Source organism: Tursiops truncatus, chromosome 3 (assembly GCF_011762595.2).
Source record: "Tursiops truncatus isolate mTurTru1 chromosome 3, mTurTru1.mat.Y, whole genome shotgun sequence".
Classification (NCBI taxonomy): Eukaryota; Metazoa; Chordata; class Mammalia; order Artiodactyla; family Delphinidae; genus Tursiops; species Tursiops truncatus.
The window spans coordinates 161447578-161591756 of NC_047036.1; the positions used below are offsets into that span (position 1 = coordinate 161447578).

Sequence of the window (144179 nt, forward strand, 5' to 3'; positions counted from 1 at the left end):
TGCTCCATTGGGAAACTCAGTCAGAAATTCCCTGCGCTCATGTGTTCATATAGAGCTGGGCGAAAAAGTTCTGTTTCAACGCAAAGGAATCAGCCTGGGTCAGGTTTCCGCCCCACCCGCTGCCCTCAGCACGGGTCGGGGCAGGGGCGGGGCGGAAGCTAGTTTCCAAGAGTCACACGTCCTCCCGCCCAGCTGTCACTCAAGCACTGGGGGATGCGGCCTTGCAAACTGTCCAATCAGGGGCGCCGCTTGGGCAGGTGGGTGGGGCGACGCACTGCTCTAGCTCGGGCGTTTTCACTCCCTCAGGCCAGGCTAGCGATCCGGTTTCCTATCCTTCAATGACGGAGGTGGCAGTGCCTCAGAGTCTGTCGCGCTGTGACCTGCGGTGGTCGTGGGAGTCGTAGGAAGGATTCAGAGAGACCCAGGAAACCTAGAAATGGTGAGTGTGGGTTACCAGGGTGCGGAGTTGGAGCGGGAGGGAAGGAGGCGTTGGTTGGAATTGATCCGAACCAGCTGTGATGGTACCGGGCCTCCCCGCTGTCAACTCCGGAGTCTTGAGGACACGAGTGGCGCCGCTCGGACCTCGGTCCCCCCCGTCCTGCCGCGTGGGGGCGGGGCCGGCAGCCGGGACCCCGGTGTCCTGTCCCGTCACTGCAAGCCGCGGCTTCGGCCCCGGCCCCGCAGCCCCACGTCCGCCCCAGATTGTGTGGTAACCACCGGGAGGGTCATCAGGGGACCATCGTGACTCGGTCTCCGTGGTTCGTGCGTGAGAGGAGCTGTGGTCTGGAGGGTCCCCAGTCCTTACTTTCTCCCAGGGGGCACCCGTTTTCTCTTTGAGTTTTCCAATTACTTGGGTAGCAGAGTCTCAAGTCCACGACCCTGTCCCCTCAGCCTAGCTCTTTCTAGGGCTGGTAATAAACCCCTAAATTTTCACAATCCACCCCACATTCCCAAAGCCATCTTTCCTTCTCTGATTCACAGCATCATTATCAACTATTTGTCCTCCGTGGTACCTTTCAAACAGACCCAGTATTTTAACTTTATCATTTTCCCCCAGAGCCCTGGATGGCCCTTTTTTTTCAGTTTACTTTTGTCTGTGGGTGTTTTCCATGAGAAGAAAGCAAAGAATAACCTCCTGGAATTAGGTTGTTCAAAATCCTTGTGCCTCTCCTCCCAGCCTCATTCCTGGGCATAGACATCCTATGGGTGGAGGTTCCTCTTTAAAACTTTCCTGGGTGATATGTGCTGTCAGCGTTGGACCTCCCTGGGATTGTCACCTTTAAAAGATTTATTCATGTATTTAAGCATCATTTTTCAATCAGATAAAATGTATTTAATCAATACAGCTTCAAAGACAGTAGTATAAAATATTTCCAAAGAAGCAGAAGTGGTGAATCTCAGAAAAAATAAAATATTCCAGGATTACATTCCATTTACAAATTCTTGTTTTGCTTTTTTTCTTTCCCCAAGCGTGTGTAGTAAGTTTCTGAGGACTATTCTTTACTTTTGGGTGATTTCAAATGAAATTCTCAGATTGTGTGGTGTCTGCTGAGACTTGCAGACCAAGTGTTCAAGTGCGATTAATTATTTTCAAACCAGTTTCTTGCTTTGGAAATAATCATTAACTGACATCTTTTCTTCTGAAACGTGTAGGTATTTTGTGTTTTCTGGTTGAACTAGTAACAGTGGCTTACAATTTTCTTATCTCCTTTCCACATAAACGATGGGTTTAAATTATTTTGCTGGATTGTTCAAACACCAGGTTTGTGTCAGTTAAAACATCAACCATGTTCCAAAGCAACTCCAGTGCAGAGCAGAGGCCTATAGACAGTGATCCACGCTTCCCTGAGCCTGTAAAGAGAAGGACTTGCAGGCCCAGTTGTTCTTCCTGGGGAGCCTCCCCTGCAGGTGTCCTACCTGCTTACACCCATCACAGTAGGAGACTTATGCTGAGAGAAGCTACAGAGCCCTGGAAAGCTGGGGGTGCACCTGCAAGGAGGTGGGATTGATTCCCTTTCTGAGGTTGTAGTTGTGGTTCCATAGGCCTAGACATTTCTAGACGTCATGTTTGAGTTGTACATCCACAGTGTAGGTGCACTCAGTGTAATTTGTGCACATTGAGAGAGTCTGTTACGATCACATCCTCTGTCTTGTGGACAAAGGGTTTATAAATTTGGGTCAGAACCTTAAACTGAATGAGGCTGAGAGTTTCCTCACTTGTGAGACTAGAACCTAGTGTAGGTAGCACTTCCATGCTTACAGGACGAGGGAGGGCGTGTGAGCTCCCAGAATTCATTCATGTGGCTCCTCAGCTGTCCCTACCGTCCTTCTCCAGCGACTAACCCACTCTAGGGGTTATATCTTAGACCCCAAGTCTGGGAATTTGGTCATCTTTCTGAAAGTGGGTTTTTCTTCTGAACTGTAGCTAGAAGGCTGCTTATCTGTGTTGATTCCAGTATTTGTGTTTCTTTTGTTGTTGTTGTTGTTGGAATCATTTATTACTTCCGTGACAATTTTTAATCCAAAAATGGTATTTGAGTACCAAATTGAAACACTGTGATTTTTAATGGTGGTTTATAGCAGAGCAAACGATTTTATTTTATACAATTTTAAAAACTATACAATTTCTCCTTTTAAGGTGAGTTCCCTCATACAAGTTCTCCAGGTTTATTGCAGTCGTGTGTGTGTGTGTGTGTGTGTGTGTGTGTGTGTGTGTGTGTGTGTGTGTGTGTAAGAGGTGGCTCTGTTTTGTTCTGGGGTTGGTCCAAAACCAGGTAGAGTTCCAATGCGTACAAAGCTTTAAAATTCTACCTTAAGGAGGTTTAATAAGCCAATATCAATTTCCAAGTACTTTGCAAAAATTGTTAAATTTTTCACATAAATACTGGAATCCTCAAAATCACACAGTCATTTCAAATATGTGTTTCTTTCTTTGGATTTCTTTCTCAACTGAAGATTGCAGTTCTTTGACTCTAGTTTCCATTAGCTTTGGGGCTTTTAGTGTGTAAGTTGATTGAGAGGTACGATGTGAGTAAAGCAAGAAAATTGTGGAACCAATTAGAATTTTGTTCCATTTAGACAAAAGAACTTCAGGGGCTTCCCTGGTGGCGCAGTGGTTGAGAGTCCGCCTGCCGATGCAGGGGACACAGGTTCGTGCCCTGGTCCGGGAAGATCCCACATGCCGCGGAGCGGCTAGGCGCGTGAGCCATGGCTGCTGAGCCTGTGCTTCCGGAGCCTGTGCTCCACAACGGGAAAGGCCACAACAGTGAGAGGCCCGCGTACCGCAAAAATAAATAAACAAACAAATAAATAAATAAATAAAAGAAGCATCCATTTGGAAAAAAAAAAAAAAAAAAAGAACTTCAACATGAGATGGGTGTATTTAAGTGCTCAGGTGCTTTTTCCATTAAAAAAATTTATTTATTTATTATACAATTTTTAAAGGTTATACTCCATTTACAGTTATTAAGTATTTATCTTTCTCTGACTTATTTCATTTAGCATAATGCTCTCCTGTCCCTAGGGAACTTTGACATTTAAAAAGGTCATGCTATTCCTAAAGCAAATAAAGTCTTATTTTAATGGATGTGAGGAAAAAATTATAATTTCTGTTGATATGAAGATATAATATATGATATTATATTTCTGTTGATATGAAGAAAACACCTTAAAGCTTATATACATCTTTTAAATTCCTAGTCTATTTCAGGGTTTAATTGCAAACCCCTAATATTTTTCATTATGCCACTCATTCTTGAAAATATCCCCAGCGTGAAATGTAGTGGAGGGACAAACTATAATGTTCTTGTCCTTTCAGTTAGAAGGGGATTTGTAAATCTTTGACGGTGTACAGTTTTATATCTGTTAGCATTTAAAGGATTAAATCTTGGAGTGATTTCCTATGTAGAAAAGTTAAAATTAATTTTAAAAAACAAAAATTAATTTAAAATAATGATTAAGCATGGGAAAATATGACGCATATCAATTTCTCTCCTGATTTTAAATAAATGATGCACAAGAGGGTTAAAAAATATTCCTAAAATAAGAAACTTAAGAAGACTCCCTACCTACATATCCGCCTCCACTCCTGTACTCTTACTCCACCCACTCTCAAAATACCAGTTTTTGATTACTTCTTGATCATCCTGTTAATGTTTCTTTATATAAAAAGAAGCTAGTGCGAATGCGTGTTTCTCTTACCTGGGTTTGTTCTTTTCGGGCCTCCCACTGTTGTGGCCTCTCCCGTTGCGGGGGCAACAGGTTCCGGACGCGCAGGTTCAGCGGCCATGGCTCACGGGCCTAGCCGCTCCGCGGCATGTGGGATCTTCCCGGAGTGGGGCACGAACCCGTGTCCCCTGCATCGGCAGGTGGACTCTCAACCGCTGCGCCACCAAGGAAGCCCTGGGTTTGTTCTTATAATGAGTAGTCAGGATCCACATATTTGATGTTTGACTACTGAAAGGTAAGCCTCACCTCTCCCTTTTCCCCTAGTGCTTCTTATCAGGAGAGGCTGATAAGAAAGCCTGGAGGCTCCTGCCCTGTGAGCTGCTGTTTGCTGGGGTCTCCTCCTGTGCGCTGTGCTGCCCTGTGTGGCGTTGCTGATCCACCAAGCCTGGGCTCTATATACAGAGGCAGTTTTGGTAATTCCTTGTCTTTTGGGAGCAGGAGCCCTGGGGCCCTCCTTATAGTGGTCCTGAGTCCATGGCGTGGATGGAACCTATTTGTGTTTCGAGTGAAGGTGTGACTGAGGCTGGGTTCACCCAGACCTTGGGGCAGGGGGTGATCTTTGGGGAGTACTCGGATGATTATACCCTGTGAATGAGGTGAGCCCCTTGGATGGTCACTCCAAAAAGAACAATTATTCCAGAGAGAAAGAGAAAAGAGGGTAAAGGTAGCCAGTAGGTGCCAGGCTGAGTCCGCTCCTAATACCAGAGGGCTCACCAGGCCCCTTAAGTACCTCTGCTGCTGCTGCCCCTGCCTCTACTGCAACAAAGATCCTGACCCTCTGAGTTATGGTGGACAAAACAATTTAAGCCTAGGGTGCTTAATTTCTTTTTTTTTTATTTGCGGTACGTGGGCCGCGGAGCACAGGCTCTGGAAGCGCAAGCTCAGTGGCCACAGCTCACGGGCCCAGCCGCTCCGCAACACGTGGGATCCTCCCAGACCGGGGCACGAATCCGCATCCCCTGCATCGGCAGGTGGACTCCCAACCACTGCGCCACCAGGGAAGCCCAGGGTGCTTAATTTCTATAAAGTAACCAGTTATCATGAAGGAGGCCTCTGACCCTGATGGCACTGTGGTGAGGCTCTCTGGAGGAAAAAAATTATCAATACAAGAGAAGAGAGGACACCCTCTCCCCCAGAGTATATCTAGTGACCTAAGATGCAAAACAAGGAAGAACTGGAGGGAGGGAACAAGAGAAGAAAGGTACTGAAATAAAGAACACAATTTCACTCAACTGTGAAAAAAATTTGCATTTTTGCATAATTTGCAATTATGCTAAAAAATTTGCATAGCAAAAGATGGAAGGGGCCTGCTTAGCTTTTGGTCCTCTATAATATGGGTTTGATTTAATATTAACATCTCCTGTACTGCACTAATTCACAAAACTTCATGTAATTAATCAAACTAGGTTTCAAATTACAGGTATACCTGGGGATCCCACTAAGTTTAAACAATTTACCTCATCATCTTAGGAAGAATTACTGAATATAATATAAAGGACAAATAGGTATAATTTGCCTTCAGCAGCAGAACTCTCATGTTGCCTAAATTTCTCATAGTCATATCGCCCATTGTCCCAAAATATCCCATAGTGAGCAGGAAAGCTCTGGACCCATGGTTCATTAAGTAAAATTAAATTGTCTTCTACTTCCAAATTGGCTAGACAAAATGAGACCCCAGAGAGAGACCTTAACTATCAGTTAAATTAGTTAATATGGCCTGATTTAAATTAAACAAGGCCTTGAATTATTGAAAACCATTATAAGAAATGTATTCAGGGAGAAGTGTTTACCGCCAATTTTCTTCTTTAATAGCCTTATTTGGTCTGCCCTTAAACCTGGAAAGGATGAATGACACCTCATAGTGGATTACAGCAACCCGAGTTGTGGTTGCATCAAATTAGCCCTTATTCCTAGTCTCCAACATTATGGAAATTACTTACTCCATTCAATCAGCGGCTGGTAAATACCCTGCTCTCACAGATTTGATAAGTCTGTTCCGTTCAGTGCCTATTTCAACACCCTCTCAGCTGCAGTTGCCTTCACCTCTGAAGGGACATGATACACATTTACCTGGTTACCCTCAGGGAACCTCAGCAGCTTGGCCATCCCACAGTCTCTGCAGGAAGATCTGAACTGCATGCACTTTGTTCCAGGAGCACAGGTATGACATCACGCTAACGACATCCTCCTCTGAGGACATTCATTTCTCATTCATTCAGAACATAAAATTACTGAAAAAAGGAGCTTGCGAAAAGTGTATGGGCCATTGACCCCACACATATGTGAGGCCCTTGGTTAAGTTTCTGAATGTTTTTTGGTAATTAGACAGCTTTTCCCTCCCTGACAATGTGAAGAAATATCTGTAATCCCTCTCAGCACCTACAAGATCTAGTAGGTTCTTTTGGTGTTGGGGAGACAGCATATTCCTTATTTATGAATTTTACTTGAGCCCATTTTTACTATTACTTGGAAATTGGCCCCTACCTTGAGGGCAACTCTACTACAGAAGACTCTGGACTATGTTTAAATGGCCATACAACAGGCATTCCTGTTAGTTCCTTTGGAGTCTCCCTCAGTATAGAGGCTAATGCCTCCTGGAATTACCCATGATGGCCTTAAGTTATCTATAGGCTTCTGGTGCAAGGAACTGCCTTAGAACTTCAATTATCACCATGTACCAGGCTCTGTTGAAAATAGAGGCTCTCACAAGTGCTGAGCATGCGATCCTCTGCTGAGCTGCCCATTATGCCTTTAACCTTGGAAATAGCACCCCATCGGGTCGGCATGCCTACCAACACCTCCATGTGACATGATGGAGTCAAACTTGTCCTGGCCTATGCCTCCTGCAGGAGGGTGGCCTCTTCCCTATTCAGTCCCTTGAAAGTTGCTTTGGTGTTGGAAAAGGTCACCACTTCCCCAGATGGAGGCTTCCCTGGGATTGACGGAATGCACAGCTTTTGGGAGTGCACAGACTTTAAGGATGACAATATGCATTCCTACATGATGAGCTCTGTGGAGAGTTGCTGCTCTTCATCCCTTAATTGTGATATCCCTGATGAATGACCAAACCCCAGGGTCACACAAACCAAACATCAGGCAGTCGTCTTACTACTGACCAAAACTGGCCTCATCTACTTGTATTCACAGACTTTTGGACGATTGTCTAAGAGTTGCCCCTTTGTGGTAGAAGAATTTTAGGAACCTTTGAACTCAAGAGATACCAAAAATATAAATCAAGGTAAATCTCGTCTAACATGCCCTAGGTCCAGAACACACGGTCTTGCCAGAACAATCCTCATCCATGTTGGAGTTCTAGACACTATTGATAGTAACCATGGCACTTCTCAGAATATGCAGTGCAGTTCTCTTCAACATGGCATTCAGTGGAAGTTTTACCTCTCTTACTGGTCTCAGGCTCATGGAGCACCATACTGCCTTATTGAATAAGTTCAAGTCAGTTGAATGAAAGGTGTCCTGTTTCAGTCATCAGTCAGTCAAATCAGGGGTGAATTGTAATTCGTTTGTCTTCATCTGTTTTTTTTCTAATACACTTCAGTTGTTTTAGGGTAGTTTTAGGTTTACAGAAAGTATAGAGAATTTCCACATAACCCCTCTGCGTCCACAGTTTGCACTATTTTTTACTTCTTGTTTAACTGGTACATTTGTTAAAATTGCTCAGCAAACACTGATACAGTAAATTGCATGGTTTACATTAGCATTGACTCTGCATTATAAGATCTGTGGGTTTGGCAAATGTTTAATGACCTGTGTCCTTCATTTCTGTATCACATACAGTAGTTTCACTTCCCTAAACATCTTTTATGCCCCACCTATTCATTCATCCCTCCCTCCAACCCTCAAATCCTTCACAGCCTGAGGTCTTTTTACTGGCCCATAGTTTTGTCTTTTCCAGGGTGTTATTCACTTGGAATCATACAGTGTGTGGCCTTGTGAGATTGGCTTCTTTCACTTAGCAGTATACTTTTAAGGTTCCTCCATGTGTTTTCATGGCTTGATACCTCATTTCCTTTTATCACTGAACAGTGTTTCATTGTAAGGATATACCACTGATTTATCCATTTGACTCTTGAAAGATATCTTGCTTAACTCTTAACCCTTGCCAAGTATGAATAAAGTTCCTACAAACATTCATATGTAGGGTTTTGTGAAAATGTGAGATCGTGAGTTCAACTCATTTAGGTCAATACCAACAAGTGTGATTGTTGGATCTTAGTATGAGAAGTAAGAGTGTATTTAGTTTTGACAGAAAATTCTGTCTTCCAATACAGGCATATCAAATTTCATTCCCACCAACAATGAATAAGGATTATCTATAGCTTCACGTCTTCACCAATGGCTGGTGTTCTGAGTGTTTCAAAATTTTTGGCGTTTAATAAGTATGTAGTGATAGCTCATTGTTTTATTTGTAATCCCCCAGTGATGTATGTTGAGCATGTTTTCAAATTCCTTATTTTCCATCTGTCTTTCTTTGGTGACTTGTCTGTTCACATCTTTTGCCCATTTTTATTTGGAGTATCTGTAATCTTATTGTTGTGCTTTAAGAGTTCTTTAGTTGTTTTGGGTATCAGTCATTTATCAGATAAGTGTTTTACAAAGGATTTTCTCCTGGTGTGTGACTTGCCTTTTCATTCTCTAAACACTTTTTCCAGAACGGGAGTTTTTCATTTTAATGAAGTGAAACTTAGCATTTTTTCTCTTGGGGATTTTTGTGTGTGTGTCTTATTGAAAAATTTATTACCGAAACCAAGGTCACCTGTAGTTTCTCATATGTTATCTTCTAGAATGTTTTTGCTTTTTCATTTTACATTTAGATATATGATTTGTTTTAAGTTAATTTTTGTGAAAGGTGTAAGGTGTGTGTCGACTTTCATTTTGTTTATGCTCATGTGTGTTTCTATGTGAATATCCATTATTTATAGCACTGTTGAAAAGACTTTACTTTTTCTGTTGAATTGCCTTTACTCCTTTGTCAAAGATCAATTGACTGTATTTGCTTGGGTCTATAGGAAACCAATTGACTTGTGTATCCTTCAACCTTGCTATACACTGTTACTAATTCCAGGGGTTATCTCTGTTGTTGTGGATGCTATCAGATGTTTTGCATAAACAATTGTATCATAAGGAACAAAGTTTTATTTGTTGTTTCCCACTATGTATACCTTTTATTTCTTTTTCTTACCTTACTGCATTGGCTAGGCCTTCCAGTACATTGTTTAATAGGAGCAGTGAAAGGAAACTTCCTTGCCCTATTCCCCTCTTAACAGTAAAGCATCCAGCGTCTCACGACTCAGTATGATCTTACCTACAGGTGTTGTGTAGTTGTTCTTTTTTAAGAGAGCCTTCCACTCAATTTCTAGTTTGTTATCATAAATGGATGTTGGATGTTGTCAAATCTTTTTTCATGGTTATTTCCTCCTCCTTTTATTTCTGATTTAGTAATTTCCGTTTTTCTTCTTTTCTCAGTTGTCTTGATTAGATGTTTATCAATTTTATTAAATTAATATTTTCAAAGGACTAGCTTTGGGATTTGAAAACTAAGAGTTTTGGGTCTTTTTTTTAAAGAACCATACTTTATTCTTTCTTTTTTAAAATTTATTTATTTTATTTATTTATTGTTCACTATGTTGGGTCTTCGTTGCTGCGTGTGGGCTTCTCTAGTTGCAGCAAGTAGGGGCTACCCCTCGTTGTGGTGCACAGGTTTCTCATTGCAGTGGCCTCTCTTGTTGTGGAGCATGGGCTCTAGATGTGCGGGCTTCATTAGTTGTGGCACACGGGCCCAGTAATTGTGGCTCGCGGGCTCTAGAGCGCAGGCTCAGTAGTTGTGGTGCATGGGCTTAGTCGCTCCATGGCATATGGGATCCTCCCGGACCAGGGCTCAAACCCATGTCCCCTGCATTGGCAGGCAGATTCTTAACCACTGCACCACCAGGGAAGTCCCAAGAGAGTGTTTTTTTTTCCCCCAAAACTTTAAATACAGGGATACCTCAGAGATTGGGGCTTCTGTTCAGGACCACCACAATAAAGTGAGTCACACTTATTTTTGGTTTCCCAGTGTATATAAAAGTTATGTTTATACTATATTGTAGCCTATTAAATATGCAATAGCATTATATCTAAAAAACAATCTACATAGCTCAATTTTAAAACTTTATTGCTAAAAAGTGTTAACTATCATCTGGCAATGTAGGGTTGCCACAAACTTTTAATATGTAAAATACACAAAATCTGCAAAGTACAATACAGTGAAGCACAATGAAATGAAGTACGCCTGCCTATACAGTATTTCACTCCACTCTCTTCTTCCTTGTGTTGTTTCTGAAAACAAGTCTGATTTAATTCAAGTCTTTTTTTCTCTATGCAAATCAAAACTACAATTAGGTACCACCTGACACTGGTCAGAATGGCCATCATTAAAGAGTCTACAAATAACAAATGCTGGAAAGGGTGTGGAGAAAAGGGAACCCTCCTACACTGTTGGTGGGAATGTAAATTGATACAGCCACTATGGAAAACAGTATGGAGGTTCCTTAAAAAACTAAAAATAAAGTTGCCATATGAGCCAGCAATCCCAGTCCTGGACATATAGACAAAACTATAATTAGAAAAGATACATGCACCCCTATGTTCATAGCAGCACTATTCACAATAGCCAAGCCACTATTCACAATCTAAATGTCCATCAATAGATGAATGAAGAAGATTGGTATATATATATATATATATATACACACATACATACATATATATATATACACACACACATACCAAAAAAACAAACAGAAATACTACTCAGTCATAAAAAAGAATAAAATAATGCCATGTGCAGCAACATGGATGGACCTAAAGATTATCATACTAAGTGAAGTAAGTCAGAACGAGAAAGACAAATACCATATGATATCACTTATATGTGGAACCTAAAATATGACACAAATGAACTTATCTACGAAACAGAAACAGACTCACAGATATAGAGAACAGACTAGTGCTACCAAGAGGGAGTGGGGTACGGATGGATTGGGAGTTTGGGATTAGCAGATGCAAACTATTATATATAGAATGGATAAACAACAAGGTCCTACTGTATAGCACAGAACTATGGTCAATATCCTGTAATAAACCATAATGGAAAGGAATATGAAAAAGAATATATATGTATAACTGATTCACTTTGCTGTACAGCAGAAATTAACACAACATTGTAGGGACTTCCCTGGTGGTCCAGTGGGTAAGACTGTGAGCTCCCAATGCAGGTGTCTCGGGTTTGATCCCTTGTCAGGGAACTAGATCATGCATGCCACAGCTAAAACCCGGTGCAGCCTAAATAAGTAAATAAATAAAATAAATAATAAATATATATATATATATTTTAAACCACAACATTGGGCTTCCCTGGTGGCACAGTGGTTGAGAATCTGCCTGCTAATGCAGGGGACACGGGTTCGAGCCCTGGTCTGGGAAGGATCCCACATGCCGCGGAGCAACTAGGCCCGTGAGCCACAACTACTGAGTCTTCTTGTCTGGAGCCTGTGCTCCACAACAAGAGAGGCTATGATAGTGAGAGGCCCACGCACCGCGATGAAGAGTGGCCCCCGCTTGCCACAACTAGAGAAAGCCCTTGCACAGAAATGAAGACCCAACACAGAAAAAATAAATAAATAAATTTATAAAACAAAGGACTAGTCTTTAAAAAAAAACACAACATTGTAAATCAACTATACTTCAATAAAATAAAAAAATTTTTTAATCTTTTTTTCTCAGCTCACTAAGGTGTTTCTTCTGCTAGCTCTTTTCAATATATTCTTTTTCTTCAGTTTGCATATGATATACTTGGGTGTGCTTTTTTTTTAATTAATTTTATTTATTTTTTTGCTGCATTGGGTCTTTGTTGCTCTGTGTGGGCTTTCTCTAGCTGTGGCGAGTGGGGGCTACTCTTCGTTGCGGTGCGTGGGCTTCTCATTGCAGTGGCTTCTCTAGTTGCAGAGCACGGGCTCTAGGCGCTCAGGCTTCAGTAGTTGTGGTGCACGGGCTTAGTTGCTCCGCAGCATATGGGATCTTCCTGGACCAGGGCTTGAACCCGTGTCCCCTGCACTGGCAGGCAGATTCTTAACCACTGCATCGTGGGTGTACATTTTTCAGCATTTTCATTTTGTGTTCTCTGAGCTTCCTGGATCTGTGGTTTGCCATCAATGATTAATTTTTGAAAAAAATCTGTTATTATTATTTCACTTATTTCTTCTGTTCCTTTCTGTCTTTCTTTTCCTTCAGGTATTTCCATTGTGTGTATTTTAAACATTCTGTCATTGTCCTACAGTTCATGGATATTGTGTTCTGCATTGTTTGCTCTTTTTTGTCTTTGAACTAGCTTCTGGTGAAATAGATTGTTTTCAGTATAGGCTTTGTATCTTTATTTTCTGTTTCCCAATTTTGAAACCAGTGGTTTCCTGTGACTTCAGAGCTCTGATGGAACTAAGAAGAGTTGTTGATTTCAAGTGTTTTCACTTTTTTCTATGTGGTTGGGAATGATGGCATCCAAAACGAGAAACCAGAGTTCTCTGACTCCGGTTTTTGATGACTGGCTGCTGATAACCTTAAAGTCTCATCCCCCCTCATTTCTCTTTGACCCACATCTATACAAAGTGATAAGAGTGCCTTGGTGCTCCTTCCTTTGGCAGTAGCAAAACAGTCAGTCCTCATAAGATCCTGTTCTTGTGTGTGAACCCTCACCTAAACCCACCCCCTAACCTCAATTAAAAAAAAAAGTCCAGGCACCTTTTGTTTCTCTCTCAAGCCATTTCATGGCAGCTGGAGAAGTATGCCTTACTTTCCCCAGAGACCTCAATTATGGAAGTAAACCCTTTCATTCACTATTGGTAGTATGTGGTGTCATCAACTAAGGAATTCGTATGCTCAGTGGTCAAGCCATCATACTTCTGTAGACCAGAAAGGAGCTTGGGAATTAGAGAAATTGGGAGAAGAACCTCTAGAATGGCTGGTCGGGAAACACTTCTTCCTGCTGTTTGAAAATGGAGATTTTAGAGTTGTTTGGAGAAAAGCACTGCTGAATCCTTCATATATTTTATGGGCAAATTAGCCATGAATCCATTGTGATTTTCAGTGAACACACTTGTAGTCTGCAGCTGTTCCTCAAGGTCAACAAGGCACAGGGCCCAGTGTTCTGGTTCTGCCATAAAGAGCTCTTCTGGCATACTACTGCACTTTGTGTGCCTCTAAGCAGCCCCAAGGTGCACAAGTATAGGGACTTTGTGGTCTAAGTTGTGACATCTTCTTCCTAGTATCTGAACTCTAAGTTCCAAATAACTTTCTAGCCCATCAAACCAGAGAGAGAAAGGGAAAACTGAGCCTGTGGTAAGTATTACACAAGTTAAAAGCAATACTTCCTGACAAGGATATTTTCATTCCACCAGCTACATCATACCACACTACTTCTAAAGGCCTGGAGTACTTAGGGACGAAATAGCCAGCTGGACCTTATTAAAAGCTGGATTTCTACAGGTGTTCTGGATTCTCATGTTTGGTGATAGGAATAGAAGTAAAAGCTTTTAGTTTTCACTATGTTTTTATTTAGTAAAATCTTATGCAGATTTGACCCTTTGGTTCATGGTGTGCTGTAAATGGTGGGTAATAAGAAGGGCAAGGAAAGAGTTTTCCTCACGAGGAATCCATGATCTTAAAATGATATTTGTTTCATGTGTGTAGCATTTCTGTCATTTCCCAACATGCTGTGGACCCTGCAATTAGAGAGAAATAAGATGTGACGAAATCACAATAAAACTGTGTAAATAATTTGCATGTTTTCACGATGCTGTTAAACTTATTAGGAAGTGTGGACAGAGAGTAAGTTTCTGATGACCAAGTCATAGAATAAATGTTTGGAGATGACAGAATTACATAACCTTCGTATAAATGGTGTACAGATGTCCAGTTCTGTTAGTCTCACACATCCTACTATACACATATCTGGGATGTTTTAGGACTCAGTGACCTTTGAGGATGTGGCTGTGAGCTTCACCCTGGAGGAGTGGGCTTTACTGGATCCTTCACAGAAGAAACTCTACAGAGATGTGATGCGGGAAACCTTGAGGAACCTGGCCTCAGTAGGTGAGGATGACAACTTACCTTTACTTTGTCAATTAGAGAACACATGTCTCTTGCTCATTAACATTGTTCCAAGATGTTGAATGTGGAAATGCAGGATGTTGCTAAATAAACTAGGCATGGTCACAGCCAACAATGGACTTAGATAGTTTTTCTATAACTTCTAATATCTTGGAATCATTTTTCTTGGTCTGCAATTTAGGAGAAAAATGGGAAGATCATGACATTGAAGATCAGTACAAAAACCAGGGGAGAAAACTAAGGTAAGTCACACTCACAATATAAAATAGTGCCTCATGTGAATATCCTGTTATGTTATGCAGTTTTAAAAGAAGGAAATAAAAGAAATAATGCATGCTCCAAATTTAGTTATTCTTAGAAAATTTTCACCAAAATTACTTTCTTATATGACATAGATGTTCAGTGTTTGCAAAATAGTTCAACACTATAGATAAACTCTATATGAATGTCACTGTTTTGATGATTGCAAGAGCATTTCTTATATTTAACTTGAAACAATTCAGACAAGGCATAAAACCTACACTATTGCTATAAGTGATAAAAATGTACTTCAAATATCCTACTATTGAGTATAAAATTGTTAATAAAGACCTCATTGATAATATACTCCTTGTTTTTTACAGAAGTCATGTGGTAGAGAGACTCTGTGAAAGTAAAGAGGGTAGTCAATGTGGAGAAAACTTCAGCCTTATTCCAAATCTCAATCTGAAAAAGAAAACTACTGGAGTGAAACCACGTGAATGCAGTATATGTGGAAAAATCTTTACGCGTCATTCATCCCTTAAGAGACACATGAGCTGTCACACTGAACGTAAACCATATGAGTATCAGAAACATGGAGAGAAGCCATATAAATGTAAGGAATGTGGTAAAGCCTTTAGCTATCTCCAGTTTTTGGAGACGCATGAAAAAAATCACAATCGAGAGAAAAAATATAAATGTAAGGAATGTGGAAAAGCGTTCCATTCCCGCGCATCCTTTCAAACACATGAAAGGATTCACACAGGAGAAAAACCCTATGAATGTAAGGAATGTGGGGAAGCTTTCATGTGGAGCACAGCGTTTCGAAGACACATGGTAACACACACTGGAGATGCTCCATATACATGTAAGGAATGCGGGAAAGCTTTTAATTGTTCCTCTTCATTGCGAACACATGAAACAACTCACAGTGAAGAGAAACCCTATCAGTGTAAACAATGTGGGAAATTCCTTAGATATTATCATACTTTTCGAACACATGAAAGGACTCATACAGGAGAGAAACCCTATGAATGTAAGCAGTGTGGTAAAGCCTTCAGTTGTCCCAGTTCTTTTCGAAAACATGAAAGAATTCATACTGGGGAAAAGCCTTATGAATGTAAGGAATGTGGGAGAGCCTTCAGAGGTCTCTCAAGCCTTCGAGCACACATGATCACTCACACTGGAGATGGACCTTATAAATGTAAGGAATGTGAGAGAGCCTTCATTTCTCCTAGTTCTTTTCGAATACATCAAAGGATTCACACTGGAGAGAAACCCTATGAATGTAAACAATGTGGTAAAGCCTTCAGTTACTATAATTCCTTACAATCACACAGAAGAACTCATACTGGAGAGAAACCCTATGAATGCAAGGAATGTGGGAAGGCCCTCTCCCATCACCAAACCTTAAAAATACACATGAGACTGCACACTGGAGAGAAACCCTATGAATGTAAACAATGTGGTAAAGCCTTCAGATATTACCCTTCCTTTCACAAACACAAACAAATTCATACTGGAGGGAAACCCTTCGAATGTGAACAATGTGGTAAAGCCTTCAGTTATTACAATTCCTTACAGTCACATGGAAGAACTCATACTGGAGAGAAACCCTATGAATGCAAGGAATGTGGGAAAGCCCTCTCCCATCACCAGACCTTAAGAGTACACATGAGACTGCACACTGGAGAGAAACCCTATGAATGTGAACAATGTGGTAGAGCTTTCAGATATTACACTTCCTTCCAAAAGCACAAAAGAGTTCATACTGAGAAGAAATTCTGTGAATAGGAATATGGAAAAGCCTTTAGTTGATCAACTTCACTTTGAAAACATGAAAGAAGCCACACTGGAGAGAAAGCCTGTCAGTGTAAACAAGACGGGAAAGCCTTCAGATATTTTCAAAGCTTGAAAACACATGAAAGGACTCCCATAGAAGAGAAACCTTGTAAGCAGTGTGGTAAATCCTGCAGAGATTACACTTCATTAGAAACGCGCAAAAGAGCTCATAGTGAAGAGAAACCCTGTGACTGTAAGGAATGTGGAAAAGCCTTCAGATGTTATCAGAGTTTTTTTTTTTTTTGAAGATGTGCAAAAGATCAGAGTGGAGGGAATGTGGTAAACCCTTCATTTGTCACAAACCATTTGAAGACGTGTGAGAACACACACTGGAGAGACACCATATAAATGTAAAGAATGTTGGAAAGCCTTGTCATCCCAGTTCTGAAAGGATGAAAGGACTCACTGGACAAAAACTCTTGAGTTAAACAGCCTGGGAAAGATTTCAGTGAGCCCACATCTTTACATGTGAAAAAGAATATAAATGTAAGTAACATGAGAAAGCTTGACGGAAACTAATCTATGTATAACATTCCAGAAAATAGGAAAGAGTTGTTATTAAAGTTGTAAATATGTTGTCTTTATCAAGCCTCTTTTCTTAGAGTGCACCATTGGATGGTGGATTTCTAGTAATTACTCTCAGAAATGAATACAAGGTGAGATGATTTTATAAGTCATATGTTTCCACAGCAGTACATAAGATTAATAGGTAGTGCTTTTTCTTTAAATCAGTTAATAATATTTTTTCTTTCCTGTTTGAAACCTGTTGGATCATAGGTGAATTGAAGCATATTTCTAATAATGCAATTAGGTTAACATTGTTTTATAATGTTTTATTTGTTCTGTGTTAAGGGGCCACTGAAAAATGACAGTTTGGTATTTGGATTTTCCTAATGGCCTTGTGGCAGTTCTTGGATATCCTAGTCCAGAATATATATTTATCTTTCTTACCGACAAAGCTCCTTTTTGGGGGTGAAGAGTATAAGAGCCTTTTTCCGTCTTCCATACTAATAAACAGTTGAATAAATATTTATGTATGCCTCACTTATAAAAGAATATAGTTTCCATGTGAATTATTATTTTCATATTTGGGTCTTTGCTTTATGTCCTTCCTTCTGACTATAATTTGGTGAATAGACTTTGAATTAAGAAGAGAGGCCTGATAGGACAACAAAATCTAGAGCTGGAGTTATTCCCCCTGTAGGTAATGTTAGGAACTAGATTTTCCAGAACTCATCCCTTTTGTGGTTCCTTGTTAGAATCCATCTGACTTGCATGAGATTTGGAAGGCAGAAGTGAGGAAGGCAGCAGTCAGATTTTACATACAGAGAGACAGATGCACAGGAGCTTCAGGTATACCATCTTCCAGCCCATTTTCTATATTTTTTGCCCTTCCAGTCAAGAGTATCCTCAAAACCACAAATAACTGTATGATATCAATTTTTCTGAGAGCTCTGGTTTCAACTGATGTCTTCCCAAGATCCACATCAAAAATCCAGCTTCTCCAGGGTCTCTTGTCCACCAGGAAACTAATCAGATTGTCGTGATTGGGAGTACTCTTTGATTCCCCTCTTCTCTAGATTATATCCATATAAGGTCTGATTTGTGTAGGAAACACCTTGTACTGTTAACAGTCCTAGTGAGTATGTTTTCCTGATTCACCATGACATCTGCAATGGTGTAATCAAAAAGAATGACATGGGAGTTTTTTCTCTACTGCAGTGTTCACTGGCTGCCTTCACTTGGTCTTTCCATGTGAGAATAAGAACCTTTCTCCTGTCAGGAGACTGAGTTTTTCTTGTTTCTTGGAGCTCAATGTAATACCTCAGTGTTTTCAATTTTGTTTGATTGTATGTGATTAAACTATGTATATTTTTTTGTTACAGGAATGCTTCTATAGTTCTTTCATGGAAATATATTATTAACTGTTTTCTAAGCTGTCCAATGCTAACAAATATTATTGTGCATTTCATTTCCTGACAGGATATATTAAAATATACTCTTATAATTATGTATTTTCAGATAAACTTTGCAATTTTCTTTCACTTAATCATTTATATTTTAAGTCAATTTTATGTACATACAGTTCAGGTATGTTTTCCTCAGGCAAATTTTACTTTTTATTCTTTTGTAGTTACGATATTTATTATGAAATTAATTTCTCATTTATTCTTAGTACCAGATACTTAAATCATGTTTTTTTTTTAAGCGCCCTCTTGTCAGTGACCTACAGGATTGCACTTGTAGTCAAAGAGAGGAATGTAATGAATTCTAATAAGAATGAGCACAAACCATTAAGTGATGTGAGGTATAATAGTACAGGATGCTCAGAAGGACTTCTTCTTATAGGAGTTTGGCTTTAGAGGATTTGACTTCTACCCAAGAAAGCAAGATGTTTTTCTGTATTGGATGCCGTGAGGAGGGTAACTTTATTCTTTCGTTGGTTATCATAATCCTTGTTTTCTAGAAGGCAAAAACAGTGTAGTGGAGCTAAACTTAATTCGTAAGAAGCCCCAGTTACATTAGAAAGAAGAGGGCTATACTGGTCATTTTTATTATTTGGAGCTTTATCTTTTATCAATTTTAGAGATATGGTTACAAAATACCCTAATTTTTGTCTTGGTCCATCATAGTCAACGAATACCTTTGATGGAGGTGGTGTGTGACATTTTTCTCTTCACCAGGAAAAGACTTGGCCTTGCAAAGAATGCAGGCCAGTTCCCTGTCCTCTGGAACAGCTTTTCCTTTCCTACTTGTTATCCAAACACTGGTGTACTTCCTACAGTGTATTAGACACCCTTTACTATAAAGTTCAAGTCTCTTTTAATATCTCATTTATGACTCAACTTTGTAAGTTTAGGTAATTTGTGAGAGAACACATACCTAGCAAGAGAGAAAGACAGGACCACTGTTGCAATCAAGCCTTTTTTTCTCAGAGACTATACTCTTTTTTTTTTAACATCTTTATTGGAGTATAATTGCTTTACAATGGTGTGTTAGTTTCTGCTTTATAACAAAGTGAATCAGTTATACCTATACATATATCCCCATATCTCTTCCCTCTTGCATCTCCCTCCCTCCCACCCTCCCTATCCCACCCCTCTAGGTGGTCACAAACCACCGAGCTGATCTCCCTGTGCTATGTGGCTGCTTCCCACTAGCTATTTATTTTACATTTGGTAGCATATATATGTCCATGCCACTCTCTCACTTAGTCCCAGCTTACCCTTCCCTCTCCCCATATCCTCAAGTCCATTCTCTAGTAGGTCTGCGTCTTTATTCCCATCTTTCCCCTAGGTTCCTCATGACCTTTTTTTTTTTTTCTTAGATTCCATATATATGTGTTAGCATACGGTATTTGTTTTTCTCTTTCTGACTTACTTCACTCTGTATGACAGACTCTAGGTCCATCCACCTCACTACAAATAACTCAATTTCGTTTCTTTTTATGGCTGAGTAATATTCCATTGTATATGTGTGCCACATCTTCTTTATCCATTCATCTGTTGATGGACACTTAGGTTGCTTCCATATCCTGGCTATTGTAAATAGAGCTGCAATGAACATTGTGGTACATGAGTCTTTTTGAATTATGGTTTTCTCAGGGTATATGTGCAGTAGTGGGATTGCTGGGTCGACTATACTCTTAATGCTAATGTTTCAACATCCCTCATTGCCATGCACTTTAGAGTCAGTATACCCCATTTAGCACAAATAATCAAGGCACTGTAGGATTTGGATACAGCAGCATGAGACAAACAGGTTCTTGCATTCCTGGTGCTTATATTTTTGTGGGAAAAGAGATATGGTAAAGCTTTGGTTTATAGATGGAAATAAGGGCTTTGATGGAATGTAAGGCAATAATGTGAGAAAATAGGGAACCTGCGGTGTGTATATATCTTTTCTCTGAGGGTAGGTGCCTCAGTGAATGATGATGTCATTATTGATCACTGAATTTCTACCATATAATACATCTTAAACACTCTTTCAGGAACTGCTTGGCTGTGTAATTAAATAGATTGCACCAGTATAGAAATCCTGTATTCCTGTGATTCACAGTAAAGATTCCCCATAAAGATAAAGATACAGACATGGTTCATCTTTGTTTTTGCAACTGTTAAACATTTTGTTTATAGAATATGTGCTCATGAGTTTGGACATTGTCACCTGGATCTTGGGACTTCCTATTGATTTGGGCCACGTCATTTGAGGGAATTTTCATTTACCTTTACATTTTCTAAAATGTTACAGTATTTGGCATTTTCATTTTGTTCCTTTACACACTAAGCAACACAATGTTTACCCCATTAAATCATGGAGTTCCTCCCATTTAGGGAAACACATTCATCTGCACTGTTCTAGCCCATCCTGACTTTATCCTATGAGTAGAGTGATAACTGTGCAAGTCTGCTGTGGTTTCAGAGTGGAAACATGAAAAAAAGCTGTGGATGTTTAGAGGCAGTCATCCAAGGAATAATTGAGGTGAGCTGTAGAGAGGGGGTATTATTTTGGGTAATATCCTAATTTAGTATAAAAGGAGAAATGAGAAATTTTCCAATGTCTTTTTATTGCAGGAGTGGTTGGAAGTCTTGTGTATCAGTGATCCATTGGCCCATTTTGCTATTCAGAGGTTTCATTTCCATATGCTTAGACTTCCAGCATGTGTTGTGTAAGAGTAGGAGACAAAAGTAATAGCTGTGAGGATGGACCGGGAGTTTGGGGTTCGCAGATGGCAAACTATTACATTTAGAATGGATAAACAACAAGGTCCTAACTATACTCAATATCCTGTGATAAACCATGATGGAAAAGAATGTCTATATGTGTATAACTGGGTCACTTTGCTGTACAGCAGAGATTGGCACGGCGTTGCAAATCAACTATACCTCAATTTTAAAAAAGTAATAGCTGTGATATGTAAAATAGATAGATTGATAGATGGGAGGGAGGGAGGAAATGAATAACACAAATGCCTTCATATGCTAGGAGATGGTTAAACTCTCCTGAACTTTGATTATGTGTTCAGCCTTTTTCCCCACCATTCTGGGATCCTTCCAGGAAGAATTGAAGGGCTGGGGAAGAAGGACATGGGCCACAACAGGCCTTTCTTACAACCCTGTCTTAACACCCACTAGGGCTGCACCCGTCCTCCTCTCATCACCTCATCACATAACTAAGAGTGAAGAGAGAGGGCTCCCACATCTATCTTTGAGTAAGTCAGATTCCTCAGACAGATCTTTGGAAATACTGTGGTTCTGAAACATAAAGGTGTGTCCCAAGTGGGATCTGCCTGGGGACATCCTCATTCGTGTAAACCAGCATGATTTCCTTCCTTGGCCATCCATAGACCGTTTCCAGATCATTGTTTCCCAACTCAAGCCTACTTGTGCCTGCTTACTTGGAAACATCTTTAGAAATCCATGCGTATTCCACTCTGGAAAATTTATCTGAGACAATACCTGGGGCTGTGAGTTGCGAGGGTGACAGAAGCAATTGGCAGAACCCATGTCATGGGCACATTCCATCAGCCACAGAGACCACAGGCATCGCATGTTTATCAGATATGCTTGCTTACTTGTTCACAAACACTTACAGTTGGGAAATAAATGGCTCTAGTATTTTTCAAACTTAACAGTTCATTCCTGTCTCACTCCCCACACTCCTTTACCATAGAGGCTTTTGCAGCCTCCTGTTATGCATCTAAGAGTCTTTAAATCACCCATGGTGGATTTAAATTGCCAAAGGCATTCTTGTACCAGAAACTATTCTCAGCCAGTGCTGCACACAAGTACAGAAGCCACTACTAGCAACTGACAGAGTCTTTTTGTAAACGGAGTTGATCCTCCAAAGTCAGCTTTTCACTTGTCCTTGGGTCATAAATGCAGGACCCCTCATGCTTTCTAACCAGAAGCCTCTTCACTGAACATAAACTGATACTTACAAAACAGAGCCAAAATTGGCACCTCCAACATAATCCCACCTGAAGAGGATGTGTGTTCCCCTGTCCTCTGATTGATGTAATCCATTCTGGAAGATGTCACCTTTCTAGATATATTGGTGTCTTTGAGAATCAGTCAGAAGCACATGAGTTACCATGGAGTTCATATTTTTATGGACATTGTGCTGCCACCAAATCTGATGGAGTCTACTACAGAGATGCTGTGTTCTGTCTTTAGATCAAAGAGACACCTGTGATCAAAAACTGGACCCAAGCATCAGATGGATTAGTCAAGCTCCAGGCCATTGCACTAGCACTAGAGAATTCCCTGGCCAAGAATCAAACTCATCTGCATATTATTACAGATTCTTTGGCCATTGACAATGATCTAGCTGTCTCATCCATCCAATAGCAACAACTTATCCAAGGTCACCCTTTTGAGCAAAAGAACTCTGGGACTATATCACCTCAAATACCTAAGTACAAATCAAGGTCACTGCTTACGCTACACATACTGCCTCAGTCTGCAGAAGCTCATTTCATTGTTCAGGATGACAAATTGACTCATATTTCTGAGACACATACCTACACCTGAGATCTTACGGTATTAATCTTGGCCCTGTGAGCTCCTGTAATCAGTAACCATTTAGAGGTCTCTAGCATAAAGTTTAAGCAAGATTCAAGGGACGGGACTTCCCTAGTGGCGCAGCAGTTAGGAGTCCGCCCGCCAGTACAGGGGACGTGGGTTCGATCCCTGGTCGGGGAAGATTCCACATGCCGCGGAGCAACTAAGCCTGTGCACCACAGCTACTGAGCCTGTGCGCCTAGAGCCCGCGAGTGAAAACTACGGAAGCCCGCGTACCTAGAGCCCATGCTCCGCAATAAGAGAAGCCACCACAAGGAGAAGCCCACGCACCAGAACTAGAGAAAGCCTTTGTGCAGCAGTGAAGACCCAACGCAGCCAAAAATAAATAAATTAAATAAATAAATAAATAAAAATTCAAGGGACTTCCCTCCTTTGCCATGGCTAACTTAGTGACTGACTAATGCACCTGATGTAGGAAAAGTCACCACTGCTGACACTTTGCTGTACAGCAGATTGGCACAGCCTTGTAAATCAACTCTACTTCAATAAAAAAAAAGAAAAGGCACCACTGCTAATATAATTTTGATGCATCTACTGTCCAGGCTGAGGAAGTGTTCCCTACAGCTGACAGCAAATAGACTCTGTAGGGCCCCTTACCCCCTCTGCTGGACTACTTGCTATGATGGGACCATTTAAGAAACTGTATATAGACAAATTATTCATTCTATTATAAATAACCTGCTGAAGCCAAAACCTAAGGACTCACCAAGACACTCTAGAAAATACTGATAGTATCAACTCATTTTTTCAAAATACAAAGCACTGGGCTCTTGAAAAAAGTATTCAGTGGACCTTGTACCTCTCTTAAGATCCCCAGCTACAACCCTCAGAAGATGGCCTAATAGTTTACCTAGACAAATCTTACTTCTAAATAGGTCTTTCTGCTGCGCTAGGCTTTAGTTACATTCAATCCCAAGTCTTTGGAGCCAACTACTTCATTCTGATCATTAAATCTACTGGCACCTTATAAGTAGAGAAGTAGAGGCCCTTCTATACTAGACATTTCTGTCTTTGTTTTATTGTAATAGTGCACCCTGGCCACCACATTTATATCCCACTCCCAGCATCACCTGTATCATGTACCCTGCAGGTCAGTATTTCATTCTGGGCACACTCCTTTAAAACTACTCTGGCCCATCCAACACAAATGTGCTGTTTTCCTACCATTTGTACTCACATGCTCAATGTCATGGGAGTCACTGGTACTGACCTATGCACACATGATATCAAATACATTGTTAATGCCAATCGTGAAATGACCAAAACTTATTCAAAATACATGTAGCATACAGGTAATGTTTGAGATGTTTTCCATGAAGGACAGCTCTCTGGCAGCCATGGTAGCTGATGAACACTTGACTTTGGACTGTTTATTAGCCAGAGAATTCTGTTGCCCTAAAAGGGCTGCTTGCAGTGTGTATGTTGGCTACACTGGCAAGGTGCCACTAATAACACAACAAATGAGACAAATTAAATAACCTTATGAAAATAGTTGAATGTAGTTCTGGAATCATACTTGAACACTTTACTGGATCTCTCCAGTACACTGGGACAACTGGATTCAAATGTTCTTTTGAAGTTTTGTCATCTTAATTGTAATATGTACTTGTGCTTTATACAAGTACATATTAATGTACTTTTAATTAATATTCAGATTCAAAATCATTTAAATGAGATGTGGCATCATTCAGTCAACAAAGCTAAGAGTGAACTTTAATAAAGACCCTGACCTCATTTTTGTTGTTTGACTCTTAATTGGCTCCAGATACCTGCTCACCCTGCTTGGCCCACAAGGGGTAAACAAATTAGCAAAGGTGACCCATGCCCCTTTTATTTTTGTGTAAGTGGGTACGAGGGTCAAACTGTGAAGACCTGTAGCCTCTACCCCTATACACCTTAAAGGGCCAAGCCATTAACCTTTGCACAAGTCACCTCAACCCACTTACCCTTGCCCTACTCTCCTTAGTAAGTACCTCTGAGTAATAAACATATTTCTATTACCTTGATGCATGTGGTGACATTTTCAGTAGGGTATTAATCCTGACCCCCAAAAGGGCAATGGTAAAATGGAAGGTAACCCATGGAAAATGTCTTTATTGATGCAGAGGTGACAGGAGAGGGAATTTTGAGAAGATGAGGATAAGACATCCAAATGCAGAGATCCCAGTGTGATAATGTTTTTGAATGCATTGCTCACAAAGGAAACCACCTACGTGGTCACTTGCAGTACAGTCTCTCTGAAAATGATATCATCTCACAAGAGAAAAATACAGAGCAACACAAGTGAATGGATGGTTTCTGTTCTGATAAGTAAAGACCTTGGAGTCAACATTCTCATCTTTAGAACAAGAAAAAATGCTGAAGAAACTGAAAATCAACACCTCTTCATATATCCATGAGATATTTGAGGTTATATGGCAAACCAGTGCTCCAAAAACAAGTGATTGGTGGATACAGAGAATTATGTTACTGAGAAGAGAAGCCACTGGAGCCAGCATCCTCTGGGAACATATAAACTGTAATAGATAAATTGCTGGACACAATATGAACTAGCTTGAGCTCTAGGAGGAGGAAGTTAAGGGACAACTCCCCCCCACACAAAGTTTGTGAATTTTTCTTGCAGGAGTCCAAATAGGTTCTCCTGAAAAGATTGGCAAAAATTGTCTCATGCAGGAATTGGAGGGAAACATTTTGATATACTCACAAAGCGTTCCATTCTCTGTAACTTATGTGGTTCCTCAAAGGAAACTGATTTGCCAGTGCCTAATCTGATTGGAGAAAGAGCAGTCAGACAACTCCCTGACCCTTCAGGTTTCTTCTCTGACAAAAAGGAGGAATACATGCTAAGAGCTTGTTCTGAAGTTCATAGTCCAGGGATTCTGTCCCACCAAAACATTACAGATTTAATCCTAACATAAAAGAACCTTTTCCCACCCGCATACCTTCCCACCATATCAACAAGGCTCCAGTAGAAAAACAGTGGATTAAAAAAACAGATGCAAGACCCAGACTCTACTTACTAATGAGTTTCTAGAGATACCCAGACACAGCAGGGGAGAAAAACACAAGGACACTGGAGGATATTAAAGCCCCCAACCTACAGCTAGGGCAAACATTAAAATTCCTATTTAAGAAATGTCACACTGGGGGCTTCCCTGGTGGTGCAGTGGTTAAGAATCCGCCAGCCGATGCAGGGGACACGGGTTCGGGCCCTGGGCCGGGAAGGTCCCACATGCCATGGAGCAATCAAGCCTGTGCTCCACAACAAGAGAAGCCACCGCAATGAGAAGCCTGCGCACTGCAACAAAGAGTAGCCCCCGCTCGCTGCAACTAGAGAGGGCCTGCACACAGCAATGACGACCCAACGCAGCCAAAAATAAATAAATAAATAAATTTATTTAAAAAAAAAAAGAATGTCACACTGAAGGCCTATTTACCTCAAATCTTGTGAAAATTGAGAAACGTGGAAATTAAATAACATGTGCTCCCTGGTTTCACTTTTTTGTTAAAATTGTTTTGGTTTCATTTTTACATAAACCATAAACATTTTGGTTTCACTTTGTTAAAATTGTTTTGGTTTCATTTTTCCATAAACCATATTCATCTTATTTTCCATAAACAGTATTCAAATTTCAAGTTCCCTGATCAGACATTATCCGAACCTTGGAATTTCAACCAGAAGACAGGTAAGTGTTGGATCTGAGCATTAAAGATAGACATTTTATATGTACATCTGCATTTGAAGAGAAAATGTATATCTGCTTCAAATGTTATAAGCAGATAAGGTGCAAAAATAAAAGCCTGAGGGACTTCCCTGGTGGTCCAGTGGTTAGGACCCTGCACTTCCACTGCAGGGGGCATAGGTTCAACCCCTGGTTGGGGAACTAAGATCCCACATGCCACACAGTGTGGCCAAAAAAAAAAAAAAAAAAAAGTAAAAGTAAATAAATAAGTAAAAATGCAAGATAAAACTTTTAAAAAGCCTGGGACAAAATTCAAAATCATAAGAATAATTCAACTTACATCTCATACTGTAAAAAACACCAATAACAACATGCAACTTTTTGGTCAAAACCGTATGTGGATGTTTCTTATAAATATTCTATTAGCTGTGTTTACAAATTACTGTATACTAACAAATGTTATCTTTATTTTTCACTTACTGGGAGCATATGTTGAAATATCCCCCTTCAATTATGGATTTTAAGATCCACTCTAATTTTCTTCATTTAATCATTACACATTCTGAGTCAATACTAGCATGTAATACAAGTTCGGGAAATTTATTCTCAGGAAAATTTATTTTTGTTCTTATATAGTTTAAATTTTTGTGATTAACCTAACTTCTCATTCACTCATAATATCACAGACACGTTTCTGTCAGTACCCTCTTGCCAAAGAAAACCAGGACACACCTGTAGTCACAGAGAGTTATGTGTTGACTTGTAGTAATAGGCATGACCACAACCAATAAATGACTGGGCTTACAGGTAAGAGGGTGCCTTGAGCACCCTTATAGCATTTGGACTAGTGTTAGTGATTTGATGTTTGATGAAGCAAGACGTTGCTCTCTATTGGATGCTGTGAGAAGGTAAATGTAATTCTGTGATTGGTGATCATAATCGTTGAGAATTTGGTCATCTTTGTTGTAGATACTATGTTCTCTTTTACCATTTTAGACAAATGATTATAAAGTTTCCTTGATCTTGTTTCATCAAGCATGGTCACACAACAGCATTGTCTGATGGTGGAGGTTTGTGACTTTTTTCCCTTCAACAGAGTAAGACTTGGTTTACTGTTGAGTGGGCCAGTCCAGTGCTGTTTTTCCTTCCTTACATGTTATCTAAACATTTAGACGTTTCTTACTGTGTAGTTGACGCTTTTTAACTGTTTCCAAACAGTAGCTTAGGCATAATATACAAATTCACTCCTTAGCAGACTCCATAGTGCTTTCATTATGTTTTGTGGAAGTAAATTTCTAGGCCCAATTTGGAGCTGCCACCTCAAAACATAAACCAAGACTGAGATAACTTTCCTGTCCCTGTAAATGCACTACCTGACTGGAAATGCAGTACAGCCAGCCAGCCAATCTCTAACTGCCAAGAATCTATAACGATTACTTTGTTCCATATAAGTTCAGATATGCAACCTCCGCCAATGAACTGAACACACATACTCTTTCCTTATTCCCTGAATGCCTTTCTCTACAAAAGCTTGCAGCCCTGTTCCTTGGTTTGCAGTTCTCTGGACTCTTGAAAGTAGAGACCACCTGCTTCATGATGTACGAAATAAATTTGCTTAGATCAACTAAACTGTTCTCTTTGATTATTTTAACACATTTAGTCAACTGAGGTGTATGCGTTTAGATTAAATGTCAGACATATGTGCTAGCAAGGGACAAAGACTGACCACTGTTCAAATCAGGCCTTTCTTGCTGAGGGACCAGTGTTTTTTTTTAAGGTATAGTTGATTTACAATATTACATTAGTGTCAGGTGTACAGCATCGTGATTTAGTATTTTTATAGTTTATATTCCATTAAAAGTTATTATAAGATAATGTCTATAATTCCCTCTGCTATGTAATACATACTTTTTGCTTATCTATTTTATACATAGTAGTTTGTATCTCTCAATTCCATACCCCTAAGTTGCCCCTCCCCCCTCTCCTCCCCCTCTGGTAACCACTAGTTTTTTTTCCACATTTGTGAGTCTGTTTCTGTTTTGCTATATACGTTCATTTGTATTATTTTTTAGATTCCACACATAAGTGATATCATACAGTATATGTCTTTATCTGACTTATTTCACTAAGCATAATATTCTCTAGGTCCATCCATATTTCTGCAAATGGCAGAATTTCATTCTTTTTATGGCTGAGTAATATTCCATTTATATATATATATCTATATATCTATCTATATATAGATATATAGATATATATCTCACATCTTTTTTATCCATACGTCTGTTGATGGACACTTGGGTTGCTTCCATACTTTAAACAGTGCTACTGTAACATTGGGGTGCATGTATCTTTTCAAAATAGTGTTTTTGTCTTTTCTGGATATATACCCAGGAGTGGAATTGTTGGATCATATAGCAACTCTGTTTTTAATTTTTTGAGGAACCTCCATACTGTGTTCCATGATGGCTGCACCAATTTACATTCCCACCAACGGTGTACAAGGGTTCCCTTTTCTTTACATCCTATTTGTTATTTGTAGACTTTTTGACAATAGCCATTCTGACAGGTATGATGTGATATCTCATTTTGGTTTTGATTTGCATTTATCTAATAAATAGGGATACTGAGCATCTTTTCATGTGCCTGTTAGCCATCTGTATGTCTTTGGGAAAATGTGTGTTCAGGTCTTCTGCCCATTTTTTGATTGTGCTGTTTTTGTTGTTTTCTAAGAGTTCAGCTTTTTATTGAGCATGTTACGAAAGAGGTTTAGTCAAAAAGACCAAAGCCCATGTCATCATCAGACTCCTCACATTATTCTTTCTTTGCTTCCACTTTCTTCTCCTCAGCTGGGGCGGCAGTGGTGGAGGGGGCAGGTCCACTAGCCCCTACATTGCAGATGAGGCTCACCATGTTGACATGGGTCAGAACCTGTGCAAACAAGCCTGGCCAGAAAGGTTCAACATTTACATCGGCTGCTTTAATGAGGGCATTGATCTTATCCTCCGTGATCTTCACCTCATTGTCATGCAGGATGAGGGCTGAGTAGGTGCAGGAGTAGGTGCAGGTGGGCTACAAGGCAGTGGAGGCCACAGTGCAAGTGAGTGCTAGGTGTGGTACTGCCTGGTGTGATGCTAGTTGCTGGTCCCCAATGTGGACCTTAGCTTCCTCTGAAGGGCTGAGCCACCTTAGCGGTAGCTGAGGAAAGCAGGCTGTTTCTTTGGGGGTTTTGTTTTTTTGTTTTTTGGGGGGTTTTTTAATTGAAGTATAGTTGATTTACAATGTTGTGTTAATTTCTGCTGAAATCACCAAAAGTCAAAAGTGAATCAGTTTTTTATATATATATATATATATATATATATATATATATATATATTCTTTTTGATATTCTTTTCCATTATGGTTTATCATAGCATATTGAATATAGTTCCCCGTGCTATACAGTAGAACCTTGTTGTTTATCCATTCTATATATAATAGTTTGCATCTGCGAATCCCAAACTCCCAATCCATCCCTCCTCCACACCCCCATCCCCCTTGGCAACCACAAGTCTTTTCTCTATGTCTGTGAATCTGTTTCTATTTCATAGGTAAGTTCATTTGTGTCATATTTTAGATTCCACATATGAGTGATATCATATGGTATTTGTTTTTCTCTTTCTGACTTTCTTCACATAGTATGATAATCTCTAGGTCCACCCATGTTGCTGCAAATGGCATTATTTCATTTTTTATGGCTGAGTAGTATTCCATTGTATATATGTACCACATCTTCTTTATCCATTCATCTGTTGATGGATATGTAGGTTATTTCCATGTCGTGGCTATTGTAAATAGTGCTTCTATGAACATTGGGGTATGTGTGTCATTTCAAATTAGAGTTTTCTCTGGATATATGCCCAGGAGTGGGATTGCTGAATCATATGGTAGCTCTCTTTTTAGTTTTTTAAGGAACCTCCATACTATTTTCCATAGTGGCTGCACCAACTTACATTCCCACCAACAGTGTAGGAGGGTTCCCTTTTCTCCACACCCTCTCCATCATTTGTTATTGTAGACTTTTTAATGATGGCCATTCTGACTGGTGTGAGGTGGTACCTCATTGTAGTTTTGATTTGCATTCTCTAATAATTACTGGTGTTGAGCATATTTTCATGTGCCTTTGGCCATCTGTATGTCTTCTTTGGAGAAATGTCTATTTAGTTCCTCTGTCCATTTTTTGATTGGGTTGTTTGGGTTTTTTTGATACTGAGTTGTATGAGCTGTTTATATATTTGGAATATTAACCTCTTGTTGGTCATATCATTTGCAAATATTTTCTTCCATTCAGTAGGTTGTCTTTTCATTTTGTTGGTGGTTTCCTTTCCTGTGCAAAAGCTTTTAAGTTTAATTAGGTTCCATTTGTTTATTTTTGTTTTTATTTCTTTTGCCTTGAGAGACAAATCCAAAAATATATATATCTACAATTTATGTCAGAGAGTGTTCTGCCTATGTTCTCTTCTAGGAGTTTCATGGTTTCAGATCTTAAATGTAGGTCTTTAATCCATTTTGTGTTTATTTTTGTATATGGTATGAGGAAATGTTCTAATCTCATTGTTTTACATGTAGCTGTCCAGTGCTGAGGGACCTAGTCTTTAGTGTTAACTTTTGACCATCCCTCTTCTACCCAGCACTCTAGCGTCAAAACTTATGTAATTAAGCACAAAATTAATCAAGGCACTCTATGGTCTGGATATAGTAGCATGAAACAAGTTCTTACAATTCTGGTGCTTTTAGGTTTGTGGGGAAAGAAATACTGTTAACAAACAATAAAATTTGGTTTATAAATCTGAAGTAAGATATTAAAAGATTCAGTATCCCCACATACAATATTCATTTTTAATATTTTGCCTCATCTCTTTTCCTATTTGAAAGTAAAATACTCTGACTCCCATATAACGTTTGACATTTGGCAACATCTTGTGAGGGTCTGTGCATATTTAAGGGTGAGGAAGAACCTGGTTTGCTCAGAAGCTTCTGTGGATGCTGGGATTTTGTCATTGCATTGTCTGTCTGCATGATACAGTTGGGGTTATCAGTAATTACAACTTGTTTAGATATTTTTGGTTAGGAGTAGAAAGTAAAAGGAGATAATACCTTTTGCTACTTAAAAGAGGGAATTAGGGCTTCCCTGGTGGCACAGTGGTTGAGGGTCTGCCTGCCGATGCAGGGGACACGGGTCCATGCCCCAGTCCGGGAAGATCCCACATGCTGTGGAGCGGCTAGGCCCATGGGCCATGGCCGCTGGGCCTGCGCGTCCGAAGCCTGTGCTCCGCAACGGGAGAGGCCACAACAGTGAGAGGCCCGCGTACCGCCAAAAAAGAAAAAAAAGAGGGAATTAGAGCTTGCATTTGTGGGACTTCCCTGGTGGCACAGTGGTTAAGACTCCATGCTCCCAACGCAGGGGGCTGGGGTTTGATCCCTGGTAAGAGAACTAGATCCCACATGCATGCCTCAACTAAGAGTTTGCATACCACAACTAAAGAGCTGGCAAGCCGCAACAAGGGAGCCCGCCTGCTGTAACTAAGGCCTGATGCAACCTAATTAATTAATTTTTTAAAAAAGAAGTTACATTTGGAAGAGATTTATTGTTAAAACCAGTGATATTTTCTTTCTCCCATTTCAAGCCCTGGGCAAAAACCTTATGAAAACATGTAGATGGACTGTTATGGCCCCATTGAACATCTGACTCTGTTGCAATGTCATTAAAATGAATTTTTGGAGCCAGTTCAATTTGTCTTTAGCTTTATAGACATGGCCTTATTTGTATCTATTGCTCTCCCTTTCATGGAAGCATAATAAAGGAAAGAAAAAAACAGCATCCAATCAATCAGTCCGTCAATCAGAAATAAGAGCTTTGAAGGAAAGTTCACAATGAATGTAAGATAACAGGGGAACCAGAGGTGTGTTGTGTATTTCCTCTATGGAGGGTAGAGGTCTCCATGATTAAGGATGTCATCAGGAATTATTTATGTTGCCACCATCTAATACAAATTAAATTAACACTGTTTCAGGAATTGCTCAGGTATGAATATAAATAGTAGGTGTGATACAGACAGCATCCAGCATTTGTGAGGGCAACAGTAATGATTCCTATTAAAATAAAGGTATATTCACACACATTAAGATAAGTAATATAAGAAAACACTAAAACAGAAAATAAGAAGTGTTGGAAAGAATGTGGAGAAATTAGAACACTTGTGCACTGTTGGTAGGAATATAAAAATGGTACAATCAGTATGGAAAAAGATAAGTAGTTCCTCAAAAAATTAAAAACAGAATCACCATATAATCTAGCAATTTCACTTTCAACCCAAAACAGTTGAAAGCAGAATCTCTAAGATATACTTGTAAACCTATCTTTTTAGCATCATTTATTCACACTAGGCAAATGGTGGAAGCAACTCAAATGTACATAGACTTATGAATGGCTAATCAAAGGTAGTATATACATACAATGGGATATTATTCAACATTAAAAAATAAGGAAATTCCAACATATGCTACAACATGGATAAAGCTTGAGGACATTATTTTAAGTGAAGTAAGCCATTCATATGAAGACAAATACTGTATGATACCACTTATATGAGGTACCTAAAGGAGTCAAATGCATAGAGATTGAGAGTAGAATGGTGGTTTGCAGGGGAGCGAGCAGAATGGAGGGGGTAGTTGTTTACTGGACATAGAATTTCAATCTTGGAAGATGAAAAGAGTTCTGGAGATCGGTAGTGATAGTCGTACAGCAGTATAAATGTAAATGCCAATAAACTATATACTTGAAAATGGTTAAGATGGTAAATTTTATGTTATGTGTGTTTTACCACAATAATAAAACATGGGGGAAAATCCACAGGACTGCACAGACCCCATTGGACCCTAAAATGCCACAAAGCCCTAAGCTTCTTTCCTCCTTGTTTACAGCACTAAATCTGTCCATTTTCCTGTGTTCATAAAGGACCTTTTCCAAAGCAGTGCCTTTGACTCTAAGGCTGTCTCTAGACTTGGTCCCCAGGCTTGGCTTACCTACCTCCTCACCTCTCCTCTCCAGACCTTGCAACCCCACTCACTGGCCTAAGCCTCAGGGACTATGTGAAGCCTGTCCTATTGTTTGTTTACGAAAAATTTATTTTAAAAAGTAAAATACTACATTCAACATATTCAACCTAATGGAAAAGAAATCAATAAAGAAGCGAAGTTGGGACTGAAATGTCATGAGAACTGTTGGGGAAAAAAGGTAAAATGCAGGTGTAATATAAATACTCATATAATGGGTAAAATAATCCAATCAAGAGTCAGAAAAAAAAAAGTCAGAAATTATCACCATATGTTTAAGACAAAAAAAAAAAGAGGCAACTATATGCTCTCCATAGGAAATGCTTTTAAATTCAAAGATGCAAAAAGATTGAAAGTAAAAGGATCAGAAAAAGATGTATATGTAAATACACCCACCAGAAAGCTGGAGAGACTCTCCTAATACCAGGAGGGAAAAAGACTTTAAAAGAAAAAATATTACTAGAGATATAGAAGGCTGTATCATGAAAAAGGTCGATTCATCAGGAAGCTGTAACATTTATATGTGCATTTAATAACAGAGTGCCAAAATAAATGAAGCAAAAGAGAAATGAAGGGAAAAACAACAGTAAATGGAGACTCCAGTATCTCACTTTGAATATTATATACACAACTAGGCAAAATATCAACACAGAAATAAAAGACTTGTAAAACACTATAAATTAAGTACACCTTACATGTCTGCAGAACACTGCACCCAACAACAACAGAATATATATTCTTCAGAAGTGCATATGAAACCTCCAGGGTAGAACAAATGCTAGGACATAAACTTCACTAAATTTAAAATACTAAGAATAAATACTTTTATGGTCTGTGACAACAATGGAATGAAATTAGAAATCAATAACTTAGGAAAAACTGGAGAAATTCACAAATATGAAAAAAAATACTCGTAAATAACCAATGTGTCAAAGAAGAAATCCATACAGAAGTGAGGAAATGTCTCAAACCAATAATCTCACCTTCCACCTTATCACACTTGAAAGGATGGGCCCCAACACACACCCCCCCCAATGAGATGAAGGAAATAAAAAAGAGCAGAAAATAGAGAATAGAAACAGCATATAGGAATCAGTGAAATCAAAAGTGAGGTGTTTGAAAAAAATTAATAAAATTGACAAATCTTTAGCTAAACTGACTGAAAGAAAAAGAAGACTCAAATTCCGAAAATCGGACAGAAGGAAAGACTATTCCACCAACCTTACAGCAATAAAAAGGATTATAAAGGAATTCAATGAACAGTATGGCAACAAATTAGATAATTTAGATGAAATAGACAAACTCCTAGAAATATACATCCTGCAGAAAATAACTCAAGAAAAAAATAGAGTTTCTGACTATACGAGTGACGTGGTTGAATTACTAAGCAAAAACTACTCAAAAGGAAAGCCCAGGCCCAAATGGCTTCACCATAGAATTCTCCAAATCATTCATAGGTTTAATATGATTCTTCAGAAACCCTCCCCACAAATAGAATCAACACAACACTTCAAACTCATTCTATCAGACCAGTATTACTCTTACTTTAAAACCAAAGGTATTATTAAAAAACGAAGAAACCAATTTTCCTTGTGTAAATGGATGCCAAAAAAATCAACCATACTAGAAAACCTAATCCAGCATCATCTAACCACAAATACACAGCGTGACTAAGTTGGATTTACTTCAGGGATGCTAGGTTGTGTTAATATCTCAAAATCAACTTAGGCAATATAATGTATTAATACAGTAATAAGCAAAAATGTCATGATCGCCTCAGTAGACTCATAGCAAGTACAGTTGACCCTTGAACAACATAAGTTTGAACTGCACAGGTCCACTTATATGCAGATCTTTTCCAAAAAATATATTGGAAAAAACTTTGGAGATTTGCAACAATTTGAAAAAACTTGCAGATGAACCATGTAGCCTGGAAATATTGAAAAAATTAAGGAAAAGCTAGATATGTCACGAATCTATTAAATGTAGATACTAGTCTATTTTATCATTTACTACCACAAAATATACACACATCTATTATAAAATGTTAAAACTTATCAAAACTTATGCAGTACGCCTGAAACTAACACAACATTGTAAATCAACCATACGCCAATAAATTTTTTTAAAAAGACTAGTAATACAAAAAAAAATACAAAACATAAGGATCATAGTAAAAAAAAAGAGAGAAGGGTATTCCTTAAGCCATTGCTGCCACTATGCCAGCAGGTATGGAAATCTTGCACGTTTTATGAAATACTTCTTTTAAAATTTATTTTATTATTGTATTTTATTTTATTTTTTGGCTGCATTGGGTCTCTGTTGCTGCGCGTGGGCTTTTCTCTGGTTGTGGCGAGCAGGGGCTACTCTTTGTTGCCGTTCATGGGCTTCTCACTGCAGTAGCTTCTCTTGTTGCAGAGCACGGGCTCTAGGCACGTGGGCTTCAGTAGTTGTGGCACTCAGACTCAGTAGTTGTGGCACACGAGTTAGTTGCTCTGCAGCATGTGAGATCTTCCCAGACCAAGGCTCGAACCCATGTCCCCTGCATTGGCAGGTGGATTCTTAACCACTGTGCCACCAGGGAAGTCCCAAGACTGCCTTTTAAAGTTCTTTTGGTATTGGAGAATGCCCCTGATGACCCAGAACCCCACAAGTTCAACACTGAAGGCATCAAAGTGGTCTACTAGCCCCCAAACACAAGGTCTCTAATTCAGCCTCTAGATCAGGCAGTCATAAGGACTTTTTTTTTTAATGTCTATTTATTTATTTGGCTGTGCCAGGTCTTAGTTCCGGCACACAGGATCTTCATAGCGGCATGCAGGGTCTTTTAGTTACGGCCTGCAGGATCTTTAGCTGTGGCATGTGGGATCTAGTTCCCTGACCAGGGATCGAACCCAGGCCCCCTGCATTGGGAGCATGGAGTCTTAGCCACTGGACCACCAGGAAAGTCCCCATAAGGACCTTTAAGTCTCATTATACACACCACTCTATGAAAAGGATTGTCAATGCTATGGAGGAGAACTCCAAAAGAGAGAACATCATGAAAGCTTGGAAGTATTGCACCATCAAAGATGCCATCTTTGTTATAGAAAAAGCTGTGAAATCCCAAACAATAAATTCCTGCTGGAGAAAACTGTGTCCAGATGTTGTGCATGACCCCACAAAATTTATGACAGAGCAAATCAAGGAAATCATGAAAGAGATTGTGGGTATGGCAAAAAAAATTCGGTGGGGTGGTGAAGGGTTTCAAGATACGGATTTTGGAGAAATTCGTGATCTAGTAGACACCACACCAGAGGAATTAACAGATAAATTGATGGAGATGAGTGCTTCCAAATCATTGCCAGACGATGAAGATATAGAAGCAGTGCCAGAAAAAAACTAATGTCTAATGACAATCAAAGAGTTTCCGTTATTCAAGACTACTTTTGGACTTCCTTGGTGGCGCAGTGCTTAAGAATCCTCCTGCCAGTGCAGGGGGCATGGATTCAATCCCTGGTCTGGGAAGATCCCACATGCTGCGGAGCAGCTAAGCCTGCACGCCACAACTACTGAAGCCCCCGTGCCTAGAGCCCATGCTCCAAAACAAGAGAAGCCATTGCATTGAGAAGCCCACGCACGGCAATGAAGAGTAGCCCCTGCTCGCCACAACCAGAGAAAAGCCCACGCTCGGCAACAAAGACCCAACGCAGCCAAAAAAAAAAAAAAAGACTGCTTTTGACTTCTTTTTGACATGGACCCTTCTATAATACAGGCACTGAAACTAAAGCAAATGGTGGAAGAAGAATTGGTACTATAGAAACATTTTTTTAGAAATGAATGAAATATTTTTAGAGAAATGAAACATTTTTAGAGAAATGAATAAGCAAAAGAGTCAGACAGAAATTATAGTGTATTTCCATAAAATTACACCTCTCCTGCCTTTCCTTCCACCTTCTCCACCTCTTCCACCTTTGCCATCCCTCAGAGAGCTAGACCACCCCCTCCTATTCAGTCTATTCAATGTGGAGACAAGGATGAAGACCCTTTATGATGATTCACTTCTACTTAATGAATAGTAAATATTCATCATACTGTACAGTTAATCAACTTTATTGTATATGTGTGTGAATGTCTTCATGTGAAAATCTAATAACTGTGTGGCAAGAACTCTATGAGATGTTTTTGTGTCATTATTGTCATCATCTCTTAATTATTATCATCTGCAAGACTTGTAAGGAAGTGGAAAGCCTATCCTTACTTAGGTATAAAGTGAGTGATATTTAATATAAAATTAGTGATGTGTAAATTTTATTACTGTTTTATAACTTTGCTTTCAAAGAATTACGTTACCATACAGTATGCTTCTCTCTCGTAACTGGAGAAACTGCATATCAGCCTATGATCACAGGTAAGTGGTTTTTTCAAAAAATGGAACAATGTTTTCAATACTGTATTATGAATATGACCATAATACATGATAAAAATTTTATAATGATTTATTCATTAGTTATAGGCTAGGATACCATGAAGCAACTGTATCCATTACACGAGGCTACCATAAAGCAATCATACTGCCATTTCTTCATTATCAGTGCATGAATCATTATAATTATGAATTTCTTTTTCACATTATCTTTTCATTTTTGATGTCGTGTTAGTAATACATATAACATCACAGCATTTTGTATCATATAAGACAATATTGATGGAGGTACTGATAGACAATTCATCTTGTAAACAGAAGACAAACTTATGGTATTGATAAATACAGTACAGTACTGTAAATGTATTTTCCTTATGAGTTTCTTAATAATATTTTATTTTCTCTTGCTTACTTTCTTGTAATAATACAGTATACAGTCATATTACATACAAAATATGTGCTAATCAGCTGTTTATGTTATCTGGTCAACAGTAGTCTATTAATAAAGTTTTGGGGGAGTCAATAGTTATATGTAGATTTTTGACTGCCTGGGGACAGCACCTCTAACCCCTGCATTGTTCAAGGGTCAGCTGTAGTTGACAACCTACAGTACCCTCTCATGATAAAAACCCTCAGCAAACCAGGTATTGATAGAAATTTCCTTCACATGAAAATGAGCATCGATGAAAAAAATCACAGCTGATATTATATTTAATTGGTGAAAAACTGGATGCTTTCCCCTGAATATCAGGAAGGAAACAATGATATCTGCTCTTATCATTTCTATTTGACAATACCCTGGGGGTTTTAGCCAGGACAATTGTGCAATGAATAAATGAATGAAAAGGAAATAAAATGAATCCAGGTTGGATAAGAGAAAGTAATGCTGTCTCTACATGTAGATGATGTATCCTGTAAATAGAAAACTCTATAAGGAATCCACTTTTTTAAAAAAAATATTAGAAATGATAATGGAGTTTGGCAAGGTTGTAGGGTACAAGATCAATATATAAAAATACATTCTATTTCTAATCACTTGCAACAAAAAATCTGAAAATGAAATTTAAAAAACAAATCCATTCACAAGAGCATAAAAATGAATAAAATAGGGGAGAGGGATAAATTGGGAGATTGGGATTGACATTTAAATGCTACTATGTATAAAATAGATGGCTAATAAAAGCCTACTGTATAGCACAGGAAACCCTGCTCAATACTCTGTGATGGCCTATATGGGAAAATAATCTAAAAAAAGAGTGGATATATGTATATGTATAACTGATTCACTTTGCTGTACACCTGAAACTAACACAACATTGTAAATCAACTGTACCGCAATAAAAATGAATAAAATAGTTAGGACTAAATTTAACAAAAGAGATACCAAGCAAAAACTCCAAAATCCACAAAAGGTTGAGCAAAGTTAAAGATCTAATTACATGGTATAACCTCCCGTGTACGTACATTGGAAGACAATATTTTGAGATGGCAATACTCCTCCAAATGATCCACAGATTGAGTGCAATCTCTGTCAGAATCCCAACTGACTTCTTTATAGAAATTGTTAAACTGTTTCAAAAATTCAGATAGAATTGCAAGGTATCCAGAATAACCAAAACAATGAAAGCAAAAATCAAGTAGGAGGACTCACATTTCCTTATTTCAAAACTTTCTGCTGAACAGTGGTAATGAAGGTAGTGTGGTAATGACACAGGGATGGACATATAAATCATTGGAATAGAATGAGATTTCATAAATAAACCCATCCGTCTGTGGTCAACTGGTTTTCAAACACAATGCCAAGAATGGGAAAAGAATATTATTCTTAAAAGTTGGCACTGGGACGAGTGGATAGCCACATGCAAAAGAATGAAGTGGATGTTTACATCACAGCACATACAGTAATTTACCAAAATGGATCAAAGACCTAAACATAAGAGGTTAAAACTTAATACTCTTAGAAAAAATGTAGAGATTTCCCTGGAGGTCCAGTGGTTAAGACTCTGCACTTCCACTGCAGGGGCCACAGGTTCAATTCTTGGTCCTTGAACTAAGATCCTCGCATGACCAGTGGCGCGGCCAAAATATATATGTATATGGAGGATAATATTCATGACCTTGGATTTGGCACAAAATTATTCAAGATGACACCAAAAAAAAAAGACAACTTGAATTTAATCAAAATTATTAACTTTTGTACTTAAGAGTATACTATCAAAAAGGTGAAAACACACATTGGGACCCAAGTTTACTATTGTGGGAATATAGAATGGTGCAGCCACTTTATTTATTTATTTTTTATTAATTTATTTACTTACTTATTTTTGGCTGCATTGGGTCTTCCTTGCTGTTCGCGGGCTTTCTTTAGTTGCAGCGAGCAGGGGCTACTCTTCGTTGCGGTGTGTGGTCTTCACATTGTGGTGGCTTCTCTTGTTGTGGAGCCCGGGCTCTAGGCACGCGGGTTTCAGTAGTTGTGGCACTCGGGTTCAGTAGTTCTGGCGCACGGGCTTAGTTGCTCCGCAGCATGTGGAATCTTCCCGGACCAGGGCTTGAAGCTGTGTCCCCTGCATTGGCAGGTGGATTCTTAACCACTGCGCCACCAGAGAAGCCCGGTGCAGCCACTTTAGAAAACAGTATGGCATGGGAATTCCCGGGCAGTCCAGTGGTTAGGACTCCGCGCTTTCACTGCTCGGGGCCTGGTTCTATCCCTGGTCAAAGAACTAAGATCCTGCAAGCCGGGCGATGCGACCAAAACACGCACACACACACACACACACACACACACACACACAAAATCCTCACAAAAACAAACAAACAAAAAAAAACAGTATAGCAGTTCCTCAAAAATTATATTCAAAGTTACCATGTGATCCAGCAATACTGTTTCTGGGTATGTACTCCCAGGACTCAGATATTTCTACACCCATGTTCACAGGAATGTTATTCAGAGCCAAAAGGTGGTAGCAACACGTGTCCATCAAAAATGAATGGATAACAAAATTTAGTATATACATAGAATGGAATTTTATTCAGATTTAGAAAGAAAGGAAATTCTAACATATGCTGTAACATGGGTGAAACGAGAACATCATGCTAAGTGAAATAAGCCAGTCAAAAATGGACAACTACTATATGAATCCACTTGTATGAAGTACTTAGAATAGTGAAATTCATAGAGACAGAAAGTAGAATGGTGGTTGGTAGGGCCTGGGGGAAAGGGAAGTGGGAGATGTTGTTTAATATGTTTAGATTTTCAGTTTTGAAAGATGAAAACACTTCTGAGATTGATTTCCCAATGTCAGTGTACTTCTCACTACTGAACTGGACATTTAAGATGTAAACTTCATAGTATGTGTTAAAAGGTAAAATTTTAAAGCAAGAGAAGGAAAACACAGCCCACAGAATGGAAGAAAGTTTTGCAAATAAAATATCTAAGGGATTTGTACTGAAGGTATATAAAGAACACTAATAACTCAGTAAGAAGTCAACTAACCCAATTTTAAAATATGAAAGAATGTAAATAGACATTTTTAAAGGAAAATGTACAAATGGTCAAGAACGCATTAAAAGATGCTTGCACTAGCCATCAGAGAAATTCAAATCAAAACCCCAGTGAGAGGGACTTCCCTGGTGGTGCAGTGGTTAAGACTCCATGCTCCCAATGCAGGGGGCTGGGGTTCAATCCCTGGTCAGGGAACTAGATCCCACATGCATGCCACAACTAAGGAGCCCATCTGCCACAGATAAGAGCCAGTGCAACCAAATAAATAAATATATTTTAAAAAATGAGATACCACTTCACAACCACTAGGATAGCTAGAGTTAAAAAAGTGAGATAATAAAATTTTTGTGGATGATATGGGAAAATTGGAACCCTCAACCACTGCCGGTGGGAATATAAAATGGTGCAACAACTTTGGAAAACAAATCTGGCAATTCCTTGGAAATTAAACCTAGAATTACCATAGGACCCATCAATTCATTCCTAGGTATATGCCCAATAGAAATGAAAATATGTCCAAACAAAAACTTGTACACGGAAGTTTATTGTAACATTATTCATAATAGCCAAAAGGTGGAAACAAACTAAATGTCCATTAAGAAATGAGTAAATAAAGAAAATGTGTTTTATGCATACAGTGGAATATTATTCAGCCATAAAGATGAATGAGGTATCCATACATGCTACCACATAGAAATTCCTTGAAAAAGTTATGCTAAGCAACTGAAGTTAATTACAAAGATAATACTGCATATGATTCCATTCGTATATAACTCCAGAACAGGGAAATCTGTAGAAACAGAAAGATTAGAGGTTGCCTACAACTCTGGCTTGGAGGAGGAAGATGGGAAGATAGGGAAGTGATATCTAAAGGGTACCAGGGTTTCTTTTAGAGGTGACAAAAATGTTCAAAAATTGTGGTGCTGATTGAACATATCTGTGAATGTACTGAAAAACATTGACTTGTACACATTAAAGGGATGCAGTGTATGGTATGTGTATTTTACCTCAATAAAACTATTCAGATAAATAAATGCATTAGAAGTTTTGAACCAATGTGTTAAGAATATTAAAAGTTTTCAAGTATATCCCACATTTCCAAAACTTATTGTTTTTTATATATATAATGTTCAATGTCAATTATACCTCGTTTGTTTTTTTTTGGTTTTGGTTTTGGTTTTGTTTTGCGGTACCGGGCCTCTCACTGTTGTGGCCTCTCCCGTTGCGGAGCACAGGCTCTGAACGCGCGGGCTCGGTGGCCATGGCTCACGGGCCCAGCCACTCCGCGGCATGTGGGATCTTCCCAGACCGGGGCACGAACCCGTGTCCCCCACATCGGCAGGCGGACTCTCAACTACTGTGCCACCAGGGAAGCCGCTGGTTATGTTTTTTTTTCTAATTTATTTTTGGCTGCATTGGGTCTTCTTTGCTGCCCGCGGGCTTTCTCTAGTTGCAGCACACGGGCTTCTCACTGCGGTGTCTTCTCTCATTGCAGAGCACGCGCTCTAGGCGCTCGGTTTTCACTAGTTGTGGCAGGTAGTCTTCAGTAGTTGTGGCACAGGGCCTTAGTTGCTCCGCGGCACCAGGGATCGAACCCGTGTCCCCTGCATTGGCAGGTGGATTCTTAACCACTGTGTCACCAGGGAAGCCCCCAAAACTTATTGTTTTTTGTTATATTGGTAAAAATAGTAACTAGGGGCTTCCCTAGTTGCACGCAGCAACGAAGACCCAATGCAGCCAAAAATAAATAAATAAATTTATAAAAAAATAGTAACTGGATTGCCTTAGGGATATCATAGCCGTTTACATTTCAAAATTTCTAGGCACACACTCTGAAACTAAAATAAATTTCCTTCTAGTGTAAAATGTATACCTGAGAGTATTGTTGAACACATCTCGCAAATTATGATTGGTGGGAGAAGAGTCCCTGTTCCCAGGCAAGGGCTGCAGGGTTCAAACTTCCCACCAGAGTCAAGTGCTTGGGAGGCCAGGGGATTCTCTAGCTAAAATACCACATGTGTGGAGAGGTAAAAGTGACGGCCTCAACGCTGTCAACAAAGATAAAAATGGAGCCAGACTCTTTATTACACATGGTGAGGTCATTTTTCAGTGTGTTTGTAAACAAGGGTCACAGTATCCTGAGTGACCTCACAGTCTATGCCAAGTATTGCCCTGTGGAGGTCCGCAAACCCTCTTCTCCCAATTGGCCTGACCAGGGCGCCCCTCTTGCTTTGGATAAGGACATCGGTTGTTCCGGAATCTTACTCGGGAATTCCCTGAGCACACCAGTGTCCCCACATTCTGAAAGATTTGAGGAAGCCGCCACTGTCCCTCAAGGGCCAGTGACAAGTGTGGTTTAAAGGCAAACGTCGCTGGGCTTCCCTGGTGGCGCAGTGGTTGAGAGTCCGCCTGCCGATGCAGGGGACACGGGTTCGTGCCCCTGTCCGGGAAGATCCCACATGCCGCGGAGCGGCTGGGTCCGTGAGCCATGGCCGCTGAGCCTGCGCGTCCGGAGCCTGTGCTCCGCAACGGAAGAGGCCACAACAGTGAGAAGCCCACGTACCGAAAAAAAAAAAAAAAAAAGGCAAACGTCGCTGGAAGGGACAAGCTCCTGCCCTCCTGTGGAACCTGGTTCTGCTCAATCATGTGACCTCCTGACCTGTTGTCACTCAGGAGAAAGGGGGGGCGGGTGCTTGCGAACTGCCCAATCAGGGGCGCAGCAGGGGAAAGTGGGCGGGCCACGCTCTGCAAACTGCGTGGACGCTCGTGGCCACGATTTGCGTGGAATCTCGTCTGCGTTTAGGTGTCTCAGGTGTGTCTGCTGCAACGTAAATACGGGCTGCACGGGCCGCGGGAGTCTATGGGAAGACGCCGGAGGAGCCCAAAGCCGGGAAATGGTGAGTGTGCTGGGCCAGGTGTCCCAGGACAGGGAGGAGGGACAGTCTGAACCGGCCGTGGCGGGACGTGGGCCTCCCGACGCGGTAAACTCAGGAGTCTGCGGACCCAAAATCGCAGGGGACGCCGTTCAGACCTCATTCCCTCCGGCTGTCGCAGTGGCGGGGCTGGGTCGGCAGCCGGGACCCCGGGCGTCCTGTCCCGTCACTGCAGGCGGTGACTTAAGCCTGGAGCCTCTCTGGGCAGCTCTTCGCCCACAGCCCCGCGACTCGTCTAGAATGTGTGGTGACCATGGGGAGAGTTATCAGGGGACAATCGTGATTCCGTCTCCGTGGTTCGTGCGTGGGAGGAGCTGTGGCCTGTGGGGTCCCAGTCCCTCCTTTCTCCCCAGGGGGCACTCGTTTTCTCCTGAGTTTTCCAAATGTTTGGAGAGCAGGGTCTCAAATCCAGGATCCAGACTAATTTCCAGATTAGCTCTTCTTAAAACTGGCAATAAATCCCTAAATTTCCACATCCCTCCCTCATTCCCACAGCCAACTTTCCGTCTTCAATTCAGAGCATCATTATCAACTCTTCGTTCTCCCTGGTGTATTTCAAACAGACCCAGTATTTTAATTGTTTATCCTTTTTCTTTGTTTAAAAAATTATTTATTTTTGGCTGTGTTGGGTCTTCATTGCTGCACGCGGGCTGTCTCTAGTTGCGGCGAGCAGGGTCTACTCTTGGTTGCGGCACACGGGCTTCTCATTGCAGTGGCTTCTCTTGTTGCGGAGCATGGGCTCTAGGCGCATGGGCTTCAGTTGTGGCTCACGGGCTCAGTAGTTGTCACTCGCCGGCTCTAGAGCACAGGCTCAGTAGTTGTGGCGCACGGGCTTAGTTGCTCCGCGGCATGTGGGATCTTCCTGGACCAGGGCTCGAACCCGTGTCCGCTGCATTGGCAGGAGGATTCTTAACCGCTGCGCCACTATCCTTTTTCTAAAGAGTCATGGGTGGCTCTTTTTTAAGGATTTATACTTGCTGTGGATATTTTCCATGAGAGGAAATCTGAGAATAACCACCAGGAACTGAAACCAACCACCTGGAACTGAAACCGTATAACTCAGATTGGGGCTTGAACCCATGGTCTTTTAACTGAGATCTCACACCTGGTCTCAGGACTTAATGAAGCTCAGGTCCTTGATGTCTCATTGCAGGAAGAATTCAGTGAGAGACAAAGCGATAGGTAAGAAGTGGACACACTCCACAGACAGAGTGTGGGCCATCTCAGAAGGTGAGAGTGGCACCAGGGTGTGGGGTTGGCCATTTTTATAGGGGTGGATAATTTCATAGGCTAATGAGTGGGAGGGGTATTCCAGCTATTTTGGAGAAGGGGTGGGGATTTCCAGGAATTGGGCCACTGCCCACTTTTTGGCCTTTATGCTCGGCCTTGGAACTGTCATGGCACCTGTGAGTGTGTTACAGCGAGTGTATACTGAGGCTCAAGGTCTAGTGGAAGTCAACTTGTCCGCCATCTTGGACCTATTCTGTTCTAATCAGTTTATGTCATGTCCTCAGGCTATGTCATTCTTTTAAAGGTTGTGCCGTGTCCCCTTCCCTCCTGTTTCAGAACTACATTGTATGGAATCCTTGTGCCTCTCCTCGAGGATCTTTCTTGGGCACAGACATCCTATGGGTAGTCCTTTAGGTAGAGTTTCTTCTTTGGAATCGTTCCTGGGTGTTCTCTCCTGTAATCACTTCCCCTCCCTGGGTTTGTCACCCTGGAAAGATTTATTCATGTATGTGAGCCTCAGTTATTCAAAAAATTAAAATTTATGTAAGCAGTGGAGCTTGAACGATAGCATTTTCCAAAGAGGCAAGAAATAGGTGAGCTTCAGAAAAAAAAAATATTCTTGTATTACATTGCATTAAAAATTCTTGTTTCTTTTTTCTTCCCTCCCTGAGCAGGCGTAGTAATATCCTGAGGTCTGTTCTTTTTGTTTTGGGTTTTTTTTGGGGGGGGGGCGGGGGGTTGTTCAAATGCAATTCCAGGGCTTAGGCTTGAGGTGTTCAAGTACAGTTTTTTAAAAATTTTTATTGAAATATAGTTGATTTACAATGTGTTAGTTTCAGATGTACAGTCAAGTGATTCAGTCACATATATACATATATACGTGTATATTTATATGTGAATATATGTATATATACTTTTTAGATGCTTTTCCATTACAGGTTATTGATATTGAGTATAGTTCCCTGTGCTATACAGTAGGTCCTTGTTAGTTATCTGTTTTATATATAGTAGTGTGTATATTTTAATCCCAAACTCCTAATTTACCCCCCCAATTATGTTTTTATAAAACAATTTCTTGCTGTGGAAATAATTAATTAATATCATTATTTTCTGAGAGTAATAGATACTTATGTGTTTTCTTGTTGAACTAGAAAAAAGCCTTACAATTTTCCCCTCCTTTCTGCATAAACACTAGGTTTGTGTGATTTTGCTAGATTCTTCAGCCACTGGGGTCATTTAAAATAGCATCTTGTGGTCCAAAGCAATGTGACTGGGAGCAGAGGCCTGAGGTCAGTGACTCAGGGTGAGGCCCCCTTGAGGCTGCAAAGGGAAGTACTTGAAGGCCCAGCTGGTTCTTCCTGGAGAGCCCAGCAGGTGTCCTACCTGCTCACACCCACCATGGAAGGAGCCTTTAAGCGGAGAGAAGCTACAGAGCCCTGGAAAGCTGGGGATAACAACTGCACATGGCAGAAAGGGTTTTGGGGGAGATGGGATGGTGATGCCCCTTTTGAGGTTGTAACTGTGGTTCCCGCAGGTCTGTTTCTAGGTATAGGCTGGAGTTGTTGGGTTTTTTTTTTAATATAAATTTATTTATTTATTTTTTGGCTGAGTTGGGTCTTTGTTGCTGCGTGTGGTCTTTCTCTAGTTGCTGCAAGCAGGGGCTACTCTTCGTTGTGGTGCACGGGCTTCTCATTGCGGTGGCTTCTCTTGTTGTGGAGCACGGGCTCTAGGCATGTGGGCTTCAGTAGTTGTGGCTTGCGGGCTCTAGAGTGCAGGCTCAGTAGTTGTGGCGCATGGGTTTAGTTGCTCCACGGCATGTGGGATCTTCCCGGGCCAGGGCTCAAACCCTTGTCCCCTGCATTGGCAGGTGGTTTCTTGACCACTGCGCCACCAGGGAAGCCCTAGGTTGGACTTTTACATCTACAGTATAGCTGCGCTCAGAGTGTAATTTGTTTACATTGAGAAAGTCGGTGACAGGAGTTCTGTGTCCTGGGGTAGGGGTCATGAATTTGGGAGTTCTTTTGGGTCAGAATCTTAAATTGAATTCTACTGAGAGTTTTCTCACTGTGGGAATGGAAGCCTGAAAAAGGGAGTGGTTCCATTATTCCCCAGGGAGAGGAGGGCGTGTGACGCTCCCAGAGTCCATCCCTGTGGCTGCTCAGGTGCCGCCACCCTCCTTCACCAGGGACTGACCTGGTCCAGCGGTTCTATCTCAACCAGGAGAGGCTAGTGGGTGTTAAACTTTCAAACAGGCTCCTTCTGTCCTGTGAGACGGCTGACTGCTTATCTGTGCTGATTCCAATATTTGTGTCTCTTTCCTCTGGATTCTTTCATCCATTGAATAGTGCAGCCCTTTGGCTGTAGTTTCCCTTAGCACTTTGTAATTAATTCCCTGTGTGGGAAATAACATTTTTAGTTTCTTGGGCTTAAAGAAAAATCTCAGTTGATTGAGAGATACGATGTCGGTAACAAGAAAATTGTGGAACTAAATAGAATTTTTGTTCCTTTTAGGGAAGAGAACCTCAAGATGTGAGATGAATGTGTTTACGTTTTCAGGTATGTGTTTCATTTTACATCAGTGTTTGTGCATGTCCTTAGGGGAAATTGAAATTTAAAAGGCAGGGAGCTCCCTGGCAGTCCAGTGGTTAGGACTCATGGCTTTCACTGCTGGTTCAATCCCTGGTCAAGGAAATAAGATCCTGCAAGCCGTGCAGCACAGCCAAGAAAAAAGAAAAGCTAAAGCAATTGATGTGAGGACAGCTAATCAAAGCTTACATACATCTTTGAAAATTCTACTGCATTTAAAGAACTAAACCCAAACCCCTGTTGCATTATAATGTTATATTGATTTCTGAAAATACCACCCTCCCCCAGGTGAGATATAGGGAAGGGACAAACTAGGATACACCTTGTCATTTTAGTTAGCAAGGGATTTGAAAATTATGGTTTATACTTTTGTAACCATTAGTGTTCAAAGGAATTAGATCTTAACAATAGTTTCCTATGTACAAAAGTTAAAATTAAAGAAAAACTATTAAATAGTAACACAGGATGTATATACGTTGCTTATTTTCAAGAAACCTGTGAGATACAAAAGCCTAACTTAAGCAAAGTCACTGCCCACCTATCCTGGTCCCCTCCAGCATTGTTACTCCAGCCACTGCAAATACAAAGTTTTAATCATTTCTTGAGCTTCCTGTTAATGTTTCTTTATATAAAAACAAGCCATTGTGAATTCCTATTTTTCATACCCAAGTTTGTCCTTATAATGAGTAGTCAGACTCCACATTTTTGAAACTTGATTAAAGTATAGTTGGTATACAATGTTGTGTTAATTTTTGCTGTACAGCAAAGTGATTCAGTTATACATATATACATTCTTTTTCATATTCTTTTCCATTATGGTTTATCACAGGATATTGAATATAGTTCCCTGTGTTACACAGTAGGACCTTGTTGTTTATCCATTGTATATATCACAGTTTGCATCTGCTCACATTCCCAGTCCTTCCCTCCCCCAGCCCCCCTCCCCCTTGGCAACCACAAGTCTGTTCTCTGTGTTTGTACAGACTCCACGTTTTTTGATGTTTACCGACAGCTTGCGCCTCCCTTCTCTCTTCCCCTTGTGTCCACGCCCGGAAAAGCCGATAACAAAGTCTGTAGCCCTCTGGCATTAGTTTCACATTCCAGCCACACAAGCCCCTGTCTGTGTGCAGAACTCTTATCCTGGCCCAACCCCTGACAAAGATTCTTTGCTTGACCAGAGAATCGTTGGTTCTGACCCTAAACCTTCTCCTGGGCCTATCTGTGTAGTTCCTCATGAAATCCAGTTTTACCAGAAACCCTGCTGCGTCAGTTAAACCGAATTCCCCAGCTGCCCATGTCTGATTGCCTTCTGTATCTGATTGGGTTCCTACACTCCCGCCATTGCTCAGGTGATGTGCGATCACCCTGGCCTGACTTCAGTAAGAATCCTGTTAGGTCAGTTTATCCAGACCCACCAATCCCTGGTTTTTCTTTTAGTAATTTTCCATCCACTGACGCCCCCCCACCCTGCTCTGGCCATGAATTCCCACTTCCACGTGCTGTATTCAGAGTTGAGCCTAGTCTCATTTCCCCCTGGCTGTGAAATCCCATCGCAGTGGTCTCTGTACCTGTCCCAGGGGTTCTGGATAAAATCTGCTTTACCTCTTTGACAAGTGTCACTGAATACTTTTCCTTTAACATCCCCTAGCCGTGATAAAAACCCAGGCCAGGCTCCTTTCCTTGCTTGCTGAAGCCTTCTCAGAGCTGCTGGAGAGGCCAGCCCTGCCCTCCCCCCAAGAGCGTGATTACGTGGGTCATAGACCTTTTTTTTTGGCCCCACTGGGTGGCATGCGGGATCCTAGTTCCCTGACCAGGGATCGAACCTATGCCCCCTGCATTGGGAGAGCGGAGCCTTAACCACTGGGCCACCAGGGAAGTCCCGGTCATAGGCTTTTTCCTACCCTGAGTGTGTGTGTGTGTGTGTTTGCATGACACACCAGCATCAGTCTCAACATGGAAATCACATCTCTGCAGGTGGCAAGAACAGTTGGTGTGGTGAGCAGCCTGGCCAGACATGACCACCACCCGTGGGTCTGTCTTCTCTTGCTCTGACTCGCTCACCTGCTGTGTTGTCTTGTGGCAGCCGGGGCTGTGGGCTGCTAGGTGCCAGGGACCTCGTGCTGTGAGCAGAGCAGCAGTATGGGATTGGCACCCTCCTTGTATTAGTCCTGGGTTGATATCTTTGCCAGGATTTATCTGTGTGTTAGAGTGAAGCTGTGACAGAGGCAGGCTTGGCCCCGACATACCCCAGTGAGGGTGAGAGAGAGAGTGAGACTATGCCCTGTGCAAGAGGTGGCTCCACTGAGTGTTGCTCTTGAAAGAACAGTCATTTAAAAAGACAGAAAAAGAGAAGAGAGGGGGAAAGACAGCCAATAGATGGCAGGCTGAATCCGCCCTCCTAATACCAGGGGGCGCACCAGGACCCCTAAGTACCTCTGCTGCTGCCCCTGTCTCTACTGCAACAAAGCTCCTGACCGTCAGAGTTACAGGGGGCAACACCCATGGCATCCTTGTGGCACAGCCAAGGGATTAGTTCAAACTGACCTAAACCTGCGGTCCTTAAACCCTATAAAGCAACCTGTTGTCCTGGAGGAGACCCCTATTCCTCATGGCATTAATGTGAGGCCCTCTGGAGGGAAAAATTTTATAAATACCAGGGTAGAGAGGTCACCCTCTCCCCCGAAGTATATACAGTGACTGAAAAACTAAAACAGGGAAGGACAGGAGAGAGGAAATAAGTGAAAAAATACTGAAACAAAGGTCCACAATTTAACCCAACTGGAAATCTAAAATACAGTAAAAGAATTTACACAACAGAAAAGATAAAGGGGCACTGTTTGGTTTCTGGGGCCTCTACAACATAGTTTCTGAATTAATTTTGTCATCTGCTATATTGCATTGATTCACAAACCTTCATGCAAATAATACTGGGTCTCGGGCTTCCCTGGTGGCGCAGTGGTTGAGAGTCTGCCTGCCGATGCAGGGGACACGGGTTCGTGCCCCGGTCCAGGAAGATCCCACATGCCGCGGAGCGGCTGGGCCCGTGAGCCGTGGCCGCTGAGCCTGCGCGTCCGGAGCCTGTGCTCCACAACGGGAGAGGCCACAACAGTGAGAGGCCCACGTATCGCAAAAAGTAATAATAGTAATACTGGGTCTCACGGTACAGTTATATTAGGATCCCACTAAACTTAAGCAAGGTAAGATAATTTCTAAGATTATCTAAGATGATCTAAGATTCCCAATAATCTTAGAGGAGTTACTGGATATAAAATAGGGGACAGTGCTCGCTTCGGCAGCACATATACTAAAATTGGAATGATACAGAGACTAACATGGCCCCTGTGCAGGGATGACACGCAAATTCGTGAAGCTTTCCATATTTAAAAAAAAAATTATCAAAGCTATAAGACCCACTGATAGACGGTAAACTTTACTATGTTAATAAAAACTACATGTGCTATATCGCACATTTTAAAAATATTTTGATAACTGTATTTCTACATAATTTGTTTCCTTTATAATTCTATGTATTTTTTGCAGTAAAAACATTATTCCAAAAATATAACTATAAAAAAAATAAAATAAAATAGGAGACAAATAAGCATGTCTCACCTTAACCATCAGCCAACTTGCCTAAAGACCCCATGGTCATAGGATTCATTTGTCCTAAAGTATCCTATAGTGAACAGGAAAGCTCTGAACTAATGATTCACAAATTAAAATTAAATAATTTTTTTAAATAAATTTATTTATTTATTTATTTTTGACTGCTTTGGGTCTTCGTTGCTGCACGTGGGCTTTCTCTAGTTGCAGCAAGTGGGGACTACTCTTCATTGTGGTGTGTGGGCTTCTCATTGCAGTGGCTTCTCATTGTGGAGCACGGGCTCTAGGCACACGGGCTTTGGTAGTTGTGGCACACGGACTCAGTAGTTGTGGCATGCTGGCTCAGTACTTGTGGCTCGCGGGCTCTAGAACGCAGGCTCAGTACTTGTGTGCATGGGCTTAGTTGCTCCACGGCATGTGGGATCTTCTTGGACCAGGGCTTGAACCTGTGTCCCCTGCATTGGCAGGCAGATTCTTAACCACTGCACCACCAGGGAAGTCCTTAAATAATGTTTTTGCCAATTCCAAATTGGCTTGACAAAATGGGACCCCACAGATTTATCCCCCAGGTAGATAATATGTGCCAAAGTAAATTAAACAGGGCTTTGAAGGATTGAAAACCATTACAAAAAATTATTTCGTGAAGAGGTGATTACTTGCAGTGCTTCTCCTTTACACAGCTGAATTTGGCCTGTTCTAAAACATGAAAAGAAGGAATGGCACTTGGTACAACCACTGTGGAAAACACTATGGAGGTTCCTTAAAAAACTAAAAGTAGAACTAACATATGATCCAGCAACCCCATTCCTGGGCATATATCTGGAGAAAATCATAATTCAAAAAGATACGTGCATCCCAGTGTTCGTTGCAGCACTATTTACAGTAGCCAAGCCATGGAAGCAATCTAAATGTCTATCAACAGAGGAATGGATAAAGAAGATGTGGTACATATATACAATGGAATATTGCTTAGCCATAAAAAAAGAATGAAATAATGCCATTTGCAGCAACATGCATGGACCTAGAGATTGTCATACTAAGTGAAGTAAGTCAGACAGAGAAAGACAAATGTCATAATTTTAAAAAATGATACAAATGGAATCTAATTTTTTTAAAAAATGATACAAATGAACTTATTTACCAAACAGAAACAGACTTACAGATATTGAAAGCAAACTTATGTTTACCAAAGGGGAAACGTTGGGGGGAGGGATAAATCCGGAGCTTGGGATTTACATACACTTCTATATGTAAGACAGATAACCAACAAGGACCTACTGTATAGCACAGGGAACTCTACTCAATATTGTGTGATAACCTATATGAGAAAAGAATCTGAAAAAGAATATATCATATGTATAATTGAATCACCTTGCTATACACCTGAAACTAACACAACGTTGTAAATCAACTATACTCCAGTAAAATTAAAAAAAAGAAAAGGAATGAATGACACCTCACAGTGGATTACCTTGAGTTTGTGGTCTCACCACACAAACCCCTGTACCCAGTCCCCAACATTGTGGAAATTACTGACTCTGTCCAATCAGCAGCTGGTAAATATCGTGCTCCCACAGATTTGGTTAAGTCTGTTGTGTTCAGTGCCTGTTTCAACAGCCTCTCAGCTTCGGTTGGCCTTCACCTCTTAAGGGATGTGATGCACTTTTAACTGGTTAACCTTAGGGAACTTGAACACCATTGTCACTGCACACAGTCTCTGCAGGCAGGATGTGAGCTGTATCGACCTTGCTCTGGGAGCACAGGTATGACATTACATTAATGACATTCTCCTCTGAGGAAGTTCATTTGGGGACATACAGATACTGAAAAAAGGAGCTCCTGGCAAGTGGATGGGTCATTAGCCCATCCATAAATAAGGCCCTGACACTGGTTAAATTCTTAAGAATTACATGGTAAACAAGGGGCTGTTCCCTCCTTGACACCATGAAGAAATAGCTGTTGTCCCTCTTAGCACTCACAGCATCTCCTAGGTTGTTTTGGTGTTTGGAAGGCAACATATTCTTTCCTTACAAACTTTACTTCTATGCAAGAAACTCCCCTCCTTGGCCCACACTTTATGACATTAGAGCTGTAATTACCACCAGGTACTGAGCTCTCCTGAAAACAGAGGATCTCCTCCACCCTGAAAACAGCCCCCCATAAGCTCAGCACAGGCTACTGAGACCTCCTTGAGACATGATGGAGCCCTCTGGCACAGCCTGCCTGCAGGAGGGGGCACCCACCGCCTCAGTCCCTTTCTAGATGCCACAGTTCTGGAAGAGGTCTCTTCACCATTCACTATGTTACCTATAGGTTTGTCATGTATGGTTTTTATTATGTTGAGGTATATTCGTTCTATACCTAAGTTGCTTAGAGTTTTTATCACGAAAGGATGTTAAATTTTGTCAAATGCTTTTTCTGCGTCTGTTGAGGTGATCATATAATTTTTTCCCTTTATTTAGTTAATTTAGTGTAACACATTTATTGATTTGCGTATGTGGAACCATCCTTGCATCCCAGGGATAAATCCAACTTGATCATGTTGTATAAGCCTTCTAATGTGCTGTGAATTTGGTTTCTTTTATTTTGTAGAGGATTTTTACATCTATGTTCATCAGGGGTATTGGCTTGTTATTTTCTATTCTTGTAGTGTCCTTGTCTGGCTTTGGTATCGGTGATGCTGGCCTCATAAAATGAGTTTGGAAGTGTTCCCTTCTCTCCAAGTTGTTGCAAGAGTTTGAGAAGAATTGATATTAATTCTTCTTTACATCTTTGGTATAATTCAGCAGTGAAGCCATCTGGTCCTGGACTTTTCTTTGTTGGGAGGCTTTTGATTACTGATTCAACCACCTTACTCCTTATTTAGCGGTTCAGATTTTCTGTTTTCGTCATCCAGTCACAGTAGGTTGTATGTTTATAAGAATTTATCTAATATCTCTACATCAGGGATCCCCACCCCCCGGGCCACGAACTGATATGGGTCCGTGGCCTGTTAGGGACCGGGCCGCACAGCAGGAGGTGAGCGGCAGACAAGCGAGCGAAGCTCCATCTGTATTCACAGCTGCTCCCCATCGCTCACATTACTGCCTGAGCTCTGCCTCCTGTCAGCATTATGGTGAGTTGTATAATTAGTTCATTATGTATTACAATGTAATAATAATAGAAATAAAGTGCACAATAAATGTAATGCGCTTGAATCATCCTGAAACCATCCCCCCCCTGCCCCCAGTCCGTGGAAAAATTGTCTTCCATGAAACCGGTCCCTGGTGCCAAAAAGGGTGGGAACCGCTGCTCTAGGTTATCCAATTTATTAGCATATAACTCTTCATAGTAATTTTTTATGATCCCTTATATTCCTGTTGTACCCCATATAATTTATCCCGTTTCATTTCTGATTTTATTAATTTGAATCTTTTCTTGTTTTTCTTAGTCTAGCTAATGGTTTGTCTTTTCAAACAACCAATTCTTAGTTACTTTGACTAGCTTTATACTTTCATGTGTTTTCACGTTACTAATTAGCATCCTTTCATTTCAGTTTGAGGAAATCCCTATAGTATTTCTTGTAAAGCAGGTGTAGTGGTGGTGAACTCCCTCAGCTTTTGTTTGTTTGCGAAGTCTTTGTTTCCTGCATTTCTGAAGGACGGCTTTGGTGAGTAAAGCTTTCTCGGTTGGCAGTTTCTTTCTTTCAGCTCTTTGCATATGTCATGCCACTCTCTTATGGCCTCACGGTTTCTGCTGAGAAATTTGTTGATAGTCTATTGGGGTTCCCTTTATGTGATGTATCACTTTCCTCCTGTTACTTTCAAAATTCTCTTTCTTTGATTTTTAATAATTCGATTATAATGCATCTTTATGAAGTCTTCTTTGGGTTTAACCTGTTTAGGGATATTTGAGCTTTAGGTACCTGGATGTCCATATCTTTCCCATTATTTGGGAAGTTTCCAGTCATCATTTCTTTAAATAGGCTTTCTACCCTTCTCTTTATAGACATTCCATAATGTGTATATTATTTCTTTTGCTGGTGTCCCCTAATTCCCATAAGCTTTCTTCATTCCTTTTCATCCTTTTTTTCTTCCTCTTTTCTCCTCTAACTGAATAATTTCAAATGAACAGTCTTCAAGTTCACAGATTCTTTTATCTGATTGATCAAGTCAGTTCTCGAAGCTGTATTTCATTTTTCAATTCATTTATTGTATTCTTCAGCACCAGAATTTCTGTTTGGTTCTTTGTGATTTCTATCTATCGGTCAAACATCTCCTTTTGTTCATGTATTGTTTATTTTGTTGCGTTGACTGTATGTATTCTTATGAAGCTCCCTGAGCTTCCTTTGAACAATTATCTTAAATTCTTCATTAGGCAATTTCTAGACCTCCATTTCTGTGGAATAGGTTACCAGAAAATTATTGAGTTTCCTTGTTGTCATTTTTCTGTGTGTGTGTGTGTGTGTGTGTGTGTTCATTCCTTGAGGTTTTGCATTGCTGTGTTCGCATGTGAAGGAGCAGTCAATTCCTCCACTGACTGGTTTTGGGAAAGAAACACTTTTCACCAGTCAGCCCAGCTGGGAATTCTGTGATTCTGTCAGACCTTATCTATGAACGCACCCACCTCACACCTCTTGTTCCCTCTTTAGCAGGAATTCTTAAGATTGTATGCCTTCGTTTGTTTTTTTGTTTTTCTTGTCTGCACCCCTCGGCCTACAGGATCTTAGTTCCCCAGCCAGGGATTGAACCTGTGCCCCCTGCAGTGGAAGCGTGGAGTCCTAACCACTGGACCACCAGGGAATTCCCTGTATGCCTTCTTTTGATCCCTCACAACCAGGCGGGGTAGTGAGAGCCTCCCATTTGTTTTCCTGAGATGTAGTCCCCTGAAATGCTTGTCTTCTTCCAGTCCCACTGAGTTGAGCCAGCTGAATGCATGTGCTTACGAGACAGGGGAGGGGCTTTCCCTCGCTGTCTGGAGTACATACATGGAGCTGGCTATGGATGGGGTGGGAGGGTGGGGGAGTCAGGTGCGCAGAGCATTGGGTGTGCCCATGCACCGGACAGGAGTGTCTGCAGACATCACATCCCAAGTGGCTGAAATGCAAGCCTCCTGATGGAGTCTGTGAGGGACTAGTAGGATCTGCAGCCATTTGTTGTGTTCTGAGCCTTGATTTCTGTGGGTCCTTGCAACTCTTCCCTGCTCCCAGCCCTCCAGCTGTCCTGACTCCCTTAGTATTCTCCCTTAGTATTCTTGGTGAGATGAGAAATCACTGAGCCTCTTGGGCAGCATCTCACACCACTCGGGAAACCAAGTGCTCAGTCACTACACTCTCACTTTCCCATGGGAGGAATCCTGGGCCAAAGAGAACTCTTAGCATCAAGCTATGCCACCTTTGGGGAGGAGTGAGACTGTTCTTTGTACTTTTCTTGTGGTGTCTGTTCTCAGATTTTTTTGCTCCACTGGTGTGCTGGAAATTCTCCACTGGGCTCCCTGACTTCCACAAAGGTACTCTCATCCTTGACTGGTTGTCAAAATCAGTGCACTGTGGGGAGATGACAGTAGAAAATTCCTCTTCCACCATCCTGTTGATGTCACTCTCTTATGGACCCAAGTGTTATTTAAAAGCTTGTTGTTTAATCTCCAAGTATTTGGGAGTTTTCCAACTATCTCTCTGTTACTGATTTCTAGATTAATACCATTGTGGTCTGCAAGCATATCTTGTGTGATCTCTCTCTTTTCAAATTTAAGGGGAATTTTGTGTCCCAGAATGTGGTCTGTCTTGGTGAATGTTCCATATGATCTGGAGAAGAATGTGTATTCTGCTGTGTTTGGATGAAGTATTGCATGGATTTCAATTAAATCCACTTGTTGGATTGTGCTGTTTAATTTAACTATGTCCTTCCTGCTGGAACTCTTAATTACTGATGAGGGCATGTGAAGTCTCCAACTATAATGGTGAATTCATCTACTTCTCCTTGCCATTCTAGTATTTTTTTCCTCGTATATTTTGCCCTGTGTTGTTATGCATGTAGACATTAAGTATTGCTATGTCCTCTTGGAAAATTGACACTTTGGGCTTTTTGTTTTGGTTTTTTTTTCACGGGGTGGGGGTGGGCACAGCAAGCAGCTTGTGGGATTTTAGTTCCCTGACCAGGGATTGAACCCAGGGCCACAGCAGTGGAAGTGCCGAGTCCTAACCACTGGACCACCAGGGAATTCCCGACACTGAACATTATGTAATGTTCCTCGTTATCAGGGTGAGTTTTCCTTGCTCTGAAGTCTGCTTTGTCTGAAATTAATATAGCTATGCCATGTCATTTGCAGCAACATGGATGGACCTAGAGATGATCATACTAAGCGAAGTGCGTCAGAAAGAGAAAGACAAATACCATATGATCTCACTTATATGTGGAATCTAAAATATGACACAAATGAACATACTAAACAAAAACAGACTCACAGATACAGAGAACAGACTGGTTGCCAGGGGGGTCAGTGGGAAGGAAGGATTGGGAGTTTGGGATTAGCAGATGCAAACTATTATATATAGGATAGATAAACAACAAGGTCCTACTGTATAGCATAGGAAACTATATTCAAAATCCTGTAATAAACCATAATGGAAAAGAATATGAAAAAGAATATGTATAACTGAGTCACTTTGCTGTACGGCAGAAATTAAACACAGCACTCTAAATCGACTATATACTTCAGTAAAATTAAAAGAAATATATATGTGGCGCTGCCAGTTCTCTTTTGTTTAGTGTTGGCATGGTATATCCTTCTCCACCCTTTACTTTTTTTTTTTTTTTTTTTGGCTGCACCGGATCTTAGCTGTGGCATGCTTGATCTTTAGTTGCAGCATGCGGGCTCTTAGCTGCACCACATGGGCTTCTTCACTGCAGCATGGGATGCGGGATCTAGTTCCCTGACTAGGGATCGAACCCAGGTCCCCTGCACTGGGAGCACAGAGTCTTACCCACTGGACGACCAGAGAGGATCTTAAAGAAGGTCCTTACTTTTAATTTATCTGTGTCTTTATATCTAAACTGATTCTTGCAGACAACATATAATTGTTATTTTGTTATTCACTTGACAATTTCTGTCTTTCATTTCTTGTATTTAGACCATTGATGTTTAAGGTGATTATTGATAGAGTGGATCAATATCTACCATATTTCTACTCTTTTCTATTTGTTACCTTTGTTCTTTGTTTCTTCATTCTCTTCCACCTTTCTTCTTTCTCTACCTTTTATTGAGCATTTTATGTGGTTCCATTTTTTTCTCCTCTTTTAGCTTACTATTATACATTTTTCAGTAGTTGCCCATGAGTTTGCAATATACATTTACAACTAACCTTGTCCTGTCGGAAGTAACAGTATACCATCACTTCAGTGGATGTACAGTTTTCTCATAACAGAGTATTCCAATTCCTCCTCCCTGACCTTGTACCATTGCTATCATTCATTTCATTTAACCGTAAGCTATAATTACTTGCTATAAGCTATAATTATATAGTTGCTGTTATGATTTTGAACAAAGTGTTTTCTGTCAGAATACATAAAAATAACAGAAATAAATCATTTTATTTTACCTTCATTTATTCCTTCTCTAACACTCTTCCTTTCTTCATCATTACCTTCTTCCTGACAAATTTTTTTTTAATGTTTATTTATTTATTTGACTGCACTGGGTCTTAGTTGCGGCATGTGGGATCTTCATTGTGGCATGCAGGATCTTTAGTTGCAGCATGCAGGTTCTTAGTTGCAGCATGTGGGATCTAGTTCCCAGACCAGGGATCGAACCCCGGGCCCCCTGCATTGGGAGCATGGAGTTCTTAACCACTGGACCCCCAGGAAAGTCCCTGAGAAATTTCTTTTAACAGTTTTTGCAAAGCAGGTGTGCTGATAACAAATTCCCTTGATCTTTGTTTGTCTCAGAAAGTCTTGATTTCTCTCTCACTTTGGAAGGATAATTTTGCTTGACACAGAATTCTAGTTGGGTGGTTTTTCTTTCAGCACTTTATTTCATGAAACTCTCTTCCTGCTTACATGGTTTCTTAAAGAAGTTTGATTTCATTCTTATCCTCGTTTTTCTATACCTAATATTTTCTCACTCTACCTTCTTTTAAGATGTTCTCTTTGTCTTTGATTTTTCTCAAGTTTGAATATGGTATTTCTAGATGTGCATTTTTCAGTTTTTAATCTCATTTCTCTGAGCTTTCTGGATCTGTGGTTTGGTGACTGTCATTAATTTTGGGAAAATCTCAGTCCCCATAAGCTTCACTTATTCTGTTCCCTTCTTTCTTCTCTTTCATGTATTCCCATCATGTGTATGTTACACTTTTTATAATTGTCTCAAAGTTCATGGATTTCTGTTCCCTTTTTTGTTCTTTCATCTCTTTGCATTTTAGTTTTGGAAGGTTCTCTTGACATTTCCTCAAACTCAGTGATTCTTTCCTCACATGTTTCCATTGTGTTGATGTGCCCTCACCCCCATCCTGCCAAAGGAATAATTCATTTCTGTGCTTTTGGTTTTTATTTCTTGTATTTCCCTTTTGGTTCTTTCTCAAGTGTTTCCATATTCGCGTACGTGACCTATCTGTACTTGCACGCCACCCACTATTTCTTTGTTTTTTTTTTTTTATTATTTTGGCCATGCCCTGCAGCATGTGGGATCTTAGCTCCCCGGCCAGGGATCGAACCTGCACCCCCTGCATTGGAAGCGTGGAGTCTTAACCACCAGACCACCAGGGAAGTCCCTCATCCACTATTTCTGTTCGAGTCCTTAGCATATTCATCATGGTTGCTTCAAATTTCTGGTCTGATAATTCCAGCATACCCGCTACATCTGAATTAGTTTCTTTTCCTTGTCCTATTGTTATCGAATCAGGGCCCGCTGCTCGCAGCTTACAAAATCAAATTCACAAATGTTGATAGAAAGGAAAGTTGTCTTTGATTAATCAGAGTGCCGGCAATCCAGGAAGATGGTGGACCCAAAAAACCACCTCCCAAGGGCCTGCTCGGCCATGAAAGTTTTAAAGGGAAAGAGGGAAGTAATCTCAATCATTGAAATAGGGTGTCACAGTCATCACTGCCCCCCACTGCATGCAGGTTCATCGACTTGTGATCTTCCTCCAGATGTTAATCACACAGTTTGTTCACGAGATTACCGAAAGGGAAGCTAGGGAAGAGATCTGGTCATCTGTTAATTACTTATTCTACTTACTCATTTCTACTTCTTTGAACCAACAGGCTAGGCAAGGTGTTGTGTGATGAAAGGATTTGAAAGGTGTGCTTGGGCGGGAGATGAGTAGAGCATGGGGGTGCCTGGTTTAAAAGTTAGTTACATTACAACTTTGCTACAGTGACAAGGAAAGGGACTTCCTGCTGAGGGCAGTTTCCTGCGAAGAGCTGCTTACACTGTCTCCTGAAGGTGTGTTTTTTAAGTCTTTTCTTGTGCCTTTGAATTTTTTGTTGAATACTGGAAGTGATGTAGTGTGAAAAGGAACTGAGGTAAATAGACCTTAATGTGAGGCTTTTTGTTTATCTGACTAGCCTTAGGCTGTATCGACTATTTGTTGTAGCTGTCCGGGATGAAATACCCTCAGGTGTCCTTGCTTTTGTCTCCCATGTCACCTCTGGGGTACTGTAGAGACTTGTAAGTAAGTTCTGAAACATACTGTTCTTTCTGTGTTTCCCACTGTGATGAAACAGGCGTCTGCTTGGTGTAGTGGCATGTTGTGGGTGGAGAGGAAATGTTCTAGCGTCCCATGATTTGGTCTCAGTATTTTAATGAGTGTGTGTCCTTGGGCTGTGACCTTCTGTGGTATGATAAAAATGTTTGGTCTTTGTCCACAGATCTTATCAAAGATCTCCTAAGGCCCTTGGACTTTCTGAGTGATGAGAGCATCTTATGTTGTAATGAGGCAACTGCTTCCAGGCCCCCAAGATGGCTTCAGGGTATGGGTCGGTCACCAGGAAGACCAAGCTTTGATTAGAGGCTTAGAATGTTCAGCCCAGTTCCCAGCCTCTGGGGAGGAAAGAGGGACTGGAGATTGAGTTATTCACCAGTGGTCGACATGAGGGAACTCCATGGAAACCCCTAAACCTCGGGATTCAGAGAAATCTGAGTTGGTGAACACATCACCATGCTGGGAGGCTGTCATTCCAGGAGAGGGCATGGAAGCTCCCTACCCCCCGACCACCACTTTGCCCTGTGCACCCTTCACATTTGGCTATTCCTGACTTGTATCTTTTACAGTAAACTGGTAATAATAAGTAGTGCTTTTCTGATAGCTCTTCTAGCCAATTAACAAAGATGAGGTATTGTCCAGGGAACCTCCGAATTTGTAGCGGGCCATGCAGAAATGTGTGTAACCTGCCCACTGCCCTGTTTGCAGCTGGCATCTGACATGGGGGCAGTCTTACAGGATTGAACCTGTAAACTGTGGAGTCTGATGTTAACTCGGATTAGTTTGTGTTAGACTTGAATTGAATTGCAGGACACCCAGTTGGTGCTGGAGAGTTGGCATAGTTTTGGAAAACATACCAAGTATTTGCTGAGAGGTCAGGCAGAAAGGCTAGAGGGGACTCCAGTTGCCTATTTCCCACCCCTCATGTCATTTAGGCACTGGTAGAATCCCAGCTGGTTAGCCTCTAATGAAGCAGATTCTTTTGAGGACAGGACTTGTTAAGAAGAGTGGAGTTTTGTGGGCATATTTCAAAATGGCTATTTTTCAGTCTCTCTGCAGTTTTGGAGACAGCACTTTGCCCTGTGACCTCAGTTCTTTGAAAGATATAAGAAGAGTCATTGATTTTTTCAGTTTGCTTTTTACAAAAAGTTTGTTGAGGATGGGACTGTTACCTTTTAAGCTCCTTATCTGCCGGATCAGAGGTCTCTGGCTCCATCTTTTAATGTTTGACTGCTGATATGTTGGGAAAACTCAGTATTTTTCCTGAGTAGAGAAAATCCAGTTCTTCCTGCCTGTGTTTCTCCTTAACTTTTACCCAGAACCCTTCCCTCTTGACACTGTTGGTCACCAAATATGTGAGGGCCTCCCCCCACAATAAGTAAATTCTCTGTGACACCAGTGGGGTGTCCTACAACTTAACTGAATCCTATCACTGTCTGCCTGGAGACAGCTTCAGATTACACAGGTTAAGGGCTAAGTCCCACAAGGCAGCCACTCCTGCCCCCCAACTTCAGATGCCAATCACAAGGAGTAGGTCCCCAGGTTACTCACAACTTCTGTCTAACTTGGCTACAAATGAGGGGTTCCCACAACCCCCTCCTTGGGTTCTGTTTGCTAGAGCGGCTCACAGAACTCAGAGAAACACTTAATTTACATTTCCCAGTTTATTAAATGATATGATAAAGGATACAAGTGAAGAGCCAGATGAAGTGATACAAAGGGTGAGGTCTGGGAGGGTCCGTGTGAAGTTGGGGTGCATCACCCTCCCCCATATGGATGTGCTCACCAACCTGGAAGCTCTCTGAACCCCATACCCTTGGGATACCCTTGGGATTTTACGGAGGTTTCCTCACGTAGGCATGATTGATTATTAACTTCATTTCCAGGCCCTATTCCCTCTCTGGAGGATGAGGGTGTTGGGCTGAAAATTCCAAGCTCCTTATCATGCGTTGCTCTTTCTGGTGACCAGCCCCCACCCAGCAGCTATCCAGGAGCCCACCCAGAGTCGCTTCAGCGGAACAAGAGTTGTTCCTAGTGCTCTTATCCTTTAGGAATTTACAAGCTTTTAGGAGCTGGGTGCCAGTAACCAGGGGCAGAGACCAGTATATGTATTTTCCATTATTTGACAGTTGACAACTTTAGAGTCTTACCCCTCCTTCTTCCCTTTGTGCCCCACATCTGTACAAGGTGATAAGAAAGGCTGTGTGTGAACCTCCACCTTAGCCCAGCCCCTGACCTCAGTTTAAAAAACCCAGGCCAGGCTCCCTTCCTTGTTCTCAATCCATTTCGCACCGGCTTGAGAGGCCCGCCCTGCTCTCCCCAGAGACCTCAGTTTCAGAAGTAACTAACCCTTTCATATATTCTTGGTAGGTGTGTGTTAGTCTCCACTACTCAACCAACGCTTGCAGTTGGGGGGGGGCGGTGTGGAGGGTCCACCTGTCTCCGAAGGTTATAGAAAAGGTAACATGGTATATATATTGCAATACACTGCACTTATTTGCTCTATTGATAAATCCTCCAGACCTTTTCATAGCAATACCTTTTGTTTTTAAAAACTACATATGATGATGCATTTATGGAACCCATTCTTTCCCAACAGTTGGCTTCTTGCTGATTTTTCTGCCAAAACCGTGAGTGAAAACTCAGATTGCCGCATTATAGGACAAACTAACATACAAAAATTGTTTCCAAACTTAATTACTGCTTGAAATTTTTATCAGCAAATATATTCAGAAAAGAATATACGAAATGTTTTGTGGCAAGATTTAGTGATAATTGAAACATGTTTGGAATCTTCATGAAGATTCATAAATGGCCTGTGGGCAGTGGTGAGAGTGTCCTGACGTTCCCATCCCTCACTCATCTCGGTCCTGCCCCATACATGACGGTGGTTGTGATTCTTTGTTTATCCTTCATACCTTCGCTGTCATTTTTCACTCAGCAGTGGTCTTTCAGTTTTGCCTCCTTTGACCTTTCAACAAACAAGGAATTACACTGAAAAGGTTTTCCGGTGGTTTCTCTTTCTCAGTGTTTCACACATGCTAGTGTTTGAGGTTTCAGGGCTGGTCTAGGACTGCGGGGTTCATCCTCCCACCAGAGCCAAGTGCCCCTGAGGCCGGCGGGCTTTTAAAGTACCAAATGAGTGGGGGTAGGTAGGGATGGATGGGCGTCTCTCACAGGAAATGGTCAAAGATAAAAGTGGAGCCAGACTCATTTCATATGGTGAGGTCACTTTTAAGTCTCCGTGTCTGTGAAGAAGTGTCACAGTTCCGTGAGGGCCTCGCGGCCTTATGGTTCAGTGCAGTGTCCGTGGAGGGGACAGTTCTGGGCCCCTGCCAGGACAAGGTCGGCGCAAAGACGAGAACTCCGGCCTCCTGTCACTCAGGCACGGGAGGCGGGGCCTTGCGAACTGTCCAATCAGGGGAGTCGCTGGTTACGTACGTGTGGGCGCCAGCGGGCGACGCTCCAGTGACGTGCGTGGGTGGCGTGGACTGCTTGCTCATTCTCATTTGCTCCCGCTGTGCAGCACGTCCCCGCTCGATGCCCTTAAAGGGCTCCGGTGGCTCCGCGGCATCCTCTGTCGCTGAGACCTGCACTTGCCGCGGCAGTTGTGGGGTGGACGACAGGGAAGCCGAGAAACCGAAAAATGGTGAGTTGGGGAGCCTGGTGTTGGGAGACGGGGGCGGAGGGACCAGTTGGAACTGGCCGTTGTGGGACCCGGGCCTCCCCGCGGTCAACTCCGGACCTGCGGACCCGAGTCCACAGCCGGCGCGGCAGGCAGCGTTGGGGCTCGGCCGGCAGTCGGGACCCAGGGCGGCCTCCGCTCACTGCAGTGGCCGGGTCTACTCCAGATTGTGTGGTGTCCACGGGGAGGGTGATCAGGAGACAGTCGTGACTCAGTATCCGGGGTTCCTGCGTTGGAGGAGCTGTGGTCTTTGGGGTCCCCAGTCCCTCCTTTCTCCCCGGGGTGTGGGGACTCATTTCCCCCTCACTTTCCAAATTTTGAGAAACATGGTCACAAATCCACGACCCTGTTCTTGTACCCTAGATCTTCCCAGGGCAGGCAGTAAATGCCTAGATTTCCAGATCTTTCCCCACGTTCCCAAACGCCATCTTCCCCTCTCCAGTGCATAGCTTCATCATTAACTATTTGTCTTCTGCGGTGCATTTCAGACTACGCAGTATTTTAATTGTATCATTGCTCCACAGAGCCATGAATGGCTCTTTTTAAAGATTCATTTTTTTGTCTGTGTATATTTTCCATGAGAAGAAATCAGAGACTAACCTGGAACTACATTGTATAAGTCTTGCGCTTCCCCCCCAGGACCTTTGCTGGGCACAGACATCCTGTTTGAGCCCTTTGGGTGGAGGTTCCTCTTTGGAGACTCCTGGGTAATCTTTTTATCATAGTTCCAGGTCAGCCTTGCCCCTCCCTGAGTTTGTGACTTTATTCACTTTAAGTCTCGGTTTTTGGTAACTGTAAATGTATTTAATCAGTAGATCTTGAAAGAGAGTATAAAATATTTCCAAAGGGGAAGAAAGAGGTGAATTTCAGAAAAAATAAAACAAAATATTCTATTATACCATTCCATTAGTTAAAATTTTTCTTTTTTTTGGTCCCATAAGTGACTGCATGGAACATTCGAGATCTGTTTTTTTCTTTTCTTCAATTATGATTATTTCCAAACAGTTCCTTGCCATGGAAATAATAATTAACTGACATTTATTTTCAGAAAGGAATAGACATTTGTGTGTTTTGTTCTTGAACTAGAAAAATGCCTTACAATTTTCTTCCTTCCTTTACACATAAATCCTGGTTTAGAATGGTTGTGCTGTATTATTCAAACACTGGGCTTGTGTCATTTAAAATATCAGTGGTGTCCAAGGCAACAACAGTGGGGAACCGAGACCTGTGGTCAGTATTTCTAAGCTAAGGCCCCCTTAAGCCTGCAAAGGGAAGTACTCAGACGACCAGTTGTTCTTGCTGGGGAGCCTCCCCCTGTAAGTGTCCTACCTGCTTGCACCCACTGTGGAAGGAGTCTTTATAGGAAGAGAAGATACAGATCCCTGGAAAGCTGGGGATGCACCTGTGATGGTGGGTGGGGGATGGGGAGTGATGCCCTTTCTGAAGCTATAACTGTGATTTTCTTGGTGCCTGTTTTGAGATACAGGTTTGAGTCGCTTTTGCAGTGTAGGTGCACTCAGAGTAATATGAATACATTGAGAAAGTCTGTGAAGGTCATGTGTTCTGTCTCCTGGACAAGAGTTTAATGAGTTTTGGAGTACATTTCAGTTAGAACTTTAAATTGAATCTGGCCAAGAGTTTTCTCACTTGTAAGAATTGAAGCCTGAGAAGGGAGCATTTGCATTATGTTGGAGCCTCCAGAGTTTATTTCTATGGCTGCTCAGGTGTCCTTACCCTCCATCACCAGGGACTGACACACTCTAGGGGTTGTATCCCCACAGGGGGAGTCTGGACCTCAAGCTTGGAAATCTGGGTTTCCTTCTGAACTGTAGGGAAACAGGCTGCTTATCTCACTGATTGAAATATTTGCATTTCTTTCCTTGTATATGTTTATATATTGAATATTGCAGCTCTTAACTCTAGTTTCCCTTAATGGTTTGTGATATAATTTACTGTGTGAGTGTATAATATTTATAGTTCTCAGGCTTTAAATGTATGTTGATTGAGAGACATAGTGGGAGTAAGGCCAAGAATTTTGGAACCAAACAGAGTATTTGTTCCTTTTAGGCAAGAGATCCTCAAGATACGAGATGGGTGTATTTGAGTTCTCAGATGGTTTTTACATTTGTAAGTCAGTTTTTGTATGTGCATGTCCTTAGAGAGCTTTGAAATTTTAAGTGCTGCAATATTACTGAAGCAAATGAATTCCTTTAATTGATATGAGGAAAACTATTCAAAACTTACCTAAGTCATCGAAAATCCTAGTATATTTAATGGATTAGACCCAAATTCCTAGTGCATTACACATTACTTATTTCTGAAATAACCCCCAGAGTGAGATATAAGGAGAAACTATGATGCCGCTCTTGTAATTTTAGTTAGAAGGAGATATGAAACTTTTCACTTTTTATGCTTTTTATAAGTGTTAAATGTTTAAAGGAGTAAATCTTAGCATGGTTTCCTCCATAGAAAAGTAAAAAATAAGTTAAAATTGAAAGCAAGTTAATTAAAAGTAAAGGCTGTTAAATAGAAAAATATGGTTTATGCAGATTACTCAGTTAATCTTAAATAATCATGCGAAGGTTAGGAAAAGGCTGTTAAGATAAGAAGGTCTAGGGCTTCCCTGGTGGCGCAGTGGTTGAGAGTCTGCCTGCCGATGCAGGGGACACGGGTTCGTGCCGCGGTCCGGGAAGATCCCACATGCCGCGGAGCGGCTAGACCCGTGAGCCATGGCCGCTGAGCCTGTGCTCCGCAACGGGAGAGGCCACAACAGTGAGAGGCCCGCGTACCGCAAAAAAAAAAAAAAAAAAGATCTAAAGTAGACTCACTCCAGAACACCCTGGCCCCTCAAGTGCTCTTGGTTCAGCCACCCCCAATAACCAGTATTGATCATTTCTTGAGCATCTTGATTTGGTGTTTTCTTTATCAGAAAGGAAGCAATTGTGGGCTTCCCTGGTGGGGCAGTGGTTGAGAGTCTGCCTGCCGATGCAGGGGACACGGGTTCGTGCCCCGGTCCGGGAGGATCCCACATGCCGCGGAGCGGCTGCGCCCGTGAGCCATGGCCACTGGGTCTGCGCGTCCGGAGCCTGTGCTCGGCAATGGGAGAGGCCACAACAGTGAGAGGCCCGCGTACCGCAAAAAAAAAAAAAAAAAAAAAAAAAAGCAATTGCAAATGCATATCTTTCTTTCTTTTTGTTTTTTGGCCACACCACACGGCTTGTGGGATCTTAGCTCCCCGACAGGGATTGAACCTGTGCCCCCCTGCAGTGGAAGCGTGAAGTCTTAACCTCTGGACTGCCAGGGAAGTCCCCAGACTCCGCATTTTTTGATGTTTGCTCACAGTTAAAGCCTCACCAATCTGTTAAAATAACAAAAATTCAACTAAATAAATGTTAAAGGTCTTATTGGCTTTATTAAGTGATTGGTGGTGAATTGGACAGCATCACATCTAGCAAGTAGAGAGGTGTCCAGATGGAAGGCTTAGATGGGCAGAAGGGGGAAGAGGTAAGGAAAGAGTGGATTATCTCATCTTTCTTTGAGGGACAGAAAAAAACCTATGCGGGGACTTCCCTGGTGGTCCAGTGGTTAAGACTCAGTGCTCCCAATGCAGTGGCCCTGGGCTCAATCCCTGGTCGGGGAACTAGATCCCACATGCCACAACTAAGAGTTCACATGCCGCAACGAAGATCTGGCGTGCTGCAACTAAGACCCAGCGCAGCCAAATAAATATATATTTTTTTTAAAAAGGAAAAACCTATGTGGCAGATTACCTCGTTGGTGTTGACCAGAAAATTCCAGATTGGTTAAGATGACATTCCTAGGGGAGGTCGTATTTGCAGTTAGGTTAGGTATTAAGTCTTGGTTTGGTGACATGGGCTTAGCACAAATGACTCCATTTGGGGCCTACTGTTTCTTTTTAACACCTCCCTCTTCCCCTTGTGCCCTGACCTGGACAAGCTGATGAGAAGTCTGGGTGGCCTCCCTTCTAGAGGTGGCAGGGGGTTCCAGCCACACAAGCTTCTGCCCTTGGGCAAGAATTTTTGCCTCGGTCTCACCCTGCACCCACAGTGAACACCGGGACCAGGCTCCTTTTCTTGGTTTGTGAAGCCATTTCAGAGCTACGTGAGAGGCCAGGCCTGCTCTCCCCCGAGACCTCTCTTCTGTGAGTCGTCACCCTTTTCTTATCCTCTTGGTGGGTGTGTACTACACCGGTGACAGCCTCAGCCACACCTCCGCAGGTGACCATAGCAGCTGGCACTGTGAGCGGCATGGCCACACATGATCACCACCTGTCTGTCTTCTCCAGCTCTGACTCAGCTCACCTGCTCTGCTGTCTGATGGCGGCCGGCGCTGTGGGCTGCTGGGTGCTGGGGAGCTGGAGCTGTGAGCTGTGCTGCCCTGTGTTGCATTGTTGACCATACCAGGACTCAGTTCTGTGTTCAGCCGAGCGGAGTTGTCAGTTTTAAGAACTCCTAGGCATTTGGGAGCAGCAGTATGGGATTGGAGCTCTCCTTAAATTAGTCTTGGGCCAGTGTGTTTGCTGGGATTTATCTGCATGTTACAGTGAAGCTGTGCTAGTGCCTGGGTTGGACCCAACATCTAAGGCACAGGTGGGAAAGAGAGACAGTAGCCTGTGCAAGAGCTGGGCTAGTTGGGTGGTAGTTCCTGACAGAGCAGTTACTGGAGAGAAAAGAGAGGGGGAAAGGCAGTCATTAGATGGTGGCTGAGTCCCCACTCGTAATTCCAGAGAATTCCCCAGGACCCTTGAGTTCTGCTGCTGCCTTTATTGCAACAGAGATCCTGACCTTCAGGGTTACAGGGGACAACACCATGGCACCCATGTGGCACAACCAAGGGATTCCTTCAAACCTGATTTAAGCCCAAGTTCCTTGTACTTTATAAAGCAGCCAGATATCATAGAGGAGGCCTGTGACCCTGATAGCACTGATGTGTGAGGCTCTCCAGAAGTAGAGTTTATAAATACCAGAGGGTACCCCCTCCCCCGAAGTATTCAATATAACCAGTGACTAAAAAAAAAGCAAAAGCGGTGGGGGGGGGGGGGACAAGAGGGAGAGGACAAATGAAAAAAATAATGAAACAAAGGTCCACAATTTGACCCAATTGGAAATCCAAAATATACAGAATTTACACAATGAAAAAGATGAAAGGGCACTACTTGCTTTGGTGCCTCAACAACATAGTTTATGAAGTAATTTTGCCATCTGTTGTGCTGCACTAATTCTCAAACTTTCATGCAAATAATGAATACTAGGGCTCAAATTACAGTTATACCTGGGATCCCACTAAATTTAAGCAAGGTACCCCTGATAAATTTAGGGGAGTTACTAGATATCATATAGAAGACTAACAGGTGTATTTCGCCTTAACTTTGAGAAGTGTTATCTTACCTAAATTCCCTGTGGTCTTATCACCCACTGTCCTAAAATAGCCACCCCCAGCAAGGAAGGTCTGATCCAGTGAATTATAAATGAAATTTTAATTTAGTCTTTGCCACTTTCAAATTATATTGATAAATGAGACACCACTGACCTTACCCCCTAGTTAAATATGGCCCAGTGTAAATTTAACAGGGTTTTGAAAGATTGAAAAACATTGTATAAATCTGTTTAGTGAGGAGGTGATTAACCCCCTGTGCTTTTCCTTTTAATAGCCTTATTTGGTTTCTTCTCAACCCTGGAAAAAATGAATGACACCTCACACTGGATTACAGCAACCTTGAGGCTGTGATTTCACCAAATAAGCCCCAATTCCCAGCCCCCAACATAATGGAAATTACTGGCTTCACCCACTCAGCAACGTAAATATCCTGCTCCCACAGATTTGGCTAAGTCTGTTCTGTTCAGTGTCTATTTCAGCAGCTTCTCAGCTGCAGTTGGCCTTCACCTCGAAGGGGGCATGGTACCCCTTTACCTAGTTACCCTCAGGGAACCTCACCACCACTGTGACCATGCACAGTCTCTGCAGGCAGGATCTGAACTGTAGCCACCTTGGTCCAGAAGCACAGGTGTGACATTACACCAACGACATCCTCTTTCTGAGGACATCAGAACATAAAAATATTGACAAAAAGAGCTCCTAAGCAGTAGACAGGCCATTGCTGGTATACGATGTGAGGTTCCTGCCACCTAGCTTAAATTCCTAACAATTATTTGGTAACCTGGGGCCCGCTCTCCCTGACACAGTGAAGAAGTAACTGTTGTCTCTCTCAGCACCCACAACCTTGTCTAGATTCTTCTGGTGTTCTGGAGGCATCTTATTCCTTGTTTATGAATTTTACTTGAGCCCATTTATACTATTACTTGTACATCGGCCCACCTTGAATATTCCCCCTACAAAAAACAAAAAGGCTCTGGACTCAGGTCAAACTGCCAGATGACAGGCACTTACTTCCCTTAGTGCCATCAGACACTGATTCACAGTAGAGGCTTCAGTGACCTCGTCTCCTGCCCCTGGAGTTGCCGTCAGTAACTGCCCTAGGCTCCACGCTATATGCCATTCGAGCTGCAGTTATCCCTTCTGACAGAGCTGTGCTAAACACAGATAGCCCTGAGCATGTGACCCTTCACCCAGATTCCCATTGTGATTTGGGACCTGTGAAGAGCACCCCAAGAGCTCAGCTCAGCTATGGAGACCCCCTTCAGGCAAGATACAGCTAAACCTGGGCCCCTTGCCATAACCTACCTGCAGGAGGGGTGGCCTACCCTCTCTTCAGTCCCTTTCTGAAGAAGGTCACCCCCTTCCCAGACCCCTAGGCTCCTTGGGGAGCTCCTTAGGATTCTCTGAGTGAAAAGCAGTGGGAGTTTTAGGCATTAGAGACAGCATCACCACATTCATACATGATCCAGCTCAGGCAGAGTTGCTGCTTTTCATCCCTTATTTGGGACATTCTGATGAAGGATGGGACTCAAGGGTGCACAACTGACGAAACATCAGGCTGTCATCTTAGCACTGACCAGCAACTGGCTTCATCAGCATGTGTTTATAGACCCCTGGATGGTTGTCTAAGAGTTGCCCCTTTGTGGTAAAAGAATTCTGAGACTCTCTTGCCTAACAGATATCCACGATATAAATCAAGGTAGGGATTTCCCTGGTGGTCCAGTGGTTAAGACTCTGTGCTTCCACTGCAGAGGGCACCGGTTCAGTCCCTGGTCAGCAAACTAAGATCCCACATGCTGAGCAGCCACACACACAAAAATTAAGGTAACACTCGTCTGTCCATGTCAGAGTTCCGGGCGCTGCTAATAGTAACCAAGGCACTCATTTCACTTCTCAGAATATCCAATGCCGCACTGTGGAACACAGCATTCAGTGTAGTTTAACCCTCTCTTGTAAGTCTCAGAGTCTAGGCCTCATAAAAGCACCAAAATGGCTCATTGAAATAACTTCAGATCAGTTGATTGAAAGATGACCTCTTTCAGCCATCAGTCATCTGAGATGGATATTAAGGCATCTGACTTCATCTTTTTTTTTTTTCCTAGTAACACTTTATCTTTCTCTATAGCAGTTTTAGGTTTATAGAAAACTTGATTACAGAGTACAGAGTTCCCACTTAACCCCTCTGCCTTCATATAGTTTGCCCTGTATTTTTTTGGGGGGCCATGCCACAGGGCATGCGGGATCTTAGTTCCCCCACCAGGGATTGGACCCACGCCCCCTGCAGTGGAAGCAGGGAGTCCTAACCACTGGACACCCAGGGAGGTCCCTGCCCTATTTTTTATATCTAGTATTACTGTGGTACATTTGTTACATTTGATGAACCAATACTGATGCATTAAAGTCTGCAATTTACAATAGCGTTGACTCTTATGTTAGACAGTCTGGGCTTTGGCAACATAAAATGAGTTGTGTCCATCATTTCTGTATCATGTATTCTACTTTCATGCTCTAAAAGGCCCTGTGCTCCCACCTATTCATTCATTCCTCCCTCCCACCCGAAATCCCTGGCAGCTGAAGGTCTTACTCATAGTTTTTTCCTTTCCAGAACTATGGTGTGTAGCCTTGTCATATTGGCTGCTTTCACTTAACAATATGATTTAAGGTTTCTCCATGTCTTTTTGGTTTGATACCTCATGTCCTTTTAACACTGAAAAATATTTCATTGTATTGATGTTCCAGGGATGATTTTTCCATTCACCTGTTGAAGGATATCTTGTTTACCTCTGAGTCTTGGCAATCACAAGTAAAGCTTTTATAGAAATTCATGCACAGGTTTTTTTTATGAACATAAGTTTTCAACTAATGTGGCAAAATACAAAGGAGCCTGATTGTTGGATTGTATGGTTAAGAATAGGTTTAGTATTTTAAGAAACTGCCTGTTTTCCAAAGTAGACATACCGTTTTCCATTCCCACCAGCATTGAGAATGGAACAGGGTTCCTGTTGCTGTACATTGTCTCTGTCCTTTGGTGTTCTCAGTTTTTTGAATTTTAGTATTCTGATAAGTATCTAGTAATAATCTCATTCTTCTTTTATTTGCAATCCTAATGACATATGATGTGGAGTGTCTTTTCTTATGCTTATTTACCATCCATGTGTCTTATTTTGTCCATTTTTAATAGTGTTGCCTGTCTTCTTATCGTTGAGTTTTGAGTTCTTTGGATATTTCAAATAGCAGTCCTTTATCAGATAAGTGGTTTGCAGAGATTTTCTCCCAGTCTGTGGCTTATTTTCAGTCTCTTAACCCTGTCTTTCATAGAGCAAACTGTCATTTTAATGAAGTCAATTTACTAATTTTTTTCTTTCTTCAGTCCTACTTTTGGTGTGTTGAATCAAAAAACTCATCACCAAACCCAAGGTCATATAGATTTTCTCCTATGTTACCTTTTTTCTCAATATTTTAAAAACTTGAAGTATAGTTGATTTACAGTGTTGTGTCAGTTTCTGCTATACAGCAAAGTGGTTCAGCTGTACACATATATACATTTTTAATACTCTTTTCCATTATAGTTTATCATAGGATATTGAATATAGTTTCTCCGTGCTGTACAATAGGACCTTGTTGTTCATCTATTCTATGTATAAAAGCTTCCATCTGCTAACCCCAGCCTCCCACTCCATCCCTCCGCCACCCCCTCCCCCTTGGCAGCCGCCAGTCTGTTCTCTATGTCCATGATTCTGTTTCTGTTTCATAGATAGGTTCACTTTCTCCTGTGTTATCTTCTAGGAGTTCTGTAGTTTCGCCTTTTACATAAGATCTGTGGTCCATTTGGGGTTAATTTTTGCAAAAGGTGTAGGATCTGTGTCTAGACGTTCTTTTTTTCAATGTGGATATCTAGTTTTCCTGGCACTATTTGTTGAAAAGACTGTCGTTTCTTCATTAAATTGCCTTTGATCCTTTGTCAAAGATGAATTGACTAGATTTGTTTGGATCTATAGGAAATCATTGACTTTGTATGTTAACTAACTTTCAGTCTTACTGTACTCTCTTATTAGTTCAGGGGTTTTCTTTGTTGTTGTTGATACTTTTTCTCCATAATCATGTCCTACATGACAAAAGACAGTTTTATTTCTTACTTCCCATTCTGTATACCTTACATGTCCTTTTATTCTGTAAGCTTCCAGTACAGTGTTGACTAGGACTTGTGAGAGAGGGGACATCATTGCCTCCTGATCTTACCAGGGAAGCATCTAGCTTCTCACCATTAAGTGTGATGTTAACTGCAGGTTTTTTGTAGATGGTCTTTCTCAAGAAGAAGTTCCTCTCTTCCTAGTGTGCTATCATAAATGGATTTTGGATTTTTTCAAATGCTTTTACATTTTCATCTGTTTCATTCCTCATATTAATAATTTGGATTTTCTTCTTTCTTTTTTTTTTTTTTTTTTTTGGCCGTGCTGTGTGGCTTGTAGTATCTTAGTTCCCCAACCAGGGATTGAACCCAAACCCTCAGCAGTGAAAGCACAGAGCCTTAACCACTGGACCACCAGGAAATTCCCATGTCTTTTCTCTTTTTTTCTCAGCTTATATAGACATTTCTGAATTTCATCTCTTCAAAAAACAGATGTTTTGTTGATTTTTCTCAATGATTTCTTGTACTTTCATTGATTTCTTCTCACATTGTTACATCTCTTCCTGTGCTTACTTTGGGCTTAATTTCCTCTTCTTTTTTCTACTTTTTAAGGCTAAACGCTTAGGATCATTAATTACAGATCTCTTTCTTCAAGTGTATGCCTTCAATGCCATAAATTTCCCTCTACGCCCACCCTATTTTTGCTGCATTCCACAAGTTTCAGTAAATTGTACATTCATTTTTATTTAATCAAGGTAATTTTTAATTGCTGTTGAAACTTTTTCTTTGATCCATGGGTTATTTAAAAGTGTGTTGTTTAATCTTGAAGTATTTAAATGTTTTTAAATATCTTTCTATTATTGATTTCCAGGTTAACGCCTTTGTGTTCTGAGAGTATATTTTGTATGATTTCCCTTAAGATTAGTTAATATGTGTTTTATGTCCCAGAATGTGTTGTTTGTTTTGGCCACGCCACACAGCTTGCAGGATCTTAGTTCCCCAACCAGGGATCAAACCCGGCCCCACGGCAGTGAAAGCACCCAGTCCTAATCACTGGACCACCAGGGAATTCCCCCAGAATGTGTTCTGTCCTTATGAATTTCCCATGTTAACTTGAGAAGGATGTGTATTCTGCTATTGTTTGATGAAATAATACACAGTTTTCAGTTATATCCGGTTGTCTGAGGGCACTGTTCAATTCAGCTCTGTGGCTTTTCTGAATTTCTTCCTGCTGGTTCTCGTAATCATTTATTAGAGGGGTGTTGAAGTCCAACTATAATAGTGGAGTTGTCTGTTTCTCCTTGTAATTCTATCCATTTTTCCCTGGTGTATTTTGCCACTGTGTTGTTGCTGTGCACGTAAGCACTAAGGATTACTTTGTCTTCTTGGAGACTTGACCCCTTTATCTTCATGCATTGCCCCTCTTTATCTCTGTGCTTTGTCAGAAAGTAATATGGATATTCTACTTTTAATGTTAACATGATAACATCTTTTTCCATCCCTTAGTCTTAATCCATCTGTCTTTATTGTGAATGCGGCTTTATTTCAGACAACATATAATTTTTTTAAATCCACTATGACAGTATGTGGCTTCAGTTGTTGTATTTTTAGACCATTGACCTTTTTATAGGTATAGTTGATTTACAATATTATATCAGTTTCAGGTATACAACCTAATAATTCAAAATTTTTATAGATTATACTCCATATAAAGTTATTACAAAATATTGGCTATATTCCTTGTGCTATACAATATACGCTTGTAGCTTATTTATTTTATACATAGTAGTTTGTACCCCTTAATCTCCCACCCGTCTTTCCCCTCCCCACTTCGCTCTCCCCATTTGTAACTGCTAGTTTGTTCTATCTGTGAGTCTGTTTTTGTTTTGTTATATTCATTTGTTTCTTTTAGATTCCCCATATAAGTGAAATCATACAGTATTTGTCTTTCTCTGTTGACTTATTTTACTGAGCATAATACCCTTCATCTATCCATGTTGTTGCAAATGGCAAAATTACATTCTTTTTTCTGGTCAAGAAGTATTCCATTGTATGTATGCACCACATCTTCTTTATCCATTCATCTGTCAATGGACACTTAGGTTGCCTCCATATCTTGGCTATTGTAAATAATGCTGCTGTGAACATTGGGGTGTGTGTATCTGTTTGAAATAGTGTTCATCTTCTTCAGATATATACCCAGGAGTGGAATTGCTGGATCATATGGTAGTTCTATTTTCAGTTTTTTGAGAAATCTCAGTACTGTTTTCCATATTAGTTGGCACTAATTTACATTCTTAGCAACAGTGTACAAGGGTTCCCTTTTCTCCACATCCTCACCAACATTTGTTATTTGTGGTCTTTTTGATGGTAGGTGTTCAGACAGGTGTGAGGTGATACCTCGATGTTTTGACTTGCATTTCTCTGATGCAGTGATGTTGAGCATCTTTTCATATGCTACTTGACCATCTGTATGTCTTCTTTGGAAAAATGTCTACTCAGGTCTTCTATCCATTTTTTAATCAGGTTTTTTTTGATACTGAGGTATATGAGCTGTTTATATCTTCTGGATATTAACCCCTTATCAGTCATATCATTTGCAAATATTTTCTCCCATTCAATGTGCTGTCTTCTCATTTTGTCGATGGCTTATTTACTTATTTTTTAACCACAAAAAGTTTATTGGTACACATACCTTTCCATACTTTCTCCTGTATTTAAATTTTTTCTTTTTATTGGTATTTTATTGACATACAAAATACTTTAAATGTAGTATTAACCAAGTTTTTTTTACAGAATTTTTAATTTTTTTATTTTATATTGGAGTACTGTATAGTTGATTAACAATGTTGTGTTAGTTTCAGATGTGCAGCATAGTGATTCAGTTATATGTATACATGTATCTATTCTTCTTCAAATTCTTTTCCCATTTGGGTTGTTACAGAATATTGAGCAGAATCCCCTGTGCTATGCAGTAGGTCCTTGTTGGTTATCTATTTTAAATATAGTAGTGTGTATCTGTCAATCCCAAACTCCCAATTTATTCCTTCCTCCCACCACCTGTCCCCTTTAGTAACCATAAGTTTTTTTCTAAGTCTGTGAGCCTATTTCTCTTTTGTAAATAAGTTCATTTGTATCACGTCTTTTTAGATTCCCCATATAAGCAATATTATGATATTTGTCTTTCTCTGTCTGACTTCACTTAGTATGATAATCTCCAGGCCTGTCAATGGTTTCTTTAGATATGCAAAACCTTTTAAGTTTAATTAGGTCCCATTTGTTTCTTTTGCTTTTGTTTCCTTTGACCCCAGCCCCTTACTCTCTGCTCCCATATTTTTCCCTATGCATCTCTTCCATTTGGCTGTTCCTGAGTTGTATCCTTTATCATAAACCAGTAATAGTAAAGCCAAGTGTCTTCCTGAGTTCTCAGAATTGTTCTAGCAAATTACCAAACCTGAGGGAATGTCAAGGGAATCTATGACTTTGTAGGAGGCTGGGTAGAAATGTCAGTAGCCCAGGCACCCTGTTTGTGGCCAGCAGCTGAAGTGGGGGCAGTCTTGTGGGAGTGTTTATTAATCTGTGAGGTCCGACACTAACTCCAGGTAGCATTCATATTGACTCAAACTGGTAGACACATATTTGATGACAGAGTTGGAGCAGTGGTGTTAAAAAGACACCACATATTTGACGTAAGGAGGGGAAACCACTGTCACAAGTGCTTCTGTCCTCTACCCCCACCTTTGGAGAGCAGGGAGGCTAGAGGAGACTCAAGTGGGTGTTTCCACCACACACACACACGCACGCCCCAGATCAGTTGCACTGTTACAAAATAGATTATTTTGAGGACAGTTCTTGTTAAGAACAGAGTATTCTGGACATGGCTACTTTTTTGTCTCGCTGATTTTGGAGACAGCAGTTTCCCGATGACCTAAATTCTCTGATGGGTCTATTGTTAACTTTTAGTTTGTTGTTTTTTCCCTATGAGGGTGCTAATGCCAGCTTCTAAGCTCCTTAACATGCCAGATCAGGAACCGGAAGTCTCTGACCTCAGTTTTTATTTTTGTCTGCTGACAGCTTTATACTTTCATCCCTCCTTATTCCTCTTTGTATCCCACATCTGTACAAAGTGCTAAGAAAGCCTGAGTGTTCCTTCCTTTGATGCTGGTAAGAGAGTAATAAGTCCATGGAAGTCCCTGCTCATGTGTGCAAACTGTCATCCTAGCTCACCCCCTAATCTCAATGAAAAAACCCAAGCCAGGCTCCTTACCTTGCTCTCCGAAGGCATTTCCCACCTGCTTGAGAGGCCCGCCCTGCCCTCCCCAGACACTTGCATTATAGAAGTAAAAAACTTCATACCCTCTTGGCATTGTGTGCTGTCGTCAGCCTACACATCTACAAATCTCAGATGGGGTCCACAAGAAAAGGGAACATGATCTGTATATTGCAACACACTGCTTAATTATTCTATTGAGGGACTTCCTGGTGGCGCAGTGGTTAAGAATCCACCTGCCAATGCAGAGGACACGGGTTCGAGCCCTGGTCTGGGAAGATCCCACATGCCGCGGAGCAACTAAGTCTGTGCACCACAACTATTGAGCCTGCGAGCCACAACTACTGAAGCCCGTGCACCTACAGCCCATGCTCTGCAACAAGAGAAGCCACCACAGTGAGAAAGAAGCCTGCACACCACAACAAAGAGTAGCCCCTGTCGTCACAACTAGAGAAAGCCTGCGCACGGCAACGAAGACCCGACGCAGCCAAAAAATAAATTAATTAAAAAAAATTATTCTATTGAAAAATCTTCCACATCTTTTTATACCAGTTCATGTTACCCTTTTTTTAAAATTTATTTATTATTTTTGGCTGCGTCAGGTCTTAGTTGTGGCATGCGGGATCTTTCATTGTGGCGTGCAGGGATTTTCGTTTAGGTGTGTGGGCTTCTCTGTAGTTGTGGCATGTGGGCTCCAGAGCGCGTGGGCTCTGTAGTTGTGGCATGCAGGTTTAGTTGCCCCGCGGCGTGTGGGATCTTACTTTCCTGACCAGGGATTGAACCTGCATACCCTGCATTGGAAAGCGGATTCTTTACTACTGGACCACCAGGTAAGTCCCTTCACCCTTTATTTTTAAAAAGTGAATATGAGGGCTTCCCTGGTGGCGCAGTGGTTGAGAGTCCGCCTGCCGATGCAGGGGACGCGGGTTCGTGCCCCGGTCCAGGAAGATCCCACATGCCGCGGAGCAGCTAGGCCCGTGAGCCATGGCCGCTGAGCCTGCGCGTCCGGAGCCTGTGCTCCGCAACGGGAGAGGCCACAACAGTGAGAGGCCCACGTACCGCAAAAAAAAAAAAAAAAAAAAGTGAATATGAGGGTGAGATTATGTAACCAGTTCTTACAAAATAGACACTTGTCTTGCTACCAGTTTTTTTTTTTTTTAACATCTTTATTGGGGTATAATTGCTTTACAATTGTGTGTTAGTTTCTGCTTTATAACAAAGTGAATCAGTTATACATATACATATGTTCCCATATCTCTTCCCTCTTGCGTCTCCCTCCCTCCCACCCTCCCTATCCCACCCCTCCAGGCTGTCACAAAGCACCGAGCCAATATCCCTGTGCCATGCGGCTGCTTCCCACTAGCTATCTACCTTACTACGTTTGTTAGTGTGTATATGTCCATGACACTCTCTCGCCCTGTCACAGCTCACCCTTCCCCCTCCCCATAACCTCAAGTCCGTTTTCTAGGAGGTCTGCGTCTTTATTCCTGCCTTACCCCTAGGTTCTTCATGACATTTTTTTTTTTCTTAAATTCCAAATATATGTGTTTGCTACCACTTTTTGCTACCAGAATCTGTGAATTAAAACTCAGGTTGCCACATCACAGGGCAAACATAGTAAAATTATGTTCTTCTCCAAACTTCATTAATTCCTTATTTATTTTGTCATCACATATATTCAAAAAAGAATGTACAAAGTATTTTTCTTATATAAATTTTATTTATTTTTTATTTTTGGCTATGTTGGGTCTTCGTTGCTGTGTGCGGGCTTTCTCTGGTTGCAGCAAGCAGGGGCTACTCTTCATTGTGGTGCACGGGCTTCTCATTGCGGTGGTTTCTCTTGTTGCAGAGCAAGGGCTCTAGGCGCCTGGGCTTCAGCAGTTGTGGCACGCAGGCTCTAGAGTGCAGGCTCAGTAGTTGTGGTTTTCGGGCTCTAGAGCGCAGGCTCAGTAGTTGTGGCTCATGGGCTTAGTTGTTTCGCAGCATGTGGGATCTTCCCGGACCAGGGCTCGAACCCGTGTCCCCTGCATTGGCAGGTGGATTCTTAACCACTGCGCCACCAGGGAAGCCCATACAAAATGTTTTATTGGAAGATCTAGTAATAATAACAATATAAACATCTTTGTAATCATCAAGATTCATAACTGGGCCTTTAGGCAGTTTTTAGAGTCTCATGATGTTCTTGCTCCCTTGCTCATCTCTGTGCTGCCCCATAGATGATCTCTGTTGATTGTTTAGTTATTCATACCTTTACCATCTATTCTTTTCACTACACAGTGTTGTTTTAGTTTTGTCTGTTTTGACCTTTCAGTAAATGAGTATTAATGAAATTACGGTCAAAATGTTTTTTGGTTGGTTCTTTGCAGAAGTATGTTTCATACACATCTAGGGTCTACAGGCCAGTCAAGGTACTCATCCATTGCAGTGGTTATAGGGTTCGGCTTTTTCCAGTTAAAAAAATTTTTTTTGGTCGTGCCACACAACTTATGGGATCTTACTTCCCCAACTAGGGATTGAACCTGGGCCCTTGGCAGTGAAATCACGGAGTCCTAACCACTGGACCTCCAGGGAATTCTCTCCAGTTTAATTTTTAATCTCCTTAAAAATACATTTTCTATATTCTTGCATTAGTCTCCAAGAACATAAATCCTCTGGACATTAGAGAAAAATTGCTAAGCTGTAGATAGCGAGTTCGAATGTACAGGAAATGGCAGTGGAGTGCATCAGTTAATGATTCCTCCATTCGTGCATAATTTACGTATTTGTCACCTATGGTCATCAACACTTGGGATTACTAAATTGACTAAATTTTTGTCCTAATCAGTGTGAAATGTAATCTGCTTGACATGTTGTTTCATTACTTCCTATTACCAATCAGACAGGTATTTTCTCATACATGATCTCGCATCTTCTGTTAAACATGTTTTGGTTATTTTCCCTTTTTTTTCCCCCTTAACTATTGTGTCCGTTCATCTTACTTCGCACACTAACCCTTTAACATTGCATGTATTTTTTTCCACCTGTTGTTTGTCTTATAACTCCCTTAGTTTTAATATGTTTGAATTGGTCAGGCTTTTGCTTTAGGGCTTCTTCTTTTTTTGTTTTGGGGGGGTTGTTTTAATTAATTTTTGTTTGTTGTTAGTCATCCATTTTATACATATCAGTGTATATATGTCAATCCTAGTCTCCCAGTTCATCACACCACAACCCCCATCCCTTACCGCTTTCCCCCCTTGGTGCCCATACGTTTTTTCTCTACTTCTGTGTCTCAATTTCTGCTAAGCAAACCAGTTCGTGTGTACCATTTTCTAGGTTCCACATATACGTGTTAATATACGATATTTGTTTTTCTCTCTCTGACTTACTTCACTCTGTATGATAGTCTCTAGATGCATCCACGTCTCTACAAATGACCCAATTTCATTCCTCTTTATGGCTGAGTAATATTCCATTATATATGTACCACATCTTCTTTATCCATTCGTCTGTCGATGGGCATTTAGGTTGCTTCCATGACCTGGCTATTGTAAATAGTGCTGCAGTGAACATCGGGGTGCATGTGTCTTTTTGAATTATGGTTTTCTCAGGGTATATGCCCAGTAGTGGGATTGCTGGGTCATATGGTAATTCTATTTTTAGTTCTTGAAGGAACCTCCATATTGTTCTCCATAGTGGCTGTGTCAATTTACATTCCCACCAACAGGGCAAGAGGGTTCCCTTTTCTCCACACCCTCTCCAGCATTTGTTGTTTGTAGATTTTCTTATGATGCCCATTCTAACTGGTGTGAGGTGACACCTCATTGTAGTTTTGATTTGCATTTCTCTAATAATTAGTGATGTTGAGCAGCTTTTCATGTGCTTCTTGCCCATCTGTATGTCTTTGGAGAAATGTCTATTTAGGTCTTCTGCCCATTTTTGGATTGGGTGGTTAGTTTTTTTAACATTGAGCTGCATGAGCTGTTTATATATTTTGGAGATTAATCCTTTGTCAGATGATTTGTTTGCAAATATTTTCTCCCATTCTAAGGGTTGTCTTTTGGTCTTGTTTATGGTTTGCTTTGCTGTGCAAAAGCTTTTAAGTTTCATTAGGTCCCATTTGTTTATTTTTGTTTTTATTTCCATTACTCTAGGAGGTGAATCAAAAAAGGTCTTGCTGTGATTTATGTCAAAGAGTGTTCTTCCTATGTTTTCCTCTAAGAGTTTTGTAGTGTCCGGTCTTATATTTAGGTCTCTAATTCATTTTGAGTTTACTATTGTGTATGGTGTTAGGGAGTGTTCTAATTTCATTCTTTTACATGTACCTGTCCAGTTTTCCCAGCACCACTTATTGAAGAGGCTGTCTTTTCTCCACTGTATATCCTTGTTTCCTTTGTCATAGATTAGTTGACCATAGGTGCGTGGGCTTTATCTCTGGGCTTTCTACCCTGTTCCATTGATCTGTGTTTCTATTTTTGTGCCAGTACCATACTGTCTTGATTACTGTAGCTTTGTAGTAGTCTGAAGTCAGAGAGCCTGATTCCTCCAGCTTCGTTTTTCTTTCTCAAGATTGCTTTGGCTGTTCGGGGTCTTTTGTGTTTCCATACAAATTGTGAATTTTTTTTGTTCTAGTTCTGTGAAAAATGTCATTGGTAATTTGATAGGGATTGCACAGAATCTGTAGATTGCTTTGGGTAGTATAGTCATTTTCACAATGTTGATTCTTCCAATCCAAGAACATGGTATATCTCTCCATCTGTTTGTATCATCTTTAATTTCTTTCATCAGTGTCTTATAGTTTTCTGCATACAGGTCTTTTGTCGCCTTAGGGGGGTTTATTTCTAGGTATTTTTTTGTTGTTGCAATGGTAAATGGGAGTGTTTCCTTAATTTCTCTTTCAGATTTTTCATCACTATGGTATGGGAATGCAAGAGATTTCTGTGCATTAATTTTGTATCCTGCAACTTTACCACATTTATTGATTAGTAGTTTTCTGGTGGCATCTTTAGGATTCTCTATGTATAGTATCATGTCATCTGCAAACAATGTCAGTTTTACTTTTTCTTTTCCAATTTGTATTCCTTTTATTCTCTGATTGCCATGGCTAGGACTTCCAAAACTATGTTGAATAATAGTGGTGAGAGTGGACATCCTTGTCTTGTTCCTGATCTTAGAGGAAATGCTTTTACTTTTTCACCATTAAGAATGATGTTTGTTGGGCTTCCCTGGTGGCACAGTGGTTGAGAGTCCGCCTGCCGATGCAGGGGACACAGGTTCGTGACCCGGTCTGGGAAGATCCCACATGCCGCGGAGCGGCTAGGCCCGTGAGCCATGGCTGCTGAGCCTGCGCGTCCACAGCCTGTGCTCCGCAATGGGAGAGGCCACAACAGTGAAAGGCCAGTGTACCGCAAAAAAAAAAAAAAATGATGTTTGCTTTGGGTTTGTCATATATGGCGTTTATTATGTTGCCCACTTTCTAGACAGTTTTTATCATAAATTGATGTTGAATTTTGTTAGAAGCTTTTTCTGCATCTATTGAGATGATCATATAGTTTTTATTTTTCAATTTGTTAATGTGGTGTATCATATTGATTGACTTGCGTATACTGAAGAATCCTTGTATCTCTGGGATAAATCTCACTTGATTCATGGTGTATGATCCTTTTTAATGTGTTGGATTCTGTTTGCTAGCATTTTGTTGAGGATTTTTACATCTATATTCATCAGTGATATTGGTCTGTAATTTTCTTTTTTTATAGTATCTTTGTCTGGTTTTGGTATCAGTGTGATGGTGGCCTCATAGAATGAGTTTGGGAGTTTTCCTTCCTCTGCAAATTTTTGGAAGAGTTTGAGAAGGATGGGTATTAGCCCTTCTCTAAATGTTTGATAGAATTCACCTGTGAAGCCATCTGATCCTGGACTTTTGTTGGAAATTTTTTTTTTTTTTTTTTGTGGTACGGGGGCCTCTCACTGTTGTGGCCTCTCCCATCGCAGAGCACAGGCTCCGGACGCGCAGGCTCAGCGGCCATGGCTCACGGGCCCAGCCGCTCCACGGCATGTGGGATCCTCCTGGACCAGGGCATGAACCCGTGTCTCCTGTATCAGCAGGCGGACTCTCAACCACTGTGCCACCAGGGAAGCCCTGTTGGAAGATTTTTAATCACAGTTTCAATTTCATTACTTGTGATTGGTCTGTTCATACTTTGTTTCTTCCTGGTTCAGTCTTGGAAGGTTATACCTTTCTAAGAATTTGTCCATTTCTTCCAGGTTGTCCATTTTATAGGCATAGAGTTGCTTGTAGTAGTCTCTTAGGAAGGTTTGTATTTCTGCAGTGCTTGTTTTTAACTTTTTTCCTTTCTAATTTTATTGATTTGAGTCCTCTCCCTCTTTTTTAAAAAAAATTTATTTTATTTATTTATTTTTGGCTGCTTTGGGTCTTCGTTGCTGCGTTGGGCTTTCTCTACCTGCAGCGAGCAGGGGCTACTCTTCATGGCGGTGCATGAGCGTCTCATTGCAGTGGCTTCTCTTGTTGCGGAGCATGGGCTCTAGGCGCCTGGGCCTCAGTAATTGTGGCACATGGGCCCAGCTGCTCCGCAGCATGTGGGATCTTCCCAGACCAGGGCTCGAACCCATGTCCCATGCATTGGCAGGTGGATTCTTAACCACTGCACCACCAGGGAATCCCTCCCTCTTTTCCTTGATGAGTCTGGCTAATGGTTTATCACTTTTGTTGATCTTCTCAAAGAACCAGGTTTTAGTTTTATTGATCTTTGCTATTGTTTTCTTTGTTTCTATTTCATTGATTTCTGCTGTGATCTTTATGATTTCTTTCCTTCTACTAACTTTGGATTTTGTTTGTTCTTCTTTCTCTAATTCCTTTAGGTGTAAGGTTAGATTGTTTATTTGAGATTTTTCTTGTTTCTTGAGGTAGGCTTGTATAGCTATAAACTTCCCTCTTAGAATTGCTTTTGCTGCATCCCATAGGTTTTGGGTCATCGTGTTTTCATTGTCATTTGTCTCTAGGTATTTTTTTGATTTTCTCTTTGATTTCTTTAGTGATCTCTTGGTTATTTAATAACGTTTAGCCTCCATGTGTTTGTGTTTTTTACATTTTTTTCTCTGTAATTGATTTCTAATCTCATAGTGTTGTGGTCAGAAAAGATGCTTGATATGATTTCAATTTTCTTAAATTTACTGAGGCTTTATTTGTGGACCTAAGATGTGATCTATCCTGGAGAATGTTCTGTGCGCACTTGAGAAGAAAGTGTAATCTACTGTTTTTGGATGGAATGTTCTATAAATATCAATTAAATCTATCTGGTCTATTGTGCCATTTAAAGCTTGTGTTTCCTTACTAATTTTCTGTTTGGATGATCTGTCCATTGGTGTAAGTGAGGTGTTAAAGTCCCCCACTATTACTGTGTTACTGTCAATTTCCTCTTCTAGAGCTGTTAGCAGTTGCCTTATGTATTGAGGTGCTCCTATGTTGGGTGAATATATAATTGTTACGTCTTCTTCTTGGATTGATCCCTTGATCATTATGTAGTGTCCTTCGTTGTCTTTCGTAACATTCTTTAAAGTCTATTTTATCTGATACGAGTATTGCTACTCCAGCTTTCTTTTGATTTCCATTTGCATGGAATATCTTTTTCCATCCCCTCATTTTCAGTCTGTGTTCCTAGGTCTGAAGTGGGTCTCTTGTAGACAGCCTATATATGGGTCATGTTTTTGTATCCATTCAGCAAGCCTGTGTCTTTTGGTTGGAGCATTTAATCCATTCACGTTTATGGTAATTATCGATATGTATTTCCTATTACCATTTTCTTAATTGTTTTGGGTTTGTTATTGTAGGTCCTTTGCTTCTCTTGTGTTTCCCACTTAAGTTCCTTTAGCATCTGTTGTACAGCTGGTTTGGTGGTGCTAAGTTCTCTTAGCTTTTACTTGTCTCTAAAGCTTTTGATTTCTCCATCAAATGTGAGTGAGATCCTTGCTGGGTAATCTTGGTTGTAGGTTCTGCCCTTTCATTAAATATGTCATGCCACTCCCTTCTGGCTTGTAGAGTTTCTGCTGAGAAATCAGCTGTTAACTTTATGGGAGTTCCCTTGTATGTTTTTTGTCATTTTTCCCTTGCTGCTTTCAATAATTTTTCTTTGTCTTTAATTTTTGCCAATTTGAATGGGACTCTGTGCTTCCTGGGCTTGGGTGGCTATTTCCTTTCCCATGTTAGGGAAGTTTTTGCCTATAATCTCTTCAAATATTTTCTCAGGTCCTTTCTCTCTCTCTTCTCCTTCTGGGATCCCTATAATGCGAATGTTGTTGAGTTGAATGTTGTGCCAGAGGTCTCTTAGGCTGTCTTCATTTCTTTTCATTCTTTTTTCTTTATTCTGTTCTGCAGCAGTGAATTCCACCATTCTGTCTTCCAGGTCACTTACCCATTCTTCTGCCTCGGGTATTCTGCTATTGATTCCTTCTAGTGTATTTTTCATTTCAGTTATTGTATTGTTCATCTCTGTTAGTTTGTTCTTTAATTTTTCTAGATCTCTGTTAAACATTTCTTGCATTTTCTTCATCTTTGCCTCCATTCTTTTTCGGAGGTCCTGGATCGTCTTCACTATCATTATTCTGAATTCTTTTTCTGGAAGATAGCCTATCTCCATTTCATTTAGTTGTTTTTCTGGGGCTTTATCTTGTTCTTTCATCTGGTACATAGCTCTCTGCCTTTTCATCTTGTCTTTCTGTGAATATGGTTTTTGTTCCACAGGCTGCAGGATTGTAGTTCTTCTTGCTTCTAGGGCTATTCCTCTTAAATGAGAAAGTTCTATTTTTGGATCAATGAAGCATTTACTTGTGATTTCTAGAAGTGTCCCAGTTTTTTCTTTCACGTTTCAATCTATAATGAATTGGCTATTGCCCATGGAATACAGGGGAATACAATGTTTTTCCCAGTTAGATAACATTTTGTTAGAGATATATTTTGGGAGAGGTAACATCTTAGTGATGTTTGGGTTATTTCTAAAAACATCTTTTGTATTTTCATTTATCTCATTCTCCTTTAATGTTACCCAACAAAAATTTTAAATTTTTCCCATGAGGATCATTAAATATCTCGTTCATTTTTCTTTAGTACCGAATTAAATTTGTTCTGGAGGGAGCCAGATGCAAACTTCCAGATGGTCTTTCCTAGTGTAATCACATAGGAAGGGCTCAAGCCTACAAGCAGCGGGTTGTGACAACACATATAAAATAATTGTCTTCCAGAGAAGCTCATTAGAGCCTCAATACCCAGAGTGATTTTGGGGAGCAGATCACATAGGAACTCTGCCTAAGCATAATGAAAGTTCAGACGCTCATAATGAAAAGCGTTTATAATGTACCATAAACAGTTTAGACACACTGAGCCACTCTTATCAGGTTGGTGGGGTCACTCATAAATCCCAGTTCCCAGAGACCAACAAAGGACAAACATGGTGAGCAGGCATTCCTAAGAATCAGCGATCTCAGACTTGTTAGTAACTCTCTTCTGCACACTTCACAATAGGACATTGTTAGGAGCAAGCGCTACAGATACACCATAGAAAGTGTAATTAGAGCTGATGCAAGCAGCTCAAGCAGGAAGTGGTTACTTCCTCACAAATTTAACAGCATCATGAACATGTGGAAATTATACATTTTTACTATGATCACTTAGTCTTACTGTTCTCTAATGGTAGGGTCCAGAGCACATTGGAAAAATTAGAGAAATGCTACACAAATAAATATTTCCATTTTAAGACCATCGATTCCTGTGAGAAAAACTTCTCAAGAACTGGGGATTTCTTTTTCTGTTCCTTAACTGAATAGATAAATTCTACCATTGTAATTACTGTGTGGGAACCTTTTCTCTGTCCCCTGCACGTGGACATCAGTAGGTTAGTGATCTTTTACAGAGACCAGCATTTAGGGAAGTTATGTGGTTCCTATGCCCAGACGTTGCGCTATCATGTCCCTGTGCACCACATGGAGGCATGGAAATGAGAGAAGTGGAAAGGCAGCCTCTCAAGTGGCTGGTTGAGAATCACTGCCTCCTATAATTGGAGAAGATAAGTTTTATGTTTTTTAGAGGAAAGCACTGCTGGACCCTTTGTGTTTTATAATGATGGGCACGTTCACCATCAAACCATTGTGGTCTTCAGTGGCCTCTGGTGCAAACTGCAATTCTTATTCAGTTCCCCAAGGTCAGCAAGGTCCAGGGTACACTGTTATGGTTTTGCCGGAAAATGCTCTTCTGGCATTTATTTTCTCAGTATATGCACATATATGTGGTAAAGATGGTGAGAAGCCACTCTGAATATAGGGATTTTGTGGAGGTCTAAGTTGTCATGCCTTCTTTCTCATGCCTGAGTACTAACTTCAGAATAGCTTCCTAGCCTCATGAAATAGGACAGAGATAAAAAGGAGTAACTGAGTATCTGTCAAATATTTTTACAGGCAAGTTAAACTTAATACTTTTCCACAAGATTATTTTTATTCAGCCAGTTGCATCTGACTACTTCTGATAGCCTGGAGTACTTTAGGACAATATGGCCAGCTGGACCTAGTGATAAGCTGGATTTCCACAGGTCTCCTGTCCTTGTCACGTTTGGTGATGGGAATGGAAGAAAAAGCTTCCAGTTCACTGTGTTTTTTTCCATTAAAACCTCATGCAAGGGGCTTCCCTGGTGGCACAGTCATTAAGAATCCACCTGCCAATGCAGGGGACATGCGTTCAAGCCCCGGTCCAGGAAGATCCCACATGCCACAGAGCAGCTAAACCCATGCGCCACAACTACTCAAGCCCGCACACCTAGAGCCTCGTGCTCTGCAACAGGAGAAACCACCGCAACGAGAAGCCCACACACCACAACAAAGAGTAGCCCCCACTTGCCACAACTAGAGAAAGCCCGCACGCAGCAACGAAGACCTGACACAGCCCAAAATTAAGTTATAAAAAAAAAACACCTCATGCAAATGTGATCCTGTGTTTCATGGAGTGCTATGTGATAGATATGGTGGGTATTAAAGGAGGTGGATTTTTCTTACGAGGAGTTGATGATCTGGAAATACTTCTTTCGTTTGGAGTTCACATTTCTCCAGCGTGCTCTGGATCCTACTGTTAGAGAATGATAAGACTTAAGTGATCATAGTAAAAATGATTTCCATGTGTACATGATGCTGTTGAATGTGAGGAAGTGGTCATATAGAGAATAAGGATTTTGATGATCAAGTCACAGAATAAATATTTCAATAACAGCATCATATGTGAACTTCTTGTGAATGGACTACAGATTCCCACTACTGTCTATCTCACCCATCTTCCTGTACACATATTTGTGATGTTTTAGGACCCAGTGGCCTTTGAGGATGTGGCTGTGAACTTTACCTTGGAGGAGTGGGCTCTGCTGGGGCCTTCACAGAAGAAACTCTACAGAGATGTGATGCGGGAAACCTTGAGGAACCTGGCCTCAATAGGTAAGGATGATGACATTCCTTCACTTAATCAATTAGAGAACAAGTGTTTCCTGCCCATCAGTGTTGTTCTAAGATGTGGAATGGGGAAAGGGAATACTTTGGTAAGTAAATCATAGTTTGAGGTCATCATAGACCTGTGAAATAATAATTTTCCTATAATTTATTGATCTTTTTGGTTGGCATTTCAGGGGAAAAATGGGAAGACCATAACACTGAAGATCAGTACAAAAACCAGGGAAGAAATCTGAGGTGAGTTGCACTCACAGTTTAAAGCAGTGTCCCACAAGAGAATCTTCTTATGTCATGAAATTTAGAAACAAGTAGACACAAAAGGGCCCAGCTTCAAATTTATTTATTCTCAGAAAATTTTTACCAAAAAAATGTTTTCTTAACTGTGTCATGGATGTTCATTGTTTCCCAAATAGTTTACTTTAAAACATATTCAGAGACTGCATATATGAATATCACTATGATAATAGCAATGGTTGAGCTTTCTTGTAGAGCATTCAGTATATTCACTTTCAAACTTACATGGTGCAGAAAAACCTAATACTTTCCCGATAAATGATAAAAATGTAATACTAATATTTACTGTAAAATCATTAACAAAGAAATCATTAACAGTGTGCTTCTAATTTTTTTTTAACAGAAGCCATACATTACGGAGATGCTGTGAAAGTGAAGAAGGTAGTCAGTGTGGCGAAAATATCAGCCTTATTCCAAATCTTAATCTGAACAAGAATTCTACTGCAGTAAAACCATGGGAGTGCAGTGTGTGTGGAAAAGTCCTCATGAGTCGTTCATCCTTTAATAGGCACGTTAGATCTCACACTGCACCCAAACCATCCAGGTATCAGGAATGTGGAAAGAAGCCTTATAAATGTAAGGTATGTGGAAAAGCCTTCAGTTATCTCCAGCCTTTTCAGAAACATGAAAGTAATCATAGTATAGAGAAATCCTATAAATGTAAGGAATGTGGGAAATCATTTAGATATCGCCAATCTGTTCGAAAACACGAACGGACTCACACTGGAGAAAAACCCTATCAATGTAAACAATGTGGGAAAGCCTTTCGATATCATCAAACCTTTCAAACACATGAAAGAACTCACACAGGGGAGAAACCGTATGAATGTAAGCAATGTGGTAAAGCCCTCAGTTGTCCAAGTTCCTTTCGAAGTCATGAAAGGACTCATACTGGAGAAAAACCCTATGAATGTAAAAAGTGTAGTAAAGCCTTCAGTTGTCCCAGTTCTCTTCGAAAACATGAGAGAACTCATACAGGAGAGAAACCTTATGACTGTAAGGAATGTGGGAAAGCCTTTATTTCTCTTGGAAGCTTTCAAAGACACATGATAACACATACTGGAGTTGGACCTTATAAATGTAAAGAATGTGGAAAAGCATTCAATTGTCCCAGTTCATATAGAATACATGAAAGATCTCACACTGGAGAAAAACCCTATGAATGTAAACAGTGTGGTAGAGCCTTCAGTTGTTCCAGTTCCTTTCGAACACATGAAAGAACTCACACTGGAGAGAAACCTTATCAATGTAAGGAATGTGGAAAAGCCTTCCATTGGCTCACCACTTTTCAAGTCCATGTGAGAACTCACACTGGTGAAAAACCCTATATATGTAAGCAGTGTGGTAAAGCCCTCAGTTGTCCCACTTCATTTCGAAGACATGAACGGACTCACACTGCAGAGAAACCCTACGAATGTAAGCAATGTGGGAAAACCTTCAGTTCTCCTTTAGGTTTGCAAATACATGAAAGAACTCACACTGGAGAGAAACCCTATAAATGTGAGAAATGTGGGAAAGCATTTGTTTCTCTCACAAGCTTTCGAAGACACATGATGACGCACACTGGAGATGGACCTTATAAATGTAAGGAATGTGGGAAAGCATTTAATTGTCCTAGTTCATTTCGAATACATGAAAGAACTCACACAGGAGAGAAACCCTATGAATGTAAAATATGTGGTAAAGCCTTCAGTTGTTCCAGTTATGTTCAAGTACATGAAAGAACTCATACTGGAGAGAAGCCCTATGAATGCAAGGAATGTGGGAAAGCCTTCATTTACCGCACAACCTTTCGAGGTCACATGAGAATGCACACTGGTGAGAAACCGTATAAGTGTAAAGACTGTGGGAAAGCCTTTAGTCGACCCAGTTCATACAGAAGCCATGAAAGAATTCACACTGGAGAGAAACTTCTTGAATGTAAGCATTGTGGGAAAGCCTTTAATTGGCCCACATCCTTACATAAACATGTCATGAGAATGCACACTGGATATAAGTGATAAATACAAGAGTTTCCTATCTTAACAAATACTGGGCTGGCCAAAAAGTTCATTCGGGATTTTCCGTAACATCTTACAGAAGAATGAACTTTCTGGCCAACCCAATACATTCAAAGTCATATGAAAACTCTACTGGAGAGAAATGCTATAACATGTAAATAATATGGGAAAGCCTGATGTAGATTAATTCATATATAATGCTCCAAAAAATTCATAACATGAAACGTTTTAAAAGTTAAAAATATATCTTTATCAGTGGCTTATTCTGAAACTCAGTCTCTAATTATGGATTCTACTTGTTAATTTTGCAAAATGAACACAACACTGAGTTGAAACAATTCTGTAAGTACTCTTTAAGCAATAGTATATAAGCTTAGTAGGTAGTATTTTTCCTTAAATTAGCTTATAGAATTTTTGTCTTTCCATTTTGAAATCTGTTGGATCCATGAGTGAACTGGAATATAATTGTAATGTGCCAATATTATATAATGTGCCAAAAATATATAATTTTTGTTGTTCTGTAAGTAAAGGGGGCATGGACTAATGACACTCTGGTAGTTGTTGGGATTTTCCTATTGGCTTCATGTGGCAGGTACTGGATATTTCTTACCCATTGTAAATATGCCTCTTTTATTAGAAAAACTTTGCTCTTGTCAGAAGAGCCTTCTTCCATTTTTTCCTTGCTAATAAATAGTTGGCATAAATTTGTGATTATGTGAAGTTTAACACAGAGTATAATCTCACTTGACTTAGTATTTACATCTTTTCTCTTTGTCATTTTCTCTTTACTCTTTGTCATTCCATCTGACTGTGATTTGGGGAAGAGACTTTAAGACACCCATGTTGACATCAACTGCATACTTAAACAAAGCAACCTTACATTGTTTACAAGTGCAATTATTTTAAATTCGTAGCTACAATATCTTTGCACTGAAGCAACATTTTTCCCCCACCAATGCATTAAAAATTCTCCTACATTATTCTGATATCACCAGTTAGTGTCTCTTTACCCATAATTCAATTAGAATAATTATATCACTGAAGTCAACTAGTGGTATTACCATCCCTTCATTCATATTGAGCACCTACTATGTGCCTGTGCTGTAAATACAACAGTGATCATAACTGATGTGGTTACTGCTCTCACATTGCAAGTCTGTGAGAGTAAATATAAACATCACATTTCTAGCTACTTTTTAAAGTGTTATTAACATTTAAGTTCTGATTCATTTTTGTAATAACCTTGTATGTTAATGGACCAGTAAGTCTTTATATTTGCAGAAAGAAAAGAGACCTACCTGTTACAGGACACTAAAATGTAGAATTGGAGATGCTCTCCTGGAATGTGTTGTTAACATGGGTAATATGTTGTGACCTACATTTTCTAGAACCTGTTCTTTTCATGGTTCCATGTTAGAATTCACCACTAGCCTCCCTTGCATGACACTTGGAAGGCAAAGTGAAGAAGGCCTTAGTTCTTGAGCCACACAGGAGTTTCACATATACCTGGTTCTAAACCATTTTCCTGATTCTTTGCCCTGCCAGTCCAAAGTAGGCTCATTACCACCAGCTACATGACTTCCATTTTCTCAGACCTGTTGGTTTCCACAGATACCTCCACAAGTTCCACAGCAAAGATCCCTCACAGTTTGGATTTTCCTGCAAGTCCTCATGTGTCCACCAGGCAACAAATTTAGACTGCTGTGATTGAGAACGTTTTGTGAAGCACTGACTCACCTCTTCTCTATATTGTATTTGTATAAGGTCTAATTTGTGTAGTAAACACATTGTTCTGTTGATATTGCTAGTGACTGTGTGTTCTTGATTCCACTATAGCAGCTACAGTGGTGCAGTCAGAAGAAAGCAGTGGTCCTGTAGTGAGTTCCTCTACTGCACTGTGCAGTGACTTCTGTGGCCCAATCCTTCCATGTGAGAATTAGCACCTTCCTCTTATCGGATAGATTATGGATATTTCCAATCACTCACAATTGAACATAATTTCTCAGTACATTTTCAGTTATGACTGATTGTATGTGATTGAAAACAATGGTTTTTTTTGTCAAATGCTTCTCTTTCAAAAAATCTTGTATACTAACAAATATTATCTTTTCTATTTCCTAATAGGATATATTGAAACATCCCATTGCAATTGTAGATTTTTAGATCAAGTTTGTGGTTTTTTTCAAGATAATCATTATACATTTTGATTCAGTATTACCATGTATATTCTTCCTCAGGCAAATTTTTTTTTCATAGTTAGAATTTTTGTCATGAAATGGATTTCTCATTTGTTCTTAATTAAAAACTTAAATCATGGTTTTGTTACTGCCTTCTTGCCAAAAACTGCCAGGTTCACACTTGTATTCAAATAGAGGGGTGTGGGGGACGGATAAATTGGGTGACTGGGGTTGACATATACACACTACTGTATATAAAATAGATAACTAATGAGAACCTACTGTATAGCACAGGGAACTCTACTCAATACTCTGTAATGGCCTATATGGGAAAAATATCTAAAGAGTAAATGTATGTATAACTAACTCACTTTGTTGTACACCTAGAACTAACACAACATTGTACATAACTATACTCCAATAAAAAATATTTTTGAAAAATGGATCAGAAAAAGCAATGTAAAAACAACAACAACAAATAGAGGGGCATAACGAATCATCATAATAAGGATGAACACAAACCATAAATGATAATGGGTCATATCAGTAAGAGACTGTCCAAAAGGTCTTACAGGATTTGGACTTGTCTTAGGTATTACCTCCTTTTCCAATCAACTGAGGCTTTATGAGTTTAGGTAAATTGTCAAGAACACAAACCTGGCAAGGGACAAAGACAGGGTTACTATTCCAAGCAAGGCTTTCTTGCTCAGAAGCTACTCTTGATGCTAATTTTTCAGCATCCCTCTTCTACTAGGCACTGTAGACTCAAATCATACACAATTTAGCATAAATAGGGCACTACACACTCTGGATATATAGGTGTGAAACAAGTTCTTCAAGTCCTGGCTCTTATATTTTTGTGGGAAGAGGTGACTAACAAATAGCACAATCTGGGTTTATAAGATGGAAATAAGAGCTTTGAGGAAAGTAAACAATGCTATGAGGTAATAGGGAGACTGGAATTGTGTGTCTGTGGCAGGTCAGGGCCTCATGAGTGAGGATGTCATCACTGATCACTTTTTATTTACACCATCTTGCATCTTAAACACTATTTGAGGAACTGCTTGGGTGCAGATATAAGAAGTGGAGAGCAATACAGACATCCCTGCATTCCTGGGATCAACCATAATGGTTTCCCCATAAAGATGTAGACATGGTTCATCTTCATCTTCGCCACAGTTGAAAGTTTTATTGCATGTAATAGTAATCATGAGTTTGGACATGGATTATCCAAGACTTGAGACTCCCCATTCCCATTACTTTGGGCCATGAGTAGTTTTGGTGTTTATGTTTGTATTTAACATCATTTGAAAAGATTTAAATTGCCTTTTAGGGACTTCCCTGGCAGTCCGGTGGTTAAGACTCTGAGCCTCCAATGCAGGGGATGCAGGTTCGATCCCTGGTCAGGGAACTAAGATCCCACATGACATTGGGCACGGCCAAAAATTGTAAAAAAAATAAACTGCCTTTTATATTTCCATTATAATTTTGCTGCTACACAGAAGGAGTGACACCATGAAGCCTTTCTGGTCCTCCAAGTTTGAGGAAGGGTTCTGGTCATCTGCACACTTGTAGCCAGTCATGGGTTTTCCTGTGAGTGATATCTCTGCAAGTCCAACATGAAACACTAAAAAGAGCTACGGATGTTTAGGGGGGCAGTCATCCAAGGAATAAGTGAAGTGAGCTGCAGACAGACGGCTATCCTCTTCAGTAATATCCCAAGTTAGTGGGAAAGGAGGTACGTCTGACATCCTCAAAATGGAAAGTTTTTAATGCCTTTTATAAGAAGAGAACTGGAAGCTTTTTGTTTCAATGGTCCACAGAGTTACAAAGCCCATTTTGCTGTTCATAGGTGTTATTCCCATAGTTTTAGACCTCCAGCACATGTTATGAAAAGGGAGGGAGGGCTTCCCTGGTGGTGCAGTGGTTAAGAATCCACCTGCCAACTCAGGGGACATGGGTTCAAGCCCTGGTCAGGGAAGATCCCACATGCCACAGAGCAACTAAGCCCGTGTGCCACAACTACTGAGCCTGTGCTCTAGAGCCCATGCTCCGCAACATGAGAAGCCCGCTCACTGCAACGAAGAGTAGCTCCTGCTCACCACAACTAGAGAAAAAGCCCACATGCAGCAACGAAGACCCAATGCAATCAAAAATAAATAAAAATTTAAAAAATAAATTTATTTTTTTAAAAAAGGGAGGGGGACGGATTACCAGCTTTGTGTTTCATTAAAGAGCAAAAGAAGTCTAAACTTCCTCCATGTTTTCAGTACTAACTTATGTCTTCTCTGCATGGTATAGATGTAATTTCATAATTATTTCTCAGTTGCTCTGCCCCTTCCCCAAGTATTCCTCCCATCTTTTTTTTTTTTTTTTTTTTTTGGCCACACCTTGCAGCATGTGAGATCTTGGTTCCCCGACCACACATCCAACCTGTGCTGCCTGAAGTGGAAGCACAGAGTCTTTTTTGGCCTCCTGTGTTACAAATGAAAGTCAGACACAGGGAGAACAGGGTCTTACCAAACTCAGAGCTCATAATAATGGAATCTCAGCTTAAAGGCCTAATGTGTGCCACCACCCCTACTAGGCACTGTCAAAATTGTTATGCCCAGGAGAACAGTGCACAATTGTGCACTTTTACAAATGGAATCAAAGTTTACAAACAGGGCTCACATGACGACATGGTGTTCTATTGATATTGCATTCTGGAAAAGGCAGAGGCAAACATATAGGGACCTAAAATAGATCAGTGATTAAAGGTGGACAGAGTTAGTACAAATGGGCACCATAGGGGCGTTCTTTGGGGGTAATAGAGTATTCTCCATCTTTTGGAAGTAGTATTAGTATAAATTTGTGAAAACTTTTAAATATGCTTAACAATAGTATGAAGAATTGAAGACCTAGAGAGGAAGGACTTAGTGCCCAACAAGCCTTTCTTGCAATCCCATCTTAATTAGGAAATGTCCTCTAGGGCTGCACCTGCCCACTGCCTATACACACAACTGGAGAGAAGTGAAAGGGCTCCCAGGATCTGCCTTTGACTTTAAGTCAGATTCTTCAGGCAGATCTCTGGGAAGGCAGGGGTCTAAAACAAAGGTTTACCCCACAGTTCTCCCCAAGTGGGCTCTGCCTGGGGACATACTGTTTCCAGGGCATCGGTATCATGTCTTCCAGGGCCATCTTGAGGGTATTTCTAGTTCTGAGTCCCACCTGAAACCTACTGTGTCTGCTGGGTGGGAAGCATCTATAGAAATCCAGGTCTGTCCCAATCGAAAATTTCTCTGCAGCAACGCCAGGTGGCTGTGAGCTGACAGGGCGGAACAAGCAGTGACAGAAATCATGTCATGGGGCACAACCCGCCCCCATGCTCAGTGGCCATTCTTCCCTGAGGTCAAGAGATTTTTTTTCTTCTGGGCCAATGGAGAAAGCACCACAAGTGCCTGCCAGAGACAAGTGCTCCCGGTCTGCGCCCCAGTGTCTGAGGAGGGGCGCTCGTCCAGGGCGTTTTTTTCTTATACCACAGAGCCTTGCTTTTCTGGATGCTCCCCCTGTGGTTGACTCCCTACTTTGCAGTCTACAGGATATGAGAGACACCCACCAGAGGACACCTGGAGTCTACCCCAAACCAGTGATATGTACAAGCAGGGACCCTCTGAGCTTCACCTATTTCTTGGTATCCTTCAGGTGCTTTGCCGTGTGGATGAAAGGCTCTTGGTGCTGCAACCAGGAGTCACTGCTGTGCCTCTGACGTGGGAGAGCCAACTTCAGGACACTGGTCCACAGGAGACCTCCCAGCTCCACATAATTTCAGACGGCAAAAATCTCCCAGAGATCTCCATCTCAACACCAAACCCAGCTCCACTCAACGACCAGCAAGCTACAGTGCTGGACACCCTCTGCCAAACAACTAGCAAGACAGGAAAACAACCCAACCCATTAGCAGAGAGGCTGCCTAAAATCATAATAAGGCCACAGACACCCCAAAACACACCACCAGATGTGGACCTGCCCACCAGAAACACAAGATCCAGCCTCATCCACCAGAAAAAAGGCACTACTCCCCTCCACCAGAAAGCCTACACAACCCACTGAACCAACCTTAGCCACTAGGGGCAGACACCAAAAACAACAGGAACTAAGAACCTGCAGCCTGCAAAAAGGAGACCCCAAACACAGTAAAATAAGCAAAATAAGAAGACAGAAAAACAGAAAGCAGATAAAGGAGCAAGATAAAAAAAAACCCACCAGACCTAACAAATGAAGAGGAAATACGCAGTCTACCTGAAAAAGAATTCAGAATAATGATAGTAAAGATGATCCAAAATCTTGGAAATAGAATAGACAAAATGCAAGAAACATTTAACAAAGACCTACAAGAACTAAAGAGGAAACAAGCAACAATGAACAACACAATAAATGAAATTAAAAATACTCTAGAAGGGCGCAGTGGTGGCGCAGTGGTTGGGAGTCCGCCTGCCAATGCAGGGGACACGGGTTCGTGCGCCGGTCCGGGAAGATCCCACGTGCTCCAGAGCGGCTGGGTCCATGGGCCATGGCCGCTGGGCCTGCGCGTCCAGAGCCTGTGATCTGCAGCAGGAGAGGCCACAACAGTGAGAGGCCCGCATAACACACACACAAAAAAAAAAAAACTCTAGAAGGGATCAATAGCAGAATAACTGAGGCAGAAGAACGGATAAGTGACCTGGAAGATAAAACAGTGGAAATTACTGCAGAGCAGAATAAAGAAAACAGAATGAAAAGAACTGAGGAGAGTCTCAGACCTCCGGGACAACATTAAACGCACCAACATTCGAATTATAGGGGTCCCAGAAGAAGAAGAGAAAAAGAAAGGGACTGAGAAAATATTTGAAGAGATTATAGTTGAAAACTTCCCTAATATGGGAAAGGAAATAGTTCATCAAGTCCAGGAAGCACAGAGAGTCCCATACAGCATAAATCCAAGGAGAAACACGCCAAGACACATATTAACCAAACTATCAAAAATTAAATACAAAGAAAACATATTAAAAGCAGCAAGGGAAAAACAACAAATAACACACAAGGGAATCCCCATAAGGTTAACAGCTGATCTTCCAGCAGAAACTCTGCAAGCCAGAAGGGACTGGCAGGACATATTTAAAGTGATGAAGGAGAAAAACCTACAACCAAGATTACTCTACCCAGCAAGGATCTCACTCAGATCTGATGGAGAAATTAAAACCTTTACAGACAAGCAAAAGCTGAGAGGTTCAGCACCACCAAACCAGCTTTACAACAACTGCTAAAGGAACTTCTCTAGGCAAGAAACACAAGAGAAGGAAAAGACCTACAATAACAAACCCAAAACAATTAAGGAAAATGGGAATAGGAACATACATATCGATAATTACCTTGTAAAAAATGTAAATGGATTAAATGTTCCCACAAAAAGACACAGACTGGCTGAATGGATACAAAAACAACACCCATATATATGCTGTCTACAAGAGACCCACTTCAGACCTACGGACACATACACACTGAAAGTGAGGGGATGGAAAAAGATATTCCATGCAAATGGAAATCAAGAGAAAGCTGGAGTAGCAATTCTCATATCAGACAAAATAGACTTTAAAATAAAGACTATTAGAAGAGACAAAGAAGAACACTACATAATGATCAAGGGATTGATCCAAGAAGAAGATATAACAATTGTAAATATTTATGCACCCAACATAGGAGCACCTCAATACATAAAGCAAATACAGCCATAAAAGGGAAAATTGACAGTAACACATTCATATTAGGGGACTTTAACACCCCACTTTCACCAATGGACAGATCATCCAAAATGAAAATAAATAAGGAAACACAGGCTTTAAATGATACATTAAACAAGATGGACTTGATTGATGTTTATAGGACATGCCATCCAAAAACAACAGAATACACATTTTTCTCAAGTGCTCATGGAACATTCTCCAGGATAGATCATATCTTGGGTCACAAATCAAGCGTTGGTAAATTTAATAAAACTGAAATCATATCAATTATCTTTTCCGACCACAACGCTATAGGACCTGATATCAGTTACAGGAAAAGATCTGTAAAAAATACAAACACATGGAGGCTAAACAATACACTACTTAATAACCAAGTGATCACTGAAGAAATCAAAGAGGAAATCAAAAAATACCTAGAAACAAATGACAATGGAGACAAGATGACCCAAAACCTATGGGATGCAGCAAAAGCAGTTCTAAGAGGGAAGTTTATAGCAATACAATCCTACCTTAAGAAACAGGAAACATCTCGAATCAACAACCTAACCTTGCACCTAAAGCAATTAGAGAAAGAAGAACAAAAAAAACCCCAAAGTTAGCAGAAGGAAAGAAATCATAAAGATCAGAAATAAATGAAAAAGAAACGAAAGAAACGATAGCAAAGATCAATTAAACTAAAACGTGGTTCTTTGAGAAGATAAACAAAATTGATAAACCATTAGCCAGACTCATCAAGAAAAAAAGGGAGAAGACTCAAATCAATAGAATTAGAAATGAAAAAGAAGTAACAACTGACACTGCAGAAATACAAAAGGATCATGAGAGATTACTACAAGCAACTCTACGCCAATAAAATGGACAACCTGGAAAAAATGGACAAATTCTTAGAAATGCACAACCTGCAGAGACTGAATCAGGAAGAAACAGAAAATATGAACAGACCAATCACAATGACTGAAATTGAACCTGTGATTAAAAATCTTCCAACAAACAAAAGCCCAGGACCAGATGGCTTCACAGGCAAATTCTATCAAACGTCTGGAGAAGAGATAACACCTATCCTTCTCAAACTCTTCCAAAATACAGCAGAGGGAGGAACACTTCCAAACTCATTCTACGGGGCCACCATCACCCTGATACCAAAATCAGACAAAGATGTCACAAAGAAAGAAAACTACAGGCCAATATCACTGATGAACACAGATGCAAAAATCCTCAACAAAATACTAGCAAACAGAATCCAACAGCACATTAAAAGGATCATACAACATGATCAACTGGGGTTTACTCCAGGAATGCAAGGATTCTTCAGTATATGCAAATCAATCAATGTGACACACCATATTAACAAATTGAAAGAGAAAAACCATATGATCATCTCAATAGATGCAGAGAAAGCTTTCAACAAAAGTCAAAACCCATTTATGATAAAAACTCTGCAGAAAGTAGGCATAGAGGGAACTTTCCTCAACATGATAAAGGCCATATATGACAAACCCACAGCCAACATCGTCCTCAATGGTGAAAAACTGAAACCATTTCCACTAAGATCAGGAACAAGACAAGGTTGCCCACTCTCACCACTCTTATTCAACATAGTTTTGGAAGTTTTAGCCACAGCAATCAGAGAAGAAAAGGAAATAAAAGGAATCAAAATCAGAAAAGAAGTAAAGCATTCACTGTTTGCAGATGACATAATACAATACATAGAGAATCCTAAAGATGCTACCAGAAAACTACTAGAGCTGATCAATGAATTTGGTAAAGTAGCAGGATACAAAATTAATGCACAGAAATCCCTGGCATTGCTATACACTAATGATGAAAAATCTGAAAGTGAAATTAAGAAAACACTCCCATTTACCATTGAATAAAATTTACCATTTACCAAGAATAAAATATCTAGGAGGGCTTCCCTGGTGGCGCAGTGGTTGAGAGTCCGCCTGCCGATGCAGGGGACACGAGTTCGTGCCCCGGTCCGGGAGGATCCCACATGCTGCGGAGCGGCTGCGCCCATGAGCCATGGCTGCTGAGCCTGCGCGTCTGGAGCCTGTTGCTCCGCAACAGGAAAGGCCACAACAGTGAGAGGCCCGCGTACCGCAAAAAAAAAAAAAAAAAAAAAAAAAAATATCTAGGAATAAACCTACCTAAGGAGACAAAAGAGCTGTATGCAGAAAATTATAAGACACTGATGAAGGAAACTAAAGATGATACAATAGATGGAGACATATACCATGTTCTTGGATTGGAAGAATCAACATTGTGAAAATGACTCTACTACCCAAAGCAATCTACAGATTCAATGCAATCCCTATCAAACTACCAATGGCATTTTTCACAGAACTAGAACAAAAAATTTCACAATTTGTATGGAAACACAAAAGACCCCGAATAGACAAAGCAATCTTGAGAATGAAAAACGGAGCTGGAGGAATCAGGCTCCCTGAGTTCAGACTATACTATAAAGCTACAGTAATCAAGACAGTATGGTACTGGCACAAAAACAGAAATATAGATCAATGGAACAGGATAGAAAGCCCAGAGACAAACCCACGCACATATGGTCACCTTATCTTTGATAAAGGAAGCAGGAATGTACAGTGGAGAAAAGACAGCCTCTTCAATAAGTGGTGCTGGGAAAACTGGACAGGTACATGTAAAAGTATGAGATTAGAACACTCCCTAACACCATACACAAAAATAAACTCAAAATGGATTAAAGACCTAAATATAAGGCCAGAAACTATCAAACTCTTAGAGGAAAACATAGGCAGAACACTCTATGACATTAATCACAGCAAGATCCTTTTTGACCCACCTCCTAGACAAATGGAAATAAAAACAAAAATAAATGGGACCTCATGAAACTTAAAAGCTTTTGCACAGCAAAGCAAACCACAAACAAGACCAAAAGACAACCCTCAGAATGGGAGAAAATATTTGCAAATGAAGCAACTGACAAAGGATTAATCTAAATTTACAAGCAGCTCATGTAGCTCAATAACAAAAAAACAACCCAATCCAAAAATGGGCAGAAGACCTAAAAAGACATTTCTCCAAAGAAGATATACAGATTGCCAACAAGCACATGAAAGAATGCTCAACATCATTAGAGAAATGCAAATCAAAACTACAATATGATATCATCTCACACCGGTCAGAATGGCCATCATCAAAAAATCTAGAAACAATAAATGCTGGAGAGGGTATGGAGAAAAGGGAACACTCTTGCACTGCTGGTGGGTATGTGAATTGGTACAGCTACTATGGAGAACAGTATGGAGGTTCCTTAAAAAAATACAAATAGAACTACCATATGACCCAGCAATCCCACTACTGGGCATATACCCTGAGAAAACCATAATTCAAAAAGAGTCATGTACCAAAATGTCCATTGCAGCTCTATTTACAATATCCAGGAGATGGAGCAACCAAAGTGTCCACCATCGGATGAATGGATAAAGAAGATGTGGCACATATATACAATGGAATATTACTCAGCCATTAAAAGAAACGAAATTGAGTTATTTGTAGTGAGGTGGATGGACCTAGAGTCATACAGAGTGAAGTAAGTCAGAAAGAGAAAGACAAATACCGTATGCTAACACATATATATGGAATCTAAGAAAAAATAAAAAAAGGTCATGAAGAACCTAGGGGTAAGATGGGAATAAAGACACAGACCTACTAGAGAATGGACTTGAGTATATGGGGAGGGGGAAAGGTAAGCTGGGACAAAGTGAGAGAATGGCACTACCAAATGTAAAATAGATAGCTAGTGGGAAGCAGCCACATAGCACAGGGAGATCAGCTAGGTGGTTTGTGACCACCTACAGGGGTGGGATAGGGAGAGTGGGAGGGAGGGAGATGCAAGAGGGAAGAGATATGGGAACAGATGTATATGTATAACTGATTCACTTTGTTATAAAGCCGAAATTAACACACCATTGTAAAGCAATTATACTCCAATAAAGATGTTAAAAAAAAGAAATCATGTCATGGGGCACATGTCTCTCAGCATCAACAGCCCCCACTGTCACAATTAGCAGCTCCACTAACAAGTTACTAGTGAAATCAACTTTGGGTGGGGCGACAGTTCTAAAATCCGTTGGGACAACGGGCACTCTATGAGTATTTCCCTCCCCACATCCAAAGCCTGCCTGTCACACCTCCCAGAGCCTAAATACCATGCTGGCCACAGACTGCTCAGGGCACTCGGCTGCAAGAAACTCTGCTCCTCCCCCTAGTGCTGCACCAATTAGAACAGCCACTGCCACCCACTCGACCTTCTGGAGTTGGAGGCTCTCACAGGCCCTGAGCTGAAGACCACGTACAGCTGGCTACCCATTTTGCCTTGAGTCATGAGGCAGCACCCTTCAGGCTTGCTTCACCACAGAGACCACTTCATTGAAAAGATAACAATACTTGCAGAGAGAGTGAAACATGGCTTTCTGGCATATTCCACCAACAGGAGAAAGTGTTTCCCTTGTCCTCAGTTTGATGCAATGGCTCTGAGAAGGTCTCCCTTTTTCTAGACCCAATGGCCCCTTGAGAAGCCTTCTGAGATCACCTGAGTGACCAGGAGGGTTTGTATGTTTTATGGACGGTTGCTTCAAGCACAATCAGGAGTCCACTGGAGAGCTGCTGCTTTCTATCCCTAAAAAAAAAAACAAACCACCATCCCCATTCAAAGAAGGGACCCAAGCATCAGCACAATTAATCAAACTCCTGGAAATCATTCTAGCACTAGAGGATGTCCTGGCCAACAGTCAGGTGCATCTGCACCCTTTTTTGCAAATTTTTAGGCCATTGCCAATGGTCTAGCTGTCTGGTTCAACCACCACCAAGACCTTCTTATCCAAAGTCAACCCTTTAGGGATAAAGAACTCATAATATCTTGCCTCACAATTACCCAAATATAAGTCAAGGTCAGACACATCCATGCACGTAATAAACCTCACGCTTCAAAGGCCCATTTCAATACTCAAGCCAATAAACTGACCTGAGTTTCTGAGACACATGCCTACACCTCGGACCTGATGCTATAACCTTGGCCCAGGAGGCCCATAAAATATAAAAAACATTGACAGGCCTCTGCCCTAAAGGTCTAGATAGAATGCCAGGACCCCCTCTGCCTTGGCTAACTTACAAATGTAGCTTATTCCACATTTTAAAATTCCACTGGCAATAAAATTGATCGGTTTAACTTCCAAGACTAAGGGTGGGGCTCCTACAGCTGATGGCAAATAGACTTTACAGGACCCTTCACCCCTCTTCAGGAGCTACTCATTATGCTCTGACCATGATAGATGCTTGTACAGGTATATTACTCATCTATGTCACCAGACGCCACTTCTGAAGCCAAAAGGCAAGAACCCACCAAGATACTCCTTATTGCCTTCAGTGTTCTGACCATTTTGTTGTGTTCAATTAATTTCTTAAAATATGCAACACTGGGCTCTTTTAAAAAAGCATATGGTGGAACTTTTACCTCCCTGACAACCTCAGGCTACAGCTCTCACAGAATGCCAGAAAGCCTTGCTTAGACAGACCATGTTAACATTGCAAAATTAATGCATGGTCTTCTAAACAGTTCTTCCTCCTTTCGGAGGCATTAGACTCAACCCCCAGCCTTTAGTACCCACTACTTTGTTGTGATCAGCCTTACTGGCACCTTATTAGTAGAAGTCCTCCTATACCAGACATTTATACCAATATGGTCACTCCCACAGGGCTCTGGTTTATTGTAACGGTGCCTGACTGAAGAGGATATTTCAGCCTCTGACACCTACAGCAAATGGTAAACATAGCTGAAACTCTAGGAGAAATGTAAAAGCTTACAGTAAAGTCCTATTTAACTCAGTTCCTTTCACGTAGTATATCAGGTGCAGCTTCCAACAACAAATTTAAACATCTACCAAAAGACGTAAAAAACAAAGTTTGAAGAGACGAGGCAAGCAAAGAACCAGATTCAGATTTAGCAAAGATGTTGGAATTATCAGACTGTGATTAACATGCTATATATAGGCTCTAATGGAAAGAGTGGATGTCATACAAGAACAGATGGGTAGGGGATTTGAGAAGATGGCGGAAGAGTGAGACATGGAGATCACCTTCCTCCCCACAGATACATCAGAAATACATCTACACGTGGAACTGCTCCTATAGAACACCCACTGAACGCTGGCAAAAGACCTCAGACCTCCCAAAAGGCCAGAAACTCCCCCACGTACCTGGGTAGGGCAAAAGAAAAAAGAAAAAACAGAGACAAAAGAATAGGGATGGGACCTGCACCAGTGGGAGGGAGCTCTGAAGGAGGAAAGGTTTCCATACACTAGAAGCTCCTTCGCGGGCGGAGACTGCGGGTGGCAGAGCGGGGAAGCTTCGGAGCCACGGAGGACAGAACAGCAACAGGGGTGCGGAGGGCAAAGTGAAGAGATTCCCGCACAGAGGATCGGTGCCGGCCAGCACTCACCAGCCCGAGAGGCTTGTCTGCTCACCCGCCGGGGCGGGCAGGGGCTGGAAGCTGAGGCTCAGACTTCAGTCAGATTGCAGGGAGAGGACTGGGGTTGGCTGCGTGAACACAGCCTGAAGGGGGCTAGTGCGCCACAGCTAGCTGGGAGGGAGTCTGGGAAAAAGTCTGGACCTGCTGAAGAGGCAAGAGACTTTTTCTTTTCTCTATGTTTCCTGGTGCGCAAGGAGAGGGGATTAAGAGCGTTGCTTAAAGGAGCTCCAGAGAGGGGCGCGAGCTGTGGCTATCAGTGCGGACCCCAGAGACGGGCATGAGACGCTAAGGCTGCTGCTGCAGCCACCAAGAAGCCTGTGTGCGAGCACAGGTCACTATCCACACCTCCCCTCCTGGGAGCCTGTGCAGCCCGCCACCGCCAGGGTCCCGTGATCCAGGGACAACTTCCCTAGGAGAACGCACGGTGCACCTCAGGCTGGTGCACCGTCATGCTGGTCTCTGCCGCCGCAGGCTCACCCTGCATCTGTACCCCTCCCTCCCCCCTGTCCTGAGTGAGCCAGAGCCGCCAAACCAGCTGCTCCTTTAACCCCGTCCAGTCTGAGCGAAGAACAGACACCCTCAGGTGACCTACATGCAGAGGTGGGGCCAAATCCAAAGCTGAACCCCGGGAGCTGTGTGAACAAAGAAGAGAAAGGGAAATCCCACCCAGCAGCCTCAGGGGCAGCGGATTAAATCTCCACAATCAACTTGATGCACCCTGCATCTGTGGAATACCTGAATAGACAACGAATCATCCCAAATTGAGGAGGTGGCCTTTGGGAGCAAGATATATTATTTTTTCCCCTTTTCTTCTTTTTGTGAGTGTGTATGTGTATGCTTCTCTGTGAGATTTTCTCTGTATAGCTTTTGCTTTCACCAATTTTCCTAGCGTTCTGTCCGTCTTTTTTTTACTTTTTAAAATTTTTTCTTAATAATTATTTTTTACTTTAATAACTTTATTTTATCTTTTATTTTATTTTATTTTGTCCTCTTTCTTTCTATTTTTTCTCCCTTTTATTCTGAGCCATGTGGATGAAAGGCTCTAGGTGCTCCAGCCAGGTGTCAGGCCTGAGCCTCTGAGGTGGGAGAGCTGAGTTCAGGACATTGGTCCACCAGAGACCTCCCAGCTCCACGTAATATCAAATGGCAAAAATCTCCCAGAGATCTCTATCTCAACACCAACAACCAGCTTCACTCAATGACCAGCAAGCTACAGTGCTGGACACCCTATGCCAAACAACTAGCAAGACAGGAATACAGCCCCCTCCATTAGCAGAGAGGCTGCCTAAAAGCATAATAAGGCCACAGACACCCCAAAACACACCACCAGACGTGGACCTGCCCACCAGAAACACAAGATCCAGCCTCATCCACCAGAAACAAGGCACTACTCCCCTCCACCAGGAAGCCTACAAAACCCACTGACCAACCTTAGCCACTGGGGACAGACACCAAAAACAAAAGGAACTACGAACCTGCAGCCTGCAAAAAGGAGACACCAAACACAGTAAAATAAGCAAAATAAGAAGACAGAAAAACAGAAAGCAGATAAAGGAGCAAGATAAAAAAAAAACCAACAGACCTAACAAATGAAGAGGAAATACGCAGTCTACCTGAAAAAGAATTCAGAATAATGATAGTAAAGATGATCCAAAATCTTGGAAATAGAATAGAGAAAATGCAAGAAACATTTAACAAGGACCTAGAAGAACTAAAGAGGAAACAAGCAATGATGAACAACACAATAAATGAAATTAAAAATACTCTACAATGTATCAATAGCAGAATAACTGAGGCAGAAGAACGGATAAGTGACCTGGAAGATAAAATAGTGGAAATAACTACTGCAGAGCAGAATAAAGAAAAAAGAATAAAAAGAACTGAGGACCGTCCCAGAGACCTCTGGGACAACATTAAACGCACCAACATTCGAATTATAGGGGTCCCAGAAGAAGAGAAAAAGAAAGGGACTGAAAATATTTGAAGAGATTATAGTTGAAAACTTCCCTAATATGGGAAAGTAAATAGTTCAAGTCCAGGAAGCACATAGAGTCCCATACAAGATAAATCCAAGGATAAACTCGCCAAGACACATATTAATCAAACTATCAAAAATTAAATACAAAGAAAACATATTAAAAGCAGCAAGGGAAAAACAACAAATAACACACAAGGGAATCCCCATAAGGTTAACAGCTGATCTTCCAGCAGAAACTCTGCAAGCCAGAAAGGACTGGCAGGACATACTTAAGGTGATGGAGAAAAACCTACAACCAAGATTACTCTACCCAGCAAGGATCTCGTTCAGATCTGATGGAGAAATTAAAACCTTTACAGACAAGCAAAAGCTGAGAGAGTTCAGCACCACCAAACCAGCTTTACAACAAATTCTAAAGGATCTTCTCTAGGCAAGAAACACAAGAGAAGGAAAAGACCTACAATAACAAACCCAAAACAATTAAGGAAAATGGGAATAGGAACATACATATTGATAATTACCTTAAATGTAAATGGATTAAATGCTCCCACCAAAAGACACAGACTGGCTGAATGGATACATAAACAAGATCCATATAAATGCTGTCTAAAAGAGACCCACTTCAGACCTAGGGACACATACAGCCTGAAAGTGAGGGGATGGAAAAAGATATTCCATGCAAATGGAAATCAAAAGAAAGCTGGAGTAGCAATTCTCGTATCAGACAAAATAGACTTTAAAATAAAGACTATTAGAAGAGACAAAGAAGGACATTACATAATGATCAAGGGATTGATCCAAGAAGAAGATATAACAATTGTAAATATTTATGCACCCAACATAGGAGCACCTCAATACATAAGGCAAATACTAACAGCCACAAAAGGGGAAACTGACAGTAACACAATCATAGTAGGGGACTTTAACACCCCACTTTCACCAATGGACAGATCACCACAATGAAAATAAATAAGAAAACAAGCTTTAAATGATACATTAAACAAGATGAACTTAATTGATGTTTATAGGACATGCCATCCAAAACCAACAGAATATACATTTTTCTCAAGTGCTCATGGAACATTCTCCAGGATAGATCATATGTTGGGTCACAAATCAAGCCTTGGTAAATTTAAGAAAATGGAAATCGTATAAAGTATCTTTTCCAACCACAACGCTATGAGAGTAGATATAAATTACAGGAAAAGATCTGTAAAAAATACAAACACATGGAAGCTAAACAATACACTACTTAATAACCAAGTGATCACTGAAGAAATCAAAGAGGAAATCAAAAAATACCTAGAAACAAATGACAATGGAGACACGACAGCCGAAAACCTATGGGATGCAGCAACAGCAGTTCTAAGAGGGAAGTTTATAGCAATACAATCCTACCTTAAGAAACAGGAAACATCTCGAATAAACAACCTAACCTTGCACCTAAAGCAATTAGAGAAAGAAGAACAAAAAAAACCCCAAAGTTAGCAGAAGGAAAGAAATCATAATGATCAGATCAGAAATAAATGAAAAACAAATGAAGGAAACGATAGCAAAGATCAATAAAACTAAAAGCTGGTTCTTTGAAAGGATAAACAAAATTGATAAACCATTAGCCAGACTCATCAAGAAAAAAAGGGAGAAGACTCAAATCAATAGAATTAGAAATGAAAAACGAGAAGTAACAACTGACACTGCAGAAATACAAAGGATCATGAGAGATTACTACAAGCAACTCTACGCCAATAAAATGGACAACCTGGAAGAAATGGACAAATTCTTAGAAATGCACAACCTGCTGAGACTGAACCAGGAAGAAATAGAAAATATGAACAGACCAATCACAACCACTGAAATTGAAACTGTGATTAAAAATCTTCCAACAAACAAAAGCCCAGGACCAGATGGCTTCACAGGCAAATTCTATCAAACATTTGGAGAAGAGATAACACCTATCCTTCTCAAACTCTTCCAAAATATAGCAGAGGGAGGAACACTTCCAAACTCATTCTATGAGGCCACCATCACCCTGATACCAAAACCAGACAAAGATGTCACAAAGAAAACTGCAGGTCAATATCACTGATGAACACAGATGCAAAAATCCTCAACAAAATACTAGCAAACAGAATCCAACAGTACATTAAAAGGATTATACAACATGATCAATTGGGGTTCATTCCAGGAATGCAAGGATTCTTCAATATATGCATATCAATCAACGTGATACACCATATTAACAAATTGAAAGAGAAAAACCATATGATCATCTCAATAGATGCAGAGAAAGCTTTCGACAAAAGTCAAAACCCATTTATGATAAAAACCCTGCAGAAAGTAGGCATAGAGGGAACTTTCCTCAACATAATAAAGGCCATATATGACAAACACACAGCCAACATCATCCTCAACAGTGAAAAACTGAAACCATATCCACTAAGATCAGGAACAAGACAAGGTTGCCCACTCTCACCACTATTATTCAACATAGTTTTGCAAGTTTTAGCCACAGCAATCAGAGAAGAAAAAGAAATAAAAGGAATACAAATTGGAAAAGAAGAAGTAAAGCTGTCACTGTTTGCAGATGACATGATACTACACATAGAGAATCCTAAAGATGCTACCAGAAAACTACTAGAGTTAATCAATGAATTTGGTAGAGTAGCAGGATACAAAATTAATGCACAGAAATCTCTGGCATTCCTATACACTAATGATGAAAAATCTGAAAGTGAAATTAAGAAAACGCTCCCATTTACCACTACAACAAAAAGAATAAAATATCTAGGAATAAACCTACCTAAGGAGACAAAAGAGCTGTATGCAGAAAATTATAAGACACTGATGAAAGAAATTAAAGATGATACAAATAGATGTAGAGATATACCATGTTCTTGGATTGGAAGAATCAACATTGTGAAAATGACTCTACTACCCAAAGCAATCTACAGATTCAATGCAATCCCTATCAAACTACCACTAGCATTTTTCACAGAGCTAGAGCAAATAATTTCACAATTTGTATGGAAACACAAAAGACCCCGAATAGACAAAGCAATCTTGAGAACGAAAAATGGAGCTGGAGGAATCAGGCTCTCTGACTTCAGTCTATACTACAAAGCTACAGTAATCAAGACAGTATGGTACTGGCACAAAAACAGAAATATAGATCAATGGAACAGGATAGAAACCCAGAGATAAACCCACGCACATATGGTCACCTTATCTTTGATAAAGGAGGCAAAAATATACAGTGGAGAAAAGACAGCCTCTTCAATAAGTGGTGCTGGGAAAACTGGACAGGTACATGTAGAAGAATGAAATTAGAACACTCCCTAACACCATACACAAAAATAAACTCAAAATGGATTAAAGACCTAAATGTAAGGCCAGACACTATCAAACTCTTAGTGGAAAACATAGGCAGAACATTCTATGACATTAATCACAGCAAGATCCTTTTTGACCCGCCTCCTAGAGAAATGGAAATAAAAACAAAAATAAACAAATGGGACCTAATGAAACTTTAAAGCTTTTGCACAGCAAAGCAAACCATAAACAAGACTAAAAGACAACCCTCAGAATGGGAGAAAATATTTGCAAATGAAGCAACTGACAAAGGATTAATCTCCAAAATTTACAAGCAGCTCATGTAGCTCAATAACAAAAAGCAAACAACCCAATCCAAAAATGGGCAGAAGACCTAAATAGACATTTCTCCAAAGAAGATATACAGATTGCCAACAAACACATCAAAGAATGCTCAACATCATTAATCATTAGAGAAATGCAAATCAAAACTACAATGAGATATCATCTCACACCAGTCAGAATGGCCATCATCAAAATATCTACAAACAATAAATGCTGGAGAGGGTGTGGAGAAAAGAGAACACTCTTGCACTGCTGGTGGGAATGTAAATTGATATAGCCACTATGGAGAACAGTATGGAGGTTCCTTAAAAAGCTAAAAATAGAACTACCATAAGACCCAGCAATCCCACTGCTGGACATATACCCTGAGAAAACCGTAATTCAAAAAGAGTCATGTACCAAAACGTTCACTGCAGCTCTATTTACAATAGCCAGGACATGGAAGCAACCTAAGTGTCCAGCAAGAGATGAATGGATAAAGAAGATGTGGCACATATATGCAATGGAATATTACTCAGCCATAAAAGGAAATGAAATTGAGTTATTTGTAGTGAGGTGGATGGACCTAGATTCTTTCATACAGAGTGAAGTAAGTCAGAAAGAGAAAAACAAATACCATATGCTAACACAGATATGTGGAATCTAAGGGGAAAAAAAAGGTCATGAAGAACCTAGGGGTAAGATGGCAATAAAGACACAGACCTACTAGAGAATGGACTTGAGGATATGGGGAGGGGGAAGGGTAAGCTGTGACAAAGTGAGAAGTGGCATGGACATATATACACTACCAAACGTAAAATAAATAGCTAGTGGGAAGCAGCTGCATAGCACAGGGAGATCAGCTCGGTGGTTTGTGACCACCTAGACGGATGGGATAGGGAGGGTGGGAGGGAGGGAGACACAAGAGGGAAGAGATATGGAAACATATGTATATGTATAACTGATTCACTTTGTTATAAAGCAGAAACTAAAACACCATTGTAAAGCAATTATACTCCAATAAAAATGTTTTTTAAAAAAAAAGAACAGATTGGTAATGTAAACAGAGGTGAAAACCCTAAGAATCACAGGGGAATGCAATAAATAGAAAACACTGTAACAGAAATGAAGAGTGCCTTTGAGGGGTTCATCAGTAGACTGGAAATGTCTGAGGAAACAATCAGTGAGCTTGAAGAAATGCCAATAGAACCTTCTAATATGAAATGCAAAGGGAAAATAAAGATCAAAAAGAACAGACTCTGGAACAATTAACAAAAGGTGTAACATAAACATAATGGAAATATCTGAAGGAGAAGACAGAAAGGAACAGGAGAAATAACTGAAGATCTCAGTTAATTAATGAGATCTTCCCATAATTAATGATAGACACCAAAGGCACAGATTCAGGAAGCTCAGAGAATACCAAGCAGGATAAAACTTTTAAAGTGGGGACTTCCCTGGTGGTCCACTGGCTAAGACTCCACACTCCCAATGCAGGGGGCCTGGGTTCGATCCCTGGTCAGGGAACTAGATCCCACATGCATGCTGCAACTAAGAGTTCACATGCCACAACTAAAGATCCCTCATGCTGCAACTAAGACCTGGCGGAGCCAAAGTAAATAAAGAAATAGTAAGAAAATAGTAAAAAATATGGTAGATATTAATCCAACTGTATCAATCATTTTAAGCATCAGTGGTCTAAATACCACATGGAAAGACACAAACTGTCATAGTAGATAATAAAATAAGACCTAATTATATGTTGTCTACAAGAAGCACACTTTGAATATAAACACAGAGATAGATAAAAGTAAAAGGATGGAGAAACATATACCATGCCAACACCAAACAAAAGAAAACTGGCATAGCTATATTAATTTCAGACAAAGCAGACTGCAGAGCAATGAAAACTCACAGGAATGAGGAAGGGCAGTACATAATTATATAGGGGCCACGTCTCCAAGAAGACATAGCAATCCTTCACGTGTATGTGTGTAACAACAGAGGGGCAAAATATACAAGGCAAAAACGGACAGAGGGACTTCCCTGGTGGTCCACTGGGTAAGACTCTGCACTCTCAATGCAGGGGGCCCAGGTTCGATCCCTGGCTGGGGAACTAAGATCCCACATGCCACAACTAAAAGCCCCCTCATGCCGCAACTAATAGCCCAAATGCCGCAGCTAAGAAGTCTGTGTGCCACAACCACAAGATCCTGCATCCTGCAACCAAAAGATCCTGCATGCCTCAACAAAGATCCCACATGCCACAACTAAGACCTGGTGCAGCCAAAATAAATAAATCAATTATTTTTTTAAAAAACCGATAGACCTGCAAGGAGAAATGAATCCACTACTATAGCGGTAGACTTCAACACCCCCTTATCATGAATCATAAATTCCAGCAAGCAGAAAATCAGGAAGGACAAAGTTGAACTGAACAGCACGATGAAACAACTGGACTTAATTGTAATCTATGGAATACTTCAGGCAACAACAGCAGAATACACATTCTTCTCAAGTTCACATGGAACATTCACCAAGACAGACCACATTCTGGGACATAAAATGCACCTTAATAGATTTGAAAGAAAGAAAAAAAGAAATCATACAAAATATGCTCAGACCACACTGGCATTAATCTAGAAATCAATCGCGGAAAGATAGTGGAAAACACCCAAATACTTGGAGATTAAACAACACACTTCTAAATAACACATGAATCAAAGAAGTCTTGAGAACAATTAAACATTATTTTGAATTAAATAAAAATGAAAATACAACTTATCAAATTTTGTGGGAAACAGCAAATTCAGTACCTAGAGGGAAATTTATACCACTGAATGCATACTGTAGAAAAGATCTATAATCAATAATGTAAGCGTCTAAATTATTAGAGAAATGCAAATCAAATCTACAGTGAGGTACCACCTCACACCGGTCAGAATGGCCATCATTAAAAAGTCTACAAATAACAAATGCTGGAGAGGGTGTAGAGAAAAGGGGACCCTCCTACACTGTTGGTGGGAATGTAAAGTGGTGCAGTCACTATGGAAAATAGTATGGAGGTTCCTCAAAAAACTAAAAATAGGGACTTCCCTGGTAGCCCAGTGGTTGGGACTCCACGCTTCCACTGTGAGGGGCGAGGGTTCGATCCCTGGTTGTGTCACTAGGATCACGCATGCCGTGCGGCACTGCCAAAAAAAACCCCCAAAACTAAAAATAGAGTTGCTATATGACCAAGCAATCCTAATCCTGGGCATATAACCAGATAAAACTCTAATTCAAAAAGATACATGTACCCCTATGTTCATAGCAGCACTATTCACAATAGCCAAGACATGGAAACAACCTAAATGTCCAACGATAGATGAATAGATAAAGAAGATGTGGTACATATACACAGTGGAACACACTCAGGCATTAAAAAAGAATGAAATAATGCCATGTGCAGCTACATGGATGTACCTAGAGATTATCATACTAAGTGAAGTAAGTCAGAAAGAGAAAGACAAATACCATATGATATCACTTATATGTGGAATCTAAAATATGACACAAACTTATCTATGAAACAGAAACAAACTCACAGACATAGAGAACAGACTTGTGGTTGCCAAGCGGGAAGTGGGAGTAGAGGAGGGATGGATTGGGAGTTTGGGATTAGCAGATGCAAACTACTATATATAGAATGGATAAACAACGAAGTCCTACTGTATAGCACAGGGAACTATATTCAATATTCTGTGATAAACCATAATAGAAAATAATATGAAAAAGAATGTATATATATGTATAACTAACTGCTGTACAGCAGAAATTAACACATTGTACATCAACTATACCTGAATAAAATAAATTTTAAAAATACAAGGTTGGATTTCCCTGGTGGCACAGTGGTTAAGAATCCACCTGACAGTGCAGGGGACACGGGTTCGAGCCCTGGTCCAGGAAGATCCCACATGCCGTGAAGCAACTAAGCCCATGTGCAACTACTGAGCCAGCGCTCTAGAGCCCGTGAGCCACAACTACTGAGCCCACGCACGTAGAGCCCATGCTCCGCAATGAAAGAAGCCACCGCAATGAGAAGCCTGTGCACCACAACAAAGAGTAGCCCCCACTCCCCACAACTAGAGAAAGCCCACGCTCAGCAACTAAGACCCAACACAGCCAAAAATAAATAAATGAATAAATTTATAAAAAAAATAATGTAAGTGTCTACCTAAGGAAACTACAAAAAGAAAATGAATTAAATCTAAGTAAATGCAGGAAAAATAACAAAAATTGGAAAATGTAATTGTGGGAAACCAACAGAGATCATTTAAAACAGAAGCAACTTGCCAATTTATACATCTATTACAATATATCCTAACTTAATTTCAAATTTTTACACCTGTTTTAAGTAGAATAGTCTTTTGATTCATCCTCTTAACCTATGTAAGACTTTCCATTACATGTCAAGAATTAGAATAGAGTAAGGGTAAATATAGAGATAATAACAACATTTGAATAAAGTGCTTTCTTTCTCAAATATTTATTAACCCTTCTATTTTGTATATCAAGTGAATGCCAACAATATTTCTCAATTTTTCAAATTTATTCACATTGTTCACTTGTGAGTTCATTAATTACAGAAGGAATATACAGTTCTTTTTAGATCCCAATATAATTTATGAAGAATCCTATGTGGTATGATCCAAATTTCAATTAGAGACAAAATTAAGATTACCTAAGAGGTTTATAACTTCTTTGAAAATGGAGACAATCCAAAGAATCAATATGTTCTCTGGTTTACTCATCAGGAGCAGGAACATTAATTTAAATGACAGTCATATCATTTGTTAGTCTTCCTTTAATAAGATATATTGCATTTTTTTTTTTTTATTATTTATGGCTGTGTTGGGTCTTCGTTGCAGTTTGCGGGCTTCTCATTGTGGTGGCTTCTCTTGTTGTGGAGCACGGCCTCTAGGTGCGCGGGCTTCAGTAGTTGTGGTTTGTGGAGTGCAGGCTCAGTACCTGTGGCACACAGGCTTGGTTGCTCCATGGCATGTGGGATCTTCCTGGACCAGGGCTCGAACCCGTATCCCCTGCATTTGCAGGCGGATTCTTAACCACTGCGCCACCAGGGAAGTCCCTATTGCATTATTATCTTAAGGAATCTTAATTATAAATAATAAAGGATGTGTATAAATACCACAATCATTTTCTTAGTATTAGACACAAACACCACCATGAATTTTAAATCCCAAACTACAATATGAATACTTAGATATTTTGTATATGTGTATCCATGTGTGTGTATCTATTAGTTAACCTGTGTAAAAATATATATACCCATATATATACTTGTTAGTATACTATATAGTATGTACATTATATAGATTATATGTATATATATATTAATACACATATACTCATTACTCTGGATATATACATATCTATATATACTTAGTATATCCATATATAGTATTGAATATATATATCCATATATAGTGAAGATGGATAAATAATATGCCTTTATATTTGACATCTATCACATCAACTGCCTCCCCCCATGAACCTCCTCCATTCTTAAACCTACTCCATTCCTGGTCCCTTTGCTTGATTTTCACGTACATTCCTCAAGGTACACTAGGAAAATCATCACCTGGCAAGCCTTTGTGACCATCTCTCTCTGATTAAGGAATTCCTTTTAGATACTCTAGTATCTCCCTATGCTTAAGTATATCTGAGGACTGGCAGCTATGATATACATCAGTGACTTTCTGTCTCACCTCTTAGAGAAACACATTTCAAATATCATAGAACTGACAGCCCTGCTTTGTATCACTATTTGCCCATCTTGTAAAGCAGTGCTTCTCAAAGTTTAATGTTTACGCTGAACACTAGTGCCTTGTTAAAATGCAGATTCTGATTTAGTGGGTCTGGAATGTGGCTTGATATTCTGTATTTATATCAAGTTTCCAAGTGATGGTGATGGTAATGCTGATGACCCATGAACCACTCTTTGAGAAGCAAGGCTTTGAAGCTGTGATAACAGTGATTGGGATATTCACACCTATGGCCCCAGCATGTGTGCAGTATCTCCAACATGGTAGCACCTCAATAATGTTTGTTGGATGAATGGATAAATGAAATAGTAACAATATAACTAAAATAAGTATTTTTGATTCAATGAACCATATTAAATACTTCATACTCTGTGTTCTGATTTATTCTCACAACAGTCACATAAGGTAGGTTTCACTGTTTATAAATATTCAAGTGGTTTAGAGGGGTAAATTAAATATTTCATGGTATGTACAAAGAGCTAGGAAATGTGGGATTTCTTATCCTGAATGCACAATCAACCTTAGTTTTTTAATCTACAATATGTTACTACTGTACCTGCCTATTCTTCCTTCTTATAATCACCAAACAACATTTTCAGATAAATTTTTCAAAGAATATGTGTTCTGTGTATTTATATGTTGCTTTACCTTTCTACATGCCTCGGGTTCATCGTTTACCTAATTTTAATAATAATAATTCCATTTCATTGTGGTGGTGTAAGGATTCAGGTAGAAGGTCCATGTAAAGCTATGGGTAAAATGCCCAGAATGACATGCATTTAATAACTGTGTGACCTAATCACAGAGAGATGGGTCTGGATCCACAGGCGAATAGTCTCTGTTGAGGGGAGAAAATACAGTATAATTGAGATTTGGTTCTGTTTTTCTTTCATGGAAAATAGTAACTGGCATAAGATATAATGAAATATGACTGTGTTCAATTTATTGTGCAGTTTTTCTTAGAGTAGGTGTGTACAACCAAAGAATGGTGATTTATCTATGGAAAACAGTGCTCTCCATCTGCTAAAGAACTCAAAACATGTTGGCTGATAAAAGATAAACATGATGGCGTCTTTATATATATATATAAAGTGGTTAAAAATATCATGAAACCCAAAGTAATAATATAAAATTCATATACAAAAAAATTAGAAAACAGTGTAATTGAGGGAAATCAAAAGGCATAATTAATAAAACCAAAAGCTGGTTCTTTGAGGTTAATAATATTGGTAAACATCTAGTCAAGCTAACTGAGAAAAAAGAGGGAAGTCAGAAATTACTAATCTTAGAAATGGAAGGGGGGCGGTTAATGGAAATGAAGAAGTATTTTTAAAAACCAACATCCATTTATAAGAGCAAGGTAGGATAGAGGGGACTTTCTCTTCTTGAGGAGAAAGAAACATCCATAAGAAACTTGCAGCTAACATCATAGTTGATGAGAGACTAGAAGCTTTCTCCTGGTAACATCAGAAAGAAGGCAAGGATGTGCCCCTTTTCCGAATATCTTTATGTTCTGAATGACTGTGAAACGAATGTCCTCAGAGGAGAACGTCATTAAAGTAACGTCACACCTCTGCTCCTGGACCAGGTGTCTGCAGTTCAAGTCTTGCCTGCAGAGGCTATGTGCCGTCGTTGCAGTGGCGTTTAGGTTCCCTGAGGGTAACCAGATAAAGGTGTATCTAGAAGTCATTGAAATAGGCACTGAACAGAACACTGAGTCTAATCTGTGATAACAGGATATTTACCCGTTGCTGAGTGGATGGAGTCAGTAATTTCCATAATGCTGGGGACTGGGAACAGGGGCTTATTTGGTGAGATCAGAGCCTCAAGTTTGCAGCAATCCACTGCGAGGTGTCATTCATTCTTTCCAGGTTTAAGAAAAGGCCAAATCTGGCTGTTCAAAGGAGAAGCACTGGGGATAATGATAATTACTCCTTCACTAAGCAGATTTTGTACAATGGTTTCGTACTGTAAATAATTATAATTTCCTGTATATTATGATGTTTTGACATCAGTCTTTCTAGCTGGGGAGAGACTGACCCTTGGGGTCAGCCACTTCTTGAGACAGCAAAGGGTCCACCTAGAAGCATGCTTTTGATACGCAAGCCAACCAATCCAGAGCCAGACTTGGCTTTAACCCATCTTTATAAATACCCTACCTGGCCTTAACCCATCTTTATGAATTTTCAATCTTGCCCCCATTCCATAAGGCTGGAGGCCAGATCCAGGGCTCACATTCTCCTGGGACCCATCAACCATAAATTATCCAAGGGCCAGACAGTTACTCCTCTGGTATGGGAACCATTTGAGCCTAGACTTCACAAACAAACACAAAAATCCCTGTCAGGTGCAGCTGCACACCATTCTATGGACTATTAGTCTTATTACTACTGGTCTGGGTGCTTTCTCACTGGTTTACAATCTGCAGGTCCAGAGCCTACAACTAAATGTGGCCATTGTTTCAACTAAACATGGCAAATGTCAAGATACATAACAACTGGTGGGGATCCACTTGGAAGGGATACTCCAGTCCCATATCCCACACAACATCACCATAGCCCAGGAGTTGTGAAAGGAAAATAAAAATGGAGTTGGTATTGCTCTCTAAAATGGAAGCGGGAGGCCATTAAGGCACTGTGACTTATGCACATCTCAGTCTGGATGAAATCTGACCTTTTGACCACTTACTGTCCTAATGAAGTCACCAGCACATCTGCCAGAAACTCAAGATATTTATCAGACCCCTACCCTAAAATAACTAGTGATTCCTGCTGAGTAATATATCAACAGGACAAATATATCCTGACTCAGAAATTTCAAGTCAGAGTCAATCACAGTTCTCACCAGGAACTTTTAACAACCTCATGGCTTTTTGTGTTTGCAAGTCCCTGACTCTTTCTATTCTCCAGAACATTGTTTTGGGGTTACCCAAATCTGTGCTTCCTGAACTGCTTTTTTTGTTTGTTTTTGTTTGTTTGTTTTCAGCTGCATTGGGTCTTTGTTGCTGCACGCGGGCTTTCTCTAGTTGTGGCAAGCAGGGGCTACTCTTTGTTGTGGTGCACGAGCTTCTCACTGCGGTCGGTGGCTTCTCTTGTTGCGGACCACAGGCTCTAGGCGCACGGGCTTCAGTAGTTGTGACTCATGGGCTCTAGAGCGCAGGCTCAGTAGTTGTGGTGCACGGGCTGAGCTGCTCCGCGGCATATGGGATCTTCCCAGACCAGGGCTCGAACCCGTGTCCCCTGCGTTGGCAGGCGGATTCTTAACCACTGTGCCACCAGGGAAGTCCCTGAACTGCAATTCTTAAGACACCAAATAAACTCTTTTCTTATTTGCAGCCTCCTGCATTATTTTTTGGTTGACAGAGGTCACCACTGGAGAGGACACTGCCTCAAATGACATTGCCCCTGTCCAAGACTTGCCTCTGGAAATGATTTCACCCCCTGCACTGGAGACAACTTCATCCCAACACTAAAACCTCTGCCTCAGTGACCCTATATACTGCCTCTCCTAAAGCACAGATCGGACACAGGACATTTATTGCTTTTTTTTCGTTTAAGAATTGTGTCATGTTTCTGGGCTCACTGTCTGCTTAGCCCATGATCCTGGTATATTCCTTGCTCTCTGCTAAAATGGACACCCCTTACACGCCCATGCCTAAAGGGAAATCTGGCAAAGGTTACTACTATCTGCACCATCCTGAAAATTAATGGAGACCACTGCTTTCCCCAGGAGGCACCTGCCTCTTATCAGTCAACCCCTGGACCCCCTGGTAAGAGAACTACTCACTCCTCAGTGCTTTCCTCTACTCCTCTCCTCCAGCTTTCCACCATGATCTCCACAACCACTCCTATAATTACATACAAATACCACTAATCTTTACAGAAGTTACACGTACTAACTTATTTCATATCCTCTAATGGAAGAAAGTTTCACATACTGAGGTATAGGGAAGTCATTCTGGCTTATACATGATTTAACTTGAACTTCTTGCTAACTAAAATACTCTTATGCCCTGTCAAACATACACTGTACATCTGCTTTAGCTATTAAAGAAACTATTAAAGAATAAAGGATGAAGCATTTTGTGCTTTGGATATATGGCCTCCTAGATAGTAAAGATATGTACTAAAGAAGAGTTTCAATGACCCCAGATTCTTGCATCTCCCCACAGATGGAAAAACACTAAAACCATTAACTTGAGATATCTGTTCCTTGTGGTGAGCAGTAATCTTTCACCAAGATGTATGCTTGTCTACATGTATTTCCCAGCCAAAACAATTCACGTATATCCTGGCTCCTCCACTACCTCTTTGGGGCAGTCCCCGCAGAGCTACTGAGAGATGTTTCCTGGGCTATAGTCCTCAGTTTGGCTTGAGTAAAACTCTTTTTTTTTTTTAAATGGATGTTCACTTTTTAAATAAATTTATTTTATTTATTTTTGGCTGCATTGGGTCTTTCTTGCCGCACATGGGCTTTCTCTAGTTGCAGCGAGCAGAGGCCACTCTTCATAGTGGTGCACAGCTTCTCACTGTGGTGGCTTCTCTTGTGGAGCACGGGCTCTAGGCATGTGGGCTTCAGTAGTTGTGGCACATGGGCTCAGTAGTTGTGGCTCGCGGGCTCTGGAGCGCAGGCTCAGTAGTTGTGGTGCACGGGCTGAGTTGCTCCGCGGCATGTGGGATCTTCCCAGACCAGGGATCAAACCCGTGTCCCCTGCATTGGCACGCAGATTCTTAACCACTGCGCCACCAGGGAAGCCGCTTTTCTATTCTTATTATAGATTATTTATTATTTCCATCGACACCTCCAACAACATAATTTGACCTGAGCATATTCGTAACACAGTTCACAACTCCACCAAGATATATTAGAGCTCCCCACACACAATTTCAGATTGATTTTAGCTAATGCCATACAATGGGAACCTTAATTATGGGCCGGCCTGAGGTCACTCCCTGTACTTCTGTTGTATTCCTCCTTTACTCTCATAATAAATTATTTTCTATGCTGTTTAGGGCAACTTATGCCCTACTCTCTTAAAATCTTTACCAATCTATCATCACCCCAAACTTTCCTTAATATGTCAAAACATCAGAGGACCAACTGTATTGTAAATATCTAAAATATTCTGTGTATTATGATGTTTTGACATCTTACAAAACCTTTCTGTCTGGGGAGAAACTGTCCGTTCCAAGGCGAGGCAATTTAAGAGGCAGCAAAGGGCCCAGCTGGGAGCATGCCTTTGATATGCAAACTAACGAATTCAGAGCCAGACCTCCTCTGCCTCGCCTGTACCCACCCCCTCACCCTGTCCCCAGCAATATTCCCTTGCCTGCATCATCCCAGGGCCAGGTACCAGGCAACTAGGTACCACCCCTGTAGTCCAAAGCCCACCAAAATTATTCAAACTAGCCAATCCTAAACTGTTCACTCTGCCCTGCTTTGCTTTTGCTGGAGAAACCCCCAAGAAAGCCTGTAGCCTAAACTCTATCCATTCCCACCCTCCAGACTTCTGCCTCCTGACTGCCCTGGTATCTTTCCCACATGGCCCCGCACGGGATGGTGTGGCACGCCATGCCTCCTGTCTCTAGGATGGGTGTAGTGTAACTGCCCGACACTAAGGCACATTTTTGACTGTAACATAAGTACCTGATTTTAAGCTTTTGACTGCTGAGGCATCCATTTCAAAGACATCCATCTTGCCAACTACACAACTAGATAGAGCCAGGCTGCACCATCCATGAATTCCCTGTCTAGAAAGCCCTGGGTGACCCAGGCAACTGACTACTTGAGTCACCCAGCTTTTCCCACCCTGGGTTTTTCTGTTTTCTTTTTTTTTTTTCAATATACTCAAGGTTTGTATGTATGTATGTATTTATTTACTTTGGGCTGCGATGGGTCTTCGTTGCTGCGCACGGGCTTTCCCTAGTTGCGGCGAGCGGGGGCTACTCTTCATTGTGGTGCACGGGCTTCTCATTGCAGGGCAGGGGCTTCTCTTGTTGCAGAACATGGGCTCTAGGCGTGCGGGCTTCAGTTGTTGTGGCACGCGGGCTTCAGTAGTTGTGGCTTGTGGGCTCTAGAGCGCAGGCTCAGTAGTTTTGGCGCACGGACTTAGTTGCTCCACGGCATGGGGGATCTTCCCGGACCAGGGCTCGAACCTGTGTCCCCTACCTTAGCAGGCAGATTCTTAACCACTGTGCTGCCAGGGAAGTCCCCCCACCCTGGGCTTTAATTCTCGCTCTTATGTTTTAAATTCTCCAATAATGGGTGAACCCCAGAAACCCTAGCTACCTTGCCCTTGGACCCCAATAAAGTCTGAGTCTCCTGGTGTGCTCCCCACTACCACCCACAACCCTTGGGCCCAGAACTTGTTAGTAATTAATCTTGTTTTTTTTCCAATAACCCTGATGGTTGTTGCTGAGATTCATCTTACCATCATGATAGAACCACAAGGGCCTGTCCAGCAACCACACTGACTCAGGTGGGGAATTGTCTATCAGGGCTCACCACAAGCAGTACAAGCCTAGGTGAGTATCTCAGGCATTCCTGGCTGATCAAATTTTGGCATCACTACCATAGGCTGAGACCAACATGAACAGTGTGAGTATAATAAAATGCTATTTTTTTTTTTTTCCTGGGCCTCTCCTGTCTCCACCTGTGGCTGCACTTTGACCATCTCAAAGAATATAAATCATTCAAGGCCCTGTCAACTGAAAGAAAAATGCATAATGTAAAAGTTATGAGTTAACTTTTATTCGGGGGCCTTACTGAAGACTATAGCCCAGGAGACAGCCTCTCAGAGAGCTCTGAGGAACTGCTCTGAAGAGTAAGGGCGGAGCCAGGATATATATGAATTTTTTTGCTGGAAAAAACATGTAGTCAAACATAAAAAACTTACTGCCGGGAATTCCCTGGCGGTCTAGTGTTTAGGACTCCGCGCTTCCACTGGGGCATGGCTTCAATCCCTCGTCGGGGAACTAAGAGCCTGCAAGATGTGCCGTATGGCCAAAGAAAAAAAAAGATTACTGCTAATAACAAAGAACAGACATCTCAAGTTACTGATTTTAGTGCTTCTCTATGTATGGGAAGACGTAAGAATCTGGGGTCACTGAAAGTTTTCTCAGATATGCAACCTAACTATCCCAGGGTCAATATATCCAAAGCACAGAATGCTTCCTGTTTTTCTCCATCCTGAATTCCCCTTAGGATGCACTGTTGGTGGGTGACTCAAGCTAATGGCTTGATCCTTGCAGAACTGGAATCACGGGAAACATTTTTTCTTTACAATGCCCCTTGGGCATAAATCTTATCGAGGTTTGAGAGGCATTTCATGACCAATTTGACCCCTGGTGCTAGGAAGGCTCATTGCTAGGTCAGGTGAGGATCTCGGTGATAGGCTGTTCATGTGCTGTATCTGGATTAGACCCTGTTAATAACCTAAAATTCTCTGGATCATCCGTCTTACAAGTCTATTATCAACGAGGAAATGTTTTCCCTTGTTGCTTCTTCCCATATCTACAGTTGCACTACTACAATTAATTTTTTTTAATTTATTAATTTATTTATTTTTGGCTGCATTGGGTCTTCATTGCTGCGCACGGACTTTCTCTAGTTGCGGCGACCGCGGGCTACTCTTCCTTGCAGTGCGTGGCTTCTCACTGCAGTGGCTTCTCGTTGCAGAGCACGGGCTCTAGGCGCATGGGCTTCAGTAGTTGTGGCGCATGGGCTTAGCTGCTCCGTGGCACGTGGGATCTTCCCGGACCAGGGCTCGAACCCGTGTCCCTTGCATTGGCAGGCGGATTCTTAACCACTGTGCCACCAGGGAAGCCCATACAATTAATTTTATATAGAGCTATAAATGTGATCAATTGCCTCAAGATGTTTAGTCATCATTAATTTTGTCAGAGGCTGGTTACACATTGGGTAATGCAAGAGACAACCATCCTATAAAACAGACACGATGTAAGTAATATAGCTAGTAACATTAATAAGGTCATAGTACAACAAAAAGAGATACAAAGCATAAACAGCTTGAAAACAACCAAGAGAGAACAAATTAAAACAATGATTAGTATAGTATAACTAGTTGTAATCTGGATCACAAGAAGTCATCAAGTCCAGAGGGGAGCCAGCTGGAGAAGGCAAATTCTGGAGGGATCAGGTAAAGAGAAAAAGATAAATGTTTCATCTTCTTTTACAAAGGTATACTTTATCAACTTGCTGCAGGTCATAGTTAGCATAAGAGGAAAGGTTTTCCAGCCTAGTAGTATGATCTACAACTCATCAGAAACCTATATTTGTCAAAAAGTCCTCTTATGAATCTTCCTGAAGATCTTCATTTTATAAAAGCATCAGAGTAAAACGATGATTGTAAGTGACGAAAGACTTAAAATGGCTGTCTTAGGTCAGTCTCCCAAGGCAATAGAAATAAAAGCAAAAATAAACAAATGGGACCTAATCAAACTTACAAGCTTTTGTACAGAAAAAGAAACCATAAACAAAATGAAAAGACAATCTATGGACTAGGAGAAAATATTTGCAAATGATATGACCAACAAGGGCTTAATTTCCAAAATATACAAACAGCTCATACAACTAACAAAAACAAATAACCCAATCAAAAAATGGACAGAAAACCTAAACAGACATTTCTCCAAAGAAGACATACAGATGGCCAACAGGCACACAAAAAGATGCTCAACATCACTAATTATTAGAGAAATGAACATCAAAACTGCAATGGGGGGGCCTCCCTGGTGGTGCAGTGGTTAAGAATCCGCCTGCCAATGCAGGGGACACGGGTTCGAGCCCTGACCCAGGAAGATCCACATGCCACGGAGCAACTAAGCCTGTGCACCACAACTTCTAAGCCTGCACGCCACAACTACTGAGGCCTTGTGCCACAACTACTGAAGCCCATGTGCCTAGAGCCCGTGCTCCGCAACAAGAGAATCCACCGCAAAGAGAAACCCATGCACTGCAATGAAGAGTAGCCCCTGCTCACTGCAACTAAAGAAAGCCTGCGCAGCAATGAAGACTCAACGCAGCCATAAATAAATAAATAAAAATAAAGTTCCCTTTAAAATATAATAAATAAATAAATTTTGAAAAGTGATTTTCAAAAAAATCCTACAATGGGGATGGACTTCCTTGGTGGTGCAGTGGCTAAGACTCTGCGCTCCCAATGCAGGGGGCCCGGGTTCGATCCCTGGTCAGGGAACTAGATCCCACACACATGCCACAACTAAGAGTTCGCATGCCGCAATTAAGGAGTCCACGAGTCGCAACTAAGGAGCACACCTGCTGCAAACAAGACCTGGCGCAACCAAATAAGTAAATAAACATTTTTAAAAAACTACAATGTATCACCTCACACCAGTCAGAATGGCCATCATTAAAAAGTCTATAAATAACAAATACTGGAGAGGGTGTTGAGAAAACGGAACCTTCCTACACTGTTGGTGGGAATGTAAATTGGTGCAGCCACTATGGAAAACAGTATGGAGGTTCCTCAAAAAAGTAAAAATAGAGTTGCCATATGATCCTGCAATCCCACTCCTGGGCATATATCCAGAGAAAACTATAATTCAAAAAGATACATGCATCCCACCCCCTTTCATTGCAGCACTACTTACAACAGCCAAGACATGGGAACAACCTAAATGTCCATCAACAGATGAATAAAGAAGATGTGGTACATATATACAGTGGAATACTACTCAGTCATAAAAAAGAATGAAATAATGCTATTTGCAGCAACATGGATGGACCTAGAGATTATCACACTAAGTGAAGTAAGTCAGAAAGAGAAAGCAAAATACCATATGATATCACTTATATGTGGAATCTAAAATATGACAAAAATGGGACTTCCCTGGTGGTCCAGTGGTAAAAACTCCGCGCTTCCACTGTGGGTTCGATCCCTGGTCAGGGAAGTTTCACACATCTCACAGTGTGGCCAAAAAATAAATAAATTTTTAAGATAAAATAAACTATGACGAACTTATCTACAAAACAGAAACCAACTCACAGACATAGAGAACAGACTTGTGGTTGCCAAGGGGGAGGGGGAGGGATGGATTGGGAGTTTGGGATTAGCAGATGCAAACTATTATATATAGGATGGATAAACAACAAGGTCCTACTGTACAGCACAGGGAACTATATTCAATATCCTGTGATAAACCATAATGGAAAAGAATATGAAAAAGAATGTATATATGTATAACTGAATCACTGTGTTGTACAGTAGAAATTAATACAACATTATAAATCAACTATACGTCAATAAAATAAAAAAAATTTTAAAGATTTAAAATGGCATAAAGATCTGATTACAATGCAATTGACAAAGAAATTTGGTTATTTCTGTGACATACATTTTAAGGTAATAACTAGAATTACGACTGATAATATTATACTAAGACATATCAGATTTTTAGGATTTCCATATAATTTCTAGAATATCTATATTAATGACATTTACCCACACAATATAACCTAAGAAGGTTTATCACCACTTACTTGACAATGTTTCTCAGTAATTTAACATACCAAATAAACGTAATTAGTTTAATCTCTCTCTTTGGGATGTTTCAGGGGCCCTCAAAAGCATCCCAAGTTAGCTAGAGGTCAAAAGAACTTCACTTAGAATTCGACATGGGGAATTTTATCAAGGATATCAAAAGGTTTTAAAACACTTAGTCAAATAGGCTCACAGGTGTGAGCTGTGAAACAGCTCTTGTGAAACAGCTACTGTGAAACAATACTTATTCACTCAACCAAAGTGACAATAAAGATTTTAATGGCAAATACAGAAAGTTACAACAGATTACTTAAAAGGTAAAGAGGGCTTTCCTGGTGGCGCAGTGGTTGAGAGTCCGCCTGCCGATGCAGGGGACACGGGCTCGTGCCCCGGTCCAGGAAGATCCCACATGCCACGGAGCGGCTGGGCCTGTGAGCCATAGCCGCTGAGCCTGCGCGTCCGGAGCCTGTGCTCCGCAATGGGAGAGGCCACAACAGTGAGAGGCCCGCGTACCGCAAAAAAAGAAAAAGGTAAAGAAACTTTACAATTTGTTATCAAAAGCAGATCAATATTCCAAGAAAACCAGGGAAGCCCTATAACTTACTTTTTTACCTTCAGATTTTGTTCTGTGCTCTCCCCTTCTTTCTATGTCCCCAGGATAAAATTACTTTCTTTTCCCTTAAGAAAATGTATTTCCACTCCTTATACCTTTTTTTCCTTACAAAGATGTCTTCCTTATTAATTTTAGTAGTTTTAATTACATATATTAACTAGAATTCTTAATCTTTAAAAACCTTAATTTCTAGTCTAAACTAAGAAGTAAACAATTATGAACTGTCTTTCTTAATAAATTTTTTTTTTTAATTTTTATTTATTTTTGGCTGTGTTGGGTCTTCGTTGTTGTGCGCGGGCTTTTCTCTATTTGTGGCGAGTGGGGGCTACTCTTCATTGTGGTGCACAGGCTTCTCATTGTGGTGGCTTCTCTTGTTGCAGAGCACAGGCTCTAGGCATGTGGGCTTCAGTAGTTGTGGCACATGGGCTCAGCAATTGTGGCTCGTGGACTCTAGAGCGCAGGCTTAGTAGTTGTGGCGCATGGGCTTAGTTGCTCCACAGCATGTGGGATCTTCCCGGGCCAGGGCTCGAACCTGTGTCCTCTGCATTGGCAGGCGGATTCTTAACCACTGTGCCACCAAGGAAGCCCTATAAATACTATTTATGATTTCTAAAAACATGTACTTTTGTTAGAAAAATTTTGTGTGACACCAAACATTTTTATTAATAGTCCTAAATATCCTTAGTTTTTCTGTAAAAGGAAGTCTTTGTTCAGTAATTAACGTTTCAGTATCGTATTTGGGAATGACCTAGATATTTAATAAACTTCTGTCACTTAACTTAGCAAAATTCTATGGTTTCAACTTACCAAAAATCTGGAGAAACCATTTTTAAGCAGACATATCATAAAACATATTACTTTAAAGAGTTCACCTAAAAGCTCTTACCCCATTTATATCTATTTGTTCTCAACAATTATATTTAGATGACCCAAAAAAACTTCATGAGACAAAGTCAGTCATCTTCCCAAGCTGTTTTTATTTTTGCTAATAAATTTTGTAACGGAGATAATATGATCTTATTTGACTTTTAGTAGACCTAGGTGTAATAAACCTAAGACATGTCTGTATTAAGTAAGCTAAGAAATTTAAACTTTAATATCAAATATTAATTTGAGTATTTCCTAGATCACATGAACTTGAGATTCATTTGGGTTAGTTTCTATTACACTTTAGAAATACTCAATTTATATGTGCTTACTTTTTTTTTTTTTTTTTTTTTTTTCCAGTACGTGGGCCTCTCACTGTTGTGGCCTCTCCCGTTGTGGAGCACAGGCTCCGGACGCACAGGCTCAGCAGCCATGGCTCATGGGCCCAGCCACTCCGCGGCATGTGGGATCTTCCCGGACTGGGGCACGAACCCGTGTCCCCTGCATCGGCAGGCGGACTCTCAACCACTGCGCCACCAGGGAAGCCCTCTGCCCTATGATTATCGGGAGTACCTTGCTTAAATTTAGTGTGACTCCCAGATATAACTATAATTTGAGACCTTGTATTAATTAATTGCATAAGGGTTTGTGACTTAGTGCAGTACAGTAGATGGTAAAGTTAATTTAAAAACCATGTTGTAGAGGCCTGAAAGCCAAGCAGCACCCCTTTATCTTTTTGGTTGTACAAATTCTTTTAGAATATTTCAGATTTCCAATTGGGTCAAATTGTGGACCTTTGTTTCAGTATTTTTCCTTCTTTTCCTCCCTCTATTCCTTCCCTATTCTGTTTCCTTCACCACTGGACATGCTTTGTGGAGGGGGGTGACCTCTCTACCCTGGTGTTTATAAATTTTTTCCTCTAGAGAGCATCACATTAGTGCCATCAGAGTTAGGGACCTCTCCAGTGGGAGTTGTAGGGTTTAAAGACCTCGGGATTAGATTGGCTTTGCTGTGCTACAGGGATGCCATGGGTGTTTTCCCCTAGAGCCCCAAGAGCCAGAATCTTACCTCAGAGGCGGGGCAGTAGCAGCAGCAGAGGTACTGAAGAGTCCTGATGAGCCCTCTGGTGTTAAGAGTGTAGATTCAGCCTGCCGCCTAAGGGCTGCCATTCCCCGTCTCACCTCGGTTTTCCTTTCTCTTTTTAAGGAACTACTCTTTCAGGAGTGACCGGCCAATGGAGCCAGCTCTTGCCCAGAGTATACCCAACCCCCCCATACCCTGTACTTTGAAGCCAAACAAGCACCACACTCCACAGATTCACTCTAAACACATGGTTCCCTCTAAACACATAGGTTCCCACCAAGACATCGACCCAGGACCACTTTAAGAAGGGCCCCAATCCCGTACTTGCTCCCAAACAACAAGAAATTACCTGAATCCAGAACTGGTGGGGTCAATAATACAACACAGGGCAGGCAGCACAGCTCACAGCACGAGCTCCCCGACACCCAGCAGCCCACGGCACCGGCCGCCATCAGACAGCAGAGCAGGTGAGCGAGTCAGAGCAGAAGACAGACCCACGGGTGGTGGTCATGTGTGGATGCAGTGTGCCCCCCCCACACACACACCAAGGGGGAAGGAAAAGGCTTATGAATCACATAACTGAGGTCTCAGGGAAGGGGCAGCCTCTCCAGCAGCACTGAAATGGCTTCAGAAAGCAAGGAAAGGAGCCTGGCCTGGGTGTTCACTGCAGTTAGGGCGGGGGCAATAGTTCCTGCACTGGCAGGGCTTGTGTGGCCGGAACCTCCTGCTCTCAAGGAGAGACCACTCAGGCTTCCTCATCAGTTTGCCCAGGTGGCGGCACAAGGGGAAGGGAAGGGAGGCTTAAGCTAGGGGCTGTCAAACATCAAAAAAAAAACAAAAAAAAACCAACAAGGACCTACTGTATAGCACAGGGAACTCTACCCAATATTCTGTGCTAACCTATATGAAAAAAGAATCTAAAAAAGAATGAATATAGGTTTAACTGAATCACTTTGCTGTACACCTGAAACGAACACACTGTAAATCAACTGTACTCCAATAAAATTAAAATATTTTTAAAATAATAAAAGAATAAGATTTAACAATTCAAAATATATACAAAAACTTTTTTTCAAAATGGGAACGACTCGTCATTACAAGGACAAAGGTGGGTCAAAAGACATGCGTTTGCAACTGTCTCTTTTCATATAAAGAAACACTAACAGATGCTCAAGAAATGATCGACACTGGTTATTTGGGGGTGGCTGAAGCAAGAGCACTGGAGGGACCAGGATTTTCCGGTGATGAGTCTACTTCAGACCTTCTTATCTTTCAGATTTTTGCTAACCTTCTATGCATCTTTTCTTAAGACTTTTTTTTGATGGGGACCATCTTCAAAGTGTTTATTGAATTTGTTACAATATTGCTTCTGTTTTGGTTTTTTGGCCACAAGGCATGTGGGATCTTAGCTCGCTGACCAGGGATTGAACCTGCACCCCCTGCACTGGAAGACGAAGCCTTAACCACTGAACGGCCAGGGAAGTCCCCATGCATTTTTAATTTAAAATAAACTGGGTAATTTATAGAAACCCTCTTACCATTAAATAGTTTTTATTTATCCTGCTTTTTAAATTTGATTTTAACTTAATTTAATCTTAACTCTTCTACACAGGAAAACATCCAAAGATTTCATCCTTTACACACTAACAGTTATAAAACTGCAAATCATACAAAATGTTCATGAACTAAAATTTATATTTTAATGCAGGACAAGAAAATTTAAACATATTCTCTCTGCCCATTTGGGCCACTCCCCCCCCTTTTATGTGCAGTGTGCCTCTATATTCTACATTAACCAGATCTCCTCAAAGACAGGAATGCCTGCTTGACCATAAAGAACAATTTTCTTCTGATTCCAGTAAGGATATGCCTTAAAAGATAACATTCCTCTCTCAGTCCTGTAAGGGGTCATGACGACCCATCACCTTGTGCCTGCAGATCTGGACTATGTAAAATGTCAATATGCCATTTTGATGTATACTTCTTTGCCTCAACAACGTAGATAACTGTGCTTTGACTTCTAATAGGCTGAACAGTCCTCTGAGCTTTCTGAAAGATTGTCTCCTGCATATGAATCCTTGGGTTGGCGTGAATAAAATTCTCTATTTCTTTCTTAGATTAAGTATTGATTAATCTTTCACCAACATTTGCTTGGTGTATTACACCAAGCAGGATATCAAAGACATCCACCGGGGGATACCTCGAGTCTACTCCAGACTGGCACCTGGTACCAGCCTGGACCCTTTGAGCCCCGCCAGCTTCTCAGTACTCCTCAGGTGCTCCGGCGAGTTCTGATATCCAGATCTCATTCCTTTAAGTGACAGTCCTAAAATTTTATTTGAGCTGTTTTTACTTGAGACTTGGTATCTTAAGGGACACTGGTGCATTTTCATAGGTAGGGGTCTAGGGCAGCAGTCCCCAACCTTTTTGGCACCAGGGGCCGGTTTCGTGGAAGACAATTTTTCTGTGGATGGGGGTGGCGGGGGATAGTTTGGGGATGATTCAAGCACATTACATTTATTGTGCAGTTTATTTCTATTATTATTACATTGTAACATGTAATGAAAAAATTATACAAGTCACCGCAATGCTGACAGGAGGCGGAGCTCAGGCAGTAATGTGAGCAGTGGGGAGTGGCTGTAAATACAGATGAAGCTTCGCTCGCTCGCTCGCCTCGCTCGCTCGCTTGCTCGCTGGCCCGCCGCTCACCTCCTGCTGTGCGGTCCGGTTCCTAACAGGCCACAGACAGGTACCGGTTCATGACCTGGGGGTTGGGGACCCCTGATCTAGGGGCATCAGGGTAGGAGACACAGGGAAACATAGGTGGCTAGTTTTTGTTAGTTTGGTTAAATTGAAAAACAAGCTGATATACGGTTTGAAGAAACTGCTAGTGAAATGAAAGACTGAATTACTCAGCTCTGAGGAACAGGGACACTTTCTCCCTCTGGCCAGAAGGTGTCCTCAGGCGTCTGAGAACCTAGGGGAAGTGTCTTGAGTATTAATCCTCATGACGTGCAGGGGTCCCCAACCATTAAATAAATTTTGCTTATCCGGGGGACGCATGATATAAAGGCGGATCACCTAGTGCTCTAAGCACCTGTGGCAGTTTTAGACTGTTGGAGGGAGAAACCAAGACATGTAAGAGCTGAACCGAGTCAAGGGTAATGCTTTGGGGATCTGGACTTAGAAGCAGCACACATTTGATTCATCACACTGTCCTCACAGAGTTGTTCAGATCATATCTGAATTAGGCTACCAAATCAAGAATGGGGAACCATGCCTCAAAGGCCAAAGAGCTCCTTGACAGACAGCCACCCATGGGAACCCCAGATACATTTATGTAGAACACCTATGGAACTGACACTTGCAAGTATTTAACTAAGCAGCAAGGTCTGACCAACGATAACTTCTCCCTGAGATGGCCCAAATGGGGCACTTTTGATTTACCTAAATTGGTTTATCTGTGCACTCAATTAGAAACAGCTAACTATAAGATCAAACAGCCAGAATGGGAAGCATATTTTAATTGGTACCTAGAAACCTCAAAATGAGGGAATGATAGAATGGCTTCATTACAAGACACAAACCAAAAATTACTAGAAACGGTAGTTAATTAGAAAAGACCTCAGAAGCCATTGCTTCTCCTCCTTTCTCTCCTTCCCTTTCAGATTCTTTGTATCCTCTTCTGAGTTCCTCTGTCCTGACCTCCCTACTCTTCCACCTCCGATTTCAAAGGAAGAACCTACTGAGTCTAACAAAAAGGATAAAGACAGCCCTAAAATAACAGCTGCCCCCTTTAAGGAGAAACCCACAGATAGAGGGGAACCTGCTCTTATCCATATCCCTTAGACTAGGACAGAACATAACTAAGGAATTTCCAGATCCTTTATAAGATCCCTTGCTTGGGGGGCTTCCCTGGTGGCACAGTGGTTGAGAATCTGCCTGCTAATGCAGGGGACACGGGTTCGAGCCCTGGTCTGGGAAGATCCCACATGCCGCGGAGCAACTAGGCCCGTGAGCCACAACTACTGAGCCTGCGCGTCTGGAGCCTGTGCTCCGCAACAAGAGAGGCCGCGACAGTGAGAGGCCCGCGCACCGCGATGAAGAGTGGCCCCCGCTTGCCACAACTGAAGAAAGCCCTCGCACAGAAACGAAGACCCAACACAGCCAAAAATAAATAAATAAATATTTTTTAAAAAGATCCTTTGCTTGGGTTTTGCCACAGAATTTGATCTTACAGTAAGAACTTACAAGCCCGAATATTCAAACTTGTACCAGCTTGTACATTTACTAGTCTCTGAAAGTAAAGCAAAAGAATGGCTTCAAGAAATAAACTGGAAAATGCCTGTGGAAGGTCTTCATAAACATGAGGTGGCAGATCACCAGAAATGTAGAGAAATTACCCACAATCTGTATCAGGCTACTATGAAAATCTTCCCAAAGAAAATAGGTTGGGCAAAAATCCATCAATGCAAAGGTCAAGAGACACTATTATTTCAAAAGATTTGAAAAGACATTTCAAACAACACTCTGGCATGACTCCAGAGAGTTTTCTGGACCATGAGAATGACTCAGTACTACATTCTATTTTTTTTTAAGAAGGATTAGATGAAGAATTGGCGTGACTGTTTAAAAGATATGAACTTTATCGGGCTACTCTGCATTCTAATGCGCTTGTCACCGTTGGTGACAAGCTCTCCAAAACCTTACAGAAATGAGAAAAAGAAAGCTTCCAAGGTTACGAACAGCAGTTCAGTGGTCCCTTGAAACCACCTGGACCAAATTTCAGTCAGTTTTGAAAAAAAAACCACACCCGTTTTTATTGCCCAAACCTGGGCATTTTAAAAGAGACTGCCACAGGTTTAAATTAGATTTAGAACACGGTAAGGAACAGGGCTGCTCTAAGGAGTATGAGAGGGCATTCCCCCTCCTCCTCACAAACACCTTAGGGGAAACTGAAATAACAATCGGAGGGGTGACTTCTAAGGCCCTTGTAGACGCGGGGGCTACCTTATCCATTCTCAACCCTACCCTCGTTCATTGCCCTCTCCCCCCAGAGTAAGCAGTCAATTCAAATGACAGGTGTTTCTAGTTTACCTGTGCGAGTTTTAAAATCAGAAACCGTAACTTTTCAGTTAGGAACTAATCACAGGAAGACAGGTGTTCCTTTTGGTGACATGTGCTCCAACTCATTTGACAGGATGAGACCTTTTAGAGGCATATAATGCCCATATTGCCTGAAGGGCAAGATGATTTTAGAGTTAGTAAACTTGGACGCAGACCAGAACATAATTACCGAGAAACTGATGGTTGTGAAAACAGAAGTTCAGACATGTAAGGGGAAATTAACGATTCACTGTTCCAAGTGCCTGAGGAATTATGCTCATCCTCCTCCTCAGACACAGGGAAAATCAAGTCAGCCACTCCCATTAACATAACTATTGACAGGGCTTCCCTGGTGGCGCAGTGGTTGAGCGTCTGCCTGCCGATGCAGGGGACACGGGTTCGTGTCCCGGTCCGGGAAGATCCCACATGTCGCGGAGCAGCTGGGCCCGTGAGCCATGGCCGCTGAGCCTGCGCGTCCGGAGCCTGTGCTCCGCAGCGGGAGAGGCCACAACAGTGAGAGGTCCGCGTACCGCAGAAAAATAAAGTAACTATTGATAATCCCAAGCCTCTACGCAGTATTTGACAGTACCCATTTAGACCAGAGGCATTCCTGTTATTCAGGAATTCCTTGAGAACGGACTTACGATTCCTCGTACCAGTCCTCGCAATACCCCCATTTGGTTGGTAAGAAAGCCAAATGTAAAAGGCTGAAGGTTTTTCAGGACCTGAGAGCTGTAAATAACACCGTTATCCCTCGCCACTCTGTGGTTCCTAATCCTCACGCCCTGCTCTCAGCCATCCAGAAGACACCTATTATTTTTCAGTAATAGACCTATGCAGTGTGTTATTTAATACTGGAAAAGGAAGCCAAGACCTTTTTGCCTTTACATGGGGAGATCATCAGTATACCTGGACTGTTATGCCACAATCCTATACTAAAAGCCCTACTTATTTTTCTCAAACACTTAAAGCTGATTTGGCTGATGTACCCTTTCCTAATGACTGTTTTAATTCAATATGTAGACGATTTGCTTTTGTGGTCTAGAGCTGGACAGAGACACTGTTCCTCTGTTACAAACAGTTAGTCTCTAAGGGGCATAAAGTGTCCAAAGAAGAACTGTTAATTGACTCTGAAAGAATCAAGGGAATCCCTGGCTTTCTCGCTTCCCAGAACAAAGAAACAGCTGAGAGGATTTCTAGGTCTGACCGGATATTGTAGGAATTGGGTATCTAATTTTTCCTTCATGGCCCAATCCCTCTATGTGTTACTTAAGTCTAACTGACCAGACCCAACTGAATGCACAACAGAAGAAAACGTTATAGATTCCTTAAGATCTGCACTGATGTAGGCTTTGGAATTAGGCCATCCAAATCAAAAATTACCATTTTTTTCGGTTTGTGCATGAAGATAAAGGAAACGCCGTAGGTGTGTTAACTCAGAGGCATGGTGACAGGCATCAACCCACAGGATATCATAGTCAGCAGCTAGATTCAGTGGTGAAGGGGCTCCCACCCTTCATGAGGGCTCTTTCAACGACAGCTCTCTTGTGCAAAGCTAGGAAGAACTTATAATGGGGTCTCCTTTGACTACCCATGTTCCACATTCAGTTGAAATGCTTTTGAATTCTCATCACGCTCTGCTATGCTGTGAGTCAACTCTCCTCTTACAAGGTATTGTTGCTTTCTTCACCTAATATTACTTTGGCTCAATGTAGTTATCTTAACCCTGCAACTTTACTTCCAGCAACCCAGGAATGATAATGACCATGACTGCATTATGTTAACATTATCTTCTTATGCCTAGGAATGACTTACAAGAAATTCCTGTTGATAATGCTAACCTAATTTGGTTGACAGATGGATTTTACTTAAAGGATGTAAAGGGACATTACCTAGCTAGATATGCAGTAATATCCACTGTGGACATAACTGAAAGCTCTTATTTACCAGATGCAAAGTTGGCACAACAAGCTGAATTAATTGCTCTAACCAGAGCTTGCCAGCTAGCTTAGGATCGAGCAGCAAATATTTATACTGATAGCTACTATGCTTTAGGAGTATCTCATGATTTTGGAATGCTCTGGAAGTGAAGGGGATTTCTTACTTCCTCAGGCCAACCCATAAAGAATGGGAAGATAGTGTCATAATTATTAGACTCTATACAATGACCTAAACAATTGGCAATTATTAAAATACCTGGACATTTCAAATTTCGTTCAATAAAGGCAAAAGGGAATTAATTCACTGACATAGCAGCTAAATGAGGTACTTTAAGTTCTATTTCTGTCCAACTTCAAGGATTGTCTGCTGCTCAAACCCAATGTAACTGTTAAGAAGCTTCTTCTACAGGCTCAAAAATCAGTACCAGAAGACGAAAAACAAAAACGGAAAAAGAAAGGAGGATTCTTTGATCCCACCTCACAAATATGGTTCGGACCAAATAAGAGACCTATAGTGCCTATAGGGGCTCAGTTACCCTTACTCCAGCATGTGCATTCCCTGACCCATTTGGTTCCTGAAAAAATAATTTTATGGCGGAACATGAAATTATTCCACGCCTAGAGGCCATGCTCCACAACAAGAGAAGTCACCACAATGAGAAGCCCGCTCACTGCAACCAAGAGTAGCCCCCGCTAGCGGCAACTAGAGAAGGCCCGCGCACAGCAACGAAGACCCAACGCAGCCAAAAATAAATTAATTAATTAAAAAACACACTAAGTGGGACCCTCTTACATGGCCAATTAGTAACACCTGTTCTGAACCCAGCCATAAATATTCATTTTCACTAGATGTTACTCAGTGCCAACCAGAACAACCTGCTAGAGTTAAACCTAAAAATGTAACTAACTACCCATCTCTTTGGTGGTGTTATCCTCCAGTTAGGGGATGGATTTATTTGCCAATCCCAGGATATGGCCACATAAATATGAGGGCCCCTCTTTGCTGGGAGCAAGCCAAGTATACCAAAGATAATCAACCTAACGGCATTCATTCATTCATTCACCCTAATTTAGGGTGAACACCACCTGAAAATTATCAACATACTATAACTTTAAGAACCAGTAATTCAGGGGGGAGAAGAAGGGGGGATGAATTGGGAGACTGGGATTGATATATATACACTATCAATACTACGTATAAAATAGATAACTAATGAGAACCTACTGTATAGCACAGGGAACTCTACTCAGTACTCTGTGGTGACCTAAATGGGAAGGAAATCTAAAAAAGAGGGGAGATATGTATACGTATAGCTGATTCACTTTGCTGTACAGTATAAATTATACAATATTGTAAAGCAACTATACTCCAATAAAAATTAATTTAAAAAAAAGAACCAGTGATTTGGGACTTCCCTGGTGGTCCAGCAGTTGGGACTCCGAGCTTCCACTGCAAGGGACGCAGGTTCGATCCCTGGTCGGGAACTAAGATCCTGCATGTTGCATGGCGTGGCCAAAAAAAAAAAAACAGTGGTTGGTTTGGAACTGACTGGTTCAGACAGCCTAGAATGTATTGGGTGGCTCCTAATGAAACCCAGTGGATCTGTGAAACAAATATATGGTCTTGGCTTCCCCCAGGTTGGCTAGAGAAATGCATAATTGGTTTCCCTTGGGCCCAGGGTCAACTACAGGTAACCTTGGAAACAACCCCTGCCAATCTGCCTTTAATGTGAGCACGCTGGATTCAATCAGTTTTCCATTGGTATGATCATTTGGCTGAGATATTTGTTCCTTCACTTGGAGAAGAAAATGTTATTACTTATTACATAAAAGCTTTAACAAAATCTACCCAGCAAGCCTTGAATAACAGTAATCAAGCTATTAGTGTGCTCAATTCAGAAGTTTCCACGATGAAAAAATTCCTACAGAATCGTATGGCTCTCGATATTTTAACTGCTTCCAAATGGGAAACTTGTGCTATAATACATCCTGAATGTTGTGTTTTTATACCTGACGAGTTTTCTAACATAACCCATCTTATAACACATACGAAGAACCAAATTTCTGCTCTGAATGATCCTCTTCCCAGTTTAGGGGAAATACTAGGAAATGGTTTGGTTCTGGAGGATCTTGGCTTAAATCTTTACTGATGACATTGTTACTCCTATTGGCGATTTTGATTACCGTTTGTGTAACTTAGAAAGTGATTGTTTCTTGCCTTTTGTGCTGTGTTATCACCTACTCCTACTAAGATAATGATATCTAAACAACTTGAAACTACTGATCACATCTTTAGTTCTCTATAAAATAATGGACGTGCAACAATGCACATGCATGATAAAATAGCCCAAGTCCTCCTGGACAACTTTTCAGTGTCACACAACCAGGGAGGGGAAGTGCTGACAGGACAGATTAGCCATGAAAGTTTCCTAAGAGGAACTTACAACCACAGGACTTCCCATAGGGAAGATCTCAGAGGGAGGGCACAAGGATTTCATGTAATGTAGTTCCACGTGGTTATTCTCAGCTTTCTCTCATGTAAAATATCCACAGACAACAAATAAATCTTTTAAAAAGCTGTCCTTGTCTCTGTGGTAAAATGATAATTAAAACACGGCATCTATGGGACTTCCCTGGTGGTGCAGTGGTTAGGAATTCACCTGCCAATGCAGGGGACACGGGTTTGATCCCCGGTCCAGGAAGATCCCACATGCTGCAGAGCAACTAAGCCCGTGCACCACAACTACTGAAGCCCGCGCACTCTAGGGCCCATATGCCGCAACTACTGAAGACCACACGCCTAGAGTCCAGCTCTGAAAACTGGACTCCAGAAAACTCAGGAGAAAACGGGACTGGGGACCCTTCCCCCAGACCACAGCTCCTCCCACGCACGAACCACGAAGGCTGAGTCAGGATTGTCCCTTGTTGACCATCCTCGTGGTCACCGCACAACCTGGGGCAAACGACGGGCTGTGGGCGCAGAGCTGCCCAGAAAGGCTCCGGTCCTGGAACCGAAGATGCCGCCCGCAGTGACGGGACCAGACGCCCGGGGTCCCGACTGCCGGCCCCGCCCCCAGGCTGCGAGCCAGAGGGGACTGAGGTCTGAGCTGCGCCGGAGGCGGACTCGGCTCCGCAAACTCTGGGGTTGACCGAGGGGAAGCCCAGGTTCCGCCATGGCCAGTTTCGTCCAGTTCTTGTCTCTGGACGCCCAGTCTCGCGCACTCACCATTTCCCGGCTTCCAGCGTCCCCCGGAGTCGCCACTACGGCTTTCATGGCGGCTCCCCCGGCTGGTGAAGGTAACAACGCGACAGGCGGCACAGCAGAGCCACACGGAGCCCTCCGGGGTAAAGGAGACGCCAAGCCACAACCTGCATGATCTGAGAGAGTAAGAACGTCCACGCCGTTTACGGAGCGTCGCCCCACCCACCTTCCCCAGCGGCGTCCCTGATTGGACAGTTCTTAAGGCTCCGCCCCTACGTGCCGAAGTATCTGTGGGCTTGTTTGTTGCCACCAGAGATATTGGTATTTAACCAGAACTGGTCCTGGACCCCTGGTCGGACACTGCAGCTCCTTCTCAAAGCGAGAAACAAGTGTGCACAGGGAATTCAGTGTCAGTTTCCAGATGGAGAAACGCCCTTGGCCAGGGCAAGAGGAGCCCCCAGGCCAGGTAGACTAGAACAGGAGCGCCTGATATCCTACCAGAGTCAGGGTCTTGGGATAATGCTTCGAGGCCACTCATGGAACTGTGACCCCTGTTTACAAGCACACTTAAAATTTACCTGACGAGGGACTTCCCTCGTGGCGCACTGGTTAAGAATCCGCCTGCCAGTGCAGGGGACACGGTTTCCATCCCTGGTCCAGGAAGATCCCACATGCTGCGGAGCAACTAAGCCCATGCACCACAAGTACCTAAGCTCTAGAGTCCATGCGCCACAACTACCAAGCCTGTGCACCACAATACTGAAGCCCGCACGCCTAGAGCCGGAGCTCCGCAACAAGGGAAGCCACCGCAATGAGCAGCCCGCGCACCGCAATGAAGGGTAGCCCCTGATTGCTGCAACTAGAGAAAACCCACACGCAGCGACGAAGACCCAACGCATCCAAAAATAAATAAATTAAAAAAAAAATAGTCAAGAAAGTTTTTTTTTTTTTTAATTACCTGACCATATGTAATAGAGTCTGGCTCCATTTGCATCCTTGACTGTTGACAGCGCTGAGGCATCCACTCATTCCTTCCCCACTCCCACACATTTGTTACTTTAAAGATCCCGAGGTCTCGAGAGAAGGTGGCTCTGGTAGGAAGTTTGAACACACAGCCCTAGCCTGAGCATAGGGACTCCTCTCAGACCAACCACAAGCTATGAGATGTGCTCAATAAAACTTTCAAGAGTACATTTTACACTGGAAGGAAATTTATATCTGTTTTTTAGTGTTTCTCTAGAGAACCTTGAAATGCAAACAGGTATAATATCCATAAGGCAATCGAATTCTTATTTTTACTGATATAAAAACATAAATAAATAAAGGGTTATTTAAATTGGGATGTAGCTGGAAACTTTTTTTTTTAATTCATGTTTGGCTGTGTGGGGTCTTAGTTGCAGCGGGCTCTCTAGTTGAGGCGCCTGGGCTTAGTTGCCCCATGGCATGTGGATCTTAGTTCCCCAACAAGGAATCAAACCCATGTCCCCTGCAATGGAAGGCAGATTCTTAACCACTGGACCACCAGGGAAGTCCCCTGGAAAGTCTTAATATGCTTAGCAGATTGGATCAAAACTAATGCATGTGTGCATTTGTTTATTTATACAGCTTTACTGAGATATAATACACATATTATACAATGGACTCCCTTAAAGTTTAAATTCAATGGTTTCAGGGGAATTCCCTGGGGGTCCAGTGGTTATGACTCGTGGCTTTTACTGCGGTGGGTCAGGGTTCAATCCCTGGTCAGGGAACTAAGATCCCGCAAGCCACATGGCGCACCAAAAAAAACAGAAACAAAAAAACGCCCTGTGGTTTCAGTATATTCACAGATACATGCAATCATCACCACAGTCAATTTTAGAACATCTTCATCACCTCAAAAGAAATTCCTCTCCGCTTTAGCTATCAGTTTCCTAACTTCCCATCTTCCTCCTCCAAGCCCCAGC

General features: G+C 41.2%; 2 protein-coding genes, 3 non-coding genes and 1 pseudogene across 6 annotated transcripts; 4 read left to right on the forward strand and 2 right to left on the reverse strand.

Moving 5' to 3' along the window:
- Nucleotides 1–289: 289 nt before the first annotated feature.
- Nucleotides 290–17046, forward strand: LOC101321606 (uncharacterized). The gene is made up of 4 exons (XM_019930785.3): nucleotides 290–439; nucleotides 14244–14370; nucleotides 14570–14630; nucleotides 15012–17046. Exons 1-4 carry the CDS (start codon nucleotides 437–439, stop codon nucleotides 16420–16422), a joined length of 1602 nt encoding a protein of 533 aa, XP_019786344.2. The 5' UTR covers nucleotides 290–436; the 3' UTR covers nucleotides 16423–17046.
- Nucleotides 17047–29506: 12460 nt separating this feature from the next.
- LOC101321884 (large ribosomal subunit protein P1 pseudogene) lies at nucleotides 29507–35601 on the reverse strand (annotated as a pseudogene).
- Nucleotides 35602–44509: 8908 nt separating this feature from the next.
- On the forward strand, nucleotides 44510–95333 carry LOC101325451 (uncharacterized). 2 transcript variants are annotated; one of them, XM_019930757.3, is made up of 5 exons: nucleotides 44510–44636; nucleotides 48414–48458; nucleotides 90585–90711; nucleotides 90900–90960; nucleotides 91361–95333. In XM_019930757.3, the coding sequence occupies exons 2-5, from the start codon at nucleotides 48441–48443 to the stop codon at nucleotides 93015–93017; spliced, it is 1863 nt and encodes a 620-aa protein (XP_019786316.2). In that variant the 5' UTR covers nucleotides 44510–44636; nucleotides 48414–48440; the 3' UTR covers nucleotides 93018–95333. The 2 variants fall into 2 exon arrangements, with proteins under 2 accessions (XP_019786316.2, XP_033709971.1); XM_033854080.2 differs by lacking the exons at nucleotides 44510–44636; nucleotides 48414–48458 and adding an exon at nucleotides 65259–65416.
- On the forward strand, nucleotides 51769–51872 carry LOC117311977 (U6 spliceosomal RNA). Its single transcript, XR_004526166.1, has one exon. It is a non-coding gene; the product is annotated as a U6 spliceosomal RNA (small nuclear RNA).
- TRNAG-UCC (transfer RNA glycine (anticodon UCC)) lies at nucleotides 58216–58288 on the reverse strand. The gene has a single exon. It is a non-coding gene; the product is annotated as a tRNA-Gly (tRNA).
- A 19782-nt stretch (nucleotides 95334–115115) lies between the features above and the next one.
- Nucleotides 115116–115188, forward strand: TRNAE-CUC (transfer RNA glutamic acid (anticodon CUC)). Its single transcript has one exon. It is a non-coding gene; the product is annotated as a tRNA-Glu (tRNA).
- The last annotated feature ends 28991 nt before the right edge of the window (nucleotides 115189–144179 follow it).

Excerpts from the sequence above, each read along its gene's own strand:
- LOC101321606 (XM_019930785.3), top strand. Across the intron at positions 14,371-14,569 it reads GAGGAACCTGGCCTCAGTAG|GAGAAAAATGGGAAGATCAT; the intron begins GTGAGGATGACA and ends TCTGCAATTTAG. Across the intron at positions 14,631-15,011 it reads AACCAGGGGAGAAAACTAAG|AAGTCATGTGGTAGAGAGAC; the intron begins GTAAGTCACACT and ends TGTTTTTTACAG.
- LOC101325451 (XM_019930757.3), top strand. Across the intron at positions 90,712-90,899 it reads GAGGAACCTGGCCTCAATAG|GGGAAAAATGGGAAGACCAT; the intron begins GTAAGGATGATG and ends TTGGCATTTCAG. Across the intron at positions 90,961-91,360 it reads AACCAGGGAAGAAATCTGAG|AAGCCATACATTACGGAGAT; the intron begins GTGAGTTGCACT and ends TTTTTTTAACAG.